Source organism: Thrips palmi, unplaced genomic scaffold (genome assembly GCF_012932325.1).
Source record: "Thrips palmi isolate BJ-2018 unplaced genomic scaffold, TpBJ-2018v1 HiC_scaffold_16, whole genome shotgun sequence".
NCBI lineage: Eukaryota > Metazoa > Arthropoda > Insecta > Thysanoptera > Thripidae > Thrips > Thrips palmi.
In genome coordinates, this window is record NW_023144625.1 from 5,509,832 (window position 1) to 5,645,641 (window position 135,810).

The window sequence follows — 135,810 nt, forward strand, 5'->3', positions numbered from 1 at the left end:
GGCCCCACCGCGCTGGGACTCCTGCGCCCCCGGCCGATAACCCCGTCATCTCGAGCAAAACCTCCGAGTTGTGCCGTGCAGGTGAGTATGCCTCCCAGGTTTTTGCATGGCGGTGAAAATCAATTGTGGGTCGCGAATCAATCATGGGCCATTTTGTTTGACGGGCCGCTACAAATCCGGACAACTCCATGAACCACCCCTTCCTACGTGACATCACGTTAAAATGATCGTGAAAAAATGTCACGTTCGTTTGAGCATTGTGTCACATTCGTTTGAATGTGAATAAAAACTAATGTAGGCTGTTCACATCAAAACGAATGTGACACAATGCTCAAACAAACCGGTGTGTTCTTGCAAGCATGCAATTGAAAGTGTGAAGGGAAAGTGGGGTAATTCCGGACACGGGGAAATTTCCCGGACACTTCGATTTTCACTGGGTTTGAGTGAAGATAGCTCAAAGGCCCGCCTAACAGAGGAAATAATCAGTTAAAAATGATAATTCCAAATCGCCAAGGTAGGAGATCAAGCCGTTCGGCTGTGGTCGCCTCACGAAATTTGAGTACCACCACAAATAGGCAAAAGCTGCATCTTTACCTCGCACTTCCATGTACTTATCGTACTTTAGCGTCAAGTTAAGTCCCATGACTAAAATTTTTTTCATATTGTAGGGTCTTTGGACTTTATTTTGGCGTTTCGGGAGTGCTCGAATGGCACGCCGTTTTTTTACGATTGAACATAAAAGGGTTTTTAAACTACCTGTGGGGTAAATCCGGACAAGAAGGGGTTGTTTTTCCCCAAATTTTCCCCCATAATGTTAAGGTATTTGGGTTTTCAAAATTGTGGAATGCTCCCCACCGTTTAAAAAGGGTAAAGAACAGTCGAAAAAAGAATTGCAGCGATGTTAAGGGCCATACTCAAAGGGGGTGTTGTCAATTTAGGGGGTTTTTGTACAAAATATTTCCCTTTTAAATGCTTTGAGTAATAATCAAACCTTTTGTTCACAGCAAATGTCCGTGTCGCCTTCTAAAAGCATGCCTCCATCAAAACAAGCGAAAGAAGCTCAAGTAATGTCAAAATTTTAAAGGGCGTCCGGAATTGCCCCATAGGTCGTCCGGAATTACCCCCGCCTGGGGTAATTCCGGACACGTGCAGGCTTTTTTTAGGCGCCTATATCTCCCTAACCGTTGCTGAAAATTTTGGGTTTCATGTATATCAATTTGAAGGGGAAAAGGGCCATACTTTTCTCTCCTGTAATAACATTTGACTCAAGAAGCATATTCAAGCCAAAAAGCAAAAAAAAAAAAGCGTCCGGAATTACCCCCCCTCTCCCTTACTGTGTCTTTTTTTGGGCCCTACTTTTTGTGTTGTCAAAAATTGGTCAGTTGTCTTCCCCATTGCTTTCCGTGCAAGTGCAGAGTTTTCATGTCTGCACATTTCAAATTTAGAGAGCCCATATCGCTTGACTTGACATGGTGCGAACGTGGAAAGCTCCACACTTGAAGTGTGGAACTGCATATATCGCCACCCAAATGCAGGAACTGACAATTTTAAAGGGGGGGGATTCGTCTTCAACACCATAATTTTTGGGAAATTTTTCAGGCCTACTTAAAATTTAATTCTTTCCTAAACCTTTTAAGGTTAGTGGGGGTTTTTCCCAAATTTAAAAACTGGTTGTTTAAGGTTCATTTTAAAAATAAAGTTTGACTCCAGGCCCTATGACCTAGTATCTAATCTTTTTGCTGAACCTCTAAAATACGTCAAAAATTCACTGTGCGCATTATTTTTAGAGAATGCGGCATCATATCTTAAATGTCTTTGCTGCTCCCTGTAGAGGACTCCTGGCACTCTAGATTGAACTAGGATAATTGAAAGAGGTGGTTCCAAAGTGCCTCAAACTCACATTTTTAGGTATATCAAAAAAAAAAAGGATTGATATTAAGACATTCCTTTAATTGCTTTCCGTTGTTTAAAATTGCTTTCCTTTTTTTGCTCGTCCGATTGAAGATATCCTAATTTTGAGTGACAACGGTTTTGAATTTCAAAACCAGCCAGCCACCCAATTCAAGGGTTTAACACCAAGAATTAAAAAAAAAAACTCAGAAAAGAAAAAGTGATTTCTCGACGGATAATGACGAGTTCCCCCCTTCCCCTTGAGTGTGAAGCTCTTCACTCTTGGTTTCGCAGGTGCTAATCCCTGGGGCATTCCACGTGAATCCAACGACGGTTTGGAATCGAGGTCCTCGGATTTCGACCTAAGTGGTATCAATCGATTCGGTATCGGCCCCTGACTCACCATGTAAATTTTTTTAAAAAAATTTTTGAACGGTTTAGTTTTTGCACCAGTTTTATGGTTTTATAAGTTTAAAAATAGTAAAAAAAAAAAAATTTTGGGTTTAGGAATGTGGGAAAGCAAAAAAAGCTGTTTGAGAACCATCTGGGGGGTTTTTAAGGGTAGTGAAAATGGTAAATTTTTTGTGAAAATTTGACAAATTTCACCGTTCTGAAAATACGTCATCATGGATTTTGGCAAAATTTTTTTTTTCTTTTCCTCTACTTTTGGGGTGCATACTCCCTTAAGAGGGTTTGGATGGCCCCCCCAAAATTTTTTTCTTCTAGAGCCTATAACATGTCTAATTGCGGCATATTTTTCCCTTTAATTGACTGTTTTTTTGTCGTCTCTCTCATGCGCTTACTTGGTCGACCATGCAGATCACTCAAAGTAAGGATATCGGGGCCCAAACACAACTCCTGATAGCTAGCTCTTTTTAATTGCAGACTTTTAGGGACCCATGCAATCATTATCATGGATATTTTTAAAAAAATTTTATTTTATTTTGAGCACTTTTTCACTCATAGATCTCGACTAACCTGAGACATGGAGTTTTGAAGTGGAAAAAAGTTTAGTGACAACTCACTATTTAAGGATGGCAAGATTCAGAAATTTTTAAATGGAAAGAGTAATCAAGTTAAAACATGTGCTGAAATACATAAAGTCCACTTCGAAACTCCATGTCTCAGGTTAGTCGAGATCTGAGTGAAAATGTCCTCAAAATAAAAAAAATTTTGTGAAAAGGGAACTAAAAATAATGGTTGCATGGGTCCCAAAAGTCTGAAATTAGAAGAGCTAGCTATCAGGAGTTGTGTTGGGCCCCGATACCTTTCTTTGAGTGATCTGCATGGTCGACCAAGTAAGCGTACGAGAGAAACGACAAAAAAACAGTCATTAAAGGGAAAAATATGCCGCATTAGACATGTTATAGGCTCCAGAAGAAAAATTGTGGCGGGCCATCCCCAAAACCCCCCTTTAAAGGGGGTATGCACCAATAGTAGAGGAAAAGAAAAAAAAAGTTTTTCCAAAATCCATGATGACGTATTTTCAGAACGGTGAAATTTGTCAAAATTTTTACCAAAATTCCCATTTTTACTACCCTTAAAAACCCCCCAGATGGTTCTCAAACAAATTTTAATGCTTTTCCCACATTCCTAAACCCTCAAGAACACCTACAAAAACTTTTGAAAAAAAAAATTTTTTTTTTTTCTATTTTTAAACTTATAAAACCATAAAAATGGTGCAAAACCTAAACCCTTCAAAATTTTTTTAAAAAAAATTTTTCATGGTGAGTCAGAGGGATACCGAATCGATTGATACCCCTTAAGTCGAAATCCGAGGACCTCGATTCCAAACCGTCGTTGGATTCGCGTGGAAGTCCCCCAAAGCGTCTTCTGTTTCGCCCCGCAGGCCGTGGTGCGTGGCTGGAAGCAAAATGTTTATCACTCCGCAGTGGCGCGACCTGCAGAAGACCAGACCCTCTTTGGGGGACTTCATTCGGGCCGCCCAGCAGCTTTACGAGCAAGCTTCGACCAAGCCGGCCCCGTAGTGTCGCAACCACAACGATGCAAGGTGTGATGTGCCGTCAAGAAAGACGGAAGTTTCTCTCTTTTGTTCGAAAATACCCGTGCTCGTTCATCTCGTATAGTTTCGAATTGAAGCTCTTTGTATACTTTTGTTAACTGTGTCGAGCGTTCTTGCTTGCGCACAAGAAATACGGAAGTTTCTCTCGTTTTTTTGACATGTAAAGTGTGTCTTTTTTCATTATTATTGTTTTGAATTAAAGCTTTTTGTATGCTTTTCCCAAATTTGTTTTGCGTTCTCGGTTGTGCCTGTCTCCACAAAAAGCCTATGTTACCAGCGCAGTGTGAAGAGGACACTGTGACTTCAGCCCATCAGAAGTTCAATCCGGTGTCTAAGGGAGTCTTATTATGAGATTTGTGTCTGCTTTGTACAAACAGTTTTTGGTGTAGAAGTATCAAGATTTAATGATTTCTGTATCAGTCTGAGGGGGGAAAATCGGGGAGACTCATCCGTAGTAGTGTGATAAAATGGCTGGAGTGGGCTTTTATCTGCAATAGTTTTCAAGAAAAAAAGTTAAAACTATTTTATAAACAATTTTTGAACACATTAACTTTTTTGTATGTTCAAAAATTTTTTAAAAAGTTGTTTAAATTTGATTTGTTTTTGGGAAAAAATTGCAGCCCATTCTAGTCAATTCTATGACACTACCAAAGATGAGTCTCCCTGAGTTTGCTTGCCACAAATTTGGCAAGCCGTTTTGAATGCCAAAATTTGGGAAGCTTCGACCCGAAATCTTCAAAAGCTTTGCCAAATTTTGGAAGGGGGCAAGTAGATCTGGGCCAAGCTGGCCAAAATTTTTGGGAAGCTGGGGAGTAGTTCTGGGCCAAGCTTGTCAATTTCTGGCATTCAAAACGGCTTGCCAAATTTGTGGCTAGCAAAAATTACCACTGGCTTCAGCAGTGAGGGCGCATCGCCCCACCCCTTGCCCCGGGTCCGCGCCTGGAAGAGCTTCAGAGGGAGCAAAGCTTCTCTAGGCGAGTACTCTGTTACTCATCGAATGTTAGGATGTGATTTTTGTCGCGTTCGTTTGTATACGATGTCACAATTTCATCCGAAAAGCCGCACATAAAAATCTTGGGAATCCCGTGCCTCGAATTCCCACATCTCAGCGAACCAACCCAGCTATGCACATAAACCTATACACACTGAATGTTTTGTACGATTTTGTACGAGACATTACAGAGTTTTTTTCACACGAAATTGTCGTACGATTTTTGTACAAAAAAATTTCACATTTTTCGCCAATTTTACAAAATTGTACAAAATTTTGCACAAATTTGTACGAAAAGTTTGTGTGCACAAAAAACTGTGATGTCTCGTACAAAATTTGTACAAAAACATTTAGGGTGTAGGTTTGCATACATCGTATACGCACACTAGTTTTCCAAGAGTAATAATGATCTAATTTAAAGAGCAATAAAATTTTTATTGCATTAGTAGCGCCGTGAAACAGTTATTGCATTATAAGTGCAATTACGTATTGTTGTATTGCATTAGCGCATTTATCGCATTTTTAGCGCAGTTATCATTTTATCACACCAAAACTGTGCTAATCTGGGCCCAGACCGGCCCAAACCCAAGGGACTTATTGCATTTTTTAAAGCGATAATTTTTTTGGGGTTACCCCCCGCAGGTATACAGTCCCACCAGGTATAATCCCAACAGGTATAATTCCCCCCAGGGATAATTCCCACCCGATATACACTATTTAAATTTTTAAAGTTTTTTTCCCCGGATTCCCCAAAAAGTATAAATCCCAGCAGATATACACCCATTTTAGTTACCTCTGGAATTAATTTGCACGGCACGCTAGTTGAGCAGTGCCTCTCGGTTTCTAAAGTCCCAGGTAGATTTTCTTCGCATCTAATGGCCGAATTTGCAACGTCTATTGACCTTTATTCGTTTCCCTCTAGTAGACGTCTGCAAACAGAAAAACATTAGACGAATCTAGTGTTGCCCCTGCCTCTGTATACCACAGTAGCGCAACTTGAATAACGATTGAAACGCGAGTTGCGTCCCCCCTAGCGAAGGCATTTTCATCGGGAGTGCATTTCCTGCAGGGAATGCGCTCGAGTCGAGGCTCCCATCATCCCAAATTTTGAATAAATCATTTCGTTTTTTTTCTTCTAATGTTTCCTGGTGAGAATTATACCTATTGGGATGTATACCTGGGGGGAATTATACTTGCTGACACAAAAAATCTAATATTAATACCTGTATATTGGGGGATTTATACTTGCTGGGAATCCGCGTATTGATAAATAAATAAAATAGTGTATATCTGTTGGGAATTATACCTGGTGGGATTATACCTGGTGGGACTGTATACCTGCTGACATCACCTCATTTTTTTTTTTTGCTGCCACAGATGCGATTATTTGAAGGAATCACACTAGCCCTTTTTTTCGCAGCAAATGTATGAAACTCATCACTTAGTAATACCTATGCATACTAGTAAATTTAGTGTGCACGCTTTCCCCCACCGATTCATGGCCATGGTAAAAACGAAATGGTTTTTCCCAGAAAGTCCCTAGAAATCGCTTATGTCTCCTGTTCCTTAGAAAACCAGATGCCGCTTTTACCGCGGTGGTTACGGATTTCTTCGGGAGAAGGTAGGTGTACGCCAGACTGTGGACCGGCTCAAATTTCCCGAAGGTTCGAGATGTCGATGCGCGGAAAGGGAAATTTCGGATCCTTTTCGGATTCTAAAACTCTGAGAATTTTTTGGGATGTTTAAGGTCACCGGAAGTGGTCCCGCACGGCAGGGTAAGTTAGGCGCACTGCTAAATGATAGACCAGCAGTGAAGCGGCCTTAATATGCATTTTACGTCAGGGTTCACACCAGATTCCCTTTTTCATTTTCCCTGACTTTTCCCTGGTAGCCAGAGTAAAAATTACCTATTTTCCCTGACTTTATTTTCAAAATTTATGTGCAGTTCTAGAGTCAATTGTATGCAGCTTCCACACGTGCGGCGTTCAAAATCCATACTCTGACGAACTTTTCAAATTTTCCCTCACCAAAATCGAATTTCCCTGACTTTCTCTGACTTCCAGTGCCCATTTTATTTTCCCTGACTTTTCCATGACTTCCCTGACCGGTGTGAACCCTGAACGTGCATATTCCATGAAACAAAAGTTGTCAGAAATGGTCAAATTAATAAAAATATGAAATGTCTGATTTCAAAAACTCAAAATTTGCAACCTGGGTGCCAACCTGAAAGGGGGTAATGGCGTCTATGTTAGCTCAGAACCCCAAAATTAAGTGGATCAAGACGGAAAACTGTTCGACAATCGATTTAACCCTTCTGGTGGTGCTATTTTGAGTGCCCAATTTCCTTATGGTCTAACGGTTTAATTGGGGGTCTTTAATGAGAATTGTCTTCTTAGCGTTTGGGCGCCCGCACTGATAATCCAAGTGTGGGACAGGCATGCACTAGATAACGTGGGACAAAACTGTCCCACGCTTGGAAGCGTGGGACAAACCGTGTTACACGCTTACAAGCGTGGGACAAACCGTGTCCCACACTTACAAGCGTGGGACAAATCCGTGTCCCACACTTACAAGCGTGGGACAAACGGTGTCCCACGTTTGTAAGCGGGGGACATTTTGTCCCACGTTATCTAGTGCATGCCTGTCCCACACTTGGTTTTTCAGTGCGGTTTGTGGCAAAGCTAGTTTCTTTTTGTTCCACTCGGTGATTTCGGAATAGTCAATCGCGGAGATATTCTAAGCGCGAGAACGGAAAAGAAAAGACCGGACGGACAGGCCTTTGCTACTTTGCTACGCAGATTCATAATAGGACAAGCTTTTCGTTAGACGAACCCTTCTCATCAACAACCGTCGTATAAACTCGCTTGGTGCGTTACTCTTTACGAACTGATATGGCGGTCTCAAATATAAATGTGGCAGACTGTACCTGACTGTGAGCTCACACCTTACACCCAGGTAGAGCTGTGTTGAGTTCATTGATGAATGGCACCAATAGATGCATACTAACTTTAATATAAAACGACAATTACGTTACCCTCCCATCCTACACTCAAAAACTAACAGTCTTGCCCCCGATTTTATGTAGACTTTCCTCGCAGTGCCCCGGATCACCGCGTTCCAGCCTATGACAGGGATTGAATCTTCGGAAATCACCGAGTAAAACGAAAAGAACCCGAGCTTAGCCACTATCCGGGCGCCCAGACGCAAACAAGACAATGCTCATCAAAGGCCCCGAATTAAGGGGGCACACCAGTGAAAATGCAGAAGTTTCGAAAAACGATCATTCTGAGAAAAGTAACCAATGTTTTCTATTGATATTTTAATCTTGGCTCAAAATTATGTCAAAGAAAAGGAAAATCAGTATGGGTGGGCAAGGTGGCGATGGCAAGATGGAGCGCCAGTGCACCTCATTTTTCTGCGACATTGCTTCACTCCTGCCACGATTAGGCCTCTCCGGATTGAGCCTCGAGCACGGGATTTGAAAATTTCTCAACAGGACACATGTGGCTATGGTCTGAACCACGGGCATGCAAAAAGAATGATTTTGAATTTGTTTTTTCAGAAGGCAAAAATAGAAACTAATTTTTCAACCAATTTTTTCGCGCTTTCATGGCTGCAGCTCACGTCGTATTTATGGGACGGCCATTTCCGAGGTTCAAACCATAGACGCAATTTTAACGAACATTTCGCCGCAAACCGCATTCAATTATCTTAATTTTTGCGCCCGTGAGAGTGGCACAAAGGTACAAAAAAGGTGTTTTGAGAAAAGGCCCTTAAGTGGAAACATAGATTTGACGTGTTTTGACGTATTTTAGTTCAGTTTGCGCCAAAATGTTCCTCTTTTCAACTGCGTTTGGGTGGTTCAAGGGTTTTTTTAATTGAAGTTGAGGTGAAAAACCTGAACGTTAACAATTGTTCTAAAATATGCAAAAATAATTACCTTTTTAGCAGCTTCAAAAAACGTGCACAAGCCTAAGTAATCGGAATTTTGGGGTGGGGTTTGCGGCATTCGACTCGGGATGACAAGCAGAAAAATAAGATGAAATAAAAAAGAAGGGAAAAATTTGTCGATTTTCACTGGTGTGCCCCCTTAATCCGTTAGACCATAAGGAAATTGGGCACTCAAAATAGCACCACCAGAAGGGCCAAATCGATTGTCGAACAGTTTTCCGCCTTGATCCACTTCATTTTGAGGTTCCGAGCTAAAATAGACGCCAGTTACCCCTTACAGGTATGCACCCAGATTGCAAATTTTGAGGTTTTTGAAATCAGACATTTCATATTTTTATTACTTTGACCATTTCTGACAACTTTTGTTTCATGGAATATGTACGTAAAATGAATATTAGGGCCGCTTTACTGCTAGTCTATCATTTAGCAGTGCGCCTAACTTACCCTGCCGTGCGGGACCACTTCCGGTAACCTCAAAAATCCCAAAAAATTCTCAGTCTTAGAATCCGAAAAGGAACCGAATTCCGTTTCCGCGCATCGACATTTCGAACCTTCGGGAAATTTGAGCCGGTCTAGCCAGACTGAGGCTTGTAACAGGCTTCGCGATGCTCCAGTTCCGACTATCCACGCCTGGCGTTATACACCTACCCTGGCCTGCGGCGCTGGCCCGCCTCCGGCAGGCTGCTTTGCTACATATTGGCACCAAAATCGATGTGATTGCGAGTGGAAACAGCGTACGGCTTTAACATTTAAACGGGGGGTCTCCACACCCCTTTTAACGTTTCGAGTGACAAGGTTCGCTGGTCAAACGGCATGACGTCGGTTGACATACCCTCGCGAACGCAAGACGTCATGTAATGTAACCTTCGGGATAGACATTTTGGTTAAATTATGCCCAATTGGGATTCAAACCTGGGTCGGAGGTCAAAATGGATTTTATTTTCGTCATCAGCACCCTCACTCCCATTCCAGGAACTTGACATAACGTTGAAACGAACACTGTGGCAAAAAGCTAAGGAAAATTCTCTTAACAGCTAGTGGTAATTCTCCGTAGCTCCCTTATCAATATTCTCCATAGGCTCTTACAGTATTCTCCGTAGGACCGTACAGTCATTTCTGTAGGACCTTACAGTGTTCGCCGTAGGACTATACAGTCTTCCAGGTCCTACGGAGACGGCTGTGCGGTCCTACGGAGAACACTGTACGCCCCTACGGAGAATCCTGGCAAGAAAATTAACGGAATTTTCCGTACCTTGTTGCCACAGGGAATGTGAAAAAATGTCACTCTCGTTAGAGCGTTGTGTCACATTCGTTTGGATGTGAATCGGTCAAACATTAGCTTGTTCATATCCTAACGAATGTGACACAATGCTCTTACGAACATGACATTTTGACATATTCGTTTCAACGCGATGTCACGTTCCTGGAATGAGAGTGCTTGTAAACACAGTAATTATATGATTCTATAAACTTGCTTAGATAAGAAAACAATTAACTTTTTGCCTGTCTTAACGCATGGGAGAATTACTTCTCTACGCTTGTCTTCAAGCCCAAAGTCTTCCTGCTTGAACGAAGCCTAAAACTACGCTGCAGTTCCACCAGTGTATTATTCGTTGAATGCCCGTACTGCCTATGGAAGGGCTAAATTCTGGAAGGGCTAAATTCGGACAAGTTCTGCGCGCCTCTCCAAAGGACCTAAACCGGTGTACGCCTTCGTTCAAGCCCTGTACAAAAGGCTTACATTACATGCCTTCAGTTTTTCCACATTTCTCAATTCCGGTGCGAGCAGATAACTTCCACCTCCAACCCGTTCAGGCAACTACGCCAGTGCCAGTGGCCTATCCTGCCATTTTCAGTAGCGTAAGTTCGACGCGTCCGATTAGAATAATCCCGTCAGACTGGATTCAAGACAATCCTAACTGCCAAAGCAGATCCAAGACAATCGGAACTGTCAGTGCAGTTTTGAACTATCCTCACTGCAGAGGTGCCTTACACTGCAAATCAGTGAATCTCTATGTCCCTGAAATTTTAAGTCCACGTATTTCAGAAAGAATGAAACTTTGTAACAAGCTGCTCGGCGAGTTGGCATCCCGGACTTTGAGTAAAGACCTTTTTTCACTTGATGTGCAGTTAGGATAGTTGAATTGACACTATAACAGTTAGGATTGTCTTGGACCTGCTCTGCAATCAGGATTGGCTTGGATCTACTCGGCAGTTAGGACTGTTCTCTATGGACGCGTCGAGTTGTGAAGAAGACATCATTTCCCGTAATACGGGTGCAAATCTTCACATGAGCTCTGGCCAGGAAGAACATTCCAGGAAGTAGGGAAAAACAGTTTGACTAGGAGAAATGCACGCTACGTGCGGTTTCGTATTGCAAACTATTCTTCGTAGGCTGCAAAGCCTTCGTTCAATTTCTTTGTATTACAACGAGCAGTTCTTTGTAACGTTTTAAGTGTGCAGTGTACACTGCCACAAGAAGTTGGAACCTCTGACTTTCTGATGATGAAGTTCAACTTGGCAATACTTCCGGTTCAAAGCATATGACGTTTACCACACTGTTAAGTGGCCCTTTGAAGAATTGTGTACTCGGTATCGTTGGCAGCCATGTAATCGTAGCGGTTAAGATACCCTTTTCTCTGTACGTTTAGACTTCAATACTGTCCCACAGTGTGGTGTAGCACCCCTCGTTGGTAGCAGACGTGTCGACACACTGGTCCTGAGGCCATCCGTCACTCTGATACACTCAAATCGTTATCGCTAGGTTCTTCGCTGGCGTTGAGCTTCCTGAATCGGTTACGTCGTTTCCTGGTGCCAGACTGGAAGAGGAACGATATCCTGACCCCGTTTGGGATACAGTTCAGACAGGCAGCCCGTTCTATATGTCAGCTCTGCTGCCGGAAGGTCTGCGGTGGCATCTTCCACTTGGACGTTCGCACTTGTGTATTCCGCTCAACTCTGCGTGGCCGCGAGGAAGCGTAGGTAGACAAGAAACGTATCGTCGACTGGCGCGACTGAGTGCAAAGTCGCACGTTGGGGTTTTGCGGGACTCTGTGCCGTAACATTTTCTTCTGTTTTCAAGCGTAACGAGCCCATCCGGGGAATCTGGGGGAATTCCTAGAGTTCAGCTACACTTCAATTCAACACTCATAAAACTAAAGAGTACCCTCCGTTTTCAAGCCTTACTCAGTGTTGCGTTTGAAACGAAGCTGAATTGGCTCATCCGCCTAGATTCCACCCATCTAACTGCAAGGGTGAAGTTCTAGTCTTTTCTCAAATCCAAGCGTAACGTTTTTGAGCGTAACAGTGTGCTCGACTCGAGCATTAAGTCACGCTTTAGTTTTACCAGTGAAGCTAATATCTTCAAGCGTAACTTTGCGCATACTGTTTTGCTTTATTTAGTGTTGTGAAGGGAGAAGCGCTGAAACGGAAGTGGAGTGGGACGGGCATTTTTCACCCGTGGTTTACGGTTCCTCTTCCGTTTTCCAGCTTCTCCGTCGAACTGAAAGCAGCGTCGTTGTATGCAAGCGCGTGTTACGATATCAGCCCGCCAGCCATCGGTGAGGCCGTATCTTCGCGAATAGATTTATCACTTGCCGTCTCAGTGGGCGTGGGCAGTGGGCATCACCCAGTTAAAGGAGAAAGAATCCGTTAAGGTTCGGCGCTGAAATCGCCAGTAAATGATTCTGACTTTGGTAGTCACAGTAACTGCGAAGGGGTTACGGTCTCGCTGGCCTACCCAACCTTACAGTGTCCGGACGCTTTTGTTGTTTAGGACATTATTTAATACTTTGACGCGGGTGCCTACCTTTTCTTTCATTGACAAGTCTACAAACTAATATTTCTCTTACTCTACTCTAGAAACTGAAGAGAGTGCATGGCATGCTTTTCCTAGGAGTCAACCACAAAGCCGACTCTTCCCAAGAGCATGCTTGCAAGCCGACTCTTCCCAGGAGCATGCTTGCAAGCCGACTCTTCCCAGGAGCATGCTTGGCAAGGACACTCTTCCCAGGAGCATGATCGCAAGCACTCTCCTTGCTTGCCAAGCATGCTCCTGGGGAAAAGTCGGCTTGCAAGCATGCTCTTGGGAAGAGTCGGCTTTGTGGTTGACTCCTAGAAAAGCATGCCATGCACTCTCTTCAGTTTCTAGAGTACACTCTTTAGTTCCCATATTATAACACCTCGAAGTCGCGAGGTGGAGCGAATCGCAAGGGGGTACTTTCGTAAATCCTGAAACGCCATGTTGACGGAAGTAGATCAAAACTTGACTTGGGAAAGAGACGATAGTCAAACTTATAGGCCACACTTGAACATTAACAGTCGTTTGATACTTATTTGCAGTGCATATGTGTTTTCCGAGCAACATTTATACAGCTCGGCTGTACTTTCATATCCGAAGAGAGGTTAGTTTCCGGCCAATATGGCGTCTGCTTGCTTTCGGTTCAGGATCTACGAAAGTACCCTATTGACGATTACGGTGCAGTGTTGTCGGATTCCGTGGCGAGTGTGCGGATTCCGTCGCTGTGTGCAGAATGGGTTTGCCGTTGGCGGTTTTGATGCTAAATCGCCACGGATCTATGTTCCTGTCGATTTCTGCGATTCGGGGCTCACAGACCACTACAGATTCTGCCTCCAATTTACTGTGCGTGCCAGAGAGACGTCGGGAGTAGTGTACTCATCCATGTGCTTGTGTATTCCCTGCAGTCTCCCTGCGACGTGTGGACAACCATCGTGAGTCTGCGGTTCCATTTTCGCTGTTCATCTGTTCCTGAGCGCCGGTTCCAGTAAAGGAAATGATGATGCTGGATCAGGAGGTACGTACGCTTTTTGTCCAAGCTTCACAATGCTACGCAGGATTCGCCACGAAGGGCCTGTCGTTTTGAAGTACACGCTCAAGTTTTTACTGAGAAATGCTGTGCATTCATAATGCATGTCTATTTCTCAGCACTTAACGACACATACCTGATCCAGGAAGCGGAAGAAGGGAAAAATTCGACTTATCTCCAAATTGAGTTGTTATCTTATTATTGTGCCTCAGGATGGTTTGCATCGTTACACCAAATGGTTTGACCCAACTCCTAACAGTTTAGGGAAATAATCCACTTGAAAAAAGGATATAATTAAACTTGACCCCCTTTATGGTCTAAACTTCATAGGAAAATGGAGGTAACTCAACTGAAGTCCACATGACTCTGTTCATGGGGTGGCAACGCTGTACACGTATGTTGACGCCATGTTCGACCCCCCCTTAAATCATGGTTCTTTTCAAGGAGATACTCTCTGAACCCAGCAAAGGAATTGAATGAAACTTGAGTGCGGTATCAAGTTAAAAGGTCATATTAAAGTAATAATCAAACGAGAGCACACTTACGATCCATTCACTCCTTGAAACCGCATCGCGAAAACAAGAGAAAAATTGGGTTTTGTTAAAATCGCTACAAGAAAAGTGTCTACTTATATTTTCAAAACGTTAATCTTGGAAAGTTTTGGAGTTTTTGAGTTGAAACCTGGCCTAAACACTTCCTCAATTCATATATTATCGTAATAACAAAACAGTTTGGCTCTAATGGACTTAGTACTTTGGATCTCGTCGAAGTAAACTAATGTGCTAGGGGTGGCCGAACATGGCGTCAAGAAAGATGCAGGGCGTTGCCACCCCCTGCTCTGTTGCACAAAATGGCAATAGGAGATAACTCAAATTGTGTCTTTCTGAAACTAATGTAAAAAGAACTAACTCAACTTAACTCACCACCTCTAGTTGGAAAAAAAGAGGTTACTCCAAAAATGTACCAGAGAAATATAGACTCTACGCAGACCTTGAGTTGTCTCCATATTCCGCCTTGTTTGGAAGAACTAAGTTAACATGGTTCCGTAGTCCATTCCAACGTAAAGATTTAAAACACTGAAAGCGACTACAGAGTGATACTACGCTTTTGAAAATTTTCAGTTATTTCTTAGGCTTTTTTGACAAAAATGCAATTGCATCATTCATCCGATTGGAGTAGGTTTACCCTGCAAACAGGGTTTTTGTTTCTTCTGATAAATGATAAAAATTGAGTTCCTTCTTCCGCTTCATGCATCAAGTACCTTAATCCTGAGAAACATTTTCGTATTATGAAGAAAGTGGATCTTTCATGATAATAACCAACACATTAAGCACATCCGACGCTGATACAATTTTGTTCCCGTCTGGCGACTCATTACAATCACGTTATGAAAATTCTTATGACGTTATGAAAATTCATATCAGTTTGCGAGGTTATTTTAGGGCAGTTTAGCAAAAGGACAACTTGGTGTTTGGTGTTCACACTGTCAGAAATTTTGTCGAAAATTAGCGACAAAAACGTCGCTAATTTTGGTAGCGACAGAAATCGTTCTGAAACTACTTGGTCGTAACTGAACGACAAAAAAAAATCATTTCTCTACGACAATGTCGTAATCGCAATAACATATTTTGAAATCTGAAATCCCCGAAAAGTTGATGAAAAGTTGCAATTTAGCTCGCTTATTTACGATTTGTGTCGTTCATTTACGATTCATTACACAAATTTACGACAAGATTCGTAAATGTACGACTGAAGTCATAACTGCACGACATAAACAATAGATAAATTACGATCGTTCGTAAACTTACGATTAAGTTGTAAATTTACGACTTAATTCGTTTTGAAACGGAACGTCTTGCTATCAAAATTAGCGACAAATATGTCGTAAGTTTATGACTCAAGTCGTATATTTACGACTTGAATCGTAACAAAATATGTCGTTTTAAAACGACATAATTGTTTTACAAAATGTCGTAAATTTACGACTATTTTTAACAGTGCATGTGAACACCTATCCGGCCTTATGCCATTTTTGAACCGATTCTTCTTTTGATCAGCGGGTTTCGAACCCGGGATCTTCGATTGGTAGTGCACGCTTTTTACTACCGCTGTGCTACTCAACAAACTCAACTGTGTACTCAGTACACTCTCTTTAGAGTGTATTGTGACATGTCCACTTTGTCACGTTCGTTTGAATGTGACACGCCATGATTGTCAGATTAAGGGGTGTCACGTTCGTTTTAATGTGACAAAGTGGGCATGTCACATTCAAACGAATGTGACAGTACATGGGTGTCACATTCGTTTCGATGTGACACGACATGTGTACTAGGGTGGTCCGAAAAAACACTTTTTTCTCTGATCGGAAACGGGTACCTGGCAAAAGTGGCCACTTGACATCAGAAAAAACACCTGCAAAATTTTTTTCTGCTCGGACAATATCTTCGGTTCCCACTTTGAGGGGGAAGTTTCGGATTTGTAGGTAAAATTGGGCCATTTGCAAAATAGACTCGGATGCGCTGCTGATGCGTCCGGATGGTCACTCGGGAAGAAAAAGACACCTTTTGTACTTCAAACAGCATATCGAGCTTCATATGTGGCCCTACTACAATACCCAGGGACTGGAAGTTCAGCTGAAATTCCGTGTTTTGAGTAAAATCAACACTTTTGCTTCCAGAAGTTGTGAGTTCGTGGTGTGTGATGTTTCAGCACTCAGACACTTCGATTCGAGGAACGTGACATCACGTTGAAACGAACGTGACAAAATTTTACGTTCATTTGAACATTTTGTCACATTCGTTTGGGTGTGAATTGGTAATAAATCAGCTTTTTCTCATCAAACGAACGTGACACAACGCTCAAACGAACGTGACATTTTGTCACGTTCGTTTCACCGTGATGTCACCTTCCTGGAATGAGAGTGTCCGAGTGCTGAAACATCACACACCACGAACACACAACTTGTGGAAGCAAAAGTATGGATTTCACTCAAAACACGAAATTTCGGCCGTACTTCTGGTACCTGGGTATTGTAGTAGGGCCACATATGAAGCTCGATATGCTGTTTGAAGTACAAAAGGTGTCTTTTTCTTCCCGAGTGACCATCCGGACGCTTTAGCAGCGCATCCGAGTCCGTTTTGCAAATGGCCCAAATTTACCTACAAATCCGAAACTTCCCCCTCAAAGTGGGAACCGAAGATATCGTCCGATCGGAAAAAAATTTTGCAGGTGTGTTTCTGATGTCAAGTGGCCACTTTTGCCAGGTAACCGTTTCCGATCAGAGAAAAAAGTGTTTTTTCGGACCACCCTGTACCATGTGTCACATTCGTTTTAATGTGACAGTTCGACAGCTGATTGCGTGTCACACCCGAACTTATGTGACAAAGCGGTGTGGTATGTCACATTCGTTTGACTGTAAATTTTCACCGTTTGTCACGCTCAAACTACCGTGAAACGGGGTAATTTCGGACACTGGGTGTAATTTCGGACAACTCTGCCCGGAAGCATGGCGATGACGCTCCCATCTAACGGCCAAGTTGGAGGCTTGTCCCGTTGCGCGCATCGCATCGGCCACACTTAAAACCATCTGATGAATCACCTGGAGGCCAAATCAGGGGCAAACTTTAGGAGAAAGAGTGGTTTTTGTATTTAACCATTTTTACCTAAATTAACTTCATGCGTTAAAACTTTGACTGGCAAGCCGAAACTGTTCATGGCCGGTTCATGATGTGATTGTTTTTCGATTTGATCATGTTAAGAGCATACTGTGTCAAATTTTCAATCACCTGGGTCAAATAGTATGGTTTATATGGGCTCAAAACTGAAAAATGTTACTTTACGGGGTAATTTCGGACATACAAACGTCACGTCAGGGAGATTTGGTATGCCCTGAACACTTCCAATTTCGCAGGGTTTGAGTGGCGTAAGCTGAAGAGCTCTTCTGAAAGTTGAAGATAATCCAATAACAACGATATTCCCCAATTGTTACAGCGGTTGCTTTCTAAACTTCAAATTTCATAAAAATTGGGCAAAGCTACATCTTAAATATTTAGTTTTATGTCTATATCCTACGTTAGTGTCAGCGACTGTTTTGTGATTAATTTTCTTTCATGTGACATGAGAGTTGGACTTGGCGAATGGCTGCACAGCTCGCCGGTACAATTGAAATGCAAAGCTTTCCACTGAGCCCCTGTATCTTCCTAACCGTACATAAGACACGACTACTTGCCCTTCATATGCATGTATGTGATCGTTTGTAATCTTGTAGAGGGAGATTTAAAATTCACTTTCGCGTAATAAAGTATGGCCCGAGTTGCCTAAGAAAGCTTATCGGTCAAAGATTAAAAAATAGAAGCGTTCTAAATGGCTCTACTAGTTCCACCCACTATTCCTGAAATCGAACTACTTATGAGTGCAAAAACATGCCTTCAAATTATGTATGAATGACCACCCCTACCTTACCTTTGCATCTAAACCCTTACGAATTTCTCATATAATCATATTAGCACTTTAGAGACAGTGATCCATTTTGGGACGAAAATCAGAACGAAAAGTCGTTTTTTCCAGGGGTGTCCGAAATTACCCCAAAACACGGGGTAATTTCGGACACTGCTTCGGACCCTCCACTGTAAACAATGTGAGGTGCAGATATTTGAAATAAGCGCCAAATCGAAGCTAAAGGTTGGTAGATGAAAAATTTTAACCCTAAAGTCCATGACAGCACCACGACTTTCACAATTTAAAAAAAACCTATCAAAAGTGTCCGAAGTTACCCCGTTTCACGGTAACATCGCCGTTTTCACCTGAAAACGAACGCGACGTCACATTCCTTGGCTACCAGTGTATGGCATCAATTGGTGCAGTGCAAGTGCAAAAGCATTGCACATAAAGTGCAATGCCTCCTCATTCCCATAGGGTATTTTCGGGACGTATTGCACGTAAGGTGCAAGACTATCGCATTGCACGTATGGTGCGATATTCCAGCTGCATTGCACCATACGTGCTATACTCATAGCGTTTGGAATCTCAGTGTAAATTATCAAAATTGCTATGAAAATTCAAAACTTTTTTAACAGTGTGTACTCGCTCCGAAATTTGTTCCCCGGGATCATTTTGCACTGTAAAAAATTCACTGCAATATGACAACACAATCACCTACAGTAATGCTGACAACAGTACTGTTTTGTGTCTGAACGGGAAACCCATCCAGAAACAACACTTTTGTTTTATAACAAATTCCTTGTCAAGTACTTCTTGAACTTGATAGGCTGGACCAGGTATGATCGTTAGCCGATTCAGGCCCGTCCTGGCCGCGCCAATCTTGCTGAGCGCAAACCAGTACGTCCTTACTAAGAGCGACCCCATCCCCGGCGGACCGGGACTGAACGCCCACAGCGTCCGGCCCCCGGCGGCTACTCGACCCTTAGTGTTGTATCCCACAGACAGAACGGCCTGCCGGTGAGTAGCTGTATGACGTTAGCCATCGGCAGACCTATCCGCCCTGGGTGTCAGACACCAGGACGTGCGTGTGAGTCTCCGGGGACACAACCGGTTCAGGGGGACGGTCTTCTTCGCCCCCGTGAAGGGGCAGCTCCGGGTCAGCATGGCGATGGGTGGTGCACGCGCTCCGCGAGCTCGTCGTCAGCGTTGATGTGGGGGTAGTGCACCCCGGCGGCAGGGGGATCTCCTGGGTTGATTGTTGGCGCGGGTTGACGGGGTAGTGCTCGGGCCCTGACTGGCCAGCCGGTCTGTCTGCTGGGCGCCCGGCCCATGCTGGCAGCCGGTCGTGCTGAGCGGCCAGGGTGAGAGGCGCCCCTTGAACCCTGGAGGCTGGAGGCGTGTGGTCGAGGCACAAGTAACAATAATGTAATCGTAATTCAAAACAGCTGTGTTGTCACTGTACTACAGGTTCTCTGTTGAGAAACAGACTTGGTGCCATCTTGAAACTCATATTGTTGTCAGGTTACAAGGGTCTTGTTTAACAATAGCACGATGAGGTCAACACAAATGTTGCAAAGACATCATCTAAGACTCCAAAGAAGTTGTTTTATTTCAATCGAATTATCAGAAAACAGCACCGAGGGCTACAACATGCTTGTAATGTAACAAGACGTGTTGCTATCAAACTTAACAGCATTTGTGCTGTTAATTTACAACATATTTTCTAACAGTGTTGTTTTCTTCCTTGGTAGGATGGAGTTCAATGGCTTGTCACGTCGGCGGAGTATTCCCTCTTCTACACGTGCATCTCTCACATATCGACGGGCGCCAGAAACGTCTTACCCTCTTTCAAAATGATGAGCCCAGAGGGCGTGTCCTTGAGTCTCGCGTTCCACTGTCAAACCATGGATGAGCACGGATATTATTGCATCGACTTTCATGTGGAGGATCTAGTGAAAAGCGGTCTCTGGCTGGAGATCCGTGTGAGTCTCGTGAGATTCAGGAGGTCCAGTGGTTGTGGTTTCAGCACAGACAAAACTCAGTGGCCTGCACCGGAGCCAGCTATCGTCACCACACTGACTGACAATGGGCTGGCTGGATCCGTGCCACACCATACAACGGGATTCGTTACGGTGAAAGTGGAGGTAAGTTTGTGCCCACAGTTATGAAATAGCATCTCGTAATTGTCACCGCCGTTTATGCCCCTGATCTCTACGTGATTTCGTACGTAAGTTCGAGTAGGTGTAAAATTAGTACAAATTAGCAGGAAATTTCGCCATCATGCTTAAATTTCAAACAGCAAAAACTTGTCATTTAGTTCCTTGAAGACTTTCTTCATTCATATCGGAAGGATCTGTTTTAAGAGTCAGTCACTGCAATTCGTTCGAACCCGTTTTCGCGTGTCAATTAGGTTCAATGCCTTTGTGTTGACCAGAATTTTTGGAAATTACTTATCAATGAATTGATCATAGCACAGTAAGTTTGACAGCCCAAACCAATATCTGTACACACTAGAATACTTTGCAGATTTTCGGGCAAACGCAACGTACTAGCTCGGGCGCTGGAACACATCTCAACTCCTATAACAAACCTATCAAGTTGAGGCAGTCTCCCAGCGCCCGACCGAGTTATGATCGTTAGCCGGCGCCTTGGCGAGTTCAGAGTTGGTCTCGCCCGCGCGATCAAGGATGGTTTTCTTAGGAGGGCTCGTCCATTGTTTTGGCGTTCACAGGTGTTTTCACTGAGCCCCCGGCCGTGCCACGAAATCCTGAGGGGACTGAACGACACAAGGGCTCAGGGACACTTGCCTGACGTGGTCCTCACTCTGGACGGCCACGAGTTCCCCGCGCACCGGGCCGTGCTGGCGGCCACCAGCCCCGTGTTCCTCAAGATGTTCTCCGGCGACTACAAGGAGGCCAAGGCCCTGAAGAAGAGGGACTCGGGCGACCTGGTATGCGAGGTGAAGATCTCGGGCGTCACCAAGGAGGCCGTGGAGCTGTTCTTGACGCTCATGTACCAGGGCCAGGCGGACGACTGGGCGGGGCTTGAGGTACGGGAAACATCACACGAAACTCGTGTGGACTTTTTCTTTGTGCACAATTATGCGTGAACAGATACGTACGTGAGTTGTGTATATCATTTTGCATCAGTGTGTACATTTTATGCTGGAAGATGCATTAAATGTAAACTATAATTCATAATGATACACACACACCTCACATATGTATCTGTGCATGCATAATTATGCACAATTAACCATATAAAAAGTCCACTGGAAGTTAAGCGTGGTTGCATACGGTATTTCTTTGGTTCCTGCACTGAAAGTTGAAGTACTTTTCAAACTGACTTCATAACATTGTTCGCTTAAAATTCATTCTATTAGAAATAAGTGATGTTTGGTTTCATTGTAAGCTCCTCATAAAGTCTGCGAAGCTTCTGCTTCGTGACCACGATGAAAATGAAGGCATGCATCGTATTATGAGAAATGCTTTCGTGTAACGAAGAATTCTTCTTCATAATACTTGGTATTTCCTCGTAGATTTTACAATGTCTTTCGGTTTCTCCTCAATGCGATAAGCGATGCTTGGTACAAATTTATTCGGTGTGACTTCTACAGTGTGGTGTCTGCTGCAGGTGGAACTGCTGGAGATCGCCGACTACTACATGGTGACCCACGTCAAGGACAAGTGCGAGCGGCGTCTGATGGGCATGGACGGCCCCACCGCGCTGGGACTCCTGCGCCACGCCGATAACCCCGTCATCTCGAGCGACCTGCGAGTGTGTGCCGTGCAGGTGAGTCATGCCTACCAGGCTTCGCAGTGGCGGTGAAAAATCAATTGTGGGTCACGAATCAATCGTGGGCCATTTTGTTTGACGGGCCGCTACAAATCCATGAACTTATAGGTTATATACAGGTATATAGGTATACACTTTAAAAAAAATGTCCTGTCAATGCCGTTAACTTATTACCAGTTTTCGCTGTAGGTCAATTCACAGCGTTTACTGTGATCTGCTCACGCGATTCGCTGTGATCTTGCTCGCGGTGTTCACTGTGATCCGGTTCACAGTAAACACTGTGAGTTTGACGCCGCTGAGCACCGAAGTACTGCAAATCAGGCTCCAATTCACGGCGTTTACTGTGGCCAGATCACAGTGAACACTGTGACCGAGATCACAGTGAACGCCGTGAACTAGTTCACAGCAAACGCCGTGAATTGCGTAACAGCAAACATTGGTAATAAATTAACGGCATTGACAGGACATTTTTGGTACGGCGTACTCATTCCTACGTGACATAACGTTGAAATGATCGTGACAAAATGTCACGTTCGTTTGAGCATTGTGTCACATTCGTTTGAATATGAATAATAAGCTAATTTATGGCCGATTCACATCGAAACGAATGTGACACAATGCTCAAACGAAGCTCTTCACTCTTGGTTTCGCAGTGTGCTAATCCATGCGTCTTCTGTTTCGCCCCGCAGGCCGTGGTGCGTGGCTGGAAGCAACTGTCCATCACACCGCAGTGGCGCGACCTGCAGAAGACCAGACCCGTCTTGGTGGACTTCATTCGGGCCGCCCAGCAGCTTTACGAGCAAGCCTCGAGCAAGCCGGCCCAGTAGTGTCGCAACCACAACGACGCGAGGTGTTATTTGCCGTCAAGAAAGACGGAAGTTTCTCTCTTTTGTTCGACAGATACTGCTGTTAGCTCATCTCGTATTGTTTCGAATTGAAGTTCTTTGTTTACTTTTGTTGTGCGTTCTTGCTTGCACACAAGAAATACGGTAGTTTGTCTCTTTTGTTCGACACTTATAATAGTGTGTATTCCCGTATTGTTCCGAATGCATGTTCCTTGTATACAAGTCAACTATGTTGTGCGTTCTTGCTTGCGCACAAGAAATACGGAAGTTTCTCTCGTCTGTTCGACATGTAGAAGAGTGTCTTGTTTCATCATGTTTTGTTTCGAATTAAAGCTTTTTGTATGCTTTTGCCAAATTTGTTTCGCGTTCTCACTTGCGCCTTCCTCCACGCACAAGAAGCGTACCGTAGAACGGGGTAATATGAGACATGAAGGAAAATCGAGACAAAGTGCACTTTTTTTGGTTTTTGTCGTGTTGCTCTCTAGCGGTTGTTCAGAAGATTACCGTGAATTTTTTTTCGTGATCTAGGAGGCCGTGGCAGCTCACAGGAAACGCACGGAGGCTATCAGAGACTCGCCAGTGTTATTTAGAACCAAAGGAAAAACCTGTTAATTTTAACAAGTTCTATAAAGTTCGTAAAAACCTCCCCAGAAACCTCGGTTAGAACTTGGGTTCTCGTCCGAACGAGGTTTAAATCTGTAGGCAATTATGTCAACATAATCAGGACAAAATTTGGTTCCGATATGTCTACTCTCGGGCTGCCTGTTCCAGATGGAATACAATTTTGTTACCTTGCAGGGAAAATAGAGACACCTCTTTTCGCTTGAAACATGAGGCCAAACATACTCCACTGTTAATAATTTCAAGTAATAATGATTTTAACGCGAATTTGTTTTACTATCTGACCGGCATCTATGCTCTTCGTTTAGTATTTTCATGTGACAGGCACAACTCATGACTTCTTATACATTTTTGAGCTCTCTTTAGTGGCACCCATATTTCTCCCCTCCAGATTTTATATCGTCTCCATTATAGGTTCCAATCATCTTTAAAATGAATGAAAAGAACTTAAAAAGCTCCAAACCCGCCTAAATGATTAATTATCCATACTTCTTTAACATTTCTTTCTTTTGTCTCATATTACCCCACATTGCAGGGAAATATGGGACGGCATTCCGAGGGTTATTGAAAGGTCCCTACTGCACCTAAAAATCTGTAATTTGGTGGGAGTGTAGCCAAAGGGTCAATGAACAAGTGATGAACACCTCAGTACCTCAAAATGAAATTGAAAGGGGGAAATTCACGAAAAACCTCGAAATTTGTCTCATATTACCCCGTTCTACGGTATGTTACCAGCGCAGTCTGAAGAGGACACTGTGACTTCAGCTCTCCAGAAGTTCAATCCGGTGTCTACGGGAGTCTTTTTATGAGATATGAGTAGGCGTTAAAAGGGTAGAAATCAGTCTATATTCACGTAAAATTTGCACGCAGAATCGCACAAATTCGTGCGAGGGGGCATCGCTCCTCCCCCTTCCTTGGATCCGCGCCTGGAGGAGCTTCAGCGGAAGCTAAGCTTCTCCAAGCGAGTACACTGTTACTCATCGAATGTTAGGATGTGAATTTTGTCACCGTTCGGTTGGATATGATGTCACATTCGTTTAAATGCTGATCCCCGTTCAAACGAATCTGGCATCGCATTCAGACGAACCTGACCAAACCAAATTCACTTTCTGACGTCACATTCCTTGAACGACAGTGTACTCAAGGCCGCCGTATCTTGTTCAAATAATGTGCCTGTTGTGGAAAGCGCGCTCGGAGAGCAGCCATTGTCTGGCTAGGAGACAATGGTGGTGACCCACCAAGATTGTGCGTCGGAGAGCGCGGCTGAGAGGGTCGCAAATACCAGGAGCCCTGTCGGTGCTTGAACCCGGGCAGCCCACATCCAGGCAGTGCGTACAAATAAATGGCGGGCACGCAGTCGGGCGGCGCGCCACATCCACTCCACCATGAAGCAGTCCACCGCACTCCTCTGCGTCCTGCTTGTCGCGGGCATCACCGCCGGCATGGCGGAGACGACCGCTCGCCGTGAGTCCTGCACACTGGAAAACCGAACTATAGAGCTCAGACGGGCGGACACTTCGGACGACATTTCTAGTTCGCTTTGGAGCCGCTAGTACACTGCAAAGGCGATACCTAAGTACATTTTATGGCGATACAATTGAGTATCTCCAACGAACGGCCTTACGGAAAAGTATTGCCTTCAGAACGGCGATACACAGAAGTATCGCCAAAATTTGGCGATACTTTTGCGATACTTTTGTGTATCGCCGTTTTGAAGGCAATACTTTTCCGTTAGGCGGTTCAATTGTATCGCCAAAAAAGGTACTAAAAGTATTGCCTTTGGATTTGCAGTGTAGCGCCACCCGTATGAAACTGGCGGTTGGCTAACGAGAGCAGATAACAAAAAAAGTCCAAAACAGCTAAAACAACGGCATTCTTCGGATAGAAGTGCCTATCCGATGCGGCCGCAAATTTTAGGCATTCCAGTATCATGCGATTCGTTGCGGGCACGGTTTGGCTCTCTAAATTCAAAGTTTGTCCGCGTGGACAGCCGGACATCCCGGTGCCCGGCCCGGCCCGAGGTGTGTCGGACGGGCAGACACGCAGACAAATAGGTGCCATGTTGGCTGCATCAGTTGGTGTGGTCCACTGCAAGAAAAAGTGTGAATAGTACATCGAAAACTGTACAACAAAAGTACAACGGGTATTGTTGAAAGTACAACGAGAATGGCGCAAACTACAACGACTGCACTGCACTCGTCATGCCGGTTCCACTGTACTTTGTACTACAATTACACAACAGCACTGGTAAAACTGAAGCGTAGTGTTACCCTCTGTTTTCAAGCGTAATCAGGTTACGCTTGAAATCAAGCGTAACAGGCTCATCCGCCCAGATTCCCCCCATCTAAATGCATGGGGGAGTTTCCAGGGTATGCTTCATTTCAAGCGTAACGTCTTCAAGCGTAACTTTATGCTTGACTCAAGCATAGGGTTACGCTTTAGTTTTACCAGTGAGTTGTTGTCGTCTTAAAGTACAAAAAATTCCTGATAAAAAATTTGCCTGGAATTTTTGTAAGTTTGTCGTGTTTTTTTCTAGCAGTGTCTAGACCACGAGTAAGGTGTGGTCATTGCATGCAAAGACCACACCAACAGAAGCAGCCAAAATGGCACCCATCCGACAACGCCAGTAGTGTTGTCTAGACCACGTTTGGTTTTTCTGTGCCTTGAACTGAAAAAAAAAAACGAGATCTATTTATTTCGCTTGCGTGCCATGTTTGAGTTAAACCAGTAAAAATTGTCCAGCAAAATAGAATCTTAGACTACTTGATTGGTTGATTGCCTTCAACGTTTCACGCAAGCAATAAATAAATAGATCGCTTCTTTGTTCGCACCTTTAGGGGAGAAGTCTAATTTTCCCCGAACAAAACATGGTTTTGACTGGTGGGTGGCAACGCTGTACACTTATTCTGGCGCCAAGTTCGACCCCCCCCCCTCTTTTTCAATCATGAGGGAGATACTCAAAGGAATTCGAATGAATTAGAGGTGAGGCGTCAAGTTTAAAGGTCATATTAAAGTAATAATTAAACGTAAGTACACGATCAATGCACCCCACGGCACCGCATCGCAAAAACACGAGAAATACGGGGTTTGGTTTAAAACGCTACAAGAAAAGGGTCAAACCGTTAATCTGGGAAAGTTTTTGAGCCTTTAAGTTGAAACCTGGCCTTAATACTTTCCTCAATTCATACACTATCGTAATTACGAAACAGCCTAGCCCTCTTGGAATTAGTATAATTTTGGATTTCGACGGTGCAAACTAATGTGCAAAAGGGGGAGGGGGGGTCGAATTCGTCAATAGAAAGACGGAGGGCGTTGCCACCCCTTGGTTTGGACATTGATAATAATGAAGGAGGGGCCAGGGCACACTGCAAGAAAAAGCCACAACAAAAGTACACAAATTCCTGGCAAATTTTTTATTAGGAAAAAATTGTACTTTCCAAAAAACAACATGTACAAAGTACAGGGGAAGTGACATGACGAGTGCAGTCCAGTCCAGGCCTCGTCGTAACTTTGTGCAATTCTCGGTGTACTTTGTACCAGTCTCGTACTTTCTTCAACCCTCGTAGTTTTCTTTCACAGTTTCCGTTGAGCTTTAGTTGCACTTCTCACAAGAAATTTTTTTTGCAGTGCTGTATCCATAGGGAACAAGATGGATCGGGCCAGTAAGGGCTGGACCAAAGGCGTCCTGAAACTCAGCGCCTTAGGCGCTCCTAAATGATCCAGGAAGCGGAAGAAGGGAATAACTTGACTTGTCTTCAAATTGAGTTTTTATCTTGTTATTGTGCCTTAGAATGGTTTACATCGTTACACCAAATTATTTGACTTAATTCCTTGTAGTTAAGGAGAAAATCCACATTGAAAAAGGATATAACTCAATTTGACCCCTTTTACGCTCGAAATTTAGCGGAAAATGGAAACAACTCAACCGAACTCCGCACATGACTCCGTTTAAAATATTTCCAATAGGAGATAACTCAACTTGTAATTTAATGAATCTAGTGTAAAAAGAATCAAGTCAACTTAAGCTCTCTTCATTTTAAAAACTGAAATGGAATAAAGAGCGAAGTCCAAAAAATACACCAGAGTGACAAGCACTTTATGCTGACTAAAGTTCCACTTGACTTGTCTCCAAATTCCACTCCGTTTAGGAAATACAAGTTGAAATGTCTCTGTTTTCCATTTCAACGGGAAGTGATAAGTCACAGAAACCCTCTACGGAGTGATCTGACACTTTTGATGTTTTTCTCAAAATTTAACTTTTGCTTTTTGAACTTGATATAATCTACAAAATTCATTTGGTTTGTTCTAGTTTTCCCACAGTTTTTTCTTTCTCCTGATAAATGGCCGAAATGGACTTATCCCCTTCTTCCGCTTCCTGGATCAAATAAGGAGGCATCTATAGGCGTCTGCTGACGAGGCGCCTATAGGCGTTACAAAAAGTTTTTGACTATGGGCTAGCTTGAGTATAGTCAAGCGTCGAAAGGCACTATCAGAGCACCCCTGAATGACAGCGCAGATTTTAGTCTACCTTGGGATGGAGTTGTAGTCTATATAAACTATGACGCAACGAGGACCCTTGTCATTTTCGCAGCGTGCCTGCTCCCCATCTACATTTCGCTCAACCCCATCCTCTGCCCGCTGCTCTGCAACACGCTGTGCAACACGCTGTGCACCGAAGGCGTCAAAGGTGTGTGCACTGTCGGGACCTGCACGTGCAGCAGCACCGCCACCACCACCACCACCCTCGCGGGGTAGCCCTCTTGCAATGTTGTTGAATGTAGCCTGTGGATAATAAACTTTTTTGGACCGGACCTTGTTAGGGGTTCCGACGAAGGAGGACCCCTATTGCCCGGGACGGCTCAGATTCTTATCTTTTTTCCGGTATCCTGTGATTGGAAAATGGATCCCGCCAAATTACTCGTTATCGTAATCAAATAAAAATTCCTGAAAATTTCAAAAATTTATCGTGAGAATTTAACGTGAACGACTAAAACATAAATTTGCAACAATCAAGCACCCTTATCCGTTTACATTTTCCAGAAACGTTTCAAAGAGAAAATGTGCCACTCCTCAAAACTAAACCTCCTGCCTCATCAAGGTGACAAGAAATCGTCTGTGTTCTGAGAAAATGGTTAAAACATGAAAAAATAGTCTCCATGGCAACGACACGGTGCCATCGTACCAACTGTCAAAATTTAAAGTCGCTGATAAAAAGAAATAAAAACGCCGTGAAATTCGAAAATGCCAATGCTAACGCATCGCACGGTGTCCCGACATTGGAACATCTTTGAAGTCTGTCAGTAAAAAGTTCGTAGCAGAAAAGACGCAATAAATTAATTTTCGGGGGTTGGCAACAATTTTCTCGGCGTCTGCGCCCTTTCGAAAATCGCGAGGCTGAAAACACGAGTAGTCGCGCATTGAAACTGCCCCTACATTGTTGCTGAGGTTGGATTGTTTGGCTTGCTTTTAAAGGCTGCGGTTCTCCTGTGATGTTTTCCTCAATTCTGTAACCAGCACGACGGTTGGTTTGACAAACCTTACAAACTAGGGAGGGGTGGTTTCGGAACGCGGATGACTTTCGTTTGACGAACATGAGCACTGTAAATCGCGAGATCGCGAGATGGATTGAGATGGTCATTGTGTTAACTGAATCAGGTTTGGGGATGTAAAAATACCGGTAGGATTCAAAGTTACGTAAATAATGGTAAAATTAACGTGATTAACGTTTAGACGACAGACTTCAAATTGACTCCTACAACCGGAACACCGTGCAATGCGTTAGCATTGGAATTTTTGAATATTGCGCGGTGTGAAACGGAGTGTGGAAAACTTCACACTTGAAATGCGGAGGAGTGGAATTTACAGTCCCCGCACTTGGAAAGAGCTCAGTCATTGCTGACACTTCAAGTGTGGAGTTGTCCACGGGTGCTCCATGCTGGATAGTGCTCTGTGAGCTTGAAATGTGAATACTGCAGAGTTTCTAAGTGTGGAGAGTAACTCCGCTCCAGGAAGTGTTGAGTTGGTTTAAAGAGTGGACAGTATTTATTTTATTTTGCCTCAGCTGTTGATAAGTGCTGCACTGTTGAACATGTAGTTCAAAAATTGCCACGCTGTCACCTCTCCCTTCTGGTTTTTCAATTCACTGCGGAACCAAAGGAGGAAAACTCAACGCGTAAAGTGAGGCACCGACACACTTAAAACCTTACGAGGTATTTTTAGCATACATAATACAAATTAATTTACTTTGTTATACGAGGAAATAGTTCGTAAATTACGAAGTATTTTCTTTGAAAGGTCATGTATGCTCACTTTGTTATAACAAGCTGCTTTTCATTGTAAGGTCCAAAATACTTAAGGTTTTCAGAGTGCAGAACTTTGTGTGCAGTTCACCAGCGTAATGACGTTCATAAGTTCAACATGTTAGGATAAAGAAATTAACGTCACATACCTCAATTACATCCACGAATATATTTTCACAAAGAACGTCAACATTACAATAAAAAGGTCAGAACCTTTTTATTATAAAAGAGTATTGCGTAAGCAAACAATTGCGTAAGCAAACAAACTAGACAAGCAACAGAGTAAAGAAGGCAGAACTGCGCATAAAAGAAAAAAAACTGACACAAATTAACATTAAAGTAACACACCAAAGTTTTTCTCGTAAAATCGTGTTGGTTTTAAAACAAAATCGAGGAAAAACTGAACATAACCATGAATGCTGTGTTAGATTGCTGTTTCGTTCCCGCTAAAGGGCAACTAACGTCTCCACCCCATTGGCCCTCCTCCCCGAAAGGAACAGGCTTCAAATCAAGAAATAGACAATAAACACGAGACAGGCTTCAAATTAAGAAATTGACAATTAACATGAGACAGGCTTCAAATCAAGAAATAGCCATTAGACATGCGGCAGGTTTCAAACCAAGAAATGCATAATAGAAGACAGGCTTCAAATCAAGAAACACACAATGGACAGGCTTCAAATGAAGCAGACGCCCTGCGAGCACTCCGTTTATTCGGGAAAATCCCCTTCGAACATACTCATTCAAGTAGCGTGACATCACGTTGAAACGAGCGTGTCTTTATGTCACGCTTCTCCGGGCATTGTGTCACATTCGTTTGGATGTGGATCAGCCATAAGTTAGCTTATTCCCATTCAAACGAATGTGACACAATGTTCAAAGGAGCGTGACACTCAGTCACGCACGTTTTAATGTGATGTAACGCTCCCGGAAACAGAGTGCGGTGCACAACAAATCCAAGTGTGGTACAGGCATGCACTTGATCACGTGGGACGCGTTCCACGCTTGTAAGCGTGAGACACACCGTTTCCCACGTTATCTAGTGTATGAATGTCTCAAACTTGGATGTGCAGTGTGGCCGCGAGTCTTCTGCTGCACCGAGAGGTAAGACATAAGGTAGAACTTGACCTAGAAATTCCACTCTAGTGACCGCTGGTCTTCTGTTGCACCGAGAGGTAAGACAAATGGGAGAACTTGACCTTGAAGTCCCACTCTAGGGACCGCTAGTTTTCAGCTGTACCGAGAGGTAAGACATACGGGACAACTTGACCTAGAAATTCCACTATAGTGGTCGCTAGTCTTCTAGTGCACCGAGAGGTATAAGAGAGAACTTGACCTAGAAATTCCACTCTAGTGATCGCTTCTTTTCTGTTGCACCGAGAGGTAAGATAAATAGGAGAACTTGACCAAGAAATTCCACTCTAGTGACCGCAGGTCTTCTGTTGCACCGAGAGGTGAGTCGTAAGGGCTTCTGTTGCACCAAGAGGTGAGACTTAAGGGACAACCTGACCTAAAAATTCCACTCTAGTGTCCGCTGGTCTTCTGGTGCACCGTGAGGTAAGACACGTGGGAGAACTTGACACCGCAAACGTCGCACTTGAGATGCCGCGTCCCCGACTTGCGTGGACCGTGACTGCTCATGTGGCGCTTGAGGTAGATCGCCAGAGTGAACTCCATGCGGCAAATGTCGCACGCGTAGGGCGTCTCCTCCGTGTGGAAGATGTCGAGGTGGCGAACGGCCTCCTTCTGCGTCCGGAAGCGCTTCATGCAGCCCTCGCACTTGTACGTGGGTCGGGCGCGCGGGGGCCTCCGCTCCCGCCTGTCTCTGCGCGCTCGCGGACGGGCGTTCTCGGACAGCATCACCTGACGCGTTCGGACGCAGGCCACCGACTTCGCTGCTCTCCTCGGCGGCCTCCTCACCTGGTCCTCTGTCTCAGCATCAGCTTCTGCAACGGAAACCACACCGTAAAAGTCTCCGAAATTTTATATACAAGCCGCAGGGAAAACAAAATTTCGCCAATTCAGCGAAACCGTGTTTGCTGGACTAAATTTCGCCAAAGTGGAAGAAAGAGAGGTTAACACGAGGATCAAGGACGCTAGTTCAGCAAACCGTTTGGCTGGTGTAGGTAACGCATTTTCACTCTCATTCCAGGAGCGCGGGTGTAGGTAACGCATTTTCACTCTCATTCCAGGAGCGAGACAGACATCAAGTTGAAACGAACGTGACAAAATGCCACGCTCGTTTGAGCATTGTGTTACATTCGTTTGAATGAACGAAGGTACACTGCTAATCGAAGTGTGGATCAGGTCCACGCAACGAAACGTGGGCCACGAATGGCCGACGCTAGGAAACGTGGACCAAGCTCTATGGTCCACGCTTCACAGCGTTTAACTTCTCATAGGCCAGTCACACTTCCAAGTGTGGACCACCGTGGTCCACGCTACCTAGCGTGGACTGGTCCACACTTGGATTAGCAGTGTATAATTTTTGGCCGATTAACATCCCAATGAATGTGACACAATGCTCAAACGAACGTGACATTTTGCCACGCTCATCACGTTCCTGGAATGAGAGTTTTACCTGCGAATATATAGGCTAAAATGAAAAACACTAACCCGAAGAGGCTGCTGGACCTGGCTGGACCTTCATTGAAATGAAAGTGACATACGTAGTGCATTCACGAACGTGACATCACTTTCTTGGAGTAATCGCGTCACTGGCGGACGAACGTAACCGAACGAATGCGACGTCACTTTTCGTTGAAAAACAGCGACAAAGCATAATATCCGAAGTGCGACTCACCGCTAAGGGCGTCCGGAGCGTCGTCTTCACCATCCACATCCCGTGTGACCGCACTGCGAAAACCGTTAGCCACCTCAAAGTGTTGCACTTGACCTGTGACAAGGCGACACGAATCTTTACGCCCGTTTTGGGAAAAGGGAGACCACACTGAGTTGAGTAACCACACTTAGCTCTGGTAACCAAAATATCTGAGATTTCTACACTTCGAAAACCTTACAAAATACCTAAGCAAGTGAAGGTACTTGGAGCAAACTCAAGCTTACAAATTAAACGCTTCGTAATTTTCGAACAATTTCTAACCGTTAAAAACTCAAAAGTGTGTACCTTACATATGCTAAAAATACTTTTTGCGATAAACGTGAAAATTTGAACTGTGTGGCTGTTTCAGCTTCTAGAACTATGCTCCTCAAGTGGGTCTCATTGAGGTAACGGTAGCTCCTACTCTACTAAAAATAATTTGTTATCACTACTCACTTGTAGCGCGGCGAGTCTCTCTTGGCGTTCCTGATGTCACTCCTTCCGCGACACATCCAGAAATCAGTGAGCTGCTGACCAGCAAACACGGAACTCCATCCTGGACGTGGCCGGGACCTGGGCAAAAACGAACTTCGCAGAGAGAACTGGCAGAATACGGAACGTGGCCTCCTACCCATGAAGAAGAAAGTCGCTAAATTGTCTTTCTAAAGAAACAAAATTCTAAAACATATATTTTTTTCTCCGCTACTTTAGTTTTATCAGCAGCTTTAACAACCTCCTACCTACGTGGGCATCTTTCTTAATAATAACGAAGATAGTGGAAACCCTAGCGGAGGTCAAGGCGTGAAATGAATGAGCTCAATAATAATTGTTCCAAGGCAGGAACATTGTTGAGAAAATGAACTGGCACTTCAATAGCACTAAGACAAAATATGCCACGTACCTTTGAGCATTGAGTCACACTCGCTTGGATGAGAATAAGCTACTGTAAGGGGAGGTTCTGGTGAAAATCTTGCCATTTTCCAAATGGATCCCACTGTCATAATTTGTTCGGAATATAAAATCTTTCTCCGAGGAGACTAAAATTGGACTTTCGTAAGCACATCCCAGGCTCTGAACCCAGTCGAAGAGTCTTTTTGAGCCTATTTTGGCTGTATCTTAAAAAATCTCCTTGCGCATACTACTTTGTCGTAAAAGGTTGATCTTGACATTTTTCACTTCTTCAATTCGTTTTCAAAAGATTCCAGCATGCATAGCTCAAAATTTCCATTCCATTAATAATTGTAAGCTTTTCAAGCTGAAAAGTCCCTAAAATTTTACTATTTTGTACATTTTTGATCAATTATAGTGAAATGCTTGGTTAGAAAGCTTGCAAATAAAAATGTAATTTACATTTTGAGTTGTGCATGCCGGCATCTTTTAAAAATGAATTGAAGAAGTGAAAAATGTCAAGGCCAACCTTTTACGACAAAATAGTATGCGCAAGAAGATTTTTAAAGTTCAAGCATAAATAGGAGAAAAAGGCACTGCGACTGGGTACAGGGCATAGAATGTGCATCCCCAATGAAAATTTTTTATAATTGCTTGGTAAGACATCAAATTTTTAACTAATTTTCACAGTGGGACCCATTTAGGAGGAAATAGCATTTTCACCAGAACCTCCCCTTAAGGCCGATTCACGTTCAAACGAATGTGGCAGAGTGCTGAAAAGAACGTGACATTTCGTCACATTCGTTTGAACGTGATGTCACGTTCCTGGAATGAGAGGTGTTGCAGTGCAATGAAGCATCAAAAATTGTGACGAGGCGATTGCAGCGAAGTGAATATGGTTTTAAGCAACCGACTCTCTCACCTCTAACGATGCACAGCACACACACGGACGACTCGGCATGCTGGATGATTGGCTGCGGACTTTCCTGTGGACCTGAAAACGAAGCAGTGCACGTGAACCACAACTCCTGGCCAGTCATAGAAAGAATCTGGGAACTAATCGATGCCCGTAGAATCGATATCACCTTGAGGGTTTAAAATACGTCATTTTTGAGTAATATCAACTCTAATTTTGGTACTGACACGAAATCAATCCGACGTCGAATTGATTTCAATGACGTACAGTACAGCGTATTTAAAACCACAGGGGATTTCAACCCCACTCACATCGATCCGTTTCGAGAACCTTATCAAGGCTTCGTCAACACTACGAGGATCTACCGATCTAACAGAGCGATGCAATACCGAAACTACAAAGCGTGCAAGCGAAAGGACCACACGGTTCATGCATCCTAAAAAGCTCGCCCTGACCCCTACCCTACTAACTTTTTATGGCACTAATATATTAGTAATATTAGTACAATATTAGTAATATTGCAATAAAAACAGTGTTGCTTCTGAAATGAGTTCATTATTACACTTCCAGTAGCATTGCACACACGGGCAAGAGATCAAGACCCTAGGGAAAGCATCGAGCATCGTTAGCTGTGTTCGTGCCGCAATAAGTCCTGCAGCATAGTTAACATGCAAAGAAAGTCACAGACGTAAGCAACCCGAAGCAAACTCTGCTAGAACTAGTAAACACGTCCATCTATCGCATGCACAAATAAAATAAATCAAGAATTCCTGATCATTGGAACAGACCGTGTGGTCACGCCAACCTGGAAGAAAATGGAAAAATGACAAGATATATTTCGGCACTTCCAGAGAAATCTCTCACAAGCACTACAGAAATAAAGTTGAACACAACATTCTGATTTCTTTAATAAGACGAATAATTAAACGTTACGTCACTAGAAAAAGAAAGAAAAAATCTTTCATTTAGAATCAACAATCCAACACATGAAAAAAAAACATCAACATATTAAAAAGTACGTTCAAACGAAGCGTAGTTAAAATCAGACACTTTACCACACGATTTAAAATATACAGGATACGATATATCATGTAGACATAGAAAATGTTTTTGCAATATTTTGACACGACAAATATGGCAAAAGTCTTAGACTTGGCATTAATCCAAGGAGACAGCAAACGACAATGTCTTATATAACACTGGTTTGTTCCGTTTAGGTACAATTGGAATTCTCACGTGACAATGGCCTTTCGACAAGTAAGTCCCTAATATGACACTTGAGATGAGTAATCATATAAGCCTGTGACGAAAGCCTCTTGTTACAAACTGTGCATCTGAAACGCTTGTAAAACATGTGCCGTCTCAAATGATGTGACCGATAAAACTTCTTATTACGAACAGAGCACTCGACAGGCTTCACCCCGGTATGGGTTAGAACGTGACGTCCCAAATGTTCTGACCGATAGAATTTCTGATCACACACTTTGCACTCGAAAGGCTTCACCCCGGTATGGGTTCGAACATGACGTCTAAGAACACATTCGTCTGTAAATCTCATATTACAAACTGAGCACTCATAAGGCTTCTCCCCGGTATGGGTAAGTAGATGAGTCCTTAGATATGATTCGCTCGACAACTTCTTCCTGCAAAGGGTGCATTCGAAAGGCTTCGCTCCTCGATGAGTGCGAAGATGGGCTGTAAGTCCACCCCCAGTGTTGAATTTTTTGTTACGAACTGTGCACTTGAATGGTTTCTCTCCCGTATGGACTCGAAGATGACGTATGAGATCAGAGGACCTATAAAACTTATCATTGCAGACTGTGCACTCGAAAGGCCTCTCCCCAGTGTGGGTTCGGACATGTCGTCGCAGATCACTTGCCGTGGTGTACTTCTTGTGACAAACTGTGCACTCGAAAGGCTTTTCCCCAGTATGGGTTCGGGCATGAGTTTCGAGATCACGTCGAAAAGTAAACTTCTTACTACAAACCATACACTCATGGGGTTTCTCTCCTGAATGTATTCGGAGATGACCTTTAAGCCCTCTTTCCGTGTTGAACTTTTTGTTGCAAACTGTGCACTCGAATGGTTTCTCTCCAGTATGGGTCCGAAGGTGGTCTCTTAGAAAGCTAAGCCGATTAAATTTTTTATTGCAAGCTGTGCACTCAAAACGGCTCTCCCTAGAGCTGCTGGCTTGGACATGATTGCTCGGAATAGCTCGGCTCGTCGGCTCCTCTTCATTGTCCATGTCCGTCGGACTCGTCATTTCGCCGTCACTTGATGCTTCGTCGTCACAAAACTGGAAACTCTTGATCAGGATACATGGTGCACCATCCATGACGTGCTCGGGACCTGCACAAGCAATTCAAACACCAATTGTAGAAACATAAACAACTAGGGGCAAGCAAAAAAAAATGTTTGTTCAAAAACGTTGGAAAAATTAAATTGGTCGATTGGTTTGGCGGTACGGGGTCACTACCAAAAATGATCCAAAATTGCTGCCCTGATCCAAGTTCACACTGAATGTTGTACAATTTTGTACGTGGTGGTGCATAATGTTAAACCTGTGTACCGTCGTGCATAAAATTGTGCTTGAAATTGCAAGGATTTATTCATATAACTTATAATAATATGAAAAATCCACGTGTGCAGAAAATCGTGCAAGTTGCACGTACAAAATTCTACCCTAACATTTAATGTGTTCGGAACTTTACCCTAGATGTGTGTTTCTAACTACTGAGAACACCGTCCTGAGATACAGCTACCCCTGATGCTTCGAGCACGGTGCAAACCAGTCCAAATTGGGTTCAATGAATGTCAAAAACGAAAACAAAATAATCGAACCCCAGTGCGGCCATTACTGGGCCGAGACACTGGCTATCACTGGTGAAAAGGTGGCCGTCACGGGGCAAACTGTACACTGATACTTGGTTAATTATTCCTCAAAGGGTAAATTTTATTTTGCTGGTTTACAAAGAGAATCTTTTCTATACTCTTGTATGTTCCTGAAGATTTTAATACCGGTACAATGTAGGGAAACTTCGTAAAGAAGTGCGCTAAAAGTGGCCATCACTGGGCACCGTGCCCTCCACACATTTGATCTCGGAATGAACCAAAATTAAAAAGAAGGTGCTCCCTTCTTGTTACTTGGACAGAACACAAGAAAGGGCGAGCTTCTTACCTCTCACAACGCAGAGCACACATTGAAATGGCGGCGAGTCCTCCAACGGCAGGCCCGATGATGGTGCCCGTTTTCGCGCCGACCTGCAGAAGAAAAAGGGCACTGTGAGGAAAAAGTACGGAACATGTCTGGTCAATAATTGGCCTGGAACGTCCGTGCTTGCCAACTACGGAACGTTCCGTACTTTTTTTCCGTACCCATTTACATGGGTTATTATGGAGCAAGTACGGAACGTTCCGTACTTTTCTCCATACCTCCGTCCTATATTTTTCTCTACCATTGCCGTACAAAAGTTCGGAATTTTTTTACAGTGGGCAAGTTACCTCAAAGGAGTGGAATGTCAATAGCTTCTAACTGGACAAATCCGAAGGCAGCTTCTAGCCTCCGGGCAAGCATAAAGCCTGCCAAGATGGCAGCCTAACAGTGCCATAATGGTCCATGTCCGCCCGAACTGCATACAGAAAAGTCTACCCCAATGCGAGAATTAGTGCTGACATCTAGCAGGTAATGGCCGGACGTACGGCCTAAGGCCGTGTCGACATGTCTCGCATTGGGGCTTTGTTATGAGCGTGCTTGCGAGCTTTTTTGTCTCCAAATTTTGGCGTACCATGGTACAAATCTTGGATTGTAGAGTGGGCAAGTTACCGTCAAAGCGCAGTGGAACTTCAATAGCTTCCAATCGACAACATTCAGGTTATTGCAGAGCACTCCAGCAGTGAAACACACTCTGTAAATATTGGTATCACTTCACGACAATATCAAGGCTAATTTTCCTTACAAGGATGTCGTCAAATCATTAAGACATAGTTGTCACGCCCATGCAAAATGAAAAAGAGTTAAAGCTCAAAGATCAATCGATCTTGGCTTTGATGAAAATGTCGTCACTTTGAGACGGCATCGTCATCATTTGCAAGTGATGAAAATGTCATCCACGATTTTGTCATAATATGACAACAAATTGATACAGTGCACACACTGGTAGCCAACGAATGTGACGTCATATTCGTTCGAATGTGAATTTTGTCACGTTCGTTTGAATGTTGATCCACGTTCAAACGAATGTGACACCCTACCTGAACGGACGAGTCACGTTCAAACGAATGTGACATCATATTCAAACGAACGTGACAAAATTCACACTCCAACGAATATGACGTCACATTCGTTGGCTACCAGTGCAGGTGTAAGGTAAAACTAAACATGAGGCCTTTTGTGAAGCGTAAATAACTACGCTGCGCATATGCTTCACTCCTCAGAAAAGTCTAGAAAGACTTAGCTTCGCAATACCAAGAAAACGAAGGCATTGTACAATTGCTTCGTATCGTGAAGAAACGGTGTATATCGTGAAGGATTTTGCTTCGTAACCCAAAACGTTTCTTCGTAGAATTTACAATGCCTCCGTTTTCTTCGTACACCGAAGCCATGCTTCGCAGACATTTCAATGTGTTGAGTATGTACCTGCCAGGGTACATTTGGAAGTGCGTACTTGGCCACACTGCAAGGCAAAGTGTGACTAATACAACAAAAGTATAACAAAAACTGTACAATAGAAGTACAACAGGGATTGTAGAGAGTACAACGAGAATTGTACAAACCACAACGAGGCCTGGACCGCACAGCACTCGTCATGCCGGTTCCATTGTACTTTGTACAACAATTGTTGTACTTTGAAAGTGCAATAAATTCCTAATTAAACATTTGACAGAAATTTGTGTACTTTTGCTGTGGTTTTTTCATGCAGTGCAAGAACACGTTTGAAAGTAGTGCGTTCTTGCAACCATGCATTTGTAAGTGTGGACAAAGCAGATAGTTCAGTTCGTAGCGTGTTGCCAAAGTCTTACCTCTCACAACGCAGAGCACACATGGAAATGGAGGCGAGTCGTAGGACTGAAAATCAACAGTAGCTCGATTCTTCCAGCGACCTGCGAACGAGAAAAAGAAAGTGAGTGTAGGGGTCAAAGACTTTGGAGCCTGTCGACAGGTCCACAGCCTGTCAACTTCGGTTAAGCGTGTAACGCAGACACTAACACTGTATTAAGGGAGGCAGTATCGCCGATTGAACGTACTACTGTGATGATTTCCGAACCTGTTCAGACCTCAATAAAAATATACTAGTGGGAATGCTTAAGACAAACGGCAGGCAATGTGTTCAAGTGCGAAATTTTAACAACTATTGGAACAAAACTTCTACTTTTCAGCGTCAAATAACTATTTTAGGGTAACCATATCACTCGAAAAAAAAAGGTCTGCAAAATGACGCATTAATGTGTGCACGATTTCAGCCAAAGTTTTGATCTTTTGCTCCAATGCATCTGAAAATGCGTAAAATTGTCCACAAAAGACCCTTGTGTTTCAATATTGGATAAGAAAAACCATTAAAACAGCAACGGCCATCTTCAGTTTTGAATAATTGAAACAAAACAAACACGAAAAAGATGCGAGTGGAGAACCCTGCGTACACTCCCAAGATAATGCTGAGCTTTTTCTTCGTTAAACGAACAAAAAGCTTTAGTATTATGACTCCACGGCATTTCTCTGTAGGAAAATCGGGAGTGTAACGAGACCTTCCCTTACTGTTAACATAGAGATGCATAATCACCTGGCTTCAATCCTCCAGCGTTGACAGCGAGCGCAGGATGCACAGCCAGTGTCGATCAGTGTACAAAAGAACACCAGGCGAAGAAATCTGCGTTTCGAAAGAGCTTCTTCTTGAAATCTTTCTTGGTTCTTCCTTCCTGATTGGGTTAGGCCATCATGACATCACTAAAGGAGAAAGAAAATGGCAAGATTAGTTTTGACACAGCGGGTACCTTGAATCACTCTTCAAACGCGGTGACGAGATTCATTTTCACTGCGACCAATGCAACCTCTTTTTTCGAACGAAAGGAAGGTCACCAAGGCTATAGCACATTTTGAATTTATTTAGTTTCTTCAGGAACGACAGAATCAAGTACAAAAGAAAACTTCAAATACATTTTAGGGTCGCAAATAACAATAATAATAAACACATATAATCAGGATCATCCTGGCACAGCAGGAAAAACTCGGGATCTCAGGTGGCACAAAATAAGGACGATTCTGACGTGAAGAAGTAATAACAAAAAAAGACGATACGATGCTAACAAAAGAGGAATTAATGAAGACACTTAACATTATAACCACAGTGAGATAGATTAATACAATAACAATGCAATAGCAATAACGATAGGCAGCAAGACAAGAATTTCGAAGCAGTCAGCAAAAGCCACTGGCGTGCTACAGCGACCTTTCGAAGTGCCAGCAGAATTGACCAGTCTGCCCTGCCCCTGGGATAGCGAAAAAAAAGAGGGATTTGGGGCAAGATCACTCAGTTGATTTAAAACCAACCATTCAACAGCCTACACCCCAATATGGCACTTTAGGTGAGTTATCAGACAAGATCCGGTCGCGAACGTTTCGTTGCAAATTGTGCATCTGAAACGTTTCTCTCCGGTATGCTTTCGGAGGTGTCTTCTCAGCTGCTCCGACCGATGAAATTTCTGATCACAAACAGTGCACTTGTGGGGCTTTCCCGGAATATGGATTCGTCGGAGATGTATTCTCAAAAGACCTCCGTCGCTGAACTTCTTATTGCAAACTGTGCACTCGAATGGTTTCTCCTGAACATGCATTCGTTGCAGATGGCTCCTCAAAAAGCTTCCGTCACTAAACTTCTTGCTGCAAACTGTGCACTCAAATGGCTTCTCACCGGTGTGCTTACGCAAGTGAATCCTTAATGAAAACTGCCTTGAAAACTTATGGCCGCAAACGGAGCATTCGTAAGGCTTTTCACCCGAATGAGTTCGCAGATGAGATTGAAGATAAACTCTAAGAGCAAACTTCTTCTTGCAAACTGTACACTCGTAGGATTTCTCTCCGGTATGGGTGTCAAGATCACTTCCGGTAATAAACTGATGAGTTTTCAACGTTGATTTTGACTCGGCCTCGTCCTCGACGTGTAAGTCCCTCGAACTAACCATTTCACATCCATTTGCTTCACTCGACATCTCTGCCATGTCGACCAGCATACATGGCTCGCCTTTCATGGCATGCTCGGGACCTGAACAGAAGTCCATCAGAACAGTAAGCGAGATAAAACTGGCGATACAATGTGAACAGTTTAGCTCAGAACTGCGTTCATCTGATAAACTAAAAAAAAACCTTGCAAAGTATCCGGCATTGCATTGCAAACTCTCACACTAAATTACTATGTAGGTTTTTCTGCGCGCCAGTGCACGAAATCAAACATGCACTTCAAAACGCACGAATTTGTGCGCAACAATGCACGATTTCGTGCGGAAGTACACACTAAACTTCTTACGGATACATCCTATCTGTATTACGGACATTTTTGTGCAATTGCAATTACGGATAGATTTTGCTTGTAATACGGATGAAATCATCCGTATTACAAAGAGTTTTACGTCCGTACCATACGGATATTTTCGTCTGTATGTTACGGACGTAAAACTCTTTGTAATACGGATGATTTCATCCGTATTACAAGCAAAATCTATCCGTAATTGCAATTGCACAAAAATGTCCGTAATACAGATAGGATGTATCCGTAAGAAGTTTAGTGTGTATGCAGAAAATCGTGCATTGTCGCGCACAAATTTGTGCGTTATGAAGTGCATGTTTAATTTCGTGCATTGGCGCGCAGAAAAACCTACATAGTAATTTAGTGTGGCTCTTACAAACTTTTTCTTTGCATTGCGAAGTGTTACTTTGCAACAAAGAAAATGCTTCGCAACTTACAAACTTTGTCTTTGCAATGCGAAGAAAAGAGTTCGCAAGGGAGTTCGTAATACAAAGCCGGAAAATACTTCGTACTGCAAAGCACTTTTCTTTATAAGCTTTCAAGAGTGTGAATTTTAAACATCTCAGTGAAGGACGGTGTAAAAGTTGCTCTATTTCTATGGAGGCTCTACGGAGGAGTTCTAAAAAAGGCGCAGAAAGTTCGTTCGCAACGTCGACTTTACGCGTTATTTCGGGACTTTTATTTTATCTACGGACTAAAATGCAATTTGACCACCCAGAGTCCGATCCGGGACGGGACCAAGCAAAGAACATTAGACGCAAAAGATGCCACATTAGGCAGGGTTCTTACCTTTCACAATGCAGAGGACACATTGGAACGATGGGGAGTCCTCAGACTTCAAACCCGAAGACGCCTCCGTCTCCCCGAGACCTGCAAAAGAGAAAGGCCAAGTAAGTGGTCCATAATCGTTGGCTTTAAAGCGGTCTTGCCAAACGCCCCAAATCTAATACAGCTGTTCTGGACCCAACAAGCTGCCTCTAACGCATCCACGTGCACAGAAAAACCTCTGCCCCTTCCGCCACCAATGCCTTCCTAAGCATGCATTGCATAAGCCCCACACGCAAAGCGATTTCACCGCACTACACGACTTCATGGCAAAATTTCTGGCACTGGGGACTTCCGGTGAAAAAGTTTCTTTTGTGAATTAATACACGGGACGCGCCAAAAAATCGGTCCCACAGTGAATTCGTTAAAAATAAGGGCTTCTCTGTGAAAGGTGAAATAGTTTACAGGCTCATGTTTGTTTGGACCGATTTCAATAGCCTACATTCAAGAGAGGCTAAAAAAACGTCTCTTAAGAGGTCGCAATAAATTTGTTCAGTTGAAATTACCTTCTTAACCTAGTAAAAGGTTAAGAAAGTAATTTCAACTGAACAAATTTATTGCGACCTAATGTTAGAAAATTGTAGGCATATCTTATGAAAGAAAAGAAACATTTTCACCAACTTCTACCCTCGAGCAGGGGACCACGGTCGCGGGCGGTAACGTGGGTTCTCGTGCCCAAAAGTTAGTCATGAAACTATTTTTCATTGAGAGCTCAAGGCTCAAGAATGCGCAGTGTTAGGCTTGACTTCCGGCATAGGTGGATAGCCCTGTAAACAAAAAGTTATAGATCGTTAGAGTCAAGAAAGACACAACTGCAGACAATGAAACGGCCAAGTGGCGGTGTACTGAACAAAAGCATCAACGTCGGTGGCTACTAAAGGCGGTCGGTCATCGGCTCTGGCAGGAACGCAGGTCCCTTTCAAACGTTCTAATCCTACCGTTTCCCGGCCACCGCCGAAGGCTCCTAGCTTGATAGCACGGGAAGCTGTGAAATTTGATGATGGGGAAAGGTACCGAAAAACAGAAGTCATAATTTAACCTGCATTAAATAGCAGAGGGAAGAACAAAGAAAGACCACTGAAACCTGGAATAGTCGAAGAGAGATGTACTGGTTAAACCGAACTCACAGAAATTCACACGCATTCCAAATAAGATTCTTTGAGCAAAGGACCTTGTAAAAGCTTGTAGCAGCTTTTGTATGCTCATATTACTTTGTTGTAACAAGCTATTCTTAGGAAGACCTACAATAGTTTATACGGTTTTCAGCGTGTCCCTCAATGCAAGCCAGCACACTAAATTAATATGTAGGTTTTTCTGCGCGCCAATGCACGAAATTAAACATGCACTTCGAAACACATAAATGATCCAGGAAGCGGAAGAAGGGAATAACTTGACTTATCCCCAAATTGAGTTTTTATTTTATTATTGTGCCTTAGAATGGTTTACATCATTACACCAAATTATTTGACTGAATTCCAAGCAGTTTAGGAGAAAATCCACTTGGAAAAAGGGTTTAACTCAACTTAACCCCTTTTACAGTCTAAATTTCATTGGAAAATGGAGATAACTCAACCTTAGTCTACATGAGTCCGTTTGACAAATTGGCAAAAGGATATAACTCAACTTGTGTTTTTTATGAATCTAGTGTAAAAAGAATCAACTCAACTTAACCCCCCTAAATTTTAAATTTCAATTTGGAAAAAAGAGCTAAGTCCAAAAAATACACCAGAGTTACTTACACTTTATGCAGACTATTGTCCCACTTGACTTGTCTCCAAATTCCTCTTTGTTTAGGAAATATAAGGTGAGCTGACTCTGTTTTCCATTTCAACGGAAAGTGATAAGTCGCAGAAATCCTCTACGGAGTGACCTTACACTTTTGATTTTTTTCCCAAAATTTTACTAATGCTTTTTGAAATTATTAACATGTGCAACATTCATTTGTTTTGTTTTAGTTTTCCCTGCTAACAGTTTTTTGTTTCTCCTGAAAAATGGCCAAAATTGAGTTATCCCCTTCTTCCGCTTCCTGGATCAAATTTGTGCGCAACAATGCACGATTTTCTGCACACTTGCGCACGAAATCGTGCGTTGTCGCGCTCAAATTCCTGCGTTACGAAATGCACGTTTAATTTCGTACATTGGTGCGCAGAAAAATCTACAGAGTAATTTAGTGTTAGTGTTACGCCAGACTAAGTGCACGCATCGTTTTGCTTGACCTGAACAGACTTTTCCACCAGAGCGCCGAATAAAGAAGTAGAAGAATAATAACAAAACCCGGAAACAGTCCCTGCAAACACGGTAAAAACGGAACCTGGTTTTCCCAGGAAGCCTATGGAAGAGACATAGGCGATTTCCAGGGAGTTCCTGGGAAAACCAGGCTCCGTTTTTACCGTGAATAGCTACGTTCATAATAGACCTTTCCGGGCTAAGCTTCTTGTACAATAACCCAATCTTTGCGCCGCCACATTGTAAGACCCAACCTATTTGCAGCGAAATGGCATTAAACTCGTTGTTGTTGATACTCCAGTAGACACAGAGTTCAATTCCGTTTCGCCACAAATGAGCTGGATCTTAAAGTGTGGCGGCGCAAAGATCCGAGTGTACTGAACAAGTTGCTTAGCCCGGAAAGGTCTATACTTAGTAAGTGCGTCTAGTTATTATGAAGTTGCCCGCACCGTTTCCCGGTTGTGTAATTCTTCTTGTTCTCCGATCGCAGATGACTTAGATTTATAAAATGCTCTATTTACGGCGTTCTACATTGTGGCTGGGCTTCGGCACGCCCTGGCGTAACACTACTAATTGTAAAATTATCGCACTGGAGGCATTCTGCTCTGAAGGGTTCACTCTTAAAACCTACAAACTATTTTCGGCATAGCAAAAGGTGCTACCACAATGGTCTCATACTTAAGCCATATCATAGTTAGCATCTCATAGTTAGTGACATATGGGCCTGTAGCACAGGTTTGAGTGTTTTAAGCCGAAAATTTCCTCATTAACTTTAATCTGAGGATGGCTCAGAACACTCAAACCTGTGCCACAGGCCCTTATCTCACTAACAATGAGATGCTAACTATGACATGACTTAAGTATGAGACCATTGTGGTAGCACCTAAAGGAAAGAAGCTTGTCAGAACAAAGTATTTTGAGCTTACATAAGCTCACAAAGAAAATAATTCGAAATTAACAAACTATTTCTTCGTACAACAAATAAATAAAATAGTTTGTGACTATCATAGGCTCATGATACTTCCTAAGCTTTTCACCGCTTACTGCACCGGAAGTTGGAGCTTCGACTTCAAGTCACATTGGGCAAGCATAGAACATGTTGACATTGTTTCATTGATGAACAGTGCCTATTTCCTCGAAGCAGCGCCATTAGACCATACTATTCGTGAAAAACAAGAGGATCCCTTAAACCGGAAATGTCGCTGGCAACCTAACTTAAAATAGTTGAGTCGAAGTGCCAGTGAGCGTCATTCTATCCAGAGCAGTTAAGCCTGTTTCAAGACTAGTTTGGTTTAGGAAAACATTTATGTTCGAAAATTTATCCCTTTGAAGAGCCTGGTACCCTTTTCAAACTCACTCCGTTTCCGGTGTTGCGCGTCTCTCTGTTCTGGTAGTCAACGTATGTGACAGTATATTCGTTTCGTTTGAATGGGAATTTTGTAACGTTTGTTTGCATAATGTGTCTAATTCGTTGGAACGTAAATCCACGTTCAAAGGAATAGACCTTTCCGGGCTAAGCAACTTGTTCAGTATACTCGGATCTTTGCGCCGCCACACTTTAAGATCCAGCTCTTTTGTGGCGAAACGGGATTGAACTCTGTGTCTACTGGAGTATCAACAACAACGAGTTTAGTGCCATTTCGCTGCAAATAGGTTGGGTCTTACAGTGTGGCGGCGCAAAGATTGGGTTATTGCACAAGAAGCTTAGCCCGGAAAGGTCTATTGGACATCCTCATTTAGCGGCCACGTCACGTTCTAACGTATGCGACACTGAATTCAAACCAATGAGGTATTTTGCGATAGTGAAGAAGAGAAAGAAGAAGATGCGGCGGTGGGGGTAGAACATCACAAACCCTCATTTGTTTGCCGGCCATGATGCCCCCCACCCGCCCCCGCCTCGCCCCGCAAGCAGACGAACTGCCTAAACAAATGAGGGTTTGTTATGTTCTACCCCCACCGCCGCATCTTCTTCCTTCTCTTCTTCACTATCGCAAAATACCTCATTGCAACGAATGTGACGTCAGAGTCTTTGAATAACAGTGCCAATCGATGAAGGCCGAATACGTCACATTGGATGAAATCAGTACACTCGAAAGTAAAATCATCCAGCAGTGTCGTCATACCGCAGCCGCGTCGTTCTTCATACACCACTTCTTGTAGTTTGTAATTTCGTTTCAGTGGCTGAGTGATGACTTGCGCCCGAGGGATGAAAACGGAAGTCTACGTGCTAATTTTGCTGTGTGTTGTTACTAGGTACCGTCCGCGACAAGAGTGAAATCCGGGTTGAGCGCCTGTCTGTGCTGCGGCCGTGGCTGTGGCTGTACGCGGTTGCGCCACCACTACGCTACGCCAGGAGGTGAGCCTGAGGTGAGCTGGATTCATTGAACGAGCGTGTTCCGGAAACGAAACGTCAACCAAATACTCCACTATCGTTGCAGGAGCGTGACATCAGCTCGAAACGAGCGAGTCAAAAAGTCACACACCTCTGAGCAATTGAGATATGCTCGAAAGAGCGCGACGTTTTGTCACGTTCGTTCCAGCGTGTTGTCACTCTTGGAATGAAGTGTTTCCTGGCGCACTGGGAATGTTGTTTACTCGGCATCCCAAAGTGGCCTTGTAAAAGTTGTTCTCCGGTTGTGCCGTACGAGTGGAGCAGTTGTCGAGCAGCGCTGCGCTTTCTGCTGACGCTGCTCGCAGCTGAGGTGTCGTGGTGTCGTGGTCGTCGTCTGCTGCGCGTAAGGGAGGCGGAGGGAAAGGGGGAGGGGGGGGGACGAGGCGAGCCGCGGAACAGGAAGAGCACGCTATTCGCACTGCTGGTATTCGCAGTTCACAGTGCTGCTGTTGTAAACATAACCCCACCGGCAGCCTAGACCCTCCAGTTTCTAACGTTTGATTTCTCAGTTTATTTAGAGGTATCCGGACGTGGGGAAGATTGAATGCTGAATGACGTAGTAGCCCACGCTGAAGAACGAACTCAGTGACAGGCGTCGCGTGTTGCGAGTTTCGGTGAGCTTAGTTTGCTGAGACTGTCCTGACAATCCATTTGTCGTTTCGCCTATTTTTTCCTTGCATAATCGTGTGGAAACCTAGTGTTTATGGGCAAAGTACAGTACTAGTACACCTGTGATAGTTCAGTGAAAGTGTACTCTAGTCATTGGTTTGGTCCGGTTTTTTGTGTGTATGTCATGAACTCAAAGAGGTAGGTGGCTGTAGCCATACAGGTTGAGTTTAAGTCTATAACTTATTTGAAGTAACTTTGCATAGATTGAAGCGATTGAAGGCGATCTGTCTTGCATTCAGTGCGTCCCTTCTTCATCCCTCTCTTTCCATCTGAAAGCTCACTGGGTGAGTGTGCTTTCCTTGCGTTTATGTCCCTAGCCCTGCGACAAGTGGAATCCCATGGTAATCTACATCCTACAATTAATGGCTCTGTGTCACCGCTGAAAGCAGTGCTTGTAAGGCATATGGTGGTACTCCACTCCAAGACAGAATTTCATGTCAATTTAAGTTGTGTCCTTTTTGTGTTTCTTTTTCTATGTTTGGTCACGCAAATTATCGGTCTGTATTAACCCGTACCCATTGACCAAGGGAGATTACGTAATCAATCTTGGTTGTGTTGCGGTCATATTGGAACTATTTTGTGTGTATTGTCCTATTCTCTTAAAGGGACAAGCTCTTACAGCTACTTTCAACGGGCTTCTTTTCTATTGTGGACACGTATAGGTGCTTCCAATATAAATATATTTTTTAGGGTACGGTTTGAAAAGAAGGATGGAAAGTAGCTCAACAATTTAAATGACAAAAATTCCTACTTCATCATATAATTTTTTGTAAAAATGAACAGGTACTTAAAATGGAGCGCCTGGTATTTGAATATGAAGTGGTTGTTTTGAAATGGTTTCAATGCCATCTTCTTCAAATTACGCATAGAAGTGTGAGATGTCATCTTCAACTGTTTGCGTTGATATTTTGAGCGGAATAGTTGTTTGAAAGTTCTAGCATAGTAGCAACCAAGAAAAGCCTCATTGTCTGGTGTTGAACTTTAAACTGGCCTGTATTTGAGACTTTCAGACTTATTATGATTCTTTCTGTAGAAACTCTCGATTTTTGTGTGTTTCTTATAAAATAGGAGTTCGATATTTGGGGATTGGGATTGGGAATGTTTGTGACGGCTGGACTCAGTGTCCACCTCAAAATTATGGGTGGCTCCCTTGTTTCCTAGAGGAGATTGTTCTAATTGTACTTCCGTTTGTTCTCAGATTCCATCTTTGACTGATTAATGGCGATTTACAGTGAGTACTCTGACTGCACTGAGAAAACCTTACAAACTAGTCAGGCCCTTACAAAGCAAAGCAGTTTGTAAGAACAAAGTATTTTGAGCATACAAAGAAAATACTTCGCAATTTAAAACTATTTCTTTGTATAATAAAGTTAATTAGTTTGTACGCATGTATGCTCAAAATACTTCATAAGGTTTTAAGGGTGTGCTTGCGGCATCGTTTTTCCCGTTTTCGGGTGAGTCATGGGAACTTTGCTGGGGTTGCAGAGGACCCGCTGTTCCCCACGCCAGAGGACCTGAACTCGGACCGAAGCGGAGTGCAGCTGCCGAAGATCCACAAGAAGGGGCCGTTCCTGGACCACGATGACCTGCTGCAGACGCACATCGACCTCCTCTCGGAGGACTTCCTGCGCTCCCTCAGGGAGCAGCTGGACGACATCCGCGCCAACCCGCGCATCCTGGACAGCACGGCCTGCTACACCGTCAAGGCCGCGCGCGTCATCAGCAAGGAGCGCAGCCGCTTCGATCAGGAGGTGGTTTTTTAAATATTCATTTTATGAGTCTAGGGTCAGTTTAATTATAGGACACAGGGTAAAAATGGGACAGCTGATTCTTAGTCAAGAATCGAGATTTTAAAACTTGTGCCGTAGCAAGTCTTATTTTCACAGTAAAAACATAACATTTGGTATGTTATTTGTTCAAAAATGTCAAATCCTGACTAAGAACCAGCTGTCCCATTTTTACCCTGGGTCCTTTAATTACTCCAACTGACCCAACACCAGTAAAAGTAAAGCAAAGTATAACCGGCTGTTTTCAAGGTTTATCCTTTTAAGCTTAAAATCAAGCGTAACAGGGTCATGAGTCCACATTCCAGCAATGTAGAACGCATGGTTGAGTTTCTTGTCTATAATTCTTACTTTCAAGGGTGACTTCTTCTGGCGTTACATAATACTGCACTCAAGCCTATAGTTACGTTTTACTTTTATCTGTGGAGGGATTTATGTATTTCTTGAAATGTCAAGTAAAGGGTTTTTCCATTTTAAAAATGTAGTGTTGTCTCAGAATATTCTTCATTTTGGTCAGTGTGAAGTGAAATAGCAGAGAGGTAAACTAATTATTATGTAATAACTGTTTCAGAATTCTTTGTTTATAAGTTCCTTTCTATTTCTTGAATTCATTCCTCTAGAGGGAGACCATCCTTATACGTTATAGAGCCATGAATGTTAATGTTACAATTTAGTCGTTCATCCCTAACTCTGGTCACAACAAAGGCAAAGGATCCCGTCAATTGGACCTCAAAGGACAAAGGAAAAAGATAGCGTAGCCCCTTTTGGAAACATGAGGGGAGTCTTGGCAGTTCAAACTAGTTTTTGTAGCACTGTTTTTATTTTATTCTATTTTTTTTATTTTAATGCATACTTTGCATACTATGTTGTGACAAGCTACTTTTCCTTGCAAGGCGGAAGAATAGTTAGTGGGGTTCTAGGAGTGCAGATCAAATCGAGCATGTCAGACTGCACCCAGTGTGGAGAACTCCACATTTCAAATGCGGTGGTGTGGAATTTTCTATCTTGTCTCTTGGATGCGCTGAGTTTTGCACTCTCCACACTCCAAGAGAGAGTGCATGGAAAAAACGAAATGGCTGTGGCTGCTACTTTTTTTGGGGGGGTGGGGTAGAAGTAAGTGGTACAACTACGTGCAGCTATGGCTCTGGGAGCTCCTCCACACTTGAAGTGGGGTGACTGCAAACTCTGTGCTTTCAAGGGTGGACGAGGGGCAAATAACTTGAATTTGGGTGTAGATTTTCCTTGCAATAACGTGAAATAACGTTGAAATAACGGTGTAGTTACGCGCAATAAGGCGAAATAACGTGAAATAACGTCGAAATACCCTCTAGTTAACGTTGAAATAACTGTGAAATACCGTGAATTGGAAATAACGGCGTACAAATTTTGACTAAGTTGTTTGCCCCTCTAGTGTGGAGAATTTCTCCGCACCAGCTAGTGTGGAGTTGTCCACACTTGGTTTGACCGAATGGTTTCTGCTGCAGGCGGGCGTGGAGATGCGGTTCGACCCGACGCGCTACCAGCACGTCCGCTGGGAGGAGGACCAGCGCTTCCTGACGGGCAACATCGTGCTGCTGACCCAGGACAAGAAGGCCCTCAACGACTTCGTGGTGGGCGTGGTGCACGAGAGCAGGCCCGCGCTGCTGCGCGACGGCCGCGTCGTGCTCAAGCTGGTGCGCGGCGTGACCGGCAAGGGGGACTTCCTGCTGCTCAACCAGGTGACCGCTCTGAGGGGCCCAGAGCCCCCTGCGGATCATAGTGTGAGACGAGAGAGTCTCACACTTGCACGTGTGAACCGGTATGTCTCTGTCTCACGCGTGCTAGTGTGCACGGACGAGTGTGCAAGTGTCCATGGGCAACGTTCGTCCCACACTTTCAAAAGTGTGAGGCACGGTTTGTCCCACACTTGCTACCCATGGTTTCCATGGTTCCCTGTGGGTGAGTGTCATGGGTCGGACGCTCGCGGTGTGAGACAAACCGCCTCACACTGGCAAGCGTGAGACCGAGACCCACGTGAGTGTGAGACATTTGGGTTCACGCCAAGTATTGTGAGACTGTCTCACACTTGGACTTGGATTTGCAGTGTGCACGGTAAAATCGTCCCCTGTAAGCCCAAGGGGAATTAAGCATAACCAAGGGAGTCCCGTGAAATTTTTGCATGGTCCAAGCGAGTCTCTTGGAATCTTTGGAAGTTCCTCTTTGGAAGTTCCTAGGGAATCCCTTGGAAATCGGTCGCCAGCGAAAACATGGGACTTCCTTGACATGAAGGACGATGTCTTCAAGCGTAGATCCACACTCAAATGAAGCGAGGGGGTATAAACACTAGTGTAAAACCCTGTACACCAAAACCGCGTATTACACGTAATTGTAATACTATTTTTGAGCCAAATGTGCCATATTCTGGCATTTTAATGCCGTTACACAGTGTACTATCCCCGTTATACAGCGTAATACCGAGCGCTCTGTTCACGATTTCTTTGAGTGTTCACCCCCTCGAAATGAAGCGTTACACTGTTAAAAATGAATGAAATTTAATGACATTTGTGACATTATTTTTCATTAAACGTCATTATTTTTAATTACATCTCCACATTCATTACATTGTAATGAAAATTTCATTACCTCGGTCATGAAGTTTAATGACATTAGCCATGTAATGAAAGTTTCATTACACTATGAAGCTTGTCATGAAATTTTCATTACATGTCATTAAATTTTTCAAAAATATTTAAGCATGACTGATTTTTTTCGGATTTGTCTAGGATTTAAGTTCAGCTTACTCAAACTAATTTAGCCTTCTATTGGCCGCCAACATCAATTTTTCTCCTACAGTCGCGTCCATTACGGCGTCATATGCCAAACCTGTCATTCGCAAGTCTGCCGCTAGGTGTCGCATGGTACACGGGGATCACTCTCAACTCTGTATTTCGTATTAAAATATTAAAACGTGAGGAGATATCCTGAAATGTATCCGTGATTCATGCGAAGTGCTGGATTGTTAAACTAATGGCGAAGAGTTTGGAGGAATAGAGCGATATTTGAAGTGACCAAATAGGTTTGTCTGATGTTGCTCGAAGGCGGCTACGGGCTGCCGTTTGGTAGGGTCAGCACCCGATCTCTCTCACTCAGGCAACTAAACTGCCTCAGACCTGAGTTGTCCTGGGTCACTCAATTTTTACCTCTTCTCTGCTGTCAGAGTCGTTGAGAATTCACTCTAAGTCAAATCGTGACAAAAAGTTGCGTAATTTGCGTCAACTTTGATCAATTCCATTATGTTTTTGTCATTAAATTTTTAATTACATTCGTTCATTACACTGTAATGAAAATTTTAATAACATATGTGTAATGAAATTCTTAATTACATTGTAATGATTATAGCTTCACTACCATGTAATGAAAATGTAATCAATTTTTTTTAACAGTGTAAACTATGCTTCAATTTTACCAGTGTCTGTAAATTAGTCTGTCATGTCAGAGAATCTGAAAATTCCACACCTCCACATTTCAAGGGTGGAATCCTCAGCACTTGGTCTCACAGTGTGTCGTCCGTCCTTGTTGGGTCCAGGCCTCCTTCGTGGGCGAGACGTTCACGCTGTTCGAGTCGGCCCACTTCTACTTCCCCTACCTGCACGTGACCAACGCGCTGCGGCAGGACCTGAGCAACCCCATGCGCACGCTGGCCGACTTCGAGGCCGAGATCGTGCGCTGCAAGCTGCCCTCGCGGCCGCCCAAGTACCACTCCTACATGAAGGCGCAGGCGGTGAGTTTTGGACGCATCGAAATACGAAGGCAGTTTTGATTCGTATTGCGAAGGTTTTTCTTTGTATCTTAAGATATAGAAAAGATGCGTTCTACGATGGAATATTGATCTGTCCATCGTCGAATTAACTGTAACATAGCTCAAAGGCGTAAAATGTGCGTCTCGTGGGGCCTAAAACCTGTGGCATTAGTTTTAATGCCCTTTAGAAATGCATTAGTTTGAAGCCAATCCTATGTTGCTTTTCACCAGTCAGAAGGGTATAATTGCGAAAGTTTTGGATTTGCATAGCTTTAAGTCACAATAGGAGAAAATTTTATGTTTTTGCCTGACCAAAATATTGCACGATTGAGTGTGAGTGTAGTCAATTGCCTACTTTAAGGCGTTTTTAGGGATCAGATTATTGCTAACTGTTTGTGAGTTCAGGCTGGGCATGACTGTGTGCAAGCAGTGGTAGCCGGGCCACCAGACCTCCTGCGACCCTGTCTTGTTTGGGAATTGAATGTGGATTCAACTCCATCAGTTTGCTCAACTCCCACTACTTCAAGAAATCGAGGGAGATTTTCTTGCATAAGAACATGTGATTCATTCCAACGAAATTCCTTGAACTGTGAAAACCTTTCAAACCTTACAAAGAAAAGCAGTTTGATATGACAAAGTATTTTGAGCGTATATAAGCTTACAAAGAAAACACTTCGTAATTTACGAACTATTTCTTCGTATGTCAAAGTAAATAATGTAGTTTGTGCTATGTATGCTAAGGTTTTAAGCATGTGTTTTTGGAATGACTTGAATGTCGTTGGAAATATTTTTTATTTCGTACTGCAAGTAAGGGTATGTTCAGAAAGAAACGAGCCCTGAAAACGAAGCTGGTGGTTGTTTTCTTCTTTCATTCACCCTGTTCAGAACCACGTCTTTGACCCTTGCCATGGTGCTGCAGGGTGTCCTGGGCGCCTCCAACGCCCCCGCCACGGACAACGCCGACGCCTTGCTGGAGCAGTTCAAGGACGAGCTCAACGAGTCGCAGATGGCGGCGCTGGAGAAGGTGCTGTGCCAGAGGGTGGCGCTCGTGCAGGGGCCGCCCGGCACGGGGAAGACCTACCTGGGCTGCAAGGTGAGCTTATGAGCCTTGAAAGTATGTACACTAGTAAAACAAATGCATTAAAATAATGCAGCAGCAGGGTTTGATTGATTGACGCCCCTGGAAAGGCGCCGATCGATCAATGCTCTTGGAATTTACTCGCTCTTGTGCAAGATGAACGTCTCGTTCAATTTGCGAACAAAGAATCTGGATATATCCGAAGTTTCATGCTAAATTGCCAAAACTTCATTGGGTCAAAGAAAATCTGGAAGAAAAACTGGAAGGGTTATTTGGGGTAATTATGGGACACGGGTTAAAAATGGGACAGCTGTTTCTTGGTCAAGATTTGATTTTTTAGAACTCATGTCATTCCAAATGTGATGCTTTTATTGTGAAAAGCATATTTGGTATTGCATGAGTTCTAGAATGTCAAATCTTCTCTGCAAACTCAACAGTGTACTCAGTACACTCTAGTTGGAGTATGCTCATGAGTACACTCTAACTAGCGTGTACTCGGATGAGTACACTCTCTAGCGTGTACTCAGATGAGTACACACTTTCAGCTGCATAAATTGCCAGGCGTGCGTAGGTGTGTACTCATCTGAGTACACGCTAGTCAGAGTGTACCCATCCGAGTACACGCTAGTTAGAGTTAACTCATGAGCACACTCTAACTAGAGTGTACTGAGTACACTGTTGAGTTTGCAGAGTTGACCAAGAAACAGCTGTCCCATTTTTACCCCTTGTCCCATAATTACCGCAACTGACCCTATTGTTAAGTTCGTTTCGAGATGGCGTTCACTGAAAATTTTCAGTAATAGAACGTCGGACGTACGTTATCCTTCCCGGATTCCCAGTGTGCTTGCAGATGTCCTAACAATTGCCTTAACCTCCGTGTTCTGTGTGCAGATAGCGCAGTACTTCGTGGAGCTGAAGAAGGACCGGCCCTACGTGTTCCCCGGCCCCATCCTGGTGGTGACGACGACGAACCACGCCGTGCACGAGTTCCTCACGCGCTGCATCTCGTTCACCGAGAAGGTTCACGCTCTTTCCATCGAATATCTGATTATGTCACTAGACGCACGCAGTGCTTGGGGGACCAGTGTATTCTTTATTTCAAGCGGAACGTCTTCAAGCGCAACTTTACGTTTGACTCAAGCTTAGAGTTACGCTTTAGCGGAAGGACTTTGCACTCTTCAAACCAGTGACCTGACCATTAGGTTTTTTACGCTCTAATACGCGTCAAAATTACCGGAAATCAGCCTCTTTGTATCAGTAACCAAAAACGTAGTACGTGCCTCATATGATTCTAATACTTACAGTTTTCAGCGTGCACTATTACGCGTGCTGTCGCGCATGGAGTGACCCTACTATTACTATGCATAGCCCCTCAGCTTTGGTTTTACCAGGGCTTCGTTCGCAGTTCTCGCCTGTTATAGGACGTGTCGGGTTGTTTTTGTGCGGACTGACTCACTGTCTCTTAATTCTCTGCAGATCATCCACGGCTACTCCGACAAGCACGAGCAGACGTCGTACGGCCCCCTGCAGGAGCGCTACGACCGCTGCCAGTCGCTCTCCGGACGAGTGTCCATGATGAAGACCGCCGACATCCTGGCCATGACCACCACGCGCGCCGCCTACATGCGCTCGGCCCTGGACAAGCTCTCCGTCAAGATTGGTGAGGCTGTGTGTCTGTCCACACTGATTGTGCCCTCTGTACATGAAAATGCACAGTGGGCCAGTAGACCGGTGGAGCGGCCAAGGGAAAATAACTCCAGCCAAATTTGTACACCAAAATTCATCAAACACGTAAAATTCACTGAAATTCGTTAAAATGCATCGAATTTTGACTGAAATTCGCTAAAATTTATCGAACCTTGAGTGAAATTCATCGAAATTCTGCTGAAATTAGTTGGTTTTGTACACCGACATTCACCGTGATATCCCCTTGGTGGAGGCGGTCGAAATCACGGACGCGTTTTGAGCTCCAGAGTCGCTAAACGGGGCTCGAACCGAACGTGTGACCCCACCAATAGATTGCTTCCCGAACGAGGAATCCATTGGTAGGGTCAAACGTTTGGATCAAGTGCCATTTGTTGACAGCCTGCAACGGTCTTCTGGTCCACTGTGGAATGATCAGACACAGGACCACTGAAATTCGCGTCTCAAATCGGCCTAGCTTGAAAGCCACGCCAGAAAATGGCCTGACGTGTGAGTCACGCCGTTTCCTGACGTGAATTTACCTTGTGTATCGGTGCCCGCAATGCGTTTAACGGGATCAGTCATGCATGCGTGATTGGCGTGTCAGGGGAGACATGCCGAAATTTGGCCTGACTCTGAAACTTGGCATTTGTGAGGTGTTTGTGAAAATAAATCTATATTGCTCCCGGTTTTTGTCAGTAAATTGGAGACGAGCGTTGACGTGTCGTTGCCTGTTTGCAGTGATCGTGGAGGAGGCGTGCGAGGCCCCGGAGGGCTACATCCTGGCCTGCATCCCCGACAAAGCTGAGCACCTCATTCAGATAGGTACGGCATGGAACCTACCAGGTTGCGAAGTAAAGTCCTTCATTTTCTTCGTATTACGAAGCGATTCTTCGTATACACTCTAAATATGGGGTGCCCAGCAACTGGGTGCCTTTGTCGCCCGCCCCACTTTTTAGGGTGCCAAATGTCGCCCAGTTTCTGGGCACCTTTGTCGCCCAGTCTCGGGGTGGACTAATCATGCACACTCTAAAAAAAATGCTTCTGAAATTTCATAACCTGGTTTTGGACCTATTTGTAGAACTATTGCTCTTAGATTTCATATCCAAATAGTTCTTAAGTTTCATAACTAGCTGTTCTTAAATGTCATAAGTGGTTTATGAAATGTAAGAACTCTATTATTAATTTTCAGAAGCAATGTGTTATGAAAACTTATATCCGGTTCTTAATCTCTACAACCAATGCTATGAAACATCATAACAGTTTTATTACTTTTTACAACGAATGTATCGTGAAATCTTATATCCCGTTCTAAACTTTTATGTTACAAATACTGAATTCTCAGACAGGTTTCATTTCTTTTCACACTCAATATCTTGCAGCACTTATGCATCGTAGCGCACCAATTCGGGCTACTAAAGCGGAGTTTCATTTTTCTCCGAGAGCTACGCACAAGGAACATCACAGTTTAACGTGAGAGCCAAACCTCAGTCGACGTGGTAAACAGCGCAGCAGCGTTTCAGATCCAGATGAAAACTTTAGGGAAACTCGATCGACAAGAAGAAAATACTTTGGGAACAAAGATGAAAGAGGAGAAGCGAATTGAAATAATACGCCACCCACACGTTCATCGCCCGTCCCTGCAGTTAAAAAGATGGAGTTACAGCATTCAGCTGCGCCGCTTGTAACGAAAACAGTCATTTTCCCGGAGATCGCCAATCTAGCTTCAAACTCTTGAAACACGAGTGCTGGCTGTTGGGCACCACGAGCAACACTTCAACTGCACTACACGCACTGCGCCGAAATAACACTAAACGGTCCAGCGAAACTAAATTGATGGCGCGACCGACTTGCTCTCGGACCCGGACGCGATGTGCACAGCTCTGGAGACACAGACACACTAAAAATGACGCAGTCCCTCAGTAATCCGGAGTGGCCGAGGGATTTCGCGACCCTTCGGTCGGTGCAGGTAGCCTCGGCCGGCCGGCCGGCGAGCGGTGATTTTCCGGGAAAGCAGCGCCCGGGCGCCGGCTCGGCTCACCCTGCCCGGCTCGGCTGGCCACCGACGGGGCGGCTCGGCTCGGCCCGGCCCGACACGGCCCGGCGTATACACTGTTTGAACTAACTGAAGCATGCCTGCAAGCACGCTCTGGTTCTGGTTAGCGCATACCCGCCAAGCATGCACTTATCACAGTATACATGACATGTACGAGCTAACTGAAGCAGACAACTCCCTGCCTCTTACGCACTAGATGTAGTAAGCGGATACGGTATGTATGCACTAGTAAGTGCATGCTTCATGCTTGGCGGGCATGCTTCAATTTGTGCATACAATGTAAGCTTTTCGATTTCTAGCTGTGCCCATCAAGATTCCTATCTAATCGGATAGGAAAATGTAACTGCTTGCCGAAGAAAGAGAACTTTACCAACTGATTTAGGGTAATTGTACACTGAAAAAAAAACTATGGTACATTTTAAAAATACTTGTGTCAGATGTCTCAATTTTGGGGTAAAAGTTCCTTACTATTGCATAAACTCATACACTGAGAATAGGCCCCCACCTCTTAATAGTTTCTGAGTTATGGATGTTTACGTTAACTTTTAGTCGTTGCTCTCAAATTCTCCTCACGACAAAGTAAAAGCTACCCATCCTTCAGATTCTGGCAATTATATTTATTTTCGCATTGAAAATAGATGGTGTTGGCCTTTTCTTAATATCTCTCTTAGTTTTACTGTAAAACTAAAAACAACAAAAATGAGGCAAAATCTCTCAAATTTAAAAATGAAAATGGGCCAAGTAAAATACCTTTTACAGCCTCTTCTGGACTGATATATTCAAATGTGCCAACGCTTTCTTTTTCTTATATCTTGAATGCCAGAATCTGAGGTTTGCATACTTTTTCCTTTGTCGTGAGAAATCTTGAGGGAAACGGCTCAAAGTTTATGTAAACCTCCATAACTCAGAATCTAATGAGAGTTGCAGCCCCCAACTTTGAGAGTAAATTCATCTTACAGAGGTTGGATTTTGACCACAAAAAGAACTTCCTGTGACAAATGGTTCTGTTTCATGCTATTTTCACTTCACAGTGTCCATAAACTGAACACAAACGGGACTTGGCAGCAGAACGCAAATGATTAAAAATTTCAGATCCTCTGTTCTAAAATCAGCAAGCGTTATAAATTTTCAAAGTGAAAATCTAGATATTAAGAACCGGAGTTATAAGATTCCCGGTTCTGAAAATTTATAACCAGTTATTCTTGAAATCTATAACCCAAATCTTAAAATTCATTACAGGATCTTAAATTTTATAAGAATGTTATGAAAATTGAGGTTTGGAACGTGATTATGAAATGTCAGACCTATTTGGATATGAAATTTCATAACTTTTTTTAGAGTGCAGTAACCGGCCCTCTCCCATTGTAGAGCACGCACAGGTGTCCAGTTCCTGGGCGACGAAGGTGCCTAGATTCTGGGCACCTTTGGCATTTTAGTCGCTGCTGAGCCGTGGGTGAAGGCAGGTTCCTTAATGGTTTGTCCACCCCGAGACTGGGTGACAAAGGTGCCCAGAAACTGGGCGACATTTGGCACCCTAAAAAGTGGGGCAGGCGACAAAGGCGCCCAGTATCTGAGCACCCTACATTTAGAGTGTAGTTTTTACTGCGTTCGTATCAACGTGGTGTCACGTACACTAAATTACTATGTAGGTTTCTCTGCGCGCTAATGCACGAAATTAAACATGCACCTCGGAACGCACAAATTTGTGCGCGACAATGCACGATTTCGTGCGCAAGTAGGCAGAAAATCCTGCATTTTCGCGCATGAATTCATGCGTTACGAAGTGCATGTTTAATTTTGTGCATTATCGCACAGAAAAACCTACATAGTAATTTAGTGTCACGTTCCTGGAAAAGAGTGCGTCCAAAACGGCAATTGCTTCTGCTGCAGGAGACCACAAGCAGCTGCGGCCGAACTGCGCGCACCAGCTGCTGTCCGCGTCGCACCACCTGGACGTGTCGCTGTTCGAGAGGCTGGTCAACAACGGCGCGGACTGCCCCATGCTCAACGAGCAGCGACGCATGCGGCCGCAGATCGCCGACCTGGTGCGCTGCATCTACCCCAGCCTCACCGACCACGCCACCACCCTGGACAGGCCGGCCATCATCGGCGTGGACCTCGCCGTGCCCGTCTTCTTCTTGAGCAGGAGCGTGCTCGAGACCCAGGTCGGTCATCGTCGGTGGAAGTTCCTGCGCTGCATAGAACACGGTGAAAGCTGTTCCTGGTTTTCCCAGGAACCCCCTGGAAATCGCCTATGCCTTCACCATTGGCCTCCAGGGAAACTCATTTCTCTGACGCTTATGATTTTCTTTCTGACGCACGTCGGTACCTACCCCTTTGAGTTTATTTTCGACGCCCTATGTTGGTGTGGGCATGTCCGTTCGAAATTGATCATTTGCTTTTCCTATGGGCATTAGAAATTTTCATATAGTGATATCACCTTTGAGCGATTTGCGTTTAATTTTGTTCATTTTCTTTGTGTGTGTAAGTGCCTGCCTGCAGGCAGTACGTACATACTAAGACTGTGCAGTTGCTGAAGTGGTTTGTTTGTCTGGGGTTTCATAGCCTGTAACGTTACATGAAATATTCCGGAACTTCAGGCGAGGTTCTGGTGAAAATCTTGCCATTTTCCAAATGGATCCCACTGTCACAATTCGTTCAGAATATAAAATCTTTCTTTGAGGAGACTAAAATTTGACTTTCGAAGGCACATGCCAGGCTCTGAACCCAGTCGTAGAGTCTTTTTGAGCCTATTTTGGCTGTATCTGGAAAAATCTCCTTGCGCATACTATTTTGTCGTAAAAGGTTAATCTTGACATTTTTCACTTCTTCGATTCATTTTCAAAAGATACCGGCATGCATAGCTCAAAATTTCAATTTCATTATTAATTGTAAGCTTTTTAAGATCAATTATAGTGAAATGCTTGGTTAGAAAGCTTGCGAACAAAAATGTGGTTTACATTTTGAGTCGTGCATGCCGGCATCTTTTAAAAATAAATCGAAGAAGTGAAAAATGTCAAGGCCAACCTTTTACGATAAAATAGTATGCGCAAGAAGATTTTTAAAGTTAAAGCCTAAATAAGAGAAAAAGGCACTGCGACTGGGTTCAGGGCATAGAATGTGCCTCCCCAATGAAAAATTTTATTAATTACTTGGTAAGACATCAAATTTTTAACTTATTTTCACAGTGGGACCTATTCAGGAGAAAATAGCATTTTCACCAGAACCTCCTCCCCTTCAGTGAATACTTAAGTGTATTCTCAGTACCGAGTTGCACTCTCAAAGTTCCAGTGTTTCAAATCATGAACCCGTAAGAAATTTCAAGGTGTGGCTGTGACTGTTTTTCCAGGACGGCAAGGGCTATTTCAACAGCACTGAGGCGGAACTGGCAGCTGAACTCGCCAACTACTTCCTCATCATGGGCTATCCCCCCACCAGCGTCACCATCCTGACCACCTACAGGAAGCAGATGAGCCACATTCTCAGACACGTGAGTCCCTTTAGTGCTTCTGTGTTCACTCTCATTCTGAGAACGCAGTGGCGTGCGCAGAAATTTTGATAGGCGGGCAGGCCATGCATTTGCCTTCTTACTGGGGGAAAGTGACACAATTTGCCTACCTTTCACGCGGCTGTCTGGTGGCCGGGGGGGGGGGGGGGGGGGGTCAGGACCCCCTTTCCGCTTTGCGCACTCCTCTGTGAGAACGTGACATCACGTTGGAACGGATGTGACAAAATGTCACGCTCCTCTGAGCATTCTGCCACATTCGAGTGAATGTCAACAAGCCAATTGGCTGCTTTACATTCAAACGAAGGAGTCACAATGTTCAAAGTACCGTGACATTTTGTCACATTCGTTTCAACGTGATGTCACGTTCGCGGAATGAGACTGATTTCAGTGAGAATGCTCCCTTTTTATCATCTTGTGCGCTGTCAACGCTGTACTTGCCAAGGGCTTAATATATTGATCCAGGAAGCGGAAGAAGGGAATAACTTGACTTATCCCCAAATTGAGTTTGTATTTTAATATTGTGCCTTAGAATGGTTTCCATCATTACACCAAATTATTTGACTGAATTCCAAGCGGTTTAGGAGAAAATCCACATGGAAAAAGGGTATAACTCAACTTAACCCCTTTTACGGTCTAAATTTCATTGGAAAATGGAGATAACTCAACGGAAGTCCACATGAGTCCGTTTGACAAATTGGCAAAAGGATATAACTCAACTTGTATTTTTATGAATCTTGTGTAAAAAGATTCAACTCAACTTAGCCCCCCCCCCTTAATTTTAAATTTCAATTTGGAAAAAAGAGCTAAGTCCAAAAAATACACCAGAGTAACATACACTTTATGCAGACTATTGTTCCACTTGACTTGTCTCCAAATTCCTCTTTGTTTAGGAAATATAAGGTGAGCTGACTCTGTTTTCCATTTCAACGGAAAGCGATAAGTTGCAGAAATCCTCTACGGAGTGACCTTACACTTTTTATTTTTTTTCCAAAATTTTACTAATGCTGTTTGAAATTATTAACATGTGCAACATTCATTTGTTTTGTTTTAGTTTTCCCTCCTAACAGTTTTTGGTTTCTCCTGGAAAATGGCCAAAATTGAGTTATCCCCTTCTTCCGCTTCCTGGATCATATCATCTCAAACTTTGAGTCATATATTTAATTTTAAATCAAAATCAATGAGTTTGTGCTGCCCTAGCTCAAATTAATCTCGTTGCTCTTTAAAAATTTTTTTTTTATTATATGTTTGTAAATCGTTTTTGTTCGTCCTCAATGTCCCAATTTCTGTACTCGTTAGGTTCGTCAAATCGGAGGCGATGCCCGGAGCATCCGAGTGACGACGGTGGACAACTTCCAGGGCGAAGAGAACGACATCATCATCTTGTCTCTGGTGCGGAGCAACAACGGAAGTGGCATTGGCTTCTTGAAGCTGGAGAACCGAGCTTGCGTTGCGCTGAGCCGCGCCAGGGATGGTAATACTCTTTGAATACTTGGTCTTCAGAAATACGCTAAGCTCTTCTTAAGGGACCTCATACAAGTTAAAAGCACTTTGTTCAAACATTTTTTGATGTTAAGGCGGGTTTATGCTGAGTTTTCCTTACGCTAATACGAGTTTCCTTACGCTACGCGAATAGTCTTACGCTACGGCAACATTCGTGACCATTTATGCTGGTCCTCACGCTAATACGAGTTTGCTTCCGCTACGCGGCCTTACGCGGCCCTTACGCGGCCGTACGCGGCTCCCCATTGGTCGGACACGCGAACTTGTCATAGCGTAAGGGCCTGTTACGCCGAAAAATACATCCTGATGGATTAAGGCATAAAACCAACAGTCCGTCGTAGCCGTTCTGCGTAGCGTAAGGGCTTGTCATAGCGTAAGAGCACTGTAAATGCCCCCATATAAACACACGCGATGGAATTTTCGTTTTAGCGTAAGAATCTTGTAATAGCGTAAGGAAACTCGTATTAGCGTAAGGAAAACTCAGCATAAACCCGCCTTTAAGGATCAAGATTTTATGATTTCTGTATTTAAACCTCTTAAGATAATTGAGTAAGCCTCGTTTTGGCATAAAGTAAAGTGACTTTGGACACTTTTTGGAAATCAAATAGAAACGTATAAAATTTTGGTTCTTGTAAGATTTAGTTTACATACTTGCTCAGATCTGTGGGGAAAAATCAGGGAGACTCATCCCTAGTAGTACCATAGAATTGACTAGAATGGGTTTTTAATCTGCAACAGTTAAAAAAAAAACAAAAAAAAAAAAAAACAATTGTTTGAACAAATTGTGGATTAGCAGTGTGAGGCCTTAAGGGGAGGTTCTGGTGAAAATGCTATTTTCTTCTAAATAGGTCCCACTGTGAAAATTTGTTAAAAATTTGATGTCTTATCAAGTAACTATTAAAAATTTTCATTGGGGAGGCACATTCTATGCCCTGAACCCAGTCGCAGAGCCTTATTCTCCCATTTAGGCTATGACTTTAAAAATCTTCTTGCGCATACTATTTTGTCGTAAAAGGTTGGCTTCGACATTTTTCACTTCTTCCATTCATTTTTTAAAAATGCCGGCATGCACATATCAAAATGTCAATTGCATTTTAATTCGCAAGCTTTCTAACCAAGCATTTCACTATAATTGATCAAAAATGTACAAAATAGACAAATTTTAGGGACTTTTCAGCTTAAAAAGCTAATAACTAATAATATAATAGAAGTTTTGAGCTCTGCATGCCGGAATCTTTTGAAAATGAATCGAAGAAGTGAAAAATTTCAAGGTCAACCTTTTACGACAAAATAGTATGTGCAAGGAGATTTTTTAAGATACAGCCAAAATAGGCTCAAAAAGACTCTTCGACTGGGTTAACAGCCTGGCATGTGCCTTCAAAAGTCAAATTTTAGTCTCCTCAATGAAAAATTTTATATTCCGAACAAATTATGACTGTAGGATCCATTTGGAAAATGGCAAGATTTTCACCAGAACCTCCCCTTAAATAGTTTGTAAGCACTGGTGAAACAAAACCACTAAAACTATGCCCTGGGGCGTAAACGATTTACGCCCCTAGAACGCCGTGAATCGTTAATGCTTTTGAAAGGGCATTAAAATCTCGCCTGAAAGGCCTACAGAATCATTTACGCCCTTCCTAAGGACATATGAAACTTAGCGCCGTACAGGGCCTCGGTCTTATGCCTGTGTTACCAGTGAGATTTTCAGAGTGAGGCTAGTATTTTGTAAAAACCGTGGAGGCTGCGACTATGAGTTGATAGCTTTGTTCCCCCCGCAGGCTTCTTCCTCCTGGGCAACCTGGACTGCCTGGCCGGGTCCGGGGCGCCGGTGTGGAGGCACGTGCGCAGCGTGCTGAGCGAGGCGGGCCGCGTCGGGGACGTGCTGCCGCTGGTGTGTCCCCACGGCAAGAAGGTGGCCGCCAGGTGAGCTCTCTTGCATGCGTCTGTCTCGCCGAACAGAAACCCCGGCAGCTCTCAAAATTTTGCGTAGCATTTGTTTCGTCACAACACTTTCAGAACTATATGGACCTCTCTTGCTTACAGCGTTTTTTGAGCTTACGTAAAATGTACTATTTTCTCATAAACTATGCACAATTTTGATCGTTTTAAAGATGAGACTGTCATTAGATCATGTAGAAATTGAAAACAAAAACAGAAAAAAAAATTGCCCGACAAAAAGTCAGGTTTAATAGACTGAATTCATTATACAATGAACAAAATAGTTCATAGCTAAAGAGAAAAAAGTACAGACTACGTTTTTACAAAAAACTTTTTGGCAAGAGATAAAAAAATCAATATGAGACTGAGAGTGTACGAAGGAAATGAAGGCATTGCTGAATTACTTCGTATTATGTAGATATGCTTTGTGTTGTGAAGTGCCTAGTATTATGAAGTTATGCTTCATATTATAAAGAATTTTGCTCCATGATGCGAAGCATTTCTTCGTAGATTTTACAATTTCTTCTTTTTCTACGAATTATGAAGCGATGCATCTCACTTTTTTTCTGCGAGTGGCCTTTCCTGTTGGCGTTTTCGAAACCTTTGACGGACCATAAATTTTTTATTTCGAGTCTAAATCCTTTCCTTTGTCGTTCCTTTCGTCAAAGATGAATCCATTTGCAAGTGCGATCCACACCTATGTGGATCGCATAGGTCCTCCGCATAGACCTATGTGGATCGCATAGGTCCTCCGCATAGACCTCCGCATTCCAAATGAGAAGTTCTCCATACACTGACAACTTACATGTGAACTCAGTACGCACTTAGATGCTTTGTGTGTACACACTAAAGCGCTCTATGTGTGTACTGAGTGCACACTTAAGTGTTCTGTGTCTGTACTGAGTATACACTTAAGTGCTCTATCTGTGTATTCAGTACGCTCTAAAGTGCTCTGTGTGTGTACTCGGTACACACTAAGTGCGCACCAAAGTGATCCATGTGTGTGCTCAGTACACTCTTAAGTGCTTTGTGTGTTTTCGTACTCAGTACACACTTAAGCTTCCAGTGCCCTTGTGTCAGTGTTCTTGAACAGTGTGCACCCCTCGGTCCGCAGGTGCCGCGCGGACGTGCAGCGTGCGGGCGTGGGCTGCGCCGTCTGCCAGGCGCACTCGGTGTTCGCGGCCGCGATGCGGGAGCTGCGCCTCACGACGGACAAGATGGCGGCCGTGAGCGGCGAGGTGGACGCGGCGCGCGAGCAGCTGGACGGCGAGTGGGTGACGGGCAGCGACCGCGCCGACGTGCAGGAGCTGGTGGCGGTGGGCGAGGCCGAGTGCCGGCGCCTCGGCGAGCGGCTCGCCAAGCAGCGCGAGGCGGTGCGCCTGGCCGAGCGCAAGTGGGCCGACTTCGACCTGCTGCACCGCGAGGGCCGCGTGGACGTGTACGCCGACTCGGTGGAGGCCGTGGAGCGCAAGCTCAGGGCGCCCCCGCAGCCCGACAAGGCCGGCAAGCTCAACGCCGCGGTGGCCAAGCTGAGCCTCGGCAGGGGCAGCAGGTGCTGACTTGCATTTTGCATTTTTTGGCGCTGACCAGGGTGTCACTAACTCAAACAGCAATGCACGTTCCCTCATGCGACTAGGCGGTGTGTTTGTTTTCCTGAAGAAACACTCGAGAAGTTGTTGTCATCAGTGGATTGTCGTACCTGTTGCCTCGTACTTGTTATGCTCATTACGTTCCCCAAAGACGACTGTGCTGTTCTTTCCCGAAGCGCACGTCAATTTGTTACGGAGTGTTTCTCAGGTGCTCCTGTGCTTTCAGTTACGATAATGAATTCGGGTAAACCCCTATTGTTTTTGGCATGCTCTTCCGTGCGCTTGTTCTATCTAATTTGTCAGTTAGTTGTTTGTAATCATTTATTTTAAGTTAAAAGTGGAGTTTTTCGTTTGAAGTTAATGAGTTGTTGTCAGAGCTTTTATTTATCATTTCTTAGGCGTCGCTCTATCATGTAATTTAGGGGCTGTTTGACTTTATAGTTAGTGTAGTATTTGAATAAAAATATTTTTCCGTATCGTTTTTGTTGCTTTGTTCCTCAAGCTTCAGGCCAAGCTACAAACGGAGTGAATTTTTAACGGGACTGTAAAGGAGGTGGATACTTCCGATTTCATTCGGTCAATGGTCAAATTACGGATTGGATATTTGCGCTATTTGTTGAATATCCTGAATAAATGATCAACTATTTGTGTGTTGCTCTACAGATGACCGATTCTCACCTGTCTGTTCTCTTCTCAAGGGAGTTTTGAGCACAGGTAACATTCAACGAGTCAATGTGGGTCATGCCGCTAAATAAAACTGTCAAAGATTTCAAAGAGGTAACATTGTAATTACTGACTTATCACAGATCAGCATTTTAAACAACAAATTATATTCTTCTTAAAAACATTACGTAAAAACGAGCAAAGCCGAACAATATCATTAACAAAGCGTTCACCATTTTAAAACATCAGTCGAGGAAGCAGTCGCAGCGAAGTCGCAGCTACTCCACGCAAATATAGATACAACCTTTCGATGTAACAGGCCCTACGTCACAGTCAACATCTGCCGAGTGGCTGGACACGACGACAGTACAGAGACGCAGGCACGAGTGACAGACGTGCTCCGCGCAATAGGCACATTCGTCCTTCGGTTCCTCCCAGTGCTCATGCATGGCCAAGCGCAACCCCGGGCACCGCTTGAGCAGCGACCGCACTTGCTCGCTATGCGCCCACTCGTGCATGCAGCCCTCGGAAGGCAGAGCCCGCAGCTCCTTCAGCTTGGGCACGGCCTGGCGGTCCAGTGCCTCCAGGAAGGCGTCCGTGCCTTGAAGCCTCGTCGGCTCGCCGATCTGGAGCTTGACGAGGTTGGGCAGGCGGTGCAGCGTGGAGGCCAGAGGACGCAGAACCCCGGCCGGCCCATCCACGGTGAGGGACTTCAGCGCCGCGATCGTGGACTCCACACCCGCCACGCACGACACCAAGTCCGCGGCCTCCTCGGCGTCATCGTCCACGAACACGAGGGTCACTTCCTCCAGGCGCGGGGCCGCGGCCAGAAGGAGCGCCCTGGTCTCCGCGAGGTGAGGCCGCGTGTCTTCCCGCACGCGGATTATGAGTTCCAGCGACTTGAGGGCCGGACACCGCAGCAGGGCGAGCAGGTCGGGCATGACCGGGCACGTCAGGTCACGCAGTCGGGGCAGCGTGGCGAGCAGGGACGCCGCTCCGGGGAACGCGTCGCAGAGCTGCACAACCTGGCGGACAGAAAGAATAACTACTGTCATCTCTAGTTTGCAATAAAAACAAGAAGGAAAGACATCAAAGAATTGATATCACATGGGAGGGACTCGTTCTTTACAAAGCTAGATTGATGTGTCAGTCGCTGATCGTTACATGAATTGTCCTCAGACGATTTGTAATTTTGCATTTCAACGAACGCTTCCGGTTGGTTCTCCTCTCAGGCAGGGAACATCGATGCATCGCGATATCTCGAGATATCGATTCTCGTGCATAATCGAATTTACACTAGAGTCCGTGAGTCCGTGCCAAAAACCTGCTTTTTCCATGACCAAAACCCTCAGAAGGACACATTTCTTAAAAAAAGAAGTCAAATGAAACTCATTATTTCGTCTCTCATCTCCAACATAAGACATGCAACACCTGCCAAGAAATTTTCATTAGGAAGAAACCGCTAGCAGTTCTGAGACATATATCACGATTAGCGTGAAACGATGTTTCTTTATGACCAAATTTCTCAAAATTATCCATTGTCACTTGGAAAATACCCTCCTAGTTTTTTGTTGGCCAAAGATCTCTGGTCGTTGTCGTTGTTGTTTGCGTTCCAGTGGCGTTCTATATCAAAAGATGCAAACACTTGAAAAGAGGTTAGTTTCACATAATGCACTAAAACCGTCTCTCTTTCATGTTTATTTTCTCAGTATTTCTCATTGCAAGCAAAAAAAAAGTTCATTCACGATCTAGCGACTGACACTCCATCTTTCATTTGATACCACTCTCATTTTCCCACATGCTGTCAGATCTGAGATGAAAGATGTCCCCCCAAAACTCATTTTTGAACACAATACTCGTTCTCTTCACATAGAGTTTTGTATGTTAGTGAGTGGTGTGTAAAGAACGAGTAAAAAAAGTTTATCACAATGTTGCGCATTGTTGAATAATGAAAATCAGCAATAAAAATTATTGCTTAATTTTGCAATAATGCTAAGAAAAAAATTGAAATAAAAAGTTATGGCAAAACATTTGAGATAAAAGACTACAAAAGGCTCTTATATAAAAAAAAAAGACCCAACCAAGGGGTGATTACTGCCAAATAATACGGTAACTGAATTATTGCGCTCCAGGGTGCGATAAATAGTGGGAATCGCAAACTCGGTTTCATCGCAATAACTTGTAGATAAAGTATCGCAAAATGAATGCCAGGGCGCTTACACTGCAAATCCAAGTGTAGGACAGGTCGACACTTTAAGGGGGGACATCACTCCAAAATGATCAAAAATTGCAACTTTTTTTAAATAGTTTATATTATAGACCATTCCTTTCTGCGTCAAATGGTAAAAACCGCATCCCGGAATTCAAAAAATTGCAGTTTTAGTAGGTTGTGCGCCGCAAACATGCATAGGGGAAAAGCCCAGTTTCCCCAACTTTGATCGCGTTTTTCTCGGAACATGAAATTGCAAACGGTTGCAGGCCTCTAGGGCGCAGTTTTTGAGCTACAACGGGGAGATTTAGCATGGAAGCTCCTACAATATGCCGCTATGGTGGGTAGCAAAATAATTTGCATTGGTCAATTTTTATTATTTTTTTAACGTTTAAAATTAAACAATTTTGTCCAAAAAAAATTAACAATAATTTTTGGTCAATAACATACACAACTTAAAATGATTTTTTAAATGTGATTGAGGTACCCACCATAGCCAGACATCTCAGGAGGGCTGTCACCAAATTTCAATGTTCTAGGTCAAACCGTTTGGCGTCCAGCGCTGCAACAGTGCGAAATGGTCTAACCTAACGCTCAAAAATGTGTTTTCAGCGAAAGCGCTGTACTGCCCTGGCGGATTGACTTTGTGTTGTTTTATGCTTTATCTGTTAAAATATGAACAATTTTTCTCTTTCCGTTTGGTTTTTATGACGTTTTTACAAAGGCACTGTTTTTGGAGTGATGTCCCCCCTTAAAGCGTAGACCAGTTTGTCCTACGCTTTGAAGTGTCGACCACACACTGTCCGACGCCTGCAAGTGTCGACCACAGAATGTCCGACGGCTGAAGTGTGGGGTCACCATAGGAAACTCAGTGTAATTTGCCGTAGGACAAACAGTGTCCTACACATGCAGGCGTCGGACAGAGTGGTCGACACTACAAAGCGTCGGACACAACTGGTCGACACTTGCAAGCGTAGGACAAACTGGTCTACGCTTTAAAGTGTCGACCTGTCCTACACTTGGATTTGCAGTGTAGTTCAAATGTCGGTCTGCTATGGGACGCTCACTCAATTAAATCAAACTCTGATTCGGACACTCCAGTTCTACTAACACGTGAGTTCATCGCAAAGAATTACTTTCAAGAATACTGTCAAGTAATATTTCGATGGCCCAGAAATACTTGTGACACTAAGTTTGTATAGTGTGGTAAAATTCAACTATTGCTAGATGAATTCAATCCCGAACTCTGAGGCCCTACTACCTCGCTCCGCTAGTTTATTAGATATGATATGCAAACCTCACAACAAAGCAATAGTTACCTAAGATTCTTATCATTATTCTAGCATTAGAATCATCAAAGACTTAATAAAAAGATAGTGTTGGCGGTGGAAATATGAGCTCAGTAGGCTATAAGAGCTGTTTTCCTGGACTCTTTAATTTTTTTTTAATTTAAGAGTTTTTCACATTTGGGTCTTATTTTTTGTTTTACGAGGAAACAAAGCGAGATATTGAAAGAAAGGGTGACGCTATCGTTATCCTGTGACAAAAGAAATAAATTTCTTGTCATTTGAAGGCGTCCTTTGACATGAGGAAAATTTGAGAAAACCGACTAAAAGTTTCCGCAAACTTTCATAACTCTGAAACTAAAAAGAGGTGGGGACCGTCTCTTAGGATAAGAGTTACTGGAATAGATAGGAACTTTTGCCCGTAAATTCATACATCTAAAACAAGTATTTTAAAAAAGTTTTATTTAAACTAATTTCAGATACGAACATCCTTAAGATTGCAGGAACTTCTTTAAAATTTACTTCCCATAGCAGGCTATTAAAGCATGCTCGCCACGCCAAAAAACAACTAAGTCATGTAAACATGTAGTCGGCTATGGGTTGCACTCACCTCCAGCGTGGTGGCATGCCACTCAAAGAACAAGGGTAGTAGATAGACCAACTGGATGGTTAACCCTCGCAGGGATGCTGGTGGCGGGGCTTCAAGACGCTGGGCGGCGTTCAGAAGAGGCGCCGCTTCCACCGCGAGGTAGCTTTTGTCTGCTCCAAGAGTAGTCATCAGTTCAACCTTCTTCAATCCTAATCAAAGAAAAACCGGGAAGCCTGTAGTACACAAACATTACTCATGGAATCCTCGAATTAAACACACTTCATGTCCCACTGTTACCAATTAGAAACATTTCTGTGGCCTACCAAATCTAGTGACAAAATTGTAACCAGCTAGAAACTGTCGTCACTAGCTGGTTACAATTTTGTCGACAGATTTGGTTGGCCACAGGAATGTTGCCAGCCACTCTACCAAAAATGTCCTGTCAATGCCGTTAATTTATTACCAGTTTTCACTGTAGGTCAATTCACAGCGTTTACTGTGATCTGCTCACGCGATTCACTGTGATCTTGTTCACGATGTTCACTGTGATCAGGTCCACAGTAAACACTGTGACTTTGACGCCGCTGAGCACCGAAAAGCTGCAAATCAGGCTCCAATTCACAGCGTTTACTGTGGCCAGATCACAGTGAACACTGTAACCGAGATCACAGTGAACGCCGTGAACTAGTTCACAGCAAACGCCGTGAATTGCATAGCAGCAAACATTGGTAATAAATTAAGGGGGGACATCACTCCAAAATGATCAAAAATTGCAACTTTTTTTAAATAGTTTATATTATAGACCATTCCTTTCTGCGTCAAATGGTAAAAACCGCATCCCGGAATTCAAAAAATTGCAGTTTTAGTAGGTTGTGCGCCGCAAACATGCATAGGGGAAAAGCCCAGTTTCCCCAACTTTGATCGCGTTTTTCTCGGAACATGAAATTGCAAACGGTTGCAGGCCTCTAGGGCGCAGTTTTTGAGCTACAACGGGGAGATTTAGCATGGAAGCTCCTACAATATGCCGCTATGGTGGGTAGCAAAATAATTTGCATTGGTCAATTTTTATTATTTTTTTAACGTTTAAAATTGAACAATTTTGTCCAAAAAAAATTAACAATATTTTTTGGTCAATAACAAACACAACTTAAAATGATTTTTTAAATGTGATTGAGGTACCTACCATAGCCAGACATCTCAGGAAGGCTGTCACCAAATTTCAATGTTCTAGGTCAAACCGTTTGGCGTCCAGCGCTGCAACAGTGCGAAATGGTCTAACCTAACGCTCAAAAATGTGTTTTCAGCGAAAGCGCTGTACTGCCCTGGCGGATTGACTTTGTGTTGTTTTATACTTTATCTGTTAAAATATGAACAATTTTTCTCTTTCCGTTTGGTTTTTATGACGTTTTTACAAAGGCACTGTTTTTGGAGTGATGTCCCCCCTTAACGGCGTTGACAGGACATTTTTTGTGGAGTGAGTGGCTCAGAAACATAGACCACAGATATTTAGTTTAAACTTCTGACCCAGCTGAACTTCTGACCCGGTTAACTCCATCCAATAATGAACCTATATCCAAGAAAAACCGATTCTGCAGAGTCGGTTCAATCTTTGAGGATTCACATTGAACAAAGAGGCCCTAAAATAAGCAAGAAGTAGAGAAGATCACTAGAGTACTGGGTGGTTTGCATCGAAACGTGCATTTTCGGGCCCCGAATTCCGTGAAAATGAAGTTGGTCCAAACTACATTGATCTGGCAAATTTTTGTTTAAGTCCGCCTAGAAAAGATATACATAAGCCACCAACGCTCAATTGTGACTTAAGGAAAATGCAAAATTCTCATGTATTTGATATGGGAATTTTCAGAAAATCGACCAAGTGTTGCGGAGTTAAGATGTTGCGGAGTTTAGAATCGCGACTTTGACGATACGTATCGGTCACTTCTATGCCAAAAATATTTATTTTTATCATTTTGCGTGATATAGGCACAACCTACTGAAAACTTCCTGGGGAATACCACATAAACAGTTTGGGGTCTGGACATGTGACGCAGTTTATAATTTACCTTTTTCCGTGTTTCTCTGTAAATGCTTTAGGGCAAGCACCAAAACTGATTTTAGTGTCACAGGCGACGCGGCAAATTCTCCGTCCAAGTATTGGCTACAGAATCTATTCGGAGAAAAGTATCGAAATTTTCGTTTTTGGCCCTCCAGCTTAGAAAAAGGGTCAAAAAGCAAGGGACAAAAATTGTTTTTTTTTTTCATATTTCGGGAAAGTTACTTTCACATAGGCTGCGGACAGAATATTAATATAAACGTTATGAGCTTTATGAATTGACCCTCCTGAAGTCATGCACACGCCTTAAATCTCTAAAGTGAACCGGCACCATACCGTCAAACTAAGTGGGGAGGACCTCACTTACTGGTGCCGCGTAATTCTACACACCTGGACGTGAGGAGCCCTAATCTCCCGTATCTCCACTGGTCAAACTAAAGCGTAGTATTACCCTCTCCTTTTCGCTCATTCACCAACATTCGCCCCATTTAAATGCAAGGGGAAATTTCTAAGCTATGCTTCGTTTCAAGCGTAACGTGTCCAAGCGTAACTTTATGTCTGACTCAAGCATATTAACGATAGTTTCACCTCTATCTCGGCATGGTTCCTGAAGTATCGAGACTGCAAGCTTTACTTATATTTTCAATTGCGGAGATTGCGGAGATTCAAAGCCTCCACATTTCAAGTGTAGAGTTCTCCACACTTGAATTCACAGTGAGCCTCGATCTCACTCACCCACCTTTGGTATAAAGAAGCTGTTGAGAGAGGTCGTGGAGTCTGCTGTTATACACTGTATATTCCTCCTGGGTAAAAACTTGAACTTCAACTTTAACCTCCTCGAGCCGTCCAAGTGACCCCTGCCTGCCAATGAAACACATTTCAGTACTGCAAATCGAAGTGCAGGACAGGTCAATACTTTTGGGCGTAGACCAGTTTGTCCTACTCTTGCAACCACACAGTGTCCGACGCCTGCAAGTGTCGACCACAGCATGTCCGACGCTGAAGTAGGGCCACAGTGTCCTACACATGCAGGTGTTGGACAGTGTGTGGTCGAAACTTCGTCGGCACAACTGGTCGACACTTGCAAGTGTAGGACCAAGTGGTCTACGCCTACGAGTGTCGACTTGTCGTACACATGGATCATTGAGTTTCAGTCCGAGAGTGGTCGTGGCAAGAGCACTGCTAATCCACACGGTAAAAACGGTACCTGGTTTTCCCAGGAAGCCTATGGTAGAGACATAGGCGATTTCCACACTGAGAGTCCAAACGCTATGAGTATAGCGTCAATTGGTGCAATGCAAAAGCTTTGCACATGAAGTGCAATGCCTCCCATTTCCCATGCATAAGCATAGGGCCTTTTCGGGAAACATTGCACCAAAGGTGCAATATGGCTGTGGCATTGCACGTATGGTGCAACATCACAGCGCATTGCGCCATACGTGCTAAACTCATAGCGTTTGGAATCTCAGTGCAGGGAGTACCTGGGAAAACCAGGAACCGTTTTTACCGTGCAAGTGTGGACCAGGTCCACGCTTCGAGGCGTTGCTAAAGAGGTGACCACGTTCGAAAGGTGATCCGCCTCCAACGGTGGACCTAGTCCACACTTGAATAAGAGATGTCTGCACTTCAATGGGATTGCTCTGTGCGTACTTGGCTACCAGCAGCGCGGCAATCGTTGCATCAAACACGAGAAACGTCATGTCGAGTTTCCTGACGGCACAGCTTGAAGTGGCCAGTAAAACCCCGCAGACACTGCTGAACTTATTCCACTCCTCTTCCCCCACGGACAGCCGGCGGAGGCAGGGGGCCAGACGCAGCACGGACGCGGCAAGCTGCAAACTGAAACGGGGCGGTCAAAATCCCGGATGCGATTTGAGCTCCACAGTCTCCAAAAGGGCCTCGAACCGAACGTGTGACCCCAACAATGAAAAGGTTGCGCTCCGAACGAGGAACCCGCTGGCACGATGGCGGGCACGATGTCCACATGCTCGGCTCGCTTCGAGTCCTGTTTAGCGATCCTGGAGCTCAAAACGCGTCTACAGTTTTGCTTTGAGGGTTTTCAGAATTCTTTGTGTCAAACCCTTGCATTGGGTGGCTGGCTGGTTTCGAAATTCAAAACCCTTTGGCCAGAGGATTGTAATTTATTTTCCACAGGATGAGCGACCGATCAAACTTTAAGCCATTGTACTCGATTGCAACATTTTGGGTCTTGCGCGCAAATTCAGAGCGTTGGTTCTTTTGACTTGACAATTTTATTTAATGTTTCGCCTTCATAAAGCCGCCACTCTGAACTAGGATGTCTTCAATCAGGCAAGCGGATGTGGCCGAAACCAATCATTCAAATGTCTAGGTTTTGATACTTTGTATGGTAAACTTAAAAATAGCAAGTTGAAGCACATTGGAATCAGCTATTTCAATTGATCCAGGAAGCGGAAGAAGGGGGTAAGTCGAGTTGAATCCGTGCACTTTTGCAAGGCCTAAACCTTGCAGGTGGGAGAACAGGTGGGGAATGTCATCTAAAAATAGATGCAAGAGGATGGGACTTGTCTCACCACACTTACTTTTGGACCGAATTTTCGCTCATGTTTACTTGATAGACTGATAAGAGGTCACTGAATCAACTCGACTTAACCCCTTCTTCCGCTTCGTGGATCAATTATCCTAGTTCAATCCAGGGTAGCAGGAGTCCTCTGCAGGGAGGAACAATGACATTCATGATATGACGCCGCATTCTCTAAAGATCATGCGCGTAAGTGGTTTAGCCAAAAGATCACAAATCCTAAGTTATAGGGCCCACAGTCAAACTTTCTTTTTCAAAATAAATCTTTAAGAAGAGTTTTTTGTTGTTTCTTAAAAAAAACAACACTCTAATCTTCAAATTAAGTGGAAAGAAATTTGGTAAAATTTGGATGTTACAGACGAGGCCCCCTTCACACTCTTTAAAGCCTACGAAGCATTTGCTTCATAAATACAAAGAAAATGAAGGCATTGTAGATGTGCTTCGTATTAAGAAGAAATGCTTCGAATTTCGAAGGATTTTGCTTCATAATACGAAGCATTTCTTCGCAGATTTTACAATGCCTTCATTTTCTTCGTATTACGAAGCGACTCTTCGTAGAGTTTTTACTGTGCATCAGCCGGCGACTGTGCTTTGACAGCTGGCTTACTCGCTCGCGCAGACGTCCTGGCACTCCCAGACCCAGGGGTCGAGGGCCAGGTCCCTCCACTGTCGGCAGACCCTTCGCACCAGGAGCAGCTGCCGCGGGGACAGGAAGGCCAGCACCTTGAGCAGCACCTCGTCGGGCAGCGTGGCGAACCCCACCTGCAGCACAAGAAGTTCGTTAGCCAAGGTCGAAATGTCTTTCAATGAAATTTGAGCTACATTGCAAAGAATTCGGCGCAGGCACAATGCGAAGGAAAACTACGCAAGGATCCGAGTCCTTTAAGATATTTTCGCTACAACATGAAAAGATAAACTTTGGTAATACGAAGAAATAACTCCGTATTCGGCTTGAGCCATTTACTTCGTATTCTCGGAAATTTCTTCGTAACATTTTGAGTGCAGAAGGGAAGGTAACTCTAAAATCCTTGGACCCTCAACATCGCGCGGCAAGAAACGGTTTCTGTGAAAAATTATATCAGATGTCAAGAAAGTGCTGTCATCGCGGTCATCGCACAAAAAAAGAACAACAAGTTCATGTTTTTCCCAGGTAGTCCACACACACACTAAATCCAAAGGTGACACTGTATGTTTTTAGGCGATACAATTGAGTATCGCCAAAACAAAACGAACGGTCTTGGCAAAAAAATTTTCCTTTCAGAACGGCAACACACAAAAGTATCGCTAAAATTTGACTATACTTTGGAGTATTGCTAAGATTTGGCTAGAAACTTTGAACAAATTATTGAGGGGAATACTCTGCAAACTCAACAGTGTACTCAGTACACTCTCTTTAGAGTGTACTCATGAGTACACTCTCTTTAGAGTGTACTCATGAGTACACTATCTTTAGCGTGTACTCATGAGTACTCTACAAATCAAAGAGTGTACATAGTATGCTCTAACTGGAGCATGCCTGCAAGCACGCTCTAGCTAGCGCAAGCCTGCCAAGCATGCACTTACTAGAGCATACATGCCATGTACACACTTCCTGATGCAGAAAACTCCCTATCCCTTATGCAGTAAATGTATGCTTCAGTTAGCGTGTACATGGCATGTATGCACTAGTTAGTGCATGCCTGGCAGGCATGCGCTAGTAAGAGCGTGCTTGCAGGCATGCTCCAGTTAGAGCGTACCATGTACACTCTTTGATTTGTAGAGTACACTCTCTTCAGCGTGTACTCACGAGTACACTCCCACGAACGTGTACTCAGCTGCATGAATTGTGCAGACTTAAGCACACTCTCGTTAGGGTGTACTCAGCTGAGCACACTCTCACAGGAGTGTGCTTATGAGTACACTCCAAATAGAGTGTACTGAGCACTCTGTACAGTTTGCAGAGTAGTTCCTGGATTATTGCCAGATTCTGGGGGTTCTCGGAAGTATACGAGGGGGCCACCACCCCCGTAATCCTGTGTACAAGTTTGCTGGTAATCTCTGGTAATCCATGGCGTAATCACGTAAACCTAGACAAAATTCTGTCATTTTTCAACGTTTTTGAGTCGTTTTCCAACGTTTTCAAGCTATTTTTCAACGTTTTCGAACTAATTTTCGAAAATTTCACGCGTAATCCCTGGTAAATATCCCGTAATCCCGTAATCTTGTGTACGCCTGAAATGAGAGTGGTGGCCTCCTCGGAAGTATAGCTACATTTTGGCGATACTTTCATGCATCGCCGTTTTGAAGGCAAGATTTTCCAGTGAGGCCGCTTGTTGGATACTCGATTGTATCACAAGACAAGATTCTGAAGCATCGCATTAGGATTTGCAGTGTAGTGAATCATTTCCGGGGAATTTCCTGCGAAAACCAGGGACCTTTGTTGCCGTGCGGAATCCCATGTTGAGCGGATGGTTGCTGCGGGACTCCCATCCCAACCCATAGTCCTGTCTTGTGTATTGAAAAATGAGAAAAAAAAGGAAGTGGGCACTTACCGGTGAGCAATAGCCGGTGATGAGGTCCTGCCGAAGTGATGCCATGTTACCTAAAAAAGAAAAGCGACCTTTCAAGCAGCGCTCAAACTTGGTTCCTACCGCGTAGTGTTAGGTTCCAATAAGCTTTGCACAAAGTTGAGCATATAGTATACGATTAAGAAATGAATTCGTGCGTAACTAAGTACGAATGTGCGTCCACGTCATAACTCGTTCGTTATAGGCAAATGCTTGAGTAAAAAAGGGTACGCACCACTAAAACTTCACAACAATTTACACTTATTCGTGAGACTAGACGTTCTAGACAGAGCCCGGATGCACACTGTCTCAATGCAGAGGGGGGTGGGGGGGATTCGCGTCCGCGGGGGGGACGTCCTCTAATGGCGAAGCGCAGTCTTGCATTCACCTTCCTGAAGAGGGACGTGGCGTCAGTGCGCTGGCTCAGAATCCCGTAGTGTAATTTCACAGCCAAATTCCTGAAGGCGATTTTCACTCAACTTTTCTGTTAGCGTACCGTTACGCAGGCTCCGACTCCCCACCCGCGCCGCACAAACTCAGAACCCCCTCCACCGAGTTCGTAATGGTAAAGCACACTAAACGTTTTGGTACAAATTTTGTACGAGACATCACAGTTTTTAGCGCACACGAACTTTCCGTACTAATTGGTACGAAATTTTGCACAGAAAGGGGGAAATTTGTGCAGTTTTTCGTACAAAAATTGTACGAAAACTTCGTGTGCACAATAAACTGTGATGTTTCGTACAAAATTGTACATATAATTTGGTGTGGAACGGGCCACTCATGCAGCCACGACGAATAATCACTTCACCGTACTGACCTTTGAGTGGGTTTTAACAGGAAGTTGCCACGAAAAACCTCAACCTTTGCACTGCAGTTTCAATGTTGCAGTGGAAAATACTTTGAGTGATTTGGCGAGAGAGAGAGAGAGAGTAGCTCGACGCACTTGAGACAGTCCATTAATGGCTTGGGCTGCAGAATGGAAGCAAATAGAGCGAGACCAGAAATCAGTGGTTGGAACTGACTGCTAAATTATGTAAGGAATGACGTTTAACATCACGAGGAGGAGAAGGGTTTGCAGATTGTTATTTGTGAGGCGATTTCACAATAGCCTTGGGCTTGATCTAACGTTGAACACACAGACACACCTTGTACGATTTACGAAAGGAAGGGCTTAGAGGCGAAACGTTATCAGTTTTTCCAACCTCCGGACGCAACGATTGGCGTCAGCGGGAGATCATTTCCGACAACTGATCTCTGACACATTCTCACATCCGTGTCTCCGCTTCAAACTAGAAGTCCCAACAAATATTGGTTAGAACTGCACGTACCTGATACAAGCCAAAGGTGCTTGATTTGTTACGTGAGACACTTCGGCGCTCCAGGGAACCAGGAGCAGAAGCAACAATCCTTAAGAAGGAAGTACGGAATGGTAAAGCTAAGCACAGTCGAAGCGAAAGGAGCGTTTTCCGACTTCCGCTGATGTTCCAGCCGCCGGCAACCATTGAGCGACATGCAACGTGCTTCGCACTCCTGCCGAGTCAACGGTCGGCCAGTTTGGGGATACTTGTGACTTTCGTTGCAACCATGGTGTTGTTACGTCCAGTCCTCACCTTGTCGGAGTAAATTCCTTCGTACAATATTTATACCTGGTGTCTCACAATTTTGAGCTTACGTGCTTTTCGTACGAAGTTCTTGATAAAAGATAAAGTATGTATTATGGTTAACAAGCAAAAAGTCAGAACCGTGCTAAGAGTGTACTGAAAAACACCTTTTCAATCAGTTTTCCAAGGTCCGAACTCAAAACCTCGGATTAGACATTCCATTATCGGAAAATCTGGATGCTGTTTTTGAGTGTCCGCAAAATACGAATATTTTTGTCCATATATCTCGAAACAGGTTACTTGTGAAGTGGCTCTTGGAGGCTGTTTCGAGGGGTTACCCACTCCGGGAATCGTGTGTACACTCAGTCCGGGAATCGTTCGTAACTTGCTCAAAATTTTATCGAAAATCTTAAAAGTTTCAATGGAGAGGGATATGTAAGAGACACTAAACACTCAAAAGCTAAGAAAAATCTTCAAAAACCTCTCCTTTTATGCAAGATTTGTTCAGGAATCGCGGGAATCCGGAATCGTGTGTACGCCCTAGTACCGAGTGGCTAACCCCTCGGGCTGTTTTCAGCACGATGCAAAAGAAAGGAAATCTACCGGATAGGTCGGCCTAAGACAAACGAATTTTTAGTGAAAGTTTCAATAGTTTTACATGATACGTGTTTTAAGCTTCGGCCAACCAAAACAGTTAAATATTTTTTCTGAAGCCTTCTGCTACGTAAGGAACACGGTGATAGTAGGGTATTACCGAAATCGTAATTTTTAACCTGGACATCCCAAACTTCGTATTTCGGCATAGTTTTGAGTCCCGAATGCGGTGTGGAAAAAGGCGATCCACAAACTTTTAAAAACACCCAAAATGTATGGCAAAATACGGTGCGCGACGGAGGTAGGGGGTCGGGCACAACAGTGGGATGCAAACAAATAGAAGGGTGATTTATTGGGGGACGGATCAACTGGAGGGATTCTACACTTACCAGCAACAAAGAGTTTCCCTTCTATTGAATGACAAGCTGTTCTTGTTCTGGTAAGGTTGTTTACAGTGCCACATAACCTCTGTTCGGAGCCGTATTTTGCCGTACACTTCGGGTATTTTTAAATGTTCGCGGATCGCCTTTTTCCACACCTCATTCGAAAGAGGACCCAAAACTATGCCGAAATACGAAGTTTGGAATGTCTAGGTTAAAAATTACGATTTCGGTAGTACCCTACTATTACCAGGAAGGTACCCACAAACTTTCGTGCGAATCTGAGCCATCGATTTCGGGGTCTCCGGTGACTTGGGGAAACAATTGACATGTTACGCTCGGCTAAGTGCAGTTTTCCGTTCCACCCTTCTCCCACCTTTCCATGCAAGGGCGAATTTCTTCGCTACGCTTAACTTCAACCGTACGCATCATGGGGGGGGGCAAAGATCGATGGAAATAAACTTCAAACAAATGATTTAATTATAATTTTTAATATTCAAATCAAGTTGTATTATCAAATGCGAAGCGGCAAAGACTCAATTAACAAACAACAATTTCACTGCTTCTTAATCCATTCCCAGTTTTCGTGTGGTTCAGAAGACTGCCATATGCTTCACAGCCACATTCTCACTGACACAAAACATTTACATAAGTAAAATTCTTCTGATGAACCGCGATCGCCTACACCAAGACAGCATTTAAATTTCTCGGTGCACCTGTGCATAACTAATTTCAACAGGTACAAGATGGGCTTACGACCAACTCCACTATTAATCTCAGCTGGTAAGTGCATCACAAAGTCTCTTTCTCATCTCGTCTGTATGCGCTCACCGGTCTCTCTCTCCATCCCCGCTCTCTTTCTCTCGTTCGATGATGCACTTTATAATGACAACTGCTCGGTATGATGGGCTCGAAAGTGATATTGCAGACTTTGGCGACGACTAAACTTTCTACTGCACACTATGCACTGGAACGGCTTCTCGCCAGTGTGGGTTCGGAAATGTGCCTGGAGGATACTTGGCGCATAAAACGTCTTCTTGCAAACTGTGCACTCGTAATGCAACTCACCCAAGTGTGTCGTTCGAAGATGCTTCTTAAGACTACCTGCTTCAGCAAACTTCTTATGGCAGAGGGTGCACTGAAAACGCTTTGTCCCTAAATGGGAGTAAAGATGTCTCATGAGATGTTGACTCTGCCTGAACTCCTTTCCACACAACGTGCACTGAAAAGGCTTCTCCCCAGTATGGCATCGACTGTGTACATGAAGATCACTAGATATGGCGAACCTCTTATTGCAAACTGTGCACTCGAAAGGCTTCTCACCTGTATGGGTCAGGAGATGACGTTTCAGATGACCTTCACGCCTAAATTTCTGGCTGCAAGTTGCGCAACTGAAAGGCTTGTCGCCAGTATGGTTCCAGTGAATTTGAACCGTACCAGTTAGCCGCTACACTATACACTGAACTTCCCATCCTTAGGCGTAGAGATAGTTCACAAAGCCTTTTGTAAACTCACATTGCCAAAGGCTTCTTCATTGGGGGTGAATGTGTGCTTTCGGCATGCGACCGAACTTCTTTCGAAAAGTGATTTTCAAGGGACTCAAACCGTGGAGCTTTCATTGAGATTGAGACACTTGTAAATTTACTAGGGCTTTCTGTGCCTGAAACGCTTATCAGGATTAGAGATGCATTACAACTGGCCCTTTAAAAATCTTTGTAAATGTGAATTCGTAATCTTACAATTGTTGGGAATTTGCAAAAATCTATACGCATGGCTTTATCAAAATTTTTGACTCATCCGTTCCAAATGCAAGTCCAATTTTTCCTTTTAACTTGAAAGTCATTTTAAAAGCCTCAGTGAAACAGGAAAAAGTCCGTGTGATTTAGTTACTGCCAATTCAGGAAGAAGTTCCACTTGCAGTTTTTGAGGGGTACCCGCATACTTTGCAACTAAGAAACTTGTATGTTGGCGATACGGACATGTGCTTGCAAGTTTTGTCAGATTATCGATGAATTGTAAACTACACGAACATAGCGTTTTTTCGAATTAGCACTAAATCGCGTACGAAATGGGATTATTGCGTAAGACACTGTGGTCCAAACGCTATGCATATTAGTCACTAAAAAATCCCGTACAAATGCAACTGAGATTAAACGGGACATTCTGCAAAATGCTAGTCATATTACATTTTCGTGCAATGTCAGCCACACGGTTTAAAAAATCTTTTAAAAATCTGTACACAATTGTAAGTTCAAAAAGTTTACGAAATGCTTTCATAAAAGAAAAACACACCTTCGGAAAAGAAAACTACCCAAACTTTTTCCGTTGTTCTTTGAGTCTTTTAAAAGCCTCACCAAACAAAAAATTTCGTAGTGATTTGTGTGTTACGCCAATTTCAGAAGATTTCTCATTCTTCACTAAGTGATTTTGAAGGGTTACGATACATTTTGTAAAGATTTTGTAGGATTACGATGAATTGTAAAGTGACACAACAAAACGTTTTTTCATTACACAAATCGCGTACAAATAATATTTGGTATACACTGTGATTCCAAACGCTATGAATATAGCACGTATGGTGCAATGCACTGAGATTTCGCACCATACGTGCAATGCCTCAGTCAAATTGTACCTTTTACGTGCAATGCGCCCCGAAAATGCTTTTGCATTGCACACAGTAAAAACGGTTCCTGGTTTTCCCAGGAACTCCCTGGAAATCACCTATGTTTCTACCATAGGCTTCCTGCGAAATTCAGGTACCGTTTTTACCGTGCACCAATTGACGCTTTACTTATAGCGTTTGGATTCTCAATGAATTCACGATATTTTTTCACAGTGATACATACCTTGCGTGGTGTGGTGGCGGCTCTCGCAGAAAGAAGACGCAGACTGTTATTCTGCCGGCCGATCGAGGCGATGTACCCTCTGATCTGAAAAGAAACAACGGGAAGTGGGTAAGACATTGGTTTGCATCAGCAGCGTTCGGAGCACGAAAACGGAAGACAGAAGCGTTCATTCGCTGCGCATAAGTCCCCCAGTCCTGGCAACTCTGCAAACTGAAGTGTGTACATAGTACACTCTTATTAGAGCATGCATCCAAGTACAGTCTTATTTACAGCATACTTGCTAGGGACACGCTAAAATCGAGTGTGCCTGGCAGGTACACGCTAAAATACACTCGATTAGTCCAATCTAAAAGCATGGGCCAGTTTTAGTGTACTTGCCAGGCACACTCTTATTTAGCGTGTACCTGCAATGTACACTCTATTTTAGCGTGTGCCTAGCAAGTATGCTGCAAATAAGAGTGTACGTGGAAGAGAAGCTCACTTGCAAAGCGTGGAGCAAATCGTGTCTCACAGTTGCTGCCATCGTGAGATCTCCATGTCTCTCTACGTAGCTCGTACTGTCTGAGACATTTTGGTTCACGCTAAATAGTCCGAAACTATCCCACGCGTGGGTTTGAAGTGTAGGGTATAGTCAGGCACTATGAATACGTACACTGCCAATCCAAGTGTGAGACAGTCTCACACTTATAGATGTGGGACAATTTGTCTGACGCTTACATGTGTGAGCCACGTTTGTCTCATGCTTGCAAGTGTGAGACACGGTTTGTCCTGCACTTGCAGGCGTGGGACGCGTGGCATTGAACCACAAAGCTAGCATAGGCAGCAAGTGTGGGGCAAACCGTGTCTCACATGTGCAAAGTGTGAGACTTCGTTGTCCAACACTTGCAAGCGTGAGACAAACGTGGCTCACAATTGTAAGCGTGAGACAGAATGCCCCACACTTACAACAAGTGTGAGACTGTCTCACACTTGAATTGGCCGTGTAACTAACTTAGGCTGAGCGAAGCAAAGCACGCTGTTGCGGGTTTGGGCGTTCGAGATCCCCTTCCCCTACCCCCTTAGTTACTAGGGGCACACGCCCAATGTCTTTGTGGTGCGAGTCTTTGTGGTGACAAATCTTCGGATCATGGTGCAAAACCTTCATATTGTGGTACTGCGCTCACTCCGTAACCTATGAAGTCAAATTCTTTGAGAACTACGAAGAAATTGACGTATTTTCTCTATTACAATCGATTTTTGCACCGCCTATGCTTGCACAGCCTTTCTTCTTAAGGAATTAAGTGTGCATCCACCTGTTATTGTAACTGTGTCTTCATTTCTGTTTTCATAGGCTGCGCTGGTAAAACTAAAGCGAAACTCTGTGCTTGAGTCAAGCATACAGTTACGCTTGAAGACGTTACACTCGAAATGAAGCATACTCTAGAAATTCCCCCATCCATTTAGGTTGGGGGAATCTAGGCGTATGAGCCTGTTACGCTTGGTTTCAAGCGTAAATTGATAACGCTTTGAAAACAGAGGGTAATACTACGCTTGAGTTTTACGAGTGTAGGGTCTATTGCAGAGGACCGGCTGCTCCTCTTTTCACAGCTGCTAGCGCCTGCGGGCGGCAGGGTAGGCATCCCAACGGACAAGCGCGCTCGACGGGACGGCCTGCACTCTGGGCGCTTCCGGGGATTCACAGTAAAAACTGTTTTTACCGTGTCATTGCTAATGGCGGCTGCTGTCGCTTTGGCTTGCAAGCAAGCACAGGCCCTACAGAACCAGGATACAGCCCAGGCTGACCCAGGCAGCACCGGCCCAAGCAAAGCCCGTGGCCGAAATTTGGAGTTAACTCCCTCATGATCGCGTGCCTTTTGGCCACGCTTTCGGTCCCACCGGTGCCTCTTGGCCGCGGTGCGATGGGAGTGTCTAGCGAGGGAACGCCCGACAACACTATAATTAATGCGGAGTAATATTTCTTCATTGTGCGAATCTGTTTTGTATTTTCCTGGTAAGATATGTATTTTCCTGGTGAGATATGACGAAATACGTTCTGAATGCGAACAACTAGCTTCGTATTGCTTGCGCCATTTCTTTCGTACTACGCAAAATTTCTTCCTAAGACATTTAGAGTGTCTACGTCCTCATGGTCGTAACAACTTAAAAGCCTTTGGAAAGGCATTAAAATATTGCCTGGATGCCCAATGCCAATTTATTCCCAAACATGAAACGATTCTAGGGGTGTAAATCGTTCACGCCCTGAATGCAGGGATGATACACAAATCGAAACAAAACCAGGCTGTTATGCCAGCAGATCGCATTCATAACTTCAAAAACTATGGCAGCTAGAACAATGGGAATAGCTTTACCTTGGACTGCAAAGCCGGAGTTGTGCTCCCATACGGACCAAGTCGAAATTCCGCTTCCCTGAGTTTTGTTATTTTTGGGACCTAAAACACAAATGAAAGGAAGCGGTTGGATTCGGACCACATTGAAAATAAAATCCGGTATATTTCGCAGATCAGAGAAAAGCTGTTTCCTTGGTTCGAGCTGCGATGCTGCATAGCTTTTCAGTTTTAGGGCAAACGATTGTCGGAATAACGGCCACGTTACGACCTGGTTTTGATTACTTTTGTGTATCATTATCCCTGCCTGCACAATAAAAAACGTACTTTCGTACAGAAAATGTACAGACGAATATAGAACGGACGTGCGAACCTGTCCTATGAGAACTCATGCAATCGGGTACGGAGAACTGGTACAAACAAATGTTCCGCAGTAGGACAGGTACGGACGGTCCGGGCAAATGAATGATCAGACACGTTCCGTTCTTTTTCTGTACTTTTTTCTCGCAGTGTGTAAGGGCATAATGTCTTTGTTTCACCAATGTGTCGCTGCACTGCATGATGGCGGTGAACAGCCTAGGGCACTGCTGCTTTCCTCACTATGAAATTGAGCAATGCGGTTCGTTTTACCCCCCTTAACGCACCTGGATCCGCCTGCAAGGGTGCCTTTCACGTTCAAATCTCTTAGGTGAAATTTGGTGAAGTAAATAATTTTGTGCGACTTATCTCAGTTCTGCCCCACTGTGCGCCGGCTCTACCGCGAAAGACCCACATGTTTTGTTGTTGTTGTTGTTGTTGGGTGCCGTCCGTCGTATCGCCAGGCAAACTCATGTGCACTTGAGCCGGCAGGCCGCATGACTTCGCCTGGCGATGCGACGGACAGCGCTCAACAACAAAAAACAAATACAGGAAAAGTAGCGATATACATCGCCAACTTTTGGCCCGTCCCGTACATTAAGAAATGTGCGAATTTCGCGAATTTAACCCAGACGGGCTTTGAACCTGAGTCTAGGGTCAAAATAGATGTTATTTTCGTCATCAGCACCTTCAAAAACATCAGAAACAATGCAAAACTTGAATAAAAAGAATGTTCAAAATATACCCCAATGTGATTTCAACCCGGGTCCAAATTTCTCCGATTCGCTTGAAACTGGCACCGTTGGTTTTGTCTTGTCGCCCTGATTTCAAAAATACCCCTCATGCCCTGCTAGCTGTATCCGTTGCCGAAATCCTCCTCGACCCCATGTAGACCATGATGCACCTGCAGCAGCGCCCCCGGGGCCGGATCGGATTTGCTGCCACTGGGCGGTTCTTAGGATCACCCAAGGAGGCTGCATACCAAATTTGGTCAAGATCGGGCCACGGGAAGTCCTGGGACGGACGGGCACAGCATGCATCATACTCTATGCCCGTCCCTCCGTCATTTTTTTTTTTTTTCAAAAAGATACACGGGACGGGCCAAAAACATTCGTATCAGTCTTTCGCATTCGGGCCGGCGGGGAATACTAGCGTTTGTGAGCTGCGTCCTGCCATCGCGAAACGCTTGAGACCGATCGGGACGTTTCGCTGGTCCGCTCACTGTAATTCAAAGGGTGAGACATCTCACCAATTTTCGGTGATACAAAATGTATCACCGAAAAAAAGGTCGTACACGAATGATTCACCGAAAAAATGGTCGTACACGCATGTATCACCGAAAAAAAGGTCGTACACAAATGTATCACCGAAAAAACGGTGAGACATCAGTGAGATTGGCCCTTGTTTTCCTGGGGAAGTATCACCCTTTTTCCGGTGATACATTTGTGTACGACCTTTTTTCCGGTGATACATTCGTGTACGACCTTTTTTTCGGTGATACAGGCGTGTACGACCATTTTTTCGGTGATACATTTTCGTATCACCCTTTTTTCGGTGAGACAGTTATGTCTCACCGCTCAGAGAGTGAGATGTATCACTATTTGATTTTCAGTGCTGAGGTGCGAGCTCCTTCGCCGCGACATCTTGATCAGACGAATCGATTTCTATAAATAGATGTCAGTTTTGTCCATTTTTAAATTCCACCCAAACCCCTCGCATCCAACGTCAACGCGCGTGTAACAAACGTCGACGTAAATGTAACTGTAAAATGTAACTTTCCACATTTAAGCCATTTGAAACATGGGACCATTCAAGAGCCATCTGCAAAATTTTATCGGAAAAGCCGGTCATTAAAATCTGGGATTCCCGTGTCTCAAATTCTCACAAATCGGCGAGACAGTCCATGAGCATATTTTTTCAGTATCTATGGTGAACCACAAATCTGGAGAAAGACATTTCCCTTGGAAGCGCTCTACATCAGAAAGCCAAATGCTTGTGTGAGATGTCAGAAGCTTAAATACATGGCGGTGGGGAATGTAGTAGGGAGTGAACATCAGGCCGTTAAGAACCAAAATTACAAAATTAAGATTTTTTACTCGTTCTTTACACACCACTCACTAACATACAAAACTCTATGTGAAGAGAACGAGTATTGTGTTCAAAAATGAGTTTTGGGGGGACATCTTTCATCTCAGATCTGACAGCATGTGGGAAAATGAGAGTGGTATCAAATGAAAGATGGAGTGTCAGTCGCTAGATCGTGAATGAACTTTTTTTTTGCTTGCAATGAGAAATACTGAGAAAATGAACATGAAAGAGAGACGGTTTTAGTGCATTATGTGAAACTAACCTCTTTTCAAGTGTTTGCATCTTTTGATATAGAACGCCACTGGAACGCAAACAACAACGACAACGACCAGAGATCTTTGGCCAACAAAAAACTAGGAGGGTATTTTCCAAGTGACAATGGATAATTTTGAGAAATTTGGTCATAAAGAAACATCGTTTCACGCTAATCGTGATATATGTCTCAGAACTGCTAGCGGTTTCTTCCTAATGAAAATTTCTTGGCAGGTGTTGCATGTCTTATGTTGGAGATGAGAGACGAAATAATGAGTTTCATTTGACTTCTTTTTTTAAGAAATGTGTCCTTCTGAGGGTTTTGGTCATGGAAAAAGCAGGTTTTTGGCGCGGACTCACGGACTCTAGTGTAAATTCGATTATGCACGAGAATCGATATCTCGAGATATCGCGATGCATCGATGTTCCCTGCCTGAGAGGAGAACCAACCGGAAGCGTTCGTTGAAATGCAAAATTACAAATCGTCTGAGGACAATTCATGTAACGATCAGCGACTGACACATCAATCTAGCTTTGTAAAGAACGAGTCCCTCCCATGTGATATCAATTCTTTGATGTCTTTCCTTCTTGTTTTTATTAAACTTATCACTGGTAAAACAAAGGCATAAAAATTACGCCCTTTAGGGCATAAATGCTCTTTTACGCCCTTGCAAGGGCATAAATCGTTTTATGCCCTTGGGAAGGGCGTAAATGGTACGGGAATTTCAAGCAAAATATTAATGCCCTTCCCAAAGGCATTAACGATTTATGCCTTTGTTTCACCAGTGATGTTACATGATTTTTTTACATGATAGTTTTAATGTTGATTCTTTGGTACAGAGGACTACATAAATTCAAATTTTGTTTGAAGGAAATTAGGCTCCAAAATGAGATTGTTTAGACTCCAGAAAGCAGCCTTAAGAATTGCTCTAAAAGAGCCATATGCAGACTATTCTAGAACAATCCAGAAAAAAAGCCTTCTAACTCTACCTGGTCTGTATATTATGCAAACAATCTTATATGTAGTTGAAAAAAACAGAAAACCACTACCCATAAACATAAATACTCGTATTAAAGACAACTACTACCATGTGGCTTTTAAAGGCAGTTTCGCAAAGCTCAATCGTTCACACACTGGAACGCTACTGTTAAATGGGTTGACAAAATAGCTAAAAGAACTAAAGAATAGTCCGAAAATGTTCAGAATTAAAGAGGCTGAAAGAATATCTAATTTAAGTAGAACCCCACAACTCTCCAACTTTGTAATTCATCACATTTTCTGTGCTATGTCCTTTGGTTTTTGTTTGACCTGCAATAATGGTGCTTGTTAGCTCTGACGAATATAAGTGTTCCTTTATCACTCTGATATTGAAATACAATATATTTTCTTTTATTTATAAATAAACTTACAAATTTGCAGTGATATTACAAAACAAACAGTAAAATTGGTCCAAATAAATGCCGGGCTGCGGTAAGAGAACCATTCCGAAAAGCTAATTGGAACCAATTATGTTCTTTAAATTGAACACGCTACACCTGTGCGGTTGATACCAGGGTGTCGTCTTGGATTGTTTCCCTACTGTCGGAAGGTATCCCCTCCATGTGCGAGCGGACGTGACTTTCGAGCTTTTCGGCTTCATTGAACTTCTGATTGCAGACCGAACATTCGAAAGGCTTCTCTCTGGTGTGTGTCCGTTGGTGCTTACTAAGGTGCCCAGCTTGAGTAAACTTCTTGTTGCAAACTAAACATTTGTAAGGTCTCTCACCGGTGTGGGTGCGGATGTGTCTTTTAAGGGGTGAGACATCACTGAACTTCTTGTTGCAGAGGATACATTCGAAAGGCTTCTCCCCAGTGTGTATGCGTAGGTGAATTTTGAGGTCGTCGGGTTTTCTCCACTTCTTGTTGCAGAAGGAGCATTCGAAAGGCTTTTCACTGGTGTGGATAAGAAGGTGCTTCCTAAGGACTGTAGCTTCAATGAACTTCCGGTTGCAGACCGAACATTCGAATGGCTTCTCGTCGGTGTGGTAACGCAAAAGGTGATTTTTTAGTTGTCCAGCTAGACGCATCTTCTTGTTGCAGATCGAACATTCGTAAGGCTGCTCGCCGGTATGGATACGAACGTGCCTTGTCAAGGTACCAGACTCACCAAACTTCATGTTGCAAACCGAGCATTCGAAACGCTTCTCGCCGGTGTGGGTACGGATGTGGGTTTTTAGAGTACGATCCTCTCTAAACTTCTTGTTGCAGACCGAGCATTCGAAACTTTTCTCACCGGTGTGGGTACGGATGTGGGATTTTAGAGTACCACCCTCACTAAACTTCTTGTTGCAGACCGAACATTCGTAAGGTTTCTCACCGGTGTGGGTGCGAAGGTGCCTTTTAAGGTGATCAGCTTCCCGAAATTTCCCATTGCAGATCGAACATTCAAAAGATTTCTCGCCGGTGTGGGTGCGAATATGCTTTTTAAGATGTCCCCCATCCTGGAATTTCTTGCTACACATCGAACATGCGTAACGCTTGTCGCCGGTGTGTGTACGATGGTGCATATTTAGGTGTCCAACGTGAGTAAACTTCTTATCGCAGACCGCACATTCGTAAGGCTTCTCTCCGGTGTGACTGCGAAGGTGCACCTTAAGATGTACACCTTGAAAAAACTTCTTGTTGCAGACCATACATTCGAAACGCCTCTCGCTTGTATGGGCACGGAGGTGACTTCTTAACTGTCCAGCCGTACCATAATTCTTGCTGCAGACTGAACATTCGAAAGTCTTCTCGCCGGAGTGGGTAAGGACGTGGCTCCCTAACTGCCCAGCCGTTCTATATTTCTTGCTGCAGACCGAACGTTCCAAAGTTTTTTCCCCGGTATGAGTGCGGCGGATGTGCCTTATAAGGTTTTCAACCTTAACAAACTTCCTGTTGCAAACCGAACATTTCAAAGGCTCAACGCCGGTGTGTGCAAGGAGGTGCTTACGGAAGTGCCCAGGTTGAGAAAACTTCTTGTTGCAAACGGAACATTCGTAAGGCCTCTCACCGGTGTGGGTGCGGATGTGACTTCTGAGGTCTGCACCTTGAATGAACTTCTTGTTGCAGACAGAGCATTCCAAAGGCTTCTCCTCGGTGTGAGAGCGAATGTGCCTTCTCATCGATGACAACAAGGTGAACTTCTTGTCGCACATGGTGCACCGATTAGCCATTTTGGAGACCTAAGACAAAGAAATGCATAGCCTTATTGGACATAGCTTAAGGGGATTACCCCCGTTTTTGCTCGACAATAACGTAACAATCATCCGTAAGGCTGTTTTTTTTTCTCGTAAAATAAGGTTATTGAAATAGAGCTTTCACCCTTGAAGTCTATTTCACGGAAGTGTGCAGGGCATAACCTGGCACGATTATATTTAAACAAACTCAGACGACGACGGTTTCTCCTCTTTGTTTTTCTCCTTCACTGAAAAACCAAACGTGGTCTAGACTACACCAACTGGTGTGGTCAAATAGGTGCCATTTTGACCACATCTGTTGGTGTGGTCTAGACCACGTTTGGTGCGAAAGACCACACCAAACGTGGCCAAACGTGGTCTAGACCACACCAAACGTGGCCAAACGTGGTCTAGACCACACCAACTGATGCAGTCAAAATGGCACCCATTTGACCACACCAGTGATGTGGTCTAGACCGCGTTTGGTTTTTCAGTGTTTTCGCGCCCCAACTTTCGTTTCTCGACACCTTTTCCCCAATTGGTCGAAAATTTAATGCGCGCGTGGAATTCCTTACGTTATTTTCGATTCGTACGTTACCGTAGAACGAGGTAATATGAGACAAATTTCGAGGTTTTTTGTGAATTTCCCCTTTTCAATTTCAATTTGAGGTACTGAGGTGTTCATCACTTGTTCATTGACCCTTTGGCTACACTCCCACCAAATTTCAGATTTTTAGGTGCAGTAGGGACCTTTCAATAACCCTCGAAATGCCGTCCCATATTTCCCTGCAATGTGGGGTAATATGAGACAAAAGAAAGAAATGAAAAAGAAGTATGGGTAATTAAATCATTTAGGCGCGTTTGGAGCTTTTTAAGTTCTTTTCATTCATTTTAAAGATGATTGGAAACTATAATGGAGACGATATAAAATCTGGAGGGGAGAAAAATGGGTGTCACTAAAGAGAGCTGAAAAATGTATAAGAAGTCATGAGTTGTGTCTGTCACATGAAAATACTAAACGAAGAGCATAGATGCCGGTCAGATAGTAAAACAAATTCGCGTTAAAATCATTATTACTTGAAATTATTAACAGTGGAGTATGTTTGGCCTCATGTTTCAAGCGAAGCGAAAACAGGTGTCTCTATTTTCCCTGCAAGGTAACAAAATTGTGTTCTATCTGGAACAGGCAGCCCGAGAGTAGACATAACGGAACCAAATTTTGTCCTGATTATGTTGACATAATTGCCTACAGATTTAAACCTCGTTTGGACGAGAACCCAAGTTCTAACCGAGGTTTCTGGGGAGGTTTTTACAACTTTATAAAACTTGTTAAAATTAAGAGGTTTTTCCTTTGGTTCTAAATAATCCTGACGAGTCTCTGATATCCTTCGTGCGTTTCCTGTGAGCTGCTACGGCCTCCTAGATCACGAAAAAAATTCACGGTGGTCTTCTGAACAACCGCTAAAGAGCGCCACGACAAAAACCGAGAAAAGTGCGCTTTGTCTCGATTTTCCTTCATGTCTCATATTACCCCGTTGTACGGTATTCTTTGCTTATTTCCGATCCTGTCGGATCTTCCGACACGGCCAGGAATGACGTAAGAGGCCTCTTCCGTAACGTAAGAAGTCTTCCGTAAAATAAGCAGACGGGCAATGCTCCCGTCACGCGACGGAAACCTTACGTTACGGAAAATCGTTACGTTATTGTCAAGGGCAATCCCGGCTTTAAGGGGGAAACTCGTCATTCTCCGTAAAAAAGAAAAAACAGGGATAGGCTAGATAGTTCGAACTTTGAAGCCACATTTTACTCAATTGCAATACTTTGGGTCTTGCACGTTGATTGTTTCGACTTCATGACCTTATCAGTGCTTCACCTCTATAAAGCCGTCACTCTGAACAGATATCTTCAATCGGACAAGCGGAAGTGGCTGAAAACCAATACTCAAATGTCTCAATTTAAATTTAAAAAAATTGTTCACTTAAAAATGTAACTTTGAGGCACTTAGGAACCAGCTATTTCAATTATCCTAGTTCTATCTAGAGTGCCAGAAGTCCTGAGGGAGGAACAAAGATATTTAAGATATGATGCTGAATTCTCTAAAAATCGTGTGCGCAGTGAATTAGTGGCGTACTTTAGTGGTTTAGCAGAAAGTTAAAAGATTCATGGTTTTAGGGCCAAGAGTCACACTTGGAAAACCCCACTAACCTTCAAATTTATTCAAAAGAGTTTTGCCTGAATTGTGTTAAAATTTTGGTGTTAAAGGCAAGTGTCCCACCTTAAACTTCGGTTCTGCGAACCAATCTGTAGGATGTTCCGACGCAACATCCGTCAGGTACTTTACCTCCAATAGTGCAGGCGTGTGCAAGAGGCCTAGCAGCGTTATGATGACGTGTGCAGTGCCTATGAGGACCTCACCGAGCGACGAAGCTGTACCGACTCGACCTTGATAAGTTGAACTCTGAAACATGCCAGAAATTTCAGAACGCCGTGAGATAAAAAAATAAATCCTGGTACACTTTTTCAAAAACAAATTTAGGGCATCATTTTTGAGCTCGTGGTCAAAAAGGCTCGGTGGCGTTTAAATTGTGACTTCCCGCCACTTCAGAGACGAGGCAAATGGTCTAGCCAAGTTTTGGAAAGACCAGAAAGTATCGCCAAAATTTGGTCGGAGAATAATGTCGACTTTTATGTCTGACCACAGTGAGGTCAGCATTTTGAACCCAGTCAATCCTACGGTCCTTGTGGCCTACACTCTAAATGTCTTACAATGAAATTTGACCTATGTTATTCGTATGTTACAATGAATTCGGCGCAAGCATAATACGAAGCAATATTCCTTCGTAATACGAATCGTTTTACCTTTTTCATTGTAAGATACAAAGAAAAACCTTCGTAATACGAAGAAAAACCACCTTCGTATTGTGCTTGCGCCATTTCCTTCGTAATATGGGAAATTTCTTCGTAAGACATTTAGAGTGTATACCGTGGCTATTGCCTGACCACGGAACAGACAACAGTCACCATTTTGTGGCGAGACACATTTGTCTGATCAAACTTTGGCGAGACTTGTACAGCGGACCAAACTTGGTTCGACTTTTTGACTTGCCATATTTTTAAGTTACTTAATGGTCGGTAGCATATCAGATCAGTTAGAGCTAGAACTTCAGCGTCCGAGTGACTAAATTCCTGAGTTCAATATTTGTCCGTGATCTCACAATTTTGCGCACGCGAGTTTTTTGTACACTGGTAAATCTAAGGCGTAGTATTACGCCTTGTGTGAAGCTCACATTCTGTGCGCCCTTCTTGAAGCGTAACAGAGCTCATGCGCTCGTTTCCTCCAAAGCGTGAGGGAAATTACCCTAAAGTTGTGCGCTTCAAAAAGGGCGTAAAATCTTGAAGCGTAGTTCTACGCTTGAATGAAGCGTACAACGACGCTTTAGCTCTACCAGTGTACAAATGCACTCCTGCTTCACACAATTAGTCAGCGAAAACCGTGGATCACACTGCATCGGTCTGCGCGCCATTATCGGTACGATCCTACCTTTTCACGCCGTCATTTAGGGACGGTCCCCGTCCCCCACGGGGCCCCAAATTTAATAACTGGTAGAAGGTGGGACATAGTTCACCTCCCGGTGCGTGCAAGAGTCGACTGACACTCCTGCTCCACGCAATTAGTCAGCGAAAACTTCGCATTGCACTGCCGGCTGTCTCTCCAATCCACCCTTTTCGGGCCTTCATTAAGGGACGGTCCCCGCGCCCCGCGGGGCCTCAAATGCGACAATAGGTGGTAAGCGTGAGCCAGTTCAAGGCCCAGTGCATGCAAGTGTCGCCCGACACTCCTGCTCCTCGCAAATAGTCTGCAAAACCGCGCATCGCGTTGTTGCAGCGGCGGCCGGTCCAGCCCGCGCTGCTGCGGGCTGTGCTGCTGTGCTCCCTTGACCGCAAAACCGGAAACCGAAATCTAGGGGTCCTAGCGAAAATCGGCCACCAGGAGGTTGTTCCTGATACTCCACTTAACAAGGGACAAGGCTCAGGGTGCCTGCATTTTGACTTTAACGGTTTTGCCACTCTAAATGTCTTACGAAGAAATTTCCCATAATACGAAGGAAATGGCGCAAGCATAATACGAAGGTGGTTTTTCTCCGTATTACGAAGGGTTTTCTTTGTGTCTTACAATGAAAAAGCTACAATGATTCGTATTACCAAGGAATATTGCTTCGTATTATGCTTGCGCAGAAGTCTCTGTAACGTACGAATAACATAGGTCAGATTTAGAGTTTGACTTTCAGGGCTTGCCAAGAACGACGGTTTCTCAACGTGGTCGTGCTCTATGGACCCTCCCCAAGCTAGGCTAGGAGTTTGCTTCGAAGATTCGAATTCTGAATGCCATTTCTGATTGAAATTAAACCGGGACTGCGCGAAAACTCCCGACGTGCGCAGCGAGTTGCCTACCCGGGATCCCCGTAAGGCGCCATGTTAATTTCTAACCCTTATAGCTTTTTTCCTAAAGTACAAATCAAATGCCTCTGCGGGTCAAAACCTTTCTTTTGGCCCCAACTATCGAGGTGCAAAGCGGCATCAGAGTACAATCGTTTCCAGTATCCGTCCAATTTGCTTCACGTTCACCAGGCACTAGAGTACTTTCAGGCAGAACTGAGGCTCAGTCCCCCCCCCCCAAATGATTTTTGGAATTAAAAATAGGTCAGCTTGGTATGAAGCTAGAATTTGGATGTGATATGCTAGAATACATGTACAGGATTGAGACTTCAGATTGTAAATTGTTTTGTTTTTTTTTGTTTTTGTTTTTTTTACATATATTCTGATAGGATTTTCAGCACCCTATTCAGATTTAACTTTATCCATAAGAATGCAGGAATTTCAAAACAAAGTTCACTAACTTCAAATAAAACAAAAAGAAATTAATGAAAATTTTAGACAAATGGAACTAGATTTGCTGTTTCTCAAATCAGCCTTTAAGGATCTCCCTCCACGGGTAGAGAGTTCCTCAAAGTTCTTCACACCTCCAGCTATTACCTAAGGGGTGCTGGAGGACATGACTAATTTGAGGAAAAACTGTGAGAAAAAGCACTTGAATTGTTGAAATGAAAGTTAAATTGGAATCCGTGCCATATTCTGAAAGAGTACGAAAAATTGACCAAGTTTGAACCTCAAAATGACAAGGGACATGAGAATAATTTAACCGGACGGATGATCTTTTATATGACAAGGGATATGAGAATAAGTTTACCAGACAGATGATCTTTTATCAAACAATCATAAACTCTACAGGTCATGGTTTTTTTTTTTCTTAAGTATGTAGTTGTTTTAAGTGCAACTAATTGCTGAAAAGAAATAAAAGTAATGGAATATATAAGAGGTTCCTACAGTGCTGTTCGGCAGTTGACCTCAAACCTCTCTCTACCAACCTTTGCACTCAATAGCTGACGAGGTGTAAAAATACAATGACAGATTCAGCCCATAGTGGAATTCAATGTAAAGCATATTAATTTATTCTAGGGTTTGGAAAAATCTTACCTCAGAAAAACTTTGATTGTTTGCTCAAAGTATGGCACATCCATATAACAACTGAGGCCGAGCCCATCCACTTATCCCAATTCATTTGCCACGTAAAACTATTTTTGGACTCTCATGTTTCTTGACATTTTAAGGATCAAACTAGCTGTATAAGATCAGTTTCTAATGGTCTTTAAGAATATGGAACAGCCACATGCATCAGATTTCAAACTGACTCACAAGTGAACAATTAAGTGTTTTGTCTTGCAGCTTTCCTCAAAATAGTCAGGTGTTACAGCAGCCCTTAGGTGGTCTGAAATATTTTGATGGACTCTCTACCCTAATCGTTTCACTTCTACTAAGATTTAGCCACATCAGAAATATCAAAGTGTTATCAGTTCTCTGATTTGAGAAATAATGACTGTTTCGCAAAAATAGCTGTTCTATCAATTTTCAAGACTCTTGGCTCAGTGCTCACTAACACTTAGTCAAATAAGCCCCTAGGATTTCAAATCTAGCCCATGATTTATCTAACATTTTTACATTTCCAGTCAAAAACTGATATCGCAACTTTCCCAGCAGGAACGAGTTTGTTTATGTTGTATCTTGAAAGCACCTTTGACCTTGGGGATGATCACCAAACGTCATCTCAAATGAGACAATGCAGTTTGAGATTCAGATTTTCCAGCGTTAACTTTGGTCAACAAGTATAAATATGTTTACACAGTCCTGCACCCACATCAAAGTAACCTTTCCGCAATGAGTTTTCCCCTTTGTCCATTTAACTTACATTAAAATTTAGCACATTGGTTTTTCAACTCCTTCATCATCAGTAACTCCCTGACATGTGCCACACCACAACGAATAACAAAATCCAAACATAAAAACTATAACCTTATCAGCGGCCGGCCAACCACAAAATTTTACTACGTACCAGAGAGTTGTAGGACCGCGAGAGGGGTCACAGGGCACGATGTTCACTAATCAAAACGATCTATTTTCATTGAACGTTAGAACGACTCAAGGAAGTGGACGGCTGAATTTGAATTTAATGACAACTGCTGTCACGCCGCTGCTGTCAACAGTTTACTTTTTGTTACTGCTCGCAAGTAGGTATGAAACATTTGTGACGCTGCAAAATAAGTTTTTCATACTGGGAGTTGGCGCGGGACATAGGAGATGATTTGAAAAGTCAACAGTAATGACTTGGGGGGACAACTTTTGTTTCAAATGTTTAGAGTTTCTCCATAGAGTGCTAACATCGGGATATTTGGAAAATAAAAGCAAAAATGGTGCTTCAGCATTGCAATGAGCGAGATTGTTTGCTTTTCAAACTCTGTATGTCTGCAGAGTACACTGTGGCTTATTTTTCTCACAAAATATCTATTGAGTGTATGGTTAAAAGAGCACCAAACCTACTAGAGAAAGCTAACTAATAAACCACAAATCCACTTTTGGCTGAAGCATTACATTTTCATCCAATTTAAATTCCTCACACCCCTCGTAAACTTGCAAAATTTGCTCGAAACAATTTCCTTATAAATTTTTAGTGCACCTTGAGTTTGGATCTCTTTGTTTGTGTTGATACTATCTAAATTGAGAGCAGGGAGGATCTTTCCTGTCACCCAAGATCATGTAGAAGCCCTAATCTTGACAAAAGCGCCCAAAATAGGTCAAAGTAGAAAATTGAAAAATTGTGTTCCTGATTTTTCTGGCTTAAATGGAATTGTTGGTGCTAGGGACTATATAGAAATTGTTTATTAGAGGAAAAGCAGTGAAATGAGATGTACCAGGGTCAAATCCAAGGTGGAGTATTTTGGGTATGAAAGTTTCGATGAATTCGACAAAATTGCTCGAGTAGGCCAAACCAGGCAACGTACAAAACTTGGCCTACCACCATTTTTCTTCTTTTTTTTATGACTAGAAAGAAGAAACATAAGCCAGAACTAAGCGAACAACTTTTACCATTAAAAAATCAGAAAGCGACATTTTTACGCTAAATTAGTCAAATTTAGAAAAATGCAAATATCTCAGGTTCTAATTGAGCTAGCCAACTTTCCTTTAAGGGTTGATAGGTCCAAGTGGTACCAGTTGAACCCACAAAGTTTGAACTGAATCCGTGACCCAATCCCAGATCTCGGTCCACCTTGGGGTGGAGTTACTCTATTTCAGCTGCCTCGCCTCTATTCAACAACATGAAGAAAACACATAGATATAGTCGATAGAAACCAAAATAGTCCAGGTTGACTCTTGGCATTTGACTCATGCTTTAGCGACGCTCCCTCTACGCTCTCCACGCCCCGCCCCGGGGAAGGATGTCCCCACAGTGCTCCAGGGCTCTGGACTCGGATCGGGGCATTTCCACATAGAGTCGGCTATTTTCCAGGAATTGCGGGAGCAGGGGCTCCACAGTGTCTCCCTCGGGCTGTCGCTACCTGCGGGCGCTAACCTGCAGCACACTGATTCCGAGAGTCGTTTTCGTCGCTCTGTCTCTCTCGCACCTATTGGGAACGTACCATGAGTGCGAGAGAGACAGTGACGTGGAACGGAAACGACTCTCTTTCGGGATCAGGTTCGGCTGGAGCAGGCGGAGCCGAAGGACGGTTCGGGTGCCGGTGCCGGCGAAGTTCGCCTCGCCGACACCGGAGCGGTCAGTGTCACGTCACGAACGTTGTGCATCGGTCCGGTCGCTTCGTCGAGAGAGTCCTCTCCAAGTTCAGCCTTGTTTTGATTGCGAAGCTTTGCTTACGGTGATAGTGCAGTGTATTGTTTCGGTCGCTCCCGTACGTTCGCCCCCTACGAAGGATTGGGTCCTGCCAGCGGCCAGCAGGTCGACAGCCCTCCATCGTCTGCTTGTGTTTTTGTTTGGAATCAACGGGTAAGAATTTAGTTTATTATGTTGTTGTTGTTGCTACCTGCACGTTTGGAATCGGGGTTTATCTTCGAGTGCTCTCTATATTGATTGTGGCATTTTGATCATAAGTTAAACTTTTTAGTTTTATCGACACTGAACAAAAACTTGACAAAAATAACTACATTTGTTTCTGTGACTCGCAATGTCCATTAGTTTTGGAAACGATTGTTCTCTAATAGATGACCTTGAGACATGCTGTACTGCACAAGCATCATCAAGGAAAATAAAGACAAATGCATTGCCACTGTAAAATACTTGCCTTTCTGCGCAGCCTGCCATGGACTTGCCGGTCTTCCCGGAGGACGACGATGACTTCGGTCCGCGGGCCCGCGGCCGCTCCAACACCTGGCCGCTGCTGCCGCGCGGCGAACCCAACCCAGCCGCCACCCCCGAGCCCGAGGTCGTCTTCGCGGAACATGACCTGTTCGTCGGGGAGGTGGCCGCCCCCGCCGCGCCGCGCGGCATGGACGTGATCGTGGAGGCGCCCTCCGTGACGTCCTTGGACGTGTCCTTGGACGTGCCCGTCGGCGCGGACCTCTCGGCACGGCCGCCGCCCCCCCAGCAGCCCCGCCCCCAGGCGCCGTGCTCGCGGCCGCGGAACGCGTGGGGCAACGCGTCGTACGCGGACCTGATCGCGCAGGCCATCACGTCGTCGCCGGAGAAGCGGCTCACGCTGTCGCAGATCTACCGCTGGCTGGAGCAGAACGTGCCGTACTTCCGGTCCAGCGCGGCCACGGCCTCGGGGACCACGTCGGGGACCACGTCGGCGGCGGCGGGCTGGAAGAACTCGGTGCGCCACAACCTGTCGCTGCTGGACCGCTTCGTGCGCGTGCCCAACGAGGACAGGGGCCAGTCGTCGTGGTGGACCGTGGACCCGGACGCCAAGCCCGGGCGCGGCTCGCGCTCCCGGCGCCGCGCCGCCTCCATGGACACGGCCAAGATGTCGGAGCGCCGCGGCCGCGTGCTCAAGAAGGTGGAGGCGCTGCGGCGCGCCAAGCAGGAGCCCGCCGTGGAGTCCGAGGCCGCGGCGTGCCCCGCGGACCAGCTGGCGAGCACCCTGGGCGCCCACATGGCGCTGGGAGGGGCGGAGGCCGCGCACCCCAGCCGCCGCCGCCGCCGCCAGAGTCCCCTGCAGGGCCGGCAGGGCCAGCCGCAGCTCCGCGCCGCCACGCCGCGCTGCGGCGACGCCGCCCTGTCGGAGCACGCCAACTACCAGCGGCCGTCCTCGTGCCAGCCGCTCTCGTACGCCTCGTCGTACGCCTCCTCGTACGCCTCCTCGTACGCCTCCTCCTACGCGTCCTCGTACGGCTCCTCGCCGCCGCAGTTCCAGCAGCTGCCCACCATCCTGCGGCCGTCGCCGGACCCCTCGCACGCCTCGCAGGCCTTCGAGGTGCTGCCCACGGTGCTGGCGCCGTTGCCCGAGCCGTCGCCGTCCGGCCTCCTGAGCGGCCACGCGACGTCGACGGCGTCCTCGGCGGCCGGTCGGCCCTCGCCGCGCCGCGGCAACCCCAGCCAGCCCCTCCCCGCGCCGTCGCGCCCCGCGCCGTACCAGCCGCCACACCGCGGCCAGCAGACTCCGTTCGAGCCCCAGCACACCCAGTACGACGACGCGAGCCTCCAGTTCCCCCTCGACGGCGTCCTGGACTGCGACGTCGACGCCGTGGTTCAGCAGGAGCTCATGCTGGAGGGCAACTTGGAGTTCAACTTCAGCCAGCCTCCACGACAGCAAGGCCCCGTCCAGCCGACGCAGCCCGTGCAGCAGGCCTTCCCCGCGCAGGCCCTGCAGGCCATGTCGGCCTACGGCTCGGCCCACGGCTCCCAGTACGAGTCGCCCTACGGGTCGCCCTACGTGGGCTGCGGCCAGTTCCTGGTGCTGTGAGCGGCGTCGCTCTCGACTTCACTCTACGGTACGTTTGGTCCAATCACACACTGAAAAAGTATTGATTGAACTTTTTTGAAGCACTGAAAATGAATGTCATAAGGAATTGGATCCATGAAGCAGAAGAAGGGGATAGCTCAATTTTAATTACTTTTCAGGAGAAACAAAAAAATACAGAGAAAACTTAAACTAAACAAATAAATTATGCAGATGGGTATTTGTAAAATTAAAGTGTACATAATAACTGTCATAATTTTCAAAAGTGTAGTGTAGAATCATTCTGTAGATGATTTCTGTGATATAAACCGTAACATTAGAATGGACTATGGAATCATGCTCACTTACTTCTCTGAAACGAGGTGGAATTGAGAGTTGGGGCTGAGAGGTCTGCGAAGAGTCTATATTGCTGTGTTACATTTTTCAACTCACCTCTTTTTTCCCACTAGTGTCCTTAAGAAATTGAGGAGTAAGTTGAATGGACTCTTTTTACATCAGATTCATAAAAATATGAGACGAGTTATCTCCTTCTACCAATTTTTTCGACAAAGTGATGTGGACTATGGTCGAGTTTTTTCAATTTTCCGATGAGATTAAGACCGTAACTGGTGTTTAGTTGACTTGACATGTGGATTTACTCCAAAACTAGTAGGAATTGAGTCAAAGAATGAGGTATGATGATGTTCACTATTCTGAGGCACAATAATACGACAAAAACTCAATTTGTAGATACATAAAGTTTTCCCCATTCTGCTTTCTGGATCATTTATTTTTCATGGATTTACATTAATACATTAGCAAATAATTGGTTTCCTGAAACTAATCAAAGCGTCTCTGTTCATTTTTCTTTCTTTTTTTAATAATTCAATATTGTGTCTGAATTTTTAACATTTGTTGTTTCTCGTTTGTTGCAGGTCTTTCTCCTTGCTTCACCTCATCAGTGTAAAACATTCTAGTCATTCAAAGTGTTACGTTTGAGTACAAAGATTTGTGTTGCGTTTTTGTACTGTACCATTAAAAATGCTCTCATAGTTGCAAGTTGTTATTTTGGAGGAAGAGTGTCCTTGCACAAAGCTTAGCAGTAGAATCTCTGCACTTTATGCACCCAAATGCAGAATCAGCCTTGATCTCAGAAAAAGGGCTATCGTTCAAAAGACACTGAAAACAAATAACATTATTTTCATCCATTAATTCTGGGGCATTGTATATATTTTCTACACTCTCAGACTTGTACTGAGCCTTTGTTTAACAACGTATTGTCGTTTGTGCACATAAGACAGCATATTCACATTTTTATGTTTTAGAATGATCAATTTTGTCTGACAAATCTTATTGAGCATTTTGCGAGGCATTTTGGAATTCTATTAATGTGCACAAATGTCAATGAATGTTGATAAAAGGTCCATTGGAAGATGAGAGAGTGAGGCTTTAACACCAGTGCAAAGAGTTCAAAAGTGGCCTTCTTGCTGCATACCCCAAATCGTGCTTACTGGGTAAGTGGACGCAGGACGCCTGATAGGTAGGCCACCCATTCGACGCCGCTCCAAAACGCCTAGACAGTAGGCCAGCCAAGTGGCACCATCCCCCGACGATGCCCAACTGAAACTGAAAGTCATCGCCCCTAACCGGCAGATTGAAAAGAGTAGTGGGAAGAGGGCGAGGGACAATAATGGCCAAGAGAAGAAGAACAGATTTGTTTATGGTTAAAGCTAGTACGAGCAGTTTTGCTCCACACTTGGTCGTATGTTAAGTGCTCTGAATGCACCAGTCAAGCGCGGATCTGAAAAGGGCGGGAGGGAAGGGGGCAGGCCTTTTGCCCTCCTCCGCCCATGCCACCTTGACACCGCCGAGGCAGAAAGCCAAACAGTGCCACTGCAAGTAGGCAAAAAGGGCTACTCTCGCCCCCCCCCCCTAAGGTCATATGGAAGATAGGTCGGCGCAACCGAGATGCATGCTGGGAGACCAGGCGACTAATCCCTCTCGATTCCGTCGTCGGGTGCAGCGGAGGACCGCCTACCTCTGCCAGCCTGCCTGCTCAAGCTGCCTGCCGGCTTGCCCGGTTACCAGCATGCATCTCGGTTGCGCCGACCTATCTTCCATATGACCCCCCCCCCCCCCCCCGCCCGGTAGCCTCTAGTTCAACCACTGGACCAACTCCTTGTCCAGAAACAAGGCGCAGTGAGGAACATGCCGTGCCGCCTTTCTCGGCGCTCGCCCTCCTGTTCGGTCCTAAAATACGTTCGGCAAGGGTAAGCGGCCTCGTGTCCTTGGGTGGCGCGGCTGGGTGCGTCCCCGCCAGTGCGTTGGCCGGCGCATGCGCGTGGCCAAGCTATTCGCGCACTAGGCTAGGGCGCCCGGCGCGCCGGCCCCGCGTGCCGAAATCCTTCAGTCAGCTGTCTTCCGTCTGACCCACAAGGCCGAGCGCAGCGTCCCGGCGCCCCGCCGCGCCCTGCAGAGCGGCGTCCGCGCAACACACGCCAGCGAGGCATCGCACCGTGCCGCCACGTGCGTTGATGTTGTTGTGCCCCGTTCGACGCGTGCCGGTGTCACCGTCGTGTCGGTACCTTTCGCGTGAGTGTGTCGCTGTCACTTCCTCTGGCGTGGCTGACACTGTCGTGTCACTTCCTCTTGCGTGAGTGTCACTATCGTGTCACTTCTTGGCGTGAGCGTCACTGTCATGTCATTTCTTCGTGCGTGAGTGTCACTGTTATGCCACTTCCTCCTTGTGTCAGCTGTGTCACTTTCACCGTCATGTCATTTCCGTCTTTTGTGATTGTCATTGTCATGCACTGAGAAACTAAACGCTAGCACATGTCATATGGTGCAATGCACAATGCACTGAGACTTCACAACTTACGTGCAATGCCATCCACCTTTCGTGCGTCTCCAAAATGTGCGTCTCCAACGCATATGAAGGCATCGCACTTCACGTGCGGTGCAAAAATATTGCACCAATTGGTGCAATGGAAACGCCTTCAAACTCATTGTACCAGTTGACGCTGCACTCATAGCGTTTGGATTCTCAGTGATTGATCACTTCCTCTTCCTTGAGTGTCGCTGTCGTGTTACCTCTGTCGTCCTCTCACTACAGCCTACAGCCAATACACTGAGATTCCAAACGCTATGAGTTGCAATGCACCGAGATATCGCACCACACGTACAATACCACAGCCATACTGCACCTTACGTGCAATGCTTCCCGAAAATGCCCTATGCTTATGCATGCAAAAGCATTGCACCAATTGACGCTTTATTCATAGCGTTTGGATTTTCAGTGTACACAGAGATTCCGAATGCTACGAACATTAGCACGTGTGGTGCAATGCACTGAGACATTGCACCACACGTGCTCACGCTACTCAAAGCGTTTGGACTCTCAGGATAGATTTTAGGTTGCACAGTAAAAAGACTACGAAGAATCGCTTCGTATGCCTACAATGCCTTCGTAGGCATTGTAAAATCTACGAAGAAATGCTTCGTATTATGAAGCAAAATCCTTCGTAATACGAAGGAATTCTACAACGCCTTCATTTTCTTCGCAGGCTTTTAAGAGTGTAGGACTGTTTTTGAGCTATTCGGATTCAGAGATCAGCGGCCGTTGGGCATAAGGACGTAAGTCACATGGGAAACCCATTGAAAATAGGTTGTTCTGTCCGATGACCACTCAGATGTCACGGTGTTTCAAAATCCACAAAAAAGGTACTGCCTCGTACTGCGTGCTGACTGGTGCAGACTGTCTCGATGTCAGTCTCGTGTCTGACCACCAAGAGTATGAGTCACTGACCAGCCGTGTCTATCCGAAGAAGACAGGAAGGGGGGAAGTCGCAAAAGTCCCCTCCCTCTTGATCCACGCCCGTGGAGCCCCACCCGAGTAGACCACCCTTCCAGCAGACGTGGACTGCCCTAAGGCGCCAGGTCTTCCCCGCACAGAGGGCCACACGGAAAGAAGAAATTCGTTGACCCAACGAAAAAGTACGTCAGTTCCGTGATAACCGAAAAAAAAATTGTTTCAGTAACGAAAAGTTTGTTTGCGAAACGAATAATTTGTTACTACGACGAACAATTCGTTGGCGGAGCGAAAAGTTAGTAGGAGAGACAAAATCATGAATTTGTTCCTTTGACGGATCTTTTTGTTGCGCTAACAGATTGTTAGTTTTACCAACCAAAATTTCGTTACTCAAACAAAGTTTTCGATGCTGTAACAAATTTTTTCGGTTGTCCCGGAATCAACGTACTTTTTCGTTGGGTCAACGAATTCCTTTTTTCCGTGCAGAGGTTAATCCCGGACGTGTTTTGATCTCCAGAGTCACGGAAAGGGACTCGAACCGAACCCCACCAATGGATCGCTCTCCACACTAAATGTTTATGTACAATTTTGTACGTGGTGATGCATAATTTTAAACTTGTGAACCGTCATGCTTAGAATTGTGCGTGAATTTGCATAAATTTATGCATCTTTGCGGATGATATTATGCAAATTCCACGTATGCACAAAATCATGCAAGTTGCACATACAAAATTCTACCCAAACATTTTTAGTGATCCGAACGAGGAATCCATTGGGGCCGCACGCTTGGTGGGAGTCCCATTTAGCGACTCTGGAGCTCAACGCGCGTCTCAAGTTTTGACCACCGGTGCCGGTCTTCTGGCCTGGCCCCACCGTGCACCGCCCCGCGCTCGAGCGGCGTGCTTGCGGCGTGTCTGCACTCCGAGGCGGCGTTGCCGGCCGCGCTGGCCTAGACCAGGGTCTCTGTCTCAGATAGCAGACGACAAGGCGCCTCTCTCTCTAGGCGGGCGTGATCCGGCCGTGTCTGCGAGACGCCGGTCTAGACGGTGCAAGTCGGCCGCCGGCAATTGGTACCTATTAAGGACTAGGCAGTGGGTAGCGCCTGCCTTCCGAATAGCGTCGTTTCGTCGCGCTGTCACTCTCGCACCGCTGCGGGACGCCGCACGAGTGCGACAGAGACAGACCGGCCGACTGCCGGCAGTGCTTCGACCTCCGTGATTATTCACAATTGAGGGGCTCGGCCTTGCGGTGCACCGCCGGGCCTGGAGCCCTGGGCCGCGCACGGGGCCGCGTTGACCCAGGTGTGAAGGACGCGCGCCAGATTGCAAGTGCAGCCTTCGGGCCGTCTTCGGTGAGGCCGGCCGACTGCACGGCCACGCCGACGTCCCACACACACTAAATGTTACGTACAATTTTGTACGAGACGTCACAGTATTTTGTGCACACGAAGTTTTTGTACAACTTTCGTACGAAAAACTGCACATTTTCCGCCATTTTTGTACAAAATTGTTCAAAATTTTGTACAAATTTGTACGAAAAGTTCGTGTGCACAACAAACTGTGATGTCTCGTACAAAATTTGTGTGCAATGTAGTTGTTCGCGAAGAGCGGTCCACAGTGGGCCAGAAGACCGGTGGAGGTGGTCAAAACCCCGGACGTGTTTTGACCTCCAGCGTCGCTAAATGGGACTCGTATCAAACCTGTGACCCCACCAATGAGTCGCTCTCCGAATGAAGAATCCATTGGTAGAGTCACTCGCTCGGTTCGAGTCCTGTTTAGCGACTCTGGAGCTCAAAACGCGTCTGGAGTTTTGGCCGCCGGCGCCGGTCTTCTGGCCCACTGTGCGGTTGCCGGTCGATAGTTCCAGCCGCGCTGTGTTGGGCAGGACGCCGTTCGGGCCCCTGCCGGGGCGACGCCGCGCGCTGACCAGCCTGCCCTCGTCGTCAGCGCGACAGGTTGGCGAAGGGCGTGGCTTGTGGGGTGCCACTCGTGTGCCACGCGGACGGAAGGGGAGCACCACATCGTGGAGCACCACCTGTTCACCGTCGAAAGCGAATGCTCAGGAGTTCATTGCAATGCCATTGTACTGGGAGAATAAAGTACACTGAAAAATTGTTTAGTTATAACAACTACGTTTTTGGTGTCAAATACCAAACAGTCTTATTAAATATGAACCAATCAGGTATATCTGGTTACAAATACCAGACTGCCTAAAAGTGGTAAATTAAAAATGGTAAACCTTATCATGCTGTTAGACCCCCAATCTAGTAAAATCATAGCTAACTCCTAGTACAATTGTTGAGGTATAAAATTACGAGACAAGTCTGATCAACAATTTGCCTGGACATGCGAATTACTGAATTTATGTCCTATTTTTCCGTAACCGTTTACTTGAGTTGGTTTGGAACGGACGGACGTTCCGTACTTGTTCGATACTTTCGAACTATATTCTTCTGTACGTTCCCCGTATAAAAGCACGGAATCTTTTACGGTGGCAATACGACCCGTTGATCTAAATTTTCATTCCTTCTCCTAACTGCTAACCTTCAGCCGCTCCCACGGCTGGATTGATTGGAAACCGCGATTGTCGCACTCTGATGGTCACTTGGAAACCATTCGATATCTATGCACGTTACCGTTGAATTTGCAAAGTTTCAGCCGAAGTGGAAACTAACAAGTGAAAACGTTCTCATGGCAGAGAGTGCTGTTAACTGAAAATTCCTCTCTTTGTCATTGAAAAGCAACTGCCGAACTTTTCAAGCGCTTTGCATTTGCGTTGAAAATATTGGAAACCCAGTCCGCTAGAGGATAGAACAGGAAGTAAACAATTTACACAGCGCGGCGTTCGTGGAAGTAGTGTTTATTTTCGCAGAATGCCTTCCGTGCCGCTGCACTGCCGATTGAGATTCGTAACATCGCTGTCCTTGTCCTTATCATAGCAAGCCTTAAGCCGCGGTCCTTGCCTACCCAGATAGCGGTGTACTGTACAAGTGGGCACACTGAAGTACCCTTCATTAGGGAAGACTATCAAGTCATACACAAATAAAAATCAGTCTAATGAAATTTCAGTTTTATGGCTTAGCCATACAGTAGTTCATTTTGCAATACTTTCTACACAATTTCTTGTGATACTTTAAAAATGAGTTCACTGCTCTGACGGTTCATCGCTTCTGGCTTTTGAATGAGTTTGCGATAATCACCCCTGAAATTTTGTGGTAAATTTTTTGGAAATATTGTTACAGCAAACGTTTGCAATAAAAAATGAAAAATTTTGTAGACTTAAACGTAAAATATTGCAATAAAACACCTTATCACATAAAAGAACGGGTATAAACTCTGATATCAGAGTTTGTGGTTCAGATTGTGGTTCAGAAACTCGAGCTTGCTGCAGGAAACCCAGAAAACATGTTTTCTATGGGTATGTTAGCATCAAAGAGCAACTGTTCGTACCCTGTCAAAAGTGGCTAGTTTGGTGAAATGAGAGAACGGACTGTTTTTTTTCACGGTGAATTCCTGGCAAGCCTGAGCAGGCAGGGCGGCGTCGACTCCACTAGCCTAATTGCAACAAGAGCACACTGACCGGAATCACTGTGTAAATTTACTCTCCCATCCCCTCACTGCGGGGTGGCGCCTTGACGGCCTCGAGCCGAGCGTTCATCAAGGCAGTAAACAGTCGGCATTTTTCGCACACGTGATCAACGAATTCACCGCTAAAAATGTATCGGCGTGACTTCGTGTCGTTTTCAGGGGTGTGATTAAAATGTCCACGCCGACAAATGGACAGTCATTCTCAAAATCGGTGACACAGAAGTCACGCCAGATGTCGGCGTGACTCACTCTACAAACTGGAGTCTGTTCTCAGTTTGCGTCTACAGATGCATACTTGCAAGTACACACCTACAGATGCATACTTGGATGAGTTAGGTATGCATCTGTTAGTGTGTACTCAGTCAAGTATGCATCTGCAGATGTGTACTCAGCTGAGTATGCATCAGTAGATGTGTACTTGCAAGTATTCATCTGTAGACGCATCCTGAGTACACACGTCAGTTTGTAGAGCACCTGCCATGCCGTTTTTCGGAGTGACTCACCTGTCATGCCGTTTTTTCGCGTGACTTTCGCCGATTTTTGCGAGTGAATTTCCTGTCGCGCCGAATTTTAGCGTGACCTTTTGTCACGCTATAATTTGGCTATGTGGTGGACCCAATTTTCAGTGATCCAGCTAAAATTAGAGGTGGGAAATTGACACCACGGGTGATTTATCTCAACCAGTAGCGAGCAAATGAATTTTACGATGGGGGTGACTAATATTTTCCCACATGCAGATGAAATATTTGCAATCGTCCATACAGCTCGGCGTGTGCCTTTTGTGTCGCGCACGCGGACGTATTATGAAAACACTGTTTCATGATGCTTTTGCAGGTTCGGAGAAACTATGTCACAGATGTGGTTCCGCTCAAGAGGGTTCATGACACGTCAGTAGCAGGATGGGGGACTTCGATCACTTCTGCGGCTCCCCGTTCTGGGTAAGACCCGCGAACACCCACTGAGATTCCAAACGCTATGAGTATAGCACGTATTGTGCAATGCTTTGAGATATTGCACCATACGTGCATTGCCGTAGCCATATTGCCCCTTACGTGCAATGCGTCCCGAAATTGCCCTATGCTAATGCATGGGAAGACATTGCAATTCACGTGCAATTCAAAAGCATTGCACGTGCAATGGAAACGTCTTCAAATGCATTGCACCAATTGGCGCTATACTAATAGCGTTTGGATTCTCAGTGCCGCCAGCACTCAGGATTCATTCATCTATTACGTAACGTCTTCTGCCTCTCCCGCACTCATTAGTCCGTAAGGAGCAACAAGGATAGAGCTATTGAAATACGTCACTGTGAACGACCCCCGTGTGGAATGGTTATTGAAAATAAATACTGCAATTCACTGCCTTGATTTATTGATCATGTCCACGATTTTTCAAAGTCTTTTGTGACCGTTTTGATCAACTTTGAGGCAACACTGCTCCCAAACTAAGGCGGATGATCGCACTCCGAATCAAAGGCATGCTTAAGGAGGGGTCGCGTGGGGTCGCTAAATTTTTGGCCACTAACTTGGGGTCGCGAGCTGAAAAAGGTTGAGAACCGCCGCTCTAGAAACCTGTCTCCCTCCATCCACATGCATCATTTTGTTGCTTTGGCAGAACATCACGCGGACATGGGGCGCGGACAACCCCGACTTCACGCCCTGCTTCGAGAGGACGGTGCTGGCGTGGACGCCATGCGTGTTCTTCTGGCTGTTCTCGCCCCTCGAGGTGTACTACATCCTCAGCAGCACCAATGGCGTCGTCCGGTGGAACTGGCTCAACGTTTCCAAGCTGGCAAGTCTCGAATGCCAATAGAGCGTTGTAAAACTCTGGCGTATCATTGCGCCTTTCGTGAATAGTACGTCGTACTTCCCTCTTGAAGCGTGAGGTCTTGTGCTCCTTGACGTATCCCAGTAGAACAGGCGTATCTGTGGAGTGACCGCAAGAAAAGGCGGATCTAGCCCCAAGAAGGGCGGATCTGCTTTTGATACCGCCAAAAAAGGGCGGATCCAACTTTTTGGTCGATTTTTTGAGTGCTATACCAAAATAATCCTTACTTTCTAAAACGTGTTTTTAAGCAAAAATCTCAAAATCGACCAAAAAGTTGGATGCGCCCTTTTTTGCGGTATCAAAAACAGATCCGCCCTTCTTCTTGGGGCTCCTACATGTCCGCCTTTTCTTGCGGTCGCTCCACAGATACGCCTGTTCCTGCTGGGATACGTCTTCCCTTCTTTCTAAAAGCATGAACACCTTATAAATTTTGTATATGGGCTCATCCTGTGTTGAATTCGGCTTAGGCTCTGATCTTTTAACGCTGAGACGCGTTTCTAAGTTTTGTTTGCCGTCCTTCTCCAGCTCCTCACACTCGCCGCCATGGCGGTATCCTTGGTGGACCTCGGACATGCGTCTGCAAACGTCGACAAAGCGTTCTCCGTCGACTTCGTCACACCCATCATCCGAGTGCTGTCTTATGTAAGTATGACGGGTTTTAATTATCTCGATGCTCATTTAGATTCGGAGAGAGGGGCGGAATAGAAAAGATAAATAGTATTATTCAAAATGGTCTGCCAGGCATAGGAATAGCAGTTTGTGCACTTGTGGATATGCACACTAAATGTTTATGTACAATTTTGTACGTGGTGATGCATAATTTTAAACTTGTGTGCCGTCGTGCATAAAATTGTGCGTGAATTTGCATAAATTTGTGCATTTTCATGCATAATATCATGCACATTCCCCGTATGCACAAAATCGTGCAAGTGGCACGTACAAAATCCTACATAAACATTTAGTGTTGGACTTACCCGTTCATCGATTATGCCTATTTGGGGTGATGCAATCTAAATGTCTGACGACGAAGTTTTTCCAAACGAAGGCCTTCTGGAAGTGGCGCATGCAACGCCGTTTTTCTGTGTATCACGAAAATTTTACTTTGTATCTTAAAATGAAAAGCCAGAAAATATTCCTTCCAAGGAGGAATTATGCTTCGTATCATAGTTGCCCTGAATTCACTGTAAGATAGCTGAAATTCCGTTGCAAGATATTTAGTGTGTAGGGATAATGGTTTAGTATCCATCCATCCTGCTGGAGTAAAGACGAACAACAGATCCGTACACGGTAAATCCACCTCCGGGGATTCCCAGGAAAATTGATCAATTCCCAGAAGATGGTTTTACCATGTATCCCTGAGAAGAGGCGTAACCGAGTGGATCTGGCCAACGTTTGATATCTATCCCTCAACGTGGAACTCAAAGCGCCTGCCGGGTAGGCAATTTTGACACATGCACGCACGTGTGGCTTGCGGGCTGGCCTACCCTGGCTCTCACAGGCGCTCGTCACCGCACTGAGGTGCACAGTCTCAAGATTCCACTAAGCCTTTCCTTCGTAATACGATCAAGAAGCCTAGTTTTATGACCAGCACAGTGACGGTGGTAACCTACGGTGAATGGTTCTCATTAACTCATGGATCAGTTTCTTCCGATTACGAACAATTTTCACATTGTTTTATAATCTTGACTATGGTAGATTTTCATCAATAAGTACTAAGAAAAAGCCTAATATTGACTGCACGGCGCATCTCCGTAGGGAATTGAGATTGCTCACAGAGACCTATTGGCGGCAAAACGTGGGGCGAAACTGATTTGCGGGCAGATACTGACAGACATGCCGGCTTAGTCGAAACCGTGTCGCATCTTGCCGCTCATGACATGACCCCTTCGCAGTCCTCGCCATACATGAATGAACCTAGTTAAGCGTTTAGAGCACACTCAAGGGGCAAGCTATTTGCTTCATTGAGCAAATTTATTCATTTTATTCCTATTTACTGTTAAATTACTTATTTACTTAATTCTTTAACTGTATTCAAGATTCCGTAAGGATATTGTGAACACGCCACGGTGCAAACGCACACTGCCGGCTCTTTGAAAAAAGGAACTTCGAATTCTTACATGGATGAAACGGTGAGGAAACACCTCTATTCTTTCATCGGTGAAATGGCTTCACCTTGCTTGTGCTGTATCTGCATCACAACATCGATTCGGGCTGGGGGGCTGGCATTGGATGAGCGGAGTTCATTTCTTGCACCGAATAACGCACGTCTTCATACGAGCTGGTCTATTGATTTATGATTATTGTGGGCAGCATCACTTGGTTAAAAGAGGTCACGGACACGGGACGTTGCGGGATGGTCAAAATGAACCTGCCTACTATCGACCCCTTCCAGGCCCTGCGGCATGCGTGGTCAGCACTGACATTCCAAACGCTACGAGTATAGCACGTATGGTGCAATGCAGCTGAGATATCGCACCTTACGTGCAATGCCATAGCCATATTGCATCTTACGTGCAATGCGTCCCAACAATGCCCTATGCTAATGCATGGGAATGGGAGGCATGGCACTTCATGTGCAATGCTTTTGGATTGCACCAATTGACGCTATACTCATAGCGTTTGGATTCTCGGTGAGTCCGAAACAAGAAGAATGTGAGGCACGCACGTCATGTCTCACTCCATGTAGAATACTGGAAAACTGAAAAACAAATTGAGACCATAAGCAGGGCACACATTGTAACTTATGGTTGTGGTACAGAAAATCGGATGGGAAAGTAAAATAATTTTCGTTACCGATTACAAAGTTTCCAGGCTAAAGCGTGTTGTTGTTTTGTTTGTATAGTTCTTCATGGTGACAAAGTTTTCTTTCTCTGGAATGGTAAAACAATCTCGTGGTTCGGCTTTGTCTTCTAGGCCTGGGCTGCGTTCCTCCTCTACTGGAACCGCTGCAGGGGGTTGAGGACGTCCGGGCTCCTGACCATCTTCTGGTTCCTGTCGGCGCTCTTCACCATCGCCGAGTTTCGCACCGAACTCACTGCCGAGAAGTATGAGGTAAACGGTTCGTGTGTTGTGTTTGGCACTGACGCGCCCCTTAGGGCCCCTCTTAAGAAGTACTTTTAATTTTTGACAAGAGCAGACTCCTTTTCTGCTTTCAATTTCATATCCAAGACGTTTTGTTGATGTTTGGTAGCGCGCGGAGGCAGACCGCGGCCGGCTGCAGTTCTACACGACGATGGTGCTGTTCCCCGTCATGCTCCTCACCTTCCTCCTCAACTGCTTCGTGGACCAGGAGCCCACCTCGTCGCCCTTCGCCAAGCTGGAGGTGGTCTCGCCGTTCCCTGCTCTTCAAATTCAAGAGTTTACACTATTATTAAACGGATGTGACTCCATATTCACGTTCAAAATCTAACGAAGTATTTTGAGCATGCGTATTATGAATTAGTGAAGTTTATTTACGAAGAAATAGTTCGTAAATTACGAAGTATTTTCTTTGTAAGCTTCACTTTGTTATGAAGCTACGTTACTTCGTAAGGCTGAAATAGTTCTTTAAGTTCTGAGAGTGTTCTTAAGCATGTGAATTTCGTTACCTGTGTTTGAATATGGCGTCACATTCGTCCGTATAGTGGTCCACGTTCAAAAAAAATGTGACGTTCTGAAACGGCCGTATCACGTACACACACCAATGTGACATCATATTCCATTGAACGTGATCAAATTCACATTCTATCGAACATGACGTCACATTCGTTGAGTAACAGTGTGCACTATACAAGTCTCATGGTGAAGGTAGTGCATATTTTGGTGAATATTACGTGATGGCTTTGAAACGTTTACCTTTGAAAACTCATCGTAAGTACGTACCTTAAAGGCATTTTGTCGAAAATCTCCACCATAGTATGTCGGTGCAGGCTAAGATATTCAGAGTGTACATGGCGTCAGATGATCTGACTGACGAAATTTCTGATTACAAACGGTGCACTTGTTTTTGAAGTATTCAAGACCTCCTGCCCTCCCCTCCTCCTACCTAAAAGCATGCGCGACTTGAAGCTGACTCGCTCGCTCTTCCAGGACCGCTGCCCCGAGTTCGACTCGTCCTTCATGGGCAAGCTGTTCTTCACGTGGTACGACAAGATGGCGTGGCGGGGCTTCCGCACCACGCTCGAGCAGAAGGACATGTGGGACCTGAACCCGCCGGACACGTCCAAGGGCGTGGTGCCGCTCTTCTACAAGCACTGGGACAAGCAGAAGAGGAAGGCTGAAGCGTGAGTTTCTGGGCCTATTGTCATTTTACGTACACTCCCAAGATCCTTTTCTGGGTCTATTGTCATTTTACGTACACTCCCAAGATCCTTTTCTTTGAAATACGAACTGAAAGCGTAGCGCAGTGAAGAGTTCTCAGTAACTCACGACTAGTTTCTTCGTGTTACGAAACAAATGTCTCTGTATTGACAGATTTGTATCGTAAAAGACTGAGAATTGGCTTAGTATTATGACTGCACGGCATTTCTCAGTAGAAAATTGGAAGTGAATGGTGCAGGCATTGAGACACCGCATCTTACGCACAATGCCATGGCTACATCGACATCGAATCCACCCACCCCTCAGCAAAACACGTGTTCAGTGGAAAAATTTATTGTCACCACGTGGCAAAACATTGGATGTCATTTTCATCGCTTTCAAATGATGATGATTTCGTCACAAATTACCGACATTTTTATCAAAGCTCCTTACTTGTTGCATGAGTGTGACAACTTCTTAATCCACTGGTTTGATGACATTCCATGACATTCTTGAAAGGAAAATGATCCACGAAGTGACAACCAGAATTATCGCAGTGCATCAGTCGGTTTACGTCGAGGGGGTAAACACTCCTGTAATACCATGTACAAAAAACCCGTGTTATACGCTTATTACACGTAATTGTACTACCATTTTTGAGCCAAATATGCCAAATTTTGGCATTTTAATGCCGTAATACACGTGTAATAACCCCGTAATGCAGCGTAATACCGAGTACCCTGCACCCTTGCAAATTGGAAAATATATGGGCACTACATGGACAAAATATATGGTCCAACATGTATTGACGACATATGTGGAAAAGATAATTTAGCAAGATACTTTTCCGATATAGAAAATATGTGGCAAATATATAAATTTCATACATTGCTCTATATATGTAGGCAATATATAATGTGAATACACCATGGAGTCTGACGACGCAGAGACTTCCTTTACTGTTAGAATAGAATGTAAACTTCGCCTTGCGAGGACATCCAATAGTGATCCTACCGTGGTCTTTCGCGCTACACCCAAAAAAGACGTTTAAAATTTCCGAACTGTTCCAGTTAACTTGTTAAACAGGATTTCTCGAAATTTCTTGGAGACTTAAACGCATAGAAAAGAACCTTGCCCCTGCTCAATATGTGGCGTCAATATATTTTACAAGATAACATCATGTTGAGAAATATATCCGCCTTTCAACATCGAGTGCCAAGATTTTCCGAACAGTTACATAAAAAGTCTGCCCTCCTCACCCTGCCCCATCCCACGGCGGGCACGGTGTCCGATATTGAAACATACATTTCGCGAAGATAATATTATATTGGAAAATATATGCATCATGTATTAACGGGCACCAAGATATACCCCCATATATAAACAACCACGTAGGGCGCAAGATAATTTGCAATATATTGGGCAAGATACAATTATATTGACAATGCATGAAACATATATGGGGTCATATATTGACATATATTTTCCATATATTTTCCATTTTGCAAGGGCACACGATTTCTCGGAGTGTTTACCCCCTCCGTTTACGTAATGATCGTTGTCAGGGAGGCGTTCCGCACGGGGAAGCCCAGGAAGAACGTGTCCGTGCTGCCCGCCTTGTTCCGCTGCTTCGGAGGGCCCTTCGCCTTCGCCTCCGCCATGGAGCTGGTGGGAGACCTGCTCGTCTTCGTCAGCCCGCAGATCCTCAAGTAAGCTCGGTTTTGTTCTGCTGTTTCAGTGAGCGACGACTAGAATTGCCCAATATTGGAACTCTCTTGGAGTATGACGAAGACTTTTAATGGACTATTCTAGTCGAGGCTGAGTGAAGAACATGAAGAATCACAAAAGACAACTTTCTAGCACTTTTAATTTAAATATTTAAGACTCTTTGCTTGGTAGAAGTTCGTGAGAATAATTTACAGTAGATACAACATATTTTCAGTGAACATATGCACTCTAAATGCCCTAAATGAGTCTTTTGTGATTCTTCTTGTTCTTTACTCGGCCACGACTAGAATGGTCTATTATTTGACTTCCAAGTGGAAATTTAATCCCGGTTCGCAACACGCAGGCGGCTCATGGCCTTCACCGCCAACGAGATGGAGCCCATGTGGAAGGGGCTGCTGTACGCCGTGGCCATGCTCGTCACGGCCTTGCTGCAGACCCTGCTGCTGTCGCAGTTCAACGTCCGCATGTTCATCGTGGGCATGAGGGTGCGCACCGCCCTGGTGTCGGCCATCTACCGCAAGGTACACTACAAAACCTCCCCAGCACACTTTGCAAATGCATTCTTTCAAGTGTGCACTCGAACTCCCTTACATACTTGGCCATCTATTACACTTACAACTGCATAGTACTTGACCAAGAACACCCTTACAACTGCATCTTGGCTACGTAACTCCATGCTACGCATGCTCTTGCAAGTGCTTACTTGGCCATGCATCTGTAAGCGTGTATACTTGCAGGTATGCATTTGTACGTGTATATACTTAGAAGTTACTGGGTTTGTTGTGTGGAGGACAGCTCCTGGTCCGATACCTGCTGTCGATTGGTTCATCTACCTTCGGTCCCTCAACCTTCGCTGTTAAGATATAAATTGGAAAGTCCTGAAGATCGTCAAAGTTCCTTCGTGAATTCCCATGTGCTTGTGTTTTCCTCTAAGAAGGCCAAATTCACTTGTGAATTTGGCAGGTATCTTTTAACATACCTGCCGGAAAGTTATACAAAGTCAAGGCGGAATTTTTGGAATTTCCCAAAGGCCGCGGGAAATACAGTATTTTCGCTATCACAGTTCTTCCGGTCTTTCCAAGGTTTCAACAGCGCTTTTCCTGCGGTGGATCTTGTTGGCAGTCGCTGAGCATGTCCAACGTGGCGCGCAAGGACAAGACGGTGGGCGAGATCGTGACGCTCATGTCGGTGGACGCGCAGCGGTTCCTGGAGCTGGGCACGATGCTGCCCCTGCTGTGGTCGTCGCCCATCCAGATCATCTTGTCGCTGTACTTCCTTTGGGACCTGCTCGGTGAGTGGTGCCATGAGATGATTACTCATTATTATCTCGTGGAAGGATGCTTACTAATTATCTCATGGGAGAATAATTACTAAATTCTCATTATCTCATGGGAGGATTTACTGATTACTAGTTATTATCTCATGTGGGGATAGTTTCTGATTATCTCATATGGATGGATAGGCGTAGTTACTGATTAACTTATGGAATTATAATTATTACTTACTATCTTATGGAAAGATAGATACTTTAGCTGGTGGTACGCTGAAGTATACACGAGTCGAGTGGTCCTGGATTGCGACTGGAGCTTCACCGCATGAGGGACGGTGAGTGCCTCACTCACCGGTTTCGTTGAATTTGATCTCCAGGCATCGCCGTGCTGGCGGGGCTGGCCTCCATGATACTCCTCATCTTGGTCAACGGCTTCATCGTCTCCAAGATGGAGGTGTTGCAGGCCAGCCAGCTGAAGAACAAGGACCAGCGTGCCAAACTAATGAACGAGGTACACTGGGAGAAAATTGAAAGTGAATCTTGTGATAAGTCAACAGCATGCTTCCACTGTGGAAATTGGTTGCTACCTAATGGGAAAAAAACGCGGATTGACATTTTCATCACTTGAAAATGACGACGATGTCGTCACAAGTTGATTACATTTCCATCAAACCTCCCACCTTTATCTCATCAAAAGTTTTGAGGACTTTTTTTGTAAGGAGCATTTACCTTGAATTTGTCATCAAGTGACGACCAAAATTGTCATAGTGTTACTGTATTTTGAGAACAATATCACATAGGCTTCCTCATTGTGCTGTGAAGATTCATTATTGTCACAGTCAAAAAACGGTGCTGACTGAGGGCTGCGACGTTGAAAGAGTTATTGAGAAGAGTATGAATATGTGAGCTTTGCGTTCTTTGCAGATCTTAAGCGGCATCAAAGTGCTGAAGCTGTACGCGTGGGAGCCGCCCTTCGGTGACAGAATCCAGCACATCCGCCTGAAGGAAATGGACGACTTCAAGAAGTCAACGTTCTTGCAGGCGGGGATTAATACCGCCTACACCATGGCGCCCTTCTTGGTGAGCTCTCGATTTTCCAGAGCAAGGGAGCTGGGGCAGTAAATGGCTCTTTTTTCCGTCCAGTGTTTGAGTCTGGAACAATAAGTCCGCTTCAGCTCAAATCATTTCCCCACGAGAATAGTTTCATGAGCTGGCAACAGCTCGTGGCAATTGCTCAAAACTTGTTATTGCACATCCAGTTCACAATATTGAAGCGCGGCGTTATACTAGTCAACAAATGCAGTCTCAGGAACCTGAGTGGTGGGTGCTGGAGAAAATTTTTTGGCTTTCGTAATCGAAATTCTTCTCAAAATTTACCACTTTTCGAAAATTATCTGTAACAAACAAATCTAGTTTGCATCGTGATAACGAACTCTTCCGTGCAAATTATCAGACTGTCTTCTGTCTTAAGCTCTAGCTCTCATTTGCACTGTTTCTTTTCGACCTACGTGCTGTAGGGCGAAAAAAGAAAGTCATGGACGCGGAAAACGGCTCGGCGCTGTCCCTCTTAAATCATGCCTTCAACTTTCAAAAAAACCCTTCGTCATCATGGTCTCGGGGCAGGCCAGAGTGTCCATCAACCGCCTGGTCGAAATTATGGTGCCACGCATCGACACAGCCAAGTTTTTAACCGGACGCAAGTAAAATCATGAAAAAGCATGAAATTGCCCATAAATGACCTGGAAGGGAAATGGCAGAAAATATTGAAACTTCTTCAACTTAAGATGGAACAAACATTTTTTTGGCCAAATAAAAACCCAGGGTCATTAGGGAATTTCATCTTTTTAGACATTTACCGATTGGTAAAAAGAAAAATTGGTAAATCGTTGCGCAGTGAAACATTAATTGTAGATCCATTTTTGCATAGAACACAAAACTCCTAATAATGCAAAAAATGCTTTTTTTTGTGAACTTAAAACTTTTTCTTTAATGGTCCGCCGTTTGCCCGACATTCAATTTCTATATATCTAACAGGACTTGGTTCAAATCGTAAAAGCACGGACAAACGCTACTGCCCCTAAATCGAACCTTTCAGGTGAACTCTGTTTTTAGCGACGTACGATGCTTTTTGGACGGAACACGTGAGCGAGAACGGCCTTCTGGCTTCCCTCTTCAACATGCGCTTCCGTGCACCATGCTCCCTTCGTCATCATGGTTGTGCCCAAGTGTCCATCACCCCTCAACGAGTCGACGCCGACGACATGACCCAACTGCGTACCTAAAGCCCGGGGCGGCAAGTAGACTCGAGCCCTGGAAAGGCGGGTGAATGTGGAATGGAAGATCATCGAGGCTTGTAAATACTGTGAACTCAAAGGTCCTTGCAACAAAAATGGTGGCAACCAAAACGGTGAGAAAGAACAACGAGGATCGAAGAAAGTAAATACATTGAGGGTTCTGATTAAAAAAAATATTGGTAAGAATTTTTTTTTGTAGTTTTGTTGTAGTCTTTTCTAGCAGCCCTGAAAAACTATTAAGTGCTCTATTTGTGTACTCAGTACACACTTTCAGAGTGTGCAGCATGTATTGTACAAAATTTCAATCTCCAATGGCATCACCTACGCCTTTTAAGGGGGCTCATACATGTTAAGAGCACTTTGTAAAAAAAAAAAGATTTCACACTTTCTGTGTTAAAATCCTTTTAGATAATTAAGTAAGCTTTATTTTGGCTCAAAGTAAAGTGACTTTGGACATTTTCTGGAAATTAAGGGGGCACACCAGTGAAAATCGTCAAATTTTTGCCTTCTTTTTTATTTTATCTTATTTTTCTGCTATTCATCCCGAGTCGAATGCCGAAGCAAAATTTTTTACGTTTCGACTTAATGTCCAAAGTCACTTTACTTTAAGCCAAAATGAAGCTTACTCAATTATCTAAAAGTGTTTTAACACAGAAATTGTAAAATCTTGATCCGTCTACATCAATTTTTTTTTACAAAGTGCTTTTAACATGTATGAGCCCTCTTAAAGGGGTGAACGACTGTTGAGCCCTTGAGGACGTACATTTGATGACTTATTTAAACCAGTGTTGTCATAGTGAAACGCCCTGGCTTGGCTGCAGGTTCGGAGGACGCGCTGTCCGTGGAGAACGCGTCCTTCTCGTGGCGCCACGGCGAGCCCCCCGTGCTGTCCAACATCAACCTGCGCGTGGGCCGGGGCCGCCTGGTGGCCGTGGTGGGCACGGTGGGCGCCGGCAAGTCGTCGCTCGTCTCCGCCTTGCTGGGCGAGATGCAGAAGCAGTCCGGACGCGTCAACTCGGTGGTGAGCCTATCTACTTCAGGATAACGAGGCTCATCACAATTTTTGGCAGATGATACCTTTCATACCTTTACTTTAAAACAGACCTAAAACTACAAGACACATAAAGGTGTCAGCTAGTTTTGCATGACAACTAAAAATCTGCAATAAAAAAACATAAACTAATTTTTGCAATAAAGCGTCACTTTTTTGCGATAATGCCTACACTGTTAAAACTAAAGCGTCGTACACCCCCTGTTTTCAAGCGTAATCAGTTTACGCTTGAAACCAAGCGTAACAGGCCTGCCGAGGCCTGCTATAATCTTCTAAGATTTCACCTATCTAAATGCATAGGGGACTTCCTAGTCTACGCTTCATGTCGAGCGTAACTTTGTGCTAGACTCATAAGAATAGAGCTGCGCTTCAGTTTTACCAGTGTATAAGGGAAATGCAATGAAAAGCTATGCTGTAAAAAAATCCTCCGTACCTCAGTACGGCAATGTCCACACAAATGTTACATGATGTGTATCCTAGCGGATCTTTCTCCTCTTGGTGTGCAGGGCTCCGTGGCGTACGTACCGCAGCAGGCCTGGATCCAGAACGCCAAGCTCAGGGACAACATCCTGTTCTGCAAGGACTACGACGCTCGGCACTACAACAAGGTGATAGAGGCCTGCGCCCTCAAGTCCGACCTCGCCATGCTGCCGGGCGGGGACCAGACGGAGATCGGCGAGAAGGTGCGTGGACGCGGTAAAAAATCATCCCCTGGGAGGAATATCAGTCAGTTCACAGGCAAATCGCAAAAGTTGCCTTCCTACAGGTGCAATATGGGAATGTTTGCCTACCTTCCAGGCGGCTTCGACGCGTTCAAGGGAAGAAAGGGCACCCCCTTCCCCCTCTGAATCCACGCCGACGGAAATTTCACTTTCATTAGCTTGAAAATCTCCTTTTATGCGTCACATGAATTCTGGAAATTCTGAGTACAAACGTTCACATTTTGAAAAAAAAGTCTGTAATTTTACCTTTAAAAGTGATTTACGGAGGTTGGCGTTGCGCTGGGAGTTCGATGCTGACTGGTGCACCTGCTGCAGGGCATCAACCTGAGCGGCGGCCAGAAGCAGCGCGTGTCGCTGGCCCGCGCCGTGTACTGCGACGCCGACGTGTACCTGCTGGACGACCCGCTGAGCGCCGTGGACAGCCACGTCGGCAAGCACATCTTCGAGCAGGTCATCGGGCCGGCCGGCATGCTCGCCAACAAGGTGAGGATACCAAGTGAGGCACTGTGGCGCAGTGGGCCAGAAGACCGGTGGAAGCGCCCAAAACTCTAGACGCGTTTTGAGCACCAGACATGCTACATGAGAGCAGGCGCACACTCATTCCAGGAACGTGACAACACGTTGAAACGAAAAAATCCCTATGATTTTAAAGAGACGGTCCCTTTCCGAAGGGGCCAAGCCCTATCCGAGAAAGGGCTTGGCCCTGGCTAAGCCCTATCTGCCATAGGGCCGGGCCCTATCAAGTTCGTTTGACCTAACGAAATCATTTGAATGTGAACAATCTAATTTTTGGCCGATTCACATCCTAACGAATGTGACACAACGCTCAAACGAACGTGACATTTTGTCACGTTCATTTCAACGTAATGTCACGATCCTGGAATGAGAGTGCATGGAGCTCTTCACCCTAAGTTTAACGATGCAAGTGCACTCTAAATGTCTTACAATGAAATTATTTGACCCATGTTATTCGTATGTTACAGTGAATTCGGCGCAAGCATAATACGAAGCACTGTTTGTTCGTAATACGAATCTTTTAAGCTTTTTCATTGTAAGATACAAAGAAAAAACCTTCGTAATACGAAGAAAAACCACGTGCGTTTTATACCTGCGCCATTCCCTTCGTGCACACTAAATGTTTTTGTACAAATTTTGTACGAGACATCACAGTTTTTTGTGCACACGAACTTTCCGTACAAATTTGTACAAAATTTTGCACAAAATGGGGAATTTTGTGCAGTTTTTCGTACGAAAATTGTTCAAACAGTTCGTGCGCACAAAAAACTGTGATGTCCCGTACAAAATTGTACATAACATTTAGTGTGTATTTTAGGAAATTTCTTCGAAAGACATTTTTAGAGTGTGGGCGGGGTTTGCAGACTCGGGTGCTGGTGACGCACGGCATCTCGTTCCTGCCGCGCGTGGACAGCATCGTGGTGCTCAAGGACGGCACCGTCAGCGAGGAGGGCACGTACCAGGAACTCATGCAGCGCAAGGGCGCCTTCGCCGAGTTCCTGCTGCAGCACCTGCAGGCCGAGGAGGGCGACGACGTGGTGGAGGGTGAGTAAGGTGCCGGAGGAGGGACTGGGGACTTACCCCCCCCCCATAGGGTACTTTCGTAGATCCCTGAACCGGAAGCACACAGACGCCATGTTGGCGGAAGTAGATCCAAACTTGACATGGGAAAGAGACGTTCGCCAAAGGTATCGGCCACACTTGAACATAAACAGTCGTTTGATACTTGTTTGCAGTGCATATGTGTTTCGCGAGCAATATTTGTACAGCTCGGCTATAGTTTTGGATCCGAAGAGAGGTTAGTTTCCGGCCAATTTGGCGTCTGCTGGTCTGCTTGCTTCCGGTTCAGGATTCTACGAAAGTACCCTTTTCGATGCGTCCTAATAGAATAATCCTAACTGCCAGGGTAGATCCAAGACAATCCTAACTGTCAGAGCAGATCCAAGACAATCCTAACTTTTCGTGTCAATTCAGAACTATCGTAACTGCACATCACGTGAAAAGCGGTGTTTTTTCAAAGTCCGTGACGCCAACATACTTCTTAAAATTACTCGCCGAAATATAAAAACGTGGACATTTTATTTCAGATAGATCAAGATTCTCCGATTTGCTGTGAAGTTCCTACACGAGCACTCTTAGGTACCTCTGCACTGCAGTTACAATAGTTCTAAATCGGCACTGAAAGTTAGAATTGTCTTGGATCTGCTCTAACAGTTAGGATTATTCTATTAGAACGCGTCGAATTGCTTTTTAACACTGTGGCAAAAAGCTGCGAAAAATTCTATTTATTTTATTTTTGCCAAGATTCTCCTTAGCCCTCTTGTCAATACTCTTCGTCGGACCTCACAGTTTTCTCCGGAGGACTGCACAGTCTTTTCCGTAGGACCTAACAGTTTTCTGCAAGACCGTAATTCCTACGGAGAACACTGGGTCGTACACGAATGTATCACCGGAAAGAAGGTCGTACACAAATGTATCACCGAATAAAAGATCGTACACAAATGTTTCACCGAGAAAAGGGTGATACTTCTCCAGGAATACGAGGGCCAATGTCGATGATGTCTGACCTTCTTTTCGGCGATTCATTTGTGTACGACCATTTTTTCGGTGATACATTCGTGTACGACCATTTTTTCGGTGATACATTCGTGTACGACCTTTTTTTCGGTGATACATTGCGTATCGCCGAAAATTGAAAACCCTTTGAATTACAGTGTAAAATGTGACACGCCGGTTTGGCCCCTTTCTGCTGCAGACCTGGAGGAGATCAAGGCGCACTTGGAGAAGGCCGTGGGCAAGGACGAGCTGCAGCGCCAAATTTCGCAAGTGTCGCTCACCGGCAGCGACGGCGTCCGATCGCGGAAAGGCTCGGCGGTCGGCTCCCTCAAGCGGTAACACGCTCAATGTTGTTGTTCAATTTTGCACGTGATGATGCATAACTTTAAACCTGTGGTGTGACGTTTTGCATAAAATTGTGCTTAAGGGGGCAGTCTCGTCCCTGTACCCTTTTTTAGGGGGTTTTCCCCCCTCTTTTGATGACGATGATTTTTTAAATATATCTCTTAGAGACAAACGGTAAAAACCAAATGAAAGAACGGAATTTTTACAACATTTTCAAAAAAAAAATATTTTGTTTTGTCTTCAGTAGTAAGGGAGTTATAGGGAATGCAACAAAAGCCGACAAAACATACAAAATTTCACTGCGCGACAATTTTCTCCGGAAGTTCTTAACCTTTTGGCAATCGGTTTGCGGCATCTTGAAGATGAAAAAATCCTCTTTACTTTAACCTACAATCGTCCATATAGCCCAAGGATTACACTTTTTAAAACGTAACCAAAAACCTATACAAACTTAGGAACGGTTTTAATTTAGGTTTCCCTTGGGCTACATGGACGATTGTAGGTTAAAGTAAAGAGGATTTTTTCATCTTCAAGATGCCGCAAACCGTGCCAAAAAGTTAAGAACTTCCGGAGAAAATTGTCGCGCAGTGAAATTTTGTATGTTTTGTCGGCTTTTGTTGCATTCCCTATAACTCCCTTACTACTGAAGACAAAACAAAATATTTTTTTTTGAAAATGTTGTAAAAATTCCGTTCTTTCATTTGGTTTTTACCGTTTGTCTCTAAGAGGTATATTTAAAAAATCATCGTCATCAAAAGAGGGGGGGGAAACCCCCCTAAAAAAGGGTACAGGGACGAGACTGCCCCCTTAAACTTGGATAAATTTATGCATTTGTATTCGTAATATTATGTAAGTTCATATGCACAAATCAAGTTACAATTGCAAGTTCAACAAACAAAGTTCTGCATTAAAATTTAGTGTTTATCATCGACGTATCGACATAACTTGCTCGTCATTTTCACAGCAAAAATCTGTTTCGTTGCAAAAAAATCTTCGGGAAACGATGGTACTTGTGGAAAATATGTTGCTGAATGGAGTTTCGTAAATTTACGAAAGCCCGTGGTAATGGCGCTTCTTCGTAAATCTTGGAACATTCAGCTTAAATTCTTGGAAATTCTTTGCAAGTTTACGATCATGTCTTTCGGAACTTTACGAAGATGTCACAAAGAATATTCGTAAATTCCCAATTTGGACACTGAGAATAAAATAGTAATGATCAATACCCAATTTTGGGCGAGGCATACTTTATCACCCAAATTTGGGCGAGGAACCAATCCTCGCCCAAATTTGGGCAAGGAAGGCTTCCTCGCCGAAAATTGGGTGAGGAAGGGTGTCTCAGCTACCTATATGGCTCCATAGTATTATGACCCAACTGTGGGTAAGGACCAGCTACCTATGGCTCCATAGTATTATGACCCAACTTTGGGTAAGGAAACCTTCCTCATCCAAATTGGGCGAGGAAACCTTCCTCACCCAAATTTGGGCAATAAAGAATTAATTCCTCGCTCAAAATTTTAGTCCTGATTATGACTCTTGACTCTTTCATTCTCAGTGGAGTGTTGTATGAACAGATTCTCATGAAATGGCGAATCCTCAAAGAGCGTGTTTGTGGGATCGCAGTGCTGGGTCCGCGCGGTCGCGACGCCGTTCCAGCGCCACCAAGGAGGAGCCCCCGAAGGCCGTGGCCGAGGTGCCCGGCGAGAAGCTGACGGACGAGGAGACGATGGCGGTGGGCAGCGTCAAGCTCAAGGTGTACGTGCACTACATCCGGAGCATCCGGCTCATCATGGTGTTCCTCACCATCCTCTTCAACATCGTCTTCCAGGTATTGCTTTTTCCCGCCAGGTCTGCTGACAAGTATCACATGCCGTGTGCACTTTCACACTCTCAGTCAACGAATGTGACGTCATATTCGTCAGAATATTCATATTGTGACCATAGTCACTCACCAACATTCAAGAGTGTAACATCATGTTCAAACGAAGCTTCGTTTGAACATCAGTCACACGTGCATGCAACAGCGGTGGACAGGGGGGGGTGTCAGGGGGGTCAAAAACGCATTACTTGCTTTGGGCAAAAGAGGCAGCCCCTGGAAGGGAGGCAAATCGCGGTTTTTATTTACCCAGTAAGAAGGTTAAAAAGAAATGGGCCTGAAATAATTTTTCCATTTCAAATTTTCCCACGCACGCCACTGGGTTGAACATTTCTTCGTACACTTTCGACCATTCACATGTACACTAAATCTTTCATTTTATGCATAGTTACGAGGCGCCCATTCTGCGAAGTAAATGAAGCAAGCATAAAACGAACGTAGTTTTTTCATATTACGAAGGTTAATACGAAGGTTAATACGAAGGAAATGGAGCAGGCATAAAACGAACGTAATTTTTTTCATATTACGAAGGTTTTTATTTATATCTTACTATGCACGTACGAAACAAGATCGTGGTATCGAGACAAATTGCTTCGTACTATCTTGCGCCGAATTCACATCACACTAAATTCTTTTGGACTTTTTGTGCATAGTTATGCATGCGCAGAAACGTCCATATGTTATGCACTAAAATATGCATCACTGTGTACATTTTATGCAGGAAGATGCATAAAATGTACACAGTGATGCATAATTTTATACATACCTTATGGACGTTTCTGCGCATGCATAACGATGCATAAAAATGCATCATTATGCATTTAAAAAGTCCATTAGAATTTAGTGTGTGCAGTAGCTCAGATCTCATTGTCAGACATTTTAGGGCTGTTTTATGACGTTTTGCCTTCCACCCACCTCAGGGCCTCACCGTCGGTTCCAGCGAGTGGGTCAACACTTGGACCAGCGACCCGGTCATGCTCAACGCTTCGAATCCAGGCTTCGACGACAGTCGGGACAAGTACTTGGGGGTGTACGCCGCGTTCGGCATCGGGCAAGGTACCGTGCACTTAGTTACCTTACCTGTATTGCGGTTAAGTTCTGTCGAAGACTTTTCTTTGTCACTGCAAATAGAACGGAGGTTTTTGCAGACTGCATACGAATTATTTCGTAATTTAAGATTTAGTTCGAAATGCACAGGAAAGCGAAGAACTGCTTCCAGCCTTCGAGTTCACCAAGTTTACCTACAATTTTTTACGTGGTGATGCATGCACCTGTGTAACGTTCTGGAAAAATTGTGCTCAAATTTGAACAAGTTCATGCATTTTTACGTATAATTAGATGCGAATTTCTCCTCCCGACATGTGGTTGAAAGTCTTTGTCAAAATTAACTTATGGTAATTTTTTTGAGCCAAATCAAAGGGCATAGGTGACAAGTTGACATCACTTAAGACTGTCGACTACCAAACCGTGAGCGCAACAAATAGCCAATTTGGAGGTGTGCTCCTTCGATATGGATATACTCTTTTTTTTTAAGAGCACCTCTTTCTAAGGTTTGAGTGCACTAGTCACCGTGATGAGTACCAGACCTTTAAAATGTGCTTCATTTCCAGTCGTGTTCAGCATGTTGAGCTCGTTTGTGTTCGCCCTGGGCTGCATCGAGTCCTCCATGGCCCTGCACAACCGCATGTTCAACCGCACCATGAAGTGCCCCATGTCCTTCTTCGACATGACGCCCATGGGCCGCATCCTGAACCGCTTCACCAAGGACATCGACAGCGTGGACAACGTGCTGCCCCTGTTCATAAACCAGTTCCTCTATTTGGCTTTCATGGTGCGTTCCTCATTTCCTTGGACATCTTTGTGATATTTAGTAATTTCGCAACTGCCCCAAATATTCGAGAGATTTTTTTAAAAATTCTGAGTTTAAATTGAATGTTTCTCACGATTTGAGATAGTGATAATCATCATAAAAAAGTCCAGGAATATTGGCAGGTTCACTCATACTTCGAAACCTTGAAAAAATCAAACATAGTTGCTGGACATTGGACGATTTGTTGTTCCACTTGGCCTATCCCAGACCACTCTGAACCGATGTCAATCATTTTTTAGAGCCATTTTCAAGGAAATCTAATTTACAATAATATCATCGAAGGACGTTGATGAAAATGTTATTACTTCTCTGGGCAACTGCCTGCTTTGATGACTCATGAAACTCTGACAAAAATTCAGAAATCATTTTGTGTTCTCATTCTGATTTTTGACCGCCTATGACACTGATCGACTCGTGAAATTCTGACGAAAATGTCAGTAATCAATTTGTAATCTCATGCTGATTTTTAACAGTGCCTGTGACAGAGACAAATGTCATAATATTCGAACGAAAATGTCGGAATAAATCTTGTATTCTCATGCTGATTTTTGGCAGTGCCTGTCCACCATCGTGGTCATATCGTACAGCACGCCGCTCTTCATCGCCGTCGTGGTGCCGCTGGGCGTCGTCTACTTCCTGGTGCAGCGCTTCTACGTGTCCACGTCCCGGCAGCTCAAGCGCCTGGACGCCGTGTCGCGCTCGCCCATCTTCTCGCACTTCAGCGAAACGCTCACAGGTCCGTCCTTATTGTCACGCTGCAACAAAAAAAAAAAAAGTAGTTCGCACTCATGAAATTAGAGTTATTGTTACTGTGAATTTGGGGCAAGCATAATACGAAGCAACATTGCTTTGTAATACGAGTCTTTTTAGCGTAAAATACCCAGTAAAACCTTCGTAATGCGGAGAGAAACCACCTTCGTATTATGTTGGCGCGATTTCCTCTGTATTGGGAAATTTCTTCGAAAGACATTAAGAGTGTGGTACGGAAAATTGTATTTAAAGTATGGTGCGGAAAAGGTACGGACCTTCTGTTTTCGTTCTCCGTCGTGCTCTTAGGGATCTCATGTGAACTGGAAAGGAAAACATGCAACCTCCGTTTTTGCAAGGCATGTCGATGTGAACATTTGACCAGACATATGGCAGGAAGACACGGATAAAGTACGAGACAAGTCTCGCCAAAATTTGCCTGCACTCTAAATGTCTTACGAAGAAATAGCCCATAATGCGAAGGAAATGGCGCAAGCATACTACTAAGGTGGTTTTTCTTCGTATTACTTAGTTTTGTATCGAACAATGAAAAAGCTAAAAAGATTCGTATTACGAAGGAATATTTCATCGTATTATATTTGCGCTGAATCCACTGTAACATACGAATAACATAGGTGAAATTTCATTGTAAGACATTTAGAGTGTGGGTGGTCTGTGTACCTTATGCTTAAAACCTTACGAAGGATTTAGAGCATATGTACGGACCTCACATATGCTCAAAATACTTGGCAAGGTTTCTTCAAGCGTGCGCGACAACAACATAAAAGTTGTTCTCCAGTCTGAGGCTTGACTTGGTGCAGGTTCGTCGTCCATCCGCGCTTACGGTGTGGTGGACCGCTTCATCGAGGAGGCCGAGCAGCGCATCGACACCAACCAGAAGTGCTACTTCCCGGTGGCCATCGCCACGCGCTGGCTGGCCGTGCGCCTCGAGACGGTGGGCAACTCCGTCATCTTCTTCGCGGCGCTGTTCGCCGTGCTCAGCCGCGGCTCGGGCATCGCGCCCGGCACCGTGGGGCTGTCCTTGAGCTACGCCCTGCAGGTCAGGAGACGAGTGGGCCAGAAGACCAGTGGAGGCGGTCCAAATCCCACACGCACTTTGAGGTCCAGAATCACGTAATGGGGCTCGAAACCGATCGTGTGACCCCATTAACAAATTGCTCGGAACGAGGAATCCATTGGTGGGGTCACAGGTTCGGTTCGAGTCCTGCACTTCAAAGCCGGTGGTAAGTTTACTTGCCAAAAGTTGTGAAAGCCAAAATTGGCAAGCTTGGCCCGGAAATTCCCCCCAGCTCGACAAAATTTGGCAAGCTTAGGAAGATTTCCGACCAAAGCTTGCCAAAATTTGGCATTAAAACGGCTTGCCGATTTTGTGGCAAGCAAACTTACCACCGGATTTGCAGTGTGTCTAGCGACTCCAGAGCTAAAAACGCGTCCGGGATTTTGACCGCCGATTCACGATTCACGTTCAAACAAATGTGATGTACTATTTAAGCGAGCGTGACACAGTTTGCGTTCAACGAATCGCCACGACGTCGCCACGTTCGTGGAATGCGAAAGTGACTTATGCCTTCATGCTACGCAAACTTCGTGCCTGCAGATCACGATGGTGTTGAACTGGGTGGTGCACTTCATCACTGAGGTGGAGAACAACATCGTGTCCGTGGAGAGAATCAAGGAGTACGAGGAGACCCCGCAGGTACGCACTACCAATTTCTATATTCAGTGCAAAATTGCGGTGAGATTCACTTTTAAAAAAAATCAGTTGTAATTTTCATAACTTTGGTTTGGCATTTTTTTTCACAAAAAATTGTTATGAAAATTAAAATTACAAATGATTGTAAATTGTTTTACAATCACGTTAAAAAATTCATATCATGTTATGAAAATTTATATTCGCGTTTGCGAGGTCATTTTAGAGCAGTTAAGCAAAAGGACAACTAATGTTCATGTATATGAACACCCAAGCGGCCTTATGCCATTTATTGAACCGATTCTGCTTTTGATCAGGGGTTTTTCAAACCCCGGGATCTTTGACTTGTGGTGCACGCTCTTTACCGCTGTGCTACCACGTCCCACGGGAGGCAGAGGGTCAGCTACTGATGACTCTACCAGCGCCCCGTGGCCACGCCTCTTGAGCTAGTTATGAAATTTACAATCGGATTCGGAAAAAATTTCTATTGTGTGCTCAAAATCAACATTTAAGATTCGCAATTTTTTAGAACATGGTTATAAATTAAAACAATTGTCAATTTTACGAAAATTTTTTTCGAATTTTTGCATCAAGTTATGAAAATTGCAATGTTTGTAAAATTCATATCCGTATTCGTAAAAATTTTCATCAAAAATTTCTTTGAAAATTCATAACTTTTTTAACAGTGTTGGGGGGTGTGAATTCTGCGCAAGGAAGGAAAATTGTTCGTAATACGAATCTTTTCTGGATTCTCATTTCAAGTTCAGAAGAATAACCTTCGTTGTACGAAGAAAAACTTTCGTAATACGAAGAAAACCTTAATTTGGAGAAAAACTCTTGAAATCCGAAGAGAACCATATTCTTAATACGAACAAAAACTTTCGTAAAACGAAGAAAAACCTTCACGAAGAAAAAGCTTCGTTCGTTTCATGCTTGAACCATTTACTAACTTCGTACTATGGGAAATTTCTCCGTGAGACATTTAGAGTGTACCCAAAGCGAGGTTGACGAATCCCATTTTCCCGGCAGGAGTCGCCGCACATCGGCACCGAGGCGGCCGTGAGCCCCGGCTGGCCCGTGGAGGGCACGGTGGAGTTCCGCAAGTACGCCATCCGCTACCGCGAGGGCCTGGACCTGGTCCTCAAGGGCATCGACGTGGCCGTCAAGGGCGGCGAGAAGGTAGGCTGCTGGCCAGGTGAAACAAAAGCGTGACCTTACGACGTGTGTGTGAGTGTGTGTGTGTTCCTGGTTCTTCCAGGAACTCCCTGGAAATCGCTCATATTGTTACCATTGGCTGCCTGGGTAAACCAGGAACCGTTTTGGCCGTGCAGGCTGGACGCGTACAATGAGTGGAAGAAGTGGCAGCTTCAAGACATTTCGAGTGTGGTTGGCAGGTGGGCATCGTGGGCCGCACGGGCGCGGGCAAGTCGTCGCTGACGCTGGGGCTGTTCCGCATCGTGGAGGCCGCCGAGGGCCAGATCCTCATCGACGGCGTGGACATCGCCCGGGTCAACCTGCGCACGCTGCGCTCGCGCCTCACCATCATCCCGCAGGACCCCGTGCTGTTCGCCGGCTCGCTGCGCGTCAACCTGGACCCCTACACGCAGTTCAGCGACGACGAGGTGTGGCGGGCGCTCGAGCGCTCCCACCTCAAGGCCTTCGTCTCGGGCCTGGCGGCCGGCCTCGGACACGAGGTGGCGGAGGGCGGCGAGAACCTCAGGTAGGCACTGCGGGTCAGAAGACCGGTGCAGGCGGTCAGAATCCCGGACGGTATTTGAGCTCCAGGGTCCGTTCAATGGGACTTTAACCGAACGTGTGACCCCGACCCCACCAATGGATTGCTCTCCGAACGACGAATTGATGAGGTCACACGTTCGGTTCTAGTCCTATGTAGCTTCTTTGACTAAAAACGCGTCGAGAGTTCTGGCCGCAACCGCGGGTCTTCTAGCCCATTATTGTGGTAACCCGGGGCCGGCTAGGCAGTCAATGTTGAAACTAAAACCAGCAAGGGAGAGCCAGATTTTCGTCATATGCGGGATTCCGGAAGGGCATCAAATTGTAAATACCCAAGTACATCACTACAACCACTACACCACTACAACAGCGGTCCGAAACGTTCTTAAACTACGTCCAAAATCCGTAAATTACTGTGACCTTTTTTATTTTTAAGCTCCGTTATGGAGGTGTTGTAATGAATTTCGGAAGGAAGTAATAAGCGCGATCTTGATATACTACCCGCCAAATGTTGATGAACAATTTTGTACGTGGTGTTGAAACCGTCGCTTTACATCAAGTTACGCTCGAATTTGCTTAAATTTAACCATAGTGTACGCCCATTAGGGAAATTCCACGTATGCAATGCAAAGCCAGTGGTAAGTTTGCTTGCCACAAATTTGGCAAGCCGTTTTGAATGCCAACATTTGGCAAGCTTTTGCCGGGAATCTTCACAAGGCTGCCAAATTTTGGCAAGCTGGGAAGTATTTCCGGGCCAAGCCTGCTAACTTTTGGCATTCAAAACGGCTTGCCAAATTTGTAGCAAGTAAGCTCACCACCGGCTTTGCAGTGTGCTCAAAATCAGGCAAGTTACACGTACAAAATTCTACATTAACATCTAGTGTGTTTCGCGCCCTTCCCAAATGCCTCTTGTGAAGAAAGTTTGGATGCACTGTTCCCTTCTCAGGCGTCACAAAGCGCCTCTTGCACGATCTTTGGATGGCAAGTTAATTTTCCGAACAAAATCACTCCGAGCGTTTAAAGTCACGCTCAAAGCCTTGGCTATTCTGTGAATCAATTCAGCGCCGCCGGGAAACAAAATGCACAACATGACGACGCTGACGACTTTTGGTATTGCAGTGTCGGCCAGAGGCAGCTGGTGTGCTTGGCGCGCGCGCTCCTCCGCAAGACGAAGGTGCTCCTGTTCGACGAGGCCACTGCTGCCGTCGACCTGGAGACGGACGACCTCATCCAGGTGTTGTCTTTGCTAGTCTCGCCGGAGACGATGTCGTCAGGCAAAAGCCTGAGTGTCGCAAGTTGGATAGATTCTAACCCACTGTATCTCTGCCGCCAGAAAACCATCAGGGAGGACTTCAGGGACTGCACCATCCTGACCATCGCCCACAGGCTCAACACCATCATGGACTCGGATCGGTGAGTGGCGCACAGCGAGGGTCAAGTTAGCCCTCACCGCACAGTAGTGGGCCAGAAGACTGGTAGAGGCGGTCAAAGTCCCGAACGGGTTTCGAGCTCTAGAGTCGCTTAGGGACTCGAACGGAACGTGAGACCCACGAATGGTTTGCTCTTAGAACGAGGAATTGATTTATTGGTGGGGTCACACGTTCGGTTCAAGTCCTGCTACGCGTCTCTGAGTTCAATTACGCGTCCCGAGTTCTGGCCGCCTCCACCGGTCTTCTGGCCCACTGTGAACCTTCATACTGACAAGCCCCCTTC

At 44.7% G+C, this 135,810-nt stretch overlaps 8 protein-coding genes and 1 long non-coding RNA gene across 47 annotated transcripts; 5 read left to right on the top strand and 4 right to left on the bottom strand.

Moving 5' to 3' along the window:
• The first annotated feature begins 10,926 nt into the window (after positions 1-10,926).
• LOC117642380 (kelch-like protein 24) lies at positions 10,927-22,867 on the top strand. 8 transcript variants are annotated; one of them, XM_034380479.1, is made up of 6 exons: positions 10,927-10,956; positions 13,560-13,669; positions 19,873-20,265; positions 20,853-21,170; positions 21,755-21,913; positions 22,606-22,867. In XM_034380479.1, the coding sequence occupies exons 2-6, from the start codon at positions 13,649-13,651 to the stop codon at positions 22,741-22,743; spliced, it is 1,029 nt and encodes a 342-aa protein (XP_034236370.1). In that variant the 5' UTR covers positions 10,927-10,956; positions 13,560-13,648; the 3' UTR covers positions 22,744-22,867. The 8 variants fall into 8 exon arrangements, with proteins under 8 accessions (XP_034236370.1, XP_034236371.1, XP_034236372.1 ...); XM_034380480.1 differs by lacking the exon at positions 10,927-10,956 and adding an exon at positions 11,159-11,177; XM_034380481.1 differs by lacking the exon at positions 10,927-10,956 and adding an exon at positions 11,433-11,447.
• Positions 22,868-24,408: 1,541 nt separating this feature from the next.
• On the top strand, positions 24,409-28,193 carry LOC117642398. The gene is made up of 2 exons (XR_004587561.1): positions 24,409-24,846; positions 27,974-28,193. It is a non-coding gene; the product is annotated as an uncharacterized LOC117642398 (long non-coding RNA).
• Positions 28,194-29,989: 1,796 nt separating this feature from the next.
• Positions 29,990-34,896, bottom strand: LOC117642278 (zinc finger protein 865-like). The gene is made up of 4 exons (XM_034380315.1): positions 34,313-34,896; positions 32,959-33,075; positions 32,485-32,577; positions 29,990-31,627 (listed from the first exon to the last, which is right to left on the bottom strand). Exons 1-4 carry the CDS (start codon positions 34,428-34,430, stop codon positions 31,206-31,208), a joined length of 750 nt encoding a protein of 249 aa, XP_034236206.1. The 5' UTR covers positions 34,431-34,896; the 3' UTR covers positions 29,990-31,205.
• Positions 34,897-35,073: 177 nt separating this feature from the next.
• LOC117642276 (gastrula zinc finger protein XlCGF8.2DB-like) lies at positions 35,074-47,606 on the bottom strand. 21 transcript variants are annotated; one of them, XM_034380294.1, is made up of 6 exons: positions 45,324-45,446; positions 42,613-42,693; positions 40,084-40,247; positions 39,326-39,406; positions 37,485-37,567; positions 35,074-36,655 (listed from the first exon to the last, which is right to left on the bottom strand). In XM_034380294.1, the coding sequence occupies exons 4-6, from the start codon at positions 39,346-39,348 to the stop codon at positions 35,520-35,522; spliced, it is 1,242 nt and encodes a 413-aa protein (XP_034236185.1). In that variant the 5' UTR covers positions 39,349-39,406; positions 40,084-40,247; positions 42,613-42,693; positions 45,324-45,446; the 3' UTR covers positions 35,074-35,519. The 21 variants fall into 21 exon arrangements, with proteins under 21 accessions (XP_034236185.1, XP_034236183.1, XP_034236186.1 ...); XM_034380292.1 differs by lacking the exon at positions 45,324-45,446 and adding an exon at positions 43,270-43,415; XM_034380295.1 differs by lacking the exon at positions 45,324-45,446 and adding an exon at positions 43,276-43,343.
• LOC117642274 (NFX1-type zinc finger-containing protein 1-like) lies at positions 45,512-67,330 on the top strand. 12 transcript variants are annotated; one of them, XM_034380285.1, is made up of 15 exons: positions 45,512-45,529; positions 47,128-47,241; positions 49,134-49,166; positions 49,421-49,686; positions 51,204-51,437; positions 53,285-53,479; positions 54,417-54,590; positions 55,467-55,595; positions 56,052-56,235; positions 57,000-57,083; positions 60,205-60,479; positions 61,664-61,804; positions 63,119-63,293; positions 65,101-65,245; positions 66,375-67,330. In XM_034380285.1, the coding sequence occupies exons 3-15, from the start codon at positions 49,154-49,156 to the stop codon at positions 66,817-66,819; spliced, it is 2,460 nt and encodes an 819-aa protein (XP_034236176.1). In that variant the 5' UTR covers positions 45,512-45,529; positions 47,128-47,241; positions 49,134-49,153; the 3' UTR covers positions 66,820-67,330. The 12 variants fall into 12 exon arrangements, with proteins under 12 accessions (XP_034236176.1, XP_034236175.1, XP_034236180.1 ...); XM_034380284.1 differs by lacking the exon at positions 45,512-45,529 and adding an exon at positions 45,981-46,097; XM_034380289.1 differs by lacking the exon at positions 45,512-45,529 and adding an exon at positions 45,981-46,097 and having other exon boundaries at positions 47,128-47,230.
• Positions 67,331-67,658: 328 nt separating this feature from the next.
• Positions 67,659-81,438, bottom strand: LOC117642159. The gene is made up of 7 exons (XM_034380053.1): positions 81,343-81,438; positions 78,741-78,790; positions 76,817-76,971; positions 75,300-75,488; positions 74,389-74,510; positions 71,618-71,805; positions 67,659-68,537 (listed from the first exon to the last, which is right to left on the bottom strand). The coding sequence occupies exons 2-7, from the start codon at positions 78,783-78,785 to the stop codon at positions 67,791-67,793; spliced, it is 1,446 nt and encodes a 481-aa protein (XP_034235944.1). The 5' UTR covers positions 78,786-78,790; positions 81,343-81,438; the 3' UTR covers positions 67,659-67,790.
• A 9,130-nt stretch (positions 81,439-90,568) lies between these two features.
• LOC117642158 (zinc finger protein 84-like) lies at positions 90,569-100,417 on the bottom strand. Its single transcript, XM_034380051.1, has 3 exons — positions 100,362-100,417; positions 94,740-94,856; positions 90,569-92,404 (listed from the first exon to the last, which is right to left on the bottom strand). Exon 3 carries the CDS (start codon positions 92,393-92,395, stop codon positions 90,731-90,733), a length of 1,665 nt encoding a protein of 554 aa, XP_034235942.1. The 5' UTR covers positions 92,396-92,404; positions 94,740-94,856; positions 100,362-100,417; the 3' UTR covers positions 90,569-90,730.
• Positions 100,418-100,443: 26 nt separating this feature from the next.
• On the top strand, positions 100,444-103,740 carry LOC117642933 (forkhead box protein O-like). The gene is made up of 5 exons (XM_034381571.1): positions 100,444-100,790; positions 101,098-101,916; positions 102,061-102,228; positions 102,334-102,733; positions 103,617-103,740. Exons 2-4 carry the CDS (start codon positions 101,104-101,106, stop codon positions 102,703-102,705), a joined length of 1,353 nt encoding a protein of 450 aa, XP_034237462.1. The 5' UTR covers positions 100,444-100,790; positions 101,098-101,103; the 3' UTR covers positions 102,706-102,733; positions 103,617-103,740.
• Positions 103,741-105,115: 1,375 nt separating this feature from the next.
• On the top strand, positions 105,116-135,510 carry LOC117642934 (multidrug resistance-associated protein 1-like; the record flags this gene model as incomplete). Its single annotated transcript, XM_034381572.1, is given in 27 exon segments — positions 105,116-105,334; positions 110,911-111,014; positions 111,691-111,867; positions 112,429-112,545; positions 114,817-114,954; positions 115,094-115,225; positions 115,972-116,165; positions 117,747-117,890; positions 118,253-118,430; positions 119,032-119,200; positions 119,557-119,690; positions 120,104-120,297; positions 122,260-122,494; positions 123,031-123,207; positions 123,562-123,729; positions 124,626-124,806; positions 126,017-126,152; positions 127,783-127,987; positions 128,956-129,091; positions 129,646-129,866; positions 130,461-130,641; positions 131,474-131,712; positions 132,271-132,369; positions 133,393-133,542; positions 133,758-134,083; positions 135,217-135,331; positions 135,431-135,510. Coding segments are annotated over 26 exon segments (4,265 nt in total), but the record flags the coding sequence as incomplete, so codon positions are not given.
• Between the last annotated feature and the right edge of the window lie 300 nt (positions 135,511-135,810).

Excerpts from the sequence above, each read along its gene's own strand:
- LOC117642380 (XM_034380479.1), top strand. The coding sequence starts at position 13,649 with ATGATGATGCTGGATCAGGAG. Across the intron at positions 20,266-20,852 it reads TCGTTACGGTGAAAGTGGAG|GTGTTTTCACTGAGCCCCCG; the intron begins GTAAGTTTGTGC and ends TGGCGTTCACAG. Across the intron at positions 21,171-21,754 it reads ACGACTGGGCGGGGCTTGAG|GTGGAACTGCTGGAGATCGC; the intron begins GTACGGGAAACA and ends TGTCTGCTGCAG.
- LOC117642278 (XM_034380315.1), bottom strand. The coding sequence starts at position 34,430 with ATGACTGGCCAGGAGTTGTGGTTCACGTGCACTGCTTCGTTTTCAGGT. Across the intron at positions 33,076-34,312 it reads TGTGCTGTGCATCGTTAGAG|GTCCCGGCCACGTCCAGGAT; the intron begins GTGAGAGAGTCG and ends GTTTTTGCCCAG. Across the intron at positions 32,578-32,958 it reads AGAGACTCGCCGCGCTACAA|GTCAAGTGCAACACTTTGAG; the intron begins GTGAGTAGTGAT and ends GCCTTGTCACAG.
- LOC117642276 (XM_034380299.1), bottom strand. The coding sequence starts at position 39,348 with ATGTGTGCTCTGCGTTGTGAGAG. Across the intron at positions 37,568-39,325 it reads TGTGCTCTGCGTTGTGAGAG|GTCGGCGCGAAAACGGGCAC; the intron begins GTAAGACTTTGG and ends TTTCTTCTGCAG. Across the intron at positions 36,656-37,484 it reads TGTGCTCTGCGTTGTGAGAG|GTCCCGAGCACGTCATGGAT; the intron begins GTAAGAAGCTCG and ends TTGCTTGTGCAG.
- LOC117642274 (XM_034380285.1), top strand. Across the intron at positions 53,480-54,416 it reads CCTACATGAAGGCGCAGGCG|GGTGTCCTGGGCGCCTCCAA; the intron begins GTGAGTTTTGGA and ends ATGGTGCTGCAG. Across the intron at positions 55,596-56,051 it reads GCATCTCGTTCACCGAGAAG|ATCATCCACGGCTACTCCGA; the intron begins GTTCACGCTCTT and ends AATTCTCTGCAG.
- LOC117642159 (XM_034380053.1), bottom strand. The coding sequence starts at position 78,785 with ATGGCATCACTTCGGCAGGACCTCATCACCGGCTATTGCTCACCG. Across the intron at positions 76,972-78,740 it reads TCACCGGCTATTGCTCACCG|GTGGGGTTCGCCACGCTGCC; the intron begins GTAAGTGCCCAC and ends CTTGTGCTGCAG. Across the intron at positions 71,806-74,388 it reads ACAGCTTCTTTATACCAAAG|GATTGAAGAAGGTTGAACTG; the intron begins GTGGGTGAGTGA and ends TTCTTTGATTAG.
- LOC117642158 (XM_034380051.1), bottom strand. The coding sequence starts at position 92,395 with ATGGCTAATCGGTGCACCATGTGCGACAAGAAGTTCACCTTGTTGTCA.
- LOC117642933 (XM_034381571.1), top strand. The coding sequence starts at position 101,104 with ATGGACTTGCCGGTCTTCCCGGAGGACGACGATGACTTCGGTCCGCGG. Across the intron at positions 101,917-102,060 it reads TGGCGCTGGGAGGGGCGGAG|CCGCTCTCGTACGCCTCGTC; the intron begins GCCGCGCACCCC and ends TCCTCGTGCCAG. Across the intron at positions 102,229-102,333 it reads CCTTCGAGGTGCTGCCCACG|CCCAGCCAGCCCCTCCCCGC; the intron begins GTGCTGGCGCCG and ends CGCCGCGGCAAC.